This window comes from Condylostylus longicornis, unplaced genomic scaffold (assembly GCF_029603195.1).
Source record: "Condylostylus longicornis isolate FDR11 unplaced genomic scaffold, ASM2960319v2 ptg000037l, whole genome shotgun sequence".
NCBI lineage: Eukaryota > Metazoa > Arthropoda > Insecta > Diptera > Dolichopodidae > Condylostylus > Condylostylus longicornis.
In genome coordinates, this window is record NW_026578006.1 from 1693192 (window position 1) to 1837370 (window position 144179).

Sequence of the window (144179 nt, forward strand, 5' to 3'; positions counted from 1 at the left end):
GCCTTTTTTTAATCAAATGTACATTTAATAAGTATATTGGGCCTGGACATTATTCAATATTTATTATTAGTAAACAAGTAATAAAAAATGAATAAAAAATATTTTAATTTGAAATCTGCATAAATTTATGGTTAGACAAAGGTCTCAAATTTACAACAATGCTAAATAAATTAGTTTTAGTACCGATTGACATTTTACACTTGTGTGCATAAATCATTTATTGAATCTATTTTTTTTCGTTTTTTTTTGTAATAATAAATTATGTAGAAAATTCTTATAATCGAAGAACCTTCCTTTATATAATATTATGATTGACCCTAATTTACATTTTTTATGAGAATTTTATATTTTTTAGCTGAAGCAAAAAATAAACAGCCAATACAATGTTTTCTGATTATGAACAAAAAACAAATATGAAAAACCATTTTTTCTCTTTAACTGAATACAAAAATTTTGATTTGTCCAGTATTTGCCCAATATGTTCAAATTTATTATCAATTATATAAGGAATTCAAAATGATATAATTTCATTTATTAATCTTATATTTTTAGAAAATGTTTGACCATTTGCCCTAGGTTGGACTTTTAAATTGAAAATATCCATATTGAATATTTTAGTACCAATAGAATATAAGATTTTTTTTGAAATTGCAATAAATGGAGCGCAAATGATTATTTAAAACACTCTTACACCAGTAATTAATTTCATTAAGCTTTAATATCTAATATCAATTACGGCTGTCTACCATAATTATTGACCAAAAATATTTGGCATTAATCAGAATTGAGAGATGGAACTTTAACTCCACTAGATTTTCTTAGATTTGCTAAATTCTCTTTTATTTAAATTAAAGGAACGCCAATTTAATTCATAATAACAAAATATAAAGCGAAAAAATATAACGTTGATTTAAAATTTAATATTCATTGTTTTCAACTAAATTTTCATATGAAGGATGGATGATTTTGTCCCTAATATTTTATAAGTAGTCAATTCAAATGATACTTCAAGAATATTACCATATAATTTTGAAGATTTTGATAATCGATCAATCACGTTTAAAAAAAATAATTTAATATTTCAAAACTCAGTGTACATGACTTATTTCATAAATTTTCCACATTATAATAATCCTTTCATTTGAAATCCGTAACAATAAATCTTAATACCATCCAAAAAATATTTTTTAAAAATTTTGTTTTTCGGTACATGAAGAAAACTTGTGTCAGTATCTTCTCAACTGCAATGGCAATTAAAATGATAAAGTAAGGTCTTGTTGCATTGGAGATTTCATTGAGTCTGCTCTTTAATTTCGTGTACGATCTTATTTTCACTAACATAACAATCTACATAAACGCTGTAAAGGGAACCTGGCGATGAAAGTTGGAATTCGATACCTCTCGGTAAAAGGCCAGTTTCATAAACCGTTACACCACTGAGTGAACGCAAAGGTAGATTTTTACTAAACAAAAATATCTGGTTAAAATTCTCATAAGTCAATCGATGTTTGTAGTGTTTCTGAATTAATTAAATATTGTAGCTCTTCGTGACTGTCCTGTTAGCCCTTGTTATGTTAGCCTAAAAATGGAAAAGATATTAAATAAATACAAAAACAAAAAACATTACTATAATAGTATGCTCTTTATTGCGGTTCCTATTGCAACCACAAAAAAAATTTTACTTAAATAATTGAGATAATAATTTTTTCATTCATTAATTAAAATTAAACTGATTATGTACAAAATGTTGAACAGAATAAGTTAAAATATGATAATTTCCTGCGAAAATTTTGTAATTTTTTTTTTTATAAAATATTCTTATAAGAGCACAAATGTGGATTAAATTTCATAATGGATTGAATGAACACAACTTATGATATAAAAATATCAATTTCAAGTGCATATATATCAAACACATTATATGCATATAGGCGTATATACTTTAATTTTAATGTAAAAACACGAAAAACATAAGGGTTAAACACGCACAACAAATATTTAAAAATAGCCACCATGAGCACAGTACAATGTGTTTCTTATTTAAAAATATTCAAAATAAAGATTATTTTAAAACAAAAAGAAAAAGATGTGAGATAAAGTGTGTTACCGTCGATGTAAGATTAAAAAAAAAGTAAAATTAAAGAGTGTTACGTGTAATAGTTAGTTAGGTAGGAAAATTTATTAAAAATTCCATTTTACTGAACTTTGAATCTTTCTTTTTGAAACAGTTCGTTTTTGCAGAAGCAGTAACACTTGAATAAATGCAAAAAAACAAAACAGAAAATTACTATCGCATTAGCAACAAAAGCTGAAATTCATGACTCTAAGCTCAAAAACATTGCAAATTGTGTTCAAATAACGTTTTGAGAAAATGCCAATCAACTCTTCAGTTACTGAACTCAATATTACGACCTGTTTTACATTAAACTAAAAAAACTACGATATTTGAATAATAAAAGTAAACACCCTTGCACTTTTTCAAATACAAAAAAAAAACAATTCTTAACAATCAGTACTTGCCTGGATTTTATTTAAAACAAGTTAAAGTAAATTATTATAAAATTTTTAGAACAATTTTCCTGTACGATATATTTTTTTTTTACAATATTGATGATTCCTTAAGCTATATCTGTACATGATGTACATTGATACTTATTAAGAACACTCATTCATATTATCACATAGAGAGGGGCACGACAAAGATACAAAAAAACAATAGTAAGACAATTATTGCTACTTGAACATAAAAATTTTATACATTGACTGCACTTGAATTCACCCTTAATTTTTTTTATAGCCCTCTCTATACATGCACGACATTAATTCTTATAATAAATTATCCTAGCGCAATCTATGTTACCATTTTAAGTTGATTTTTGGTTTTTTTTTATTTTTTTGTTTGTTTTTTCTCTTTAAATTTTTTATTAAGTGTTTTCCAATTTAAAGGGAAATAATTTAAGGGTTCTGATTGTTTAATCCTCTAAAGTTTTGATTATTTGTGAAGACTTCAACATCAGCACTATAGATACATAGAAAACGTTATATAAAGTAACAAAAACGTATCGTTCCAATAAATATAAAACAGAAGGGGAGGAAGAAAATGTAGAAAATATGGGATAAAATTGTTTCTTTGTTTTTTTTTTAAACTGTAAAATGAAATTGGCGGTTTAACACTATAATGCAATAAATTTGTTTAGAAAAATAAATAATTATTTTTATAAATATAATTTTATTTATATGAAAATATAATTTATGGAGGCCTCTTAAAAAGTTTTTAAATAAGATATTTTTTTTTTCAATTATTAACCACAATGTGTGATATGAGTCTTAATAACAGCTGTGTGGCTCATCAAAGCTTACTAAACTATGGTACCAGCCTTTTATCTCGTATAACAAGAATGTTATATGAGATGGCTCTCTTTATATCTCACAAATTCGAAAGTACAAAAACATTCCCAACACGTTCCGCACCCTGGAACTGAATGTATTTTGCCGTCATCTACATCCTTGCAATAAAATCCGACCAATCCGAATTTTCACATATAGCAATTGAGTTAGCAGAAACATAGATACTGCCCGAGACCATTCCGTTAAAGCCTAATATTTCCCTCTTGCTCCTGTTAGAGCACACGAAAAAAGAAAATAATTTTCAGGATTATTAACCATTAACCATTATGTTATAGATTCAGGGGTAATCATTCCACCGAATTAGAAAGCAACAGAAGTTTTATTAGTAGTCTACCTTATTTCTAGTTAGAGATACTTGTAGTGCACATATAATAAGTATTATTATGTTGCGGTTAAAATTAACAGTTTATGCATGTAATATTTATGCAAACTTGACAACCGCTATAATAAGACGATCCAATATTGAACATTTTTTTTATGGTTTAGAAAATTTTTGATATCCTTAGCTATCTCCATTTAAATTTTTTTTTTTTATATAAATTTAAAAAAAATCGAATACATGTTGTGTGCACCACAAAATTTAAAGTCATTAATAAACTCAAAATGTGTTTTTAGTTTTTTCCTTCCTTTATATTAAAATTTCGGAAATACACCAGAGGGGTGAGTAAAACTTATACAAATATCATTAAATTACATGGATTTTTATATCCTTAGTTTAGTGTTTCCCTATTGTTTTTTATTAAACGCCTTTGTAATTTTTTTTAAAGTATTTTTAAAAATTTAGAAAAAAAATTATACGGATTTTTGTTCATTTTAACAGGTTGCATTGTGTTGACCTTTTCGGTTATTTTTTCTTTTTGCCATTTTTTTTTTATTTGATTAATTTCTTATTGCGATTCTCAATTACAGAAATATTTCTGCTCAGTGCATATCAACAATATTAGATTGATTGAAAATTCCGCACAAAAGTAAGAAGAAGAAGGATAAAGGATAATGGGAAGTAACAAATAGCAACTATTTTGAAATATTTTGTGTTTTTTTTTTATTGAATTTACAATTAATCATTTGTAGTAGATTTTTTATTGTTCCATAAAATTTTTTAAAATAAGATTTAGTGGCTTTCAGATTAATTAACAATTTAGATAGAACACTTGAAAAAAACAAAATCAATGAATCGAATTTTATTTAAGGATATTAAATCACAATTTTTATTTTGGCAAGGTTTTCTATATGTATATGCATATATATAAAAATGAGTCTGTATAAATTCATACACAAAACTTCATATATAAATTATTTTTAAAGCAATAATTTTAAATTTGTTGAAATTTTTTACTGCCCGATGTGACATATTGATGTGACCTTAAAAAATAAAAATTCCATGAGGATAAGGTTATCGTATATGGTTTTGTAGTGTTAAAATGTTGTTACGCTTAATAATATTTATGGCTAAACAATAAAAGATTTTAAAATAACTTTATTTTTAATTTTGTTGTAAATTTTATTGAAATCTGTAAATAATTTGAAAAATTGAGAGTGAGGAATAAAAAAAATTGAAATTATTAGCCAAAAGTTATTAGATTTAGATTTGTAATTATTTGTTCCGAAATATTTATTTGGCGTTACTTTAGATGCGTCGTATCCTTGTAAGAAGCAAACGTCCTCTTAAGATCTTGCTTTGGGGAAATGTATATACTCAAACAAAGTATGCAAAGTTCTGAAACATGTAGGTATACTTTTAATACTTCAATCACTTACAATTTAAGAGTTAAATATTCTTGGAAATTATTTAATTTTACGGCATTTAAAATTTCATTTCATGCAAATTTCTTTTGCTTTAAAAATTTTTTTTCCTGAAAGCAAATTTTTTCCCTTATATTTAATTTTCTTTATAAAAACTAAATATGAAAATGATTTGAAAGTTGAAAACTTAAAAAAAAACATTCACATTAAAAACTAAAACTTTTTTTATATTTTATTTTTCTCAGTTGGTTCAAAAGAAAAAACTTGACCAACAGTTTTACAAAACAACACTAACAAAAAAAAAACAGTTTATTAACTTTATAAACTTGGCCCAAAAGTCTTTTTTATGAATAAGTCTTTCATATTTAAAAGAAATTACTTGAAATTTCAATTTGAAAATAAAAAATAATCAAATAGCTATGTATTTCATTTTTTTGAAATTAGAAAAAAATTCGGGAATTCTGTAGCTTTTATAAATTAATATTTATAAAGTTAAAATTTTTTTGTCTTCTATTAAATATTATACTAAAGTTAGTTACAAGTATACCCATATTTTCATGTTTCTATCACAAAAAAATTCAGCACAAATTCTCTCCGCAGGAGGACTGAAGTCCCTTTATCTCTAATCACTTCGATTCTTATAACCTTTTGTGCTTCTGATCCTTGTGCCTTATCTCGGCCGCTAACAAATCATCATTTTACAGCCACATCAATTTCCAAATTCACCCAAGGAACACAAAGATTCCAACGAAATATCTCACATACAAAGATTCCAACGAAATATCTCAATCTTATGCGAAAAACCTCCTCCCACTCGCGCAGTAAATACTCTACTGTTTCGTCCATCTCTGTTTAAGTGAACCATATAAAACTTATATATTACTTCAAAATAATATTCTTACATAATTTCTATTTAAATTTTTGGGATTTAAATAAGTTATTAAATTTTTTTCTGTTGTACTATTTTAGTTTCCCCATAAGACCAATGAATATTTCCAAGGTTATTAAATTGTATTGATCAACGCAAATTTTAAATATGCAAATTTTTTGAATAAATTTAAAAAAATTTTAAAAATTAGGGTTTTCACTCCTCCCTTTGAATTAGAAAATTGTATGCAAATTTTAAATTGATTACAAGAAATAATTTTCAATGCATTTTCAAATTTGAATTTTATAAATTTTGCTCCTTTTTTTTTTTGTTTTCTGATTAATAGCATCCGGAACAATTGATAGTAGCTAGTATTCTAGTAAGTAATAAACATGAAATTTCAACAAATATAATTGATTTACCAGATAAATACCGCGAAAATGTTAAATAATTTATGCAAGGAACGAAACGATGATGGAAAATGAGTTTTTGCACATTTTAAAATTTATGGAAAATTAAAATGCTAATTTTCATATTAATCTCAACAATATTTTATGAATTTTATTATTTCTTTTGTTAATAGCAACAATAAATTAACACAGTATTGTAAAACATCCAGGAATTCGCAATTTGCAAAATACAGATGTTTTTTGGAAAAAAGAGGAAAGAAAAAAATTAAATTTTATTTAATAATGTAAAGGTTTGTGTTGAAAATTAAAAATTTATATTTCTTATCTTTTTTTATATGTATGTGTATCGTATTGTTATATTTTATATCTGTTAAAAGGTATACGCTGTAATTCAGGCTGCAATATTTCAACAGTATATTTTAAATAACATTAAATTTTAATTTTTAAATTTTGGTGAATTAGGGAAATGAATTTTTCGGTGAAAAAATATTTCGTTTCTTTGTATTTTCGTAAAGTTTAATTAGCCAATTATTTTTGCACCATTAAAAGAAAGCAGCTTTCGAATTATACTCTTGAAAAATTATTTTCAAGACTATTTAAGTAACTTTTATATATGATGTACTAGAACTAATCTTACAATTAATTTAAATAATAATGCGCCAATGTGTTATTCTCAACTAATGCAACCGCGATTTTGTCATAAAACATACATACAAGTGACTATAATAACTTCCAATGTCCTAACAAAAGTTGACTGATTTAAAAACCGAAGTGCTTTAATATTGAATTATCACTTATAAACTTCGAATTGCACTAGAACTTAGATATATTTTTAATAAATTCAAAATTTTTTAATCACACACCACTGTTGGTAAGATTTCATCAAAAGCTAATCTTAATATCGAATAAACTTGATGTTGCCAAATAAGAACCTAGATTTATTCACATTCATAAAAATCTCGGAAATTAATCTCCATATTAATAATATCTTATTCCACAAAAATTTTATTTCAACTTAAAATTACCACCTGCTACAGAATCCATGCCAAACCGGAATAGTACAATAAAAAAACAAAATAAAATTTAAAAAAAAAGTTTGAAAACTCAACTTCAAATTACCGTTTCCGAAATATTTTTTTTTTTCTTAACCAAACGAAACACAAATGATGCATCAAAGAAATTGAAAACGCAAGGTAAATTGCGGCAGGTGCGCTTGATTTAGAATTCAAAATGAAAAAAGAAAAAACATGCAAAAAAATTATCGCGAAATTCCAGATTTATCATTTCAGGAATTTTGTATATCCACAAGACAAGGTCTTATTATTTTTTTTATTGTTTTGGAACTTCACAATAAACTTGTATTTAACTTTATATTACCTATAAAATATTCATAACAGGTATTCTTTAAAAAAAAAACATCATTTTAATTTTTAAGGTAAATCAATCACGTAGCATGCGTTTTGTATTACAAAATACATTTTCTGTTGGTAATTTTCGACTCGACAAGATTTTAATGCATTTCCATTATGATTTTTAATTGCGTATTGCATCCGACAGCATACATGGGGGGGTAATAATTATTTTTTCCACGCACAAACATAAATAAATTGTATGCACAATTGGAGCAATTGCTGTATTATATTTGGAAATACTTGTAAAGTGACGGCAATTTTCTAATAATTGATAAATCAGCCTCATAAACATTATAAACTACAAAAATTAACACCATCGACTTTATAGAACAAAGAATTCAATATTATAAAAAATTTATTGTTGTGAACTAATAAACTTTTTTTTCTATAAAACATTATAAAATTAAAGGCGAATCATTAAAAACTTTAAAAAATTTTAATTTTTGTAGCAAATTCTTGAACAAATTTAAATTCTTGTTCATTTATAATTGGTATAACAAAATTAAACGATAATTGCTTATTTAAAAAAAAACCAAATGAACTTGTCATCAAAGTATCCCCGCGTTAAAATTAAAATTTAACATTTCCTTCTCTAAACAATCAATATAAAAATTTGAAAATATTTTTTTTTCCTTTGCTTTTAACTTGAAAAATTTGACAATAAAAACCATTATACAGTAAAGAGTGTTAGTATTCGATGACTTTACCTTAAATTAATCAAATAGAATATATAGATTTGAGATGCTTTTTTGATGCCCCAAACTAATCTTTCAGATGATGCGCCAGAGAAAACTGAAATTTAAATTTTGTAACAGTCAAGCGGTTTTTTTGAGAATTACTTGCATAAATAAATGCAAATGAAATTAAATCCTTTCGAACAATTATTTTTCCTATATAAATTGACGCCTCACAGTCACTAGGAAGTGTTAAGTTAATCCACCTCTCGCAAAACCAAAAGGTTCTCGTGGATCTAACTTTATCAAATTTCGCAAAATGCCATCCGTACATCAACATTTTCTTTTTCATTACCCTCCTCGTCTAGGTAGCCTGAAATACAGTAAAAAATTGTACAGAAATTTGTTTGTATTCTCGGCAGAAGGAATCAATTATTTATAGTTTAAAAAACCAATTATTTATATTTTAGAAAGCTACTAACTATAATACACGCAAATTTTCTATTGTAATATCTGTTTAAACAAATTTTCATTGTAAGCACTGTATCCGCACATATGTATATATATAGAGATAAGATGTTTTATCGTATTTATTTTAATAAGATAAAATGTAAAATATTAATGTATATATGTAGGTATATACAAAATTTTTGCAAAACGGCATTAATTTTGTTTTTTTAATAATGTTGTTTAATATTCTTTAATATCCTTGCAATAATTAAGTCAAATGTTTAAAATTTCACACGACATAAAAACTTTATTACTTTTAAGACATCAAAAACATCAAAGAGTAATTATGCAATGTACATACTTACGTCGAATTAAATAAGAATTTAATTTTATTTATGTATGTTCGTATGTATCTACTATGTTTAAATAATTTAAAAATTATTGTAAACTTTCTCTGAATTTTAAAAATTACATAATTACTTTATTAAATCATGTAACTACAATCATGTATAAAAAAAATATTTTAAAATAAAATTTAATTTAAAAAAAATATGTTTTTTATAGGGTCAATAGCCTCACAAATCTAAAATCAAAAGTCATTAAAATTCTCATGTAGCTATCTAAAAAAAAAATAAAATTAACCCTTTAATATATATTTTTGAAATTATGAGGGAGGAATTTGGATTCTGGGAAACTTACAATCTTTTTTCGAATTATCTAAAAATGTTTAAAATTAATATTAATCCTTCTTTTGAATTCCAAGAAATATTTGATATTTTATTCTTCTAATAACTTCTAAATATTCAAATTGAACCATAAAATTTTATATAAAATTAATTTAAAATTAAAACTGTAAAAAAAATTATTTCCTTTGAATTGTCATTATTCTAAGAATGTATGTCACGTTAAATAAATAATACCCTCAAATAATCGAAGAGGAACAAAGAAAATACATATATATTATGTACATTTTACATGCACTTGAACATCCTAAAGGAATAGAAGGAGATTCTAAAGCATAAAATTCTTGTTTTCAGTGCAAATGCAACGCAATATGAAAAATTTTAACCCTTTCATAAAAACTATAAATTGGAAATATGTCATGTTAAAATATAAAATATCATATTTTTATGATATAAATTTATATCTTTACCATATTAATATATCTTTACGTATGTACGTGTGTGCAATTAAGAAAAAAACAGATTTTTTCATATGTTTCCTTAATTATGGTTTGTTTATTCGTTGACCTTATAGGCAACCCCAATTGATATTTCACATTTGTACCACATTTTTATATATATTGGTATATATAAGATAAAAGAGTTATTCGACAGGATGACAATCTATTTGTTATAATTCACACCATTTTGTAACTGGGTTTAACAATATTTCCGATTTCCTCCTCTTACTATGCATTTGGTATATATTACATATATGGTCCACAATGAAAGGGTTAAAATGCTGATTCATTTTAAATTTAGGTATAAGAATAATGAGGTCTAAAAAAATAATGAATATAAAATTATTATTAATAATTTTTTTAAGGTTTAAAATTTTTTAATGAAACTTATTTATAAATAACAACGAAAATGATAATCATGATTGCAATGATAGTTTTTTTTGCAAAAAAATAGATTTCTATATTTAAATTTATATACACAACACACTCACATTAGCTCCAATTATGTTTTATGAGTGTAAATACATTGAAAAATTGGAAGTGGACTGAAATTTTACTTCCCAACACAACAATAGAAAGTTCTTGTTTTCTAGATATTGTTTATACTGAAGCATAGCACAGTCACGCGAGAAGACACTTATTATACCGATAACCATAGGAGTATCTATCTTTCTAATTCAACGTGTTGATACAAAATGTTCGAAATACATTCTATGCATATTAATTTTTAAACGCATACGAGCATGTACGTATTTAAGCGTTCACTGCAAGTAATTTGAACTGAAATCTCTAATGATATAATATACAAAATAGACGCTTTAAAATCAATAAAAGTCGAAAAAATTCAAGTCGTTAAAAAAGTCAATTGCATAAATAAATATTTTGGTATGTCCACATTTACTTATGCAAAAGTCTTCAACTTGGATTCCATGAAACGATTCTTTGTATATAATCAATCTTAGATGATAAATAAATTAGAAACTATTTTACAAGATGACTGACTGTTCATTATCAAAATGTAAAAGACTAAGGACACCTGTAAATATATATATATATGTACATCAATAAATGTATGCGAACAAAATTTTCATAAATTTTAGAAAATTTCTGTCTACTAAATCTGAATTATTTCTTCTGTCTAAAAAAATAAACAAATGCCTATAAGTTTTTAATACTCACAGAATTTCAATAAGGATTCAATTCAAACTGTAATTAAAACTGTTTTATTGAAGACAGTCCAGTCAATCACTTTATTCATTATGACTTTAGATTCTTAAAATTTATTTGATTGCTAATTCATATAACAATTTTCAAACTAATATTAATATTGTAATAAAACTTCTCCTTTACATCTCTTAGTCATAAAATAAAAGAGTACTAAATTTCAAAACGATACATCTTAATCTTTTATTTCAAATAATCGCGGATCCTATTATCTTTTTTATCGGCTTTAAAAAAAAAAGACTGTTTCTTCCTCCCTTAATTTTTTAAATATTTTTAAAAATTTTCAATTTAAAACGCCTTTAAAAACACTTTAAAGAATACCCAAGTCAATGGACAAAATTTTTGTTTTACCGTACAACAAAACAAATATTGGCATGACGAAATATTATGAACCCTAAAATTCTAGAGTTCAATATTCTATTTTACAGATTTTCCTGCTGCAATTTTTAATTTATGAAAAAATTTCACAATACAATAAAGGCTTTATAACAGGAAAAATAACAGAAATAACTTTAAAACAATAATATAACAGCAAAAACATAATACATGTTAATTATTCAATACAACTAAACAACAGACAAATTAACTACTGTCTCGACAGTATTTCTTTACTTATATAATAACGTAACACACTTGTTGTGTGTGCACCGGCTTTTAGGGTTGAATTCATACAATGAATTAAATCTGTATAAAAATGAATATAAATTTTCTTACATACTATTTTTAGCATGCTAAACAGAATATTAACAGATAGCAATAATTGCATGGTAGTGCCGTACGAGTACTAGTGAAAAACGCAAATATTAATGGCAATGTTAAACACCATTGTATAAAAGAGAATGCTATTCTGCTTGACAATTGGTTTTGTTTCTTTCATTTTTATTGTTATTTTTCGTGCAGTTGATAAGAAAAATTCAATAACAAAGTATATTTAGACACAAAAAAATAATTTGATTCAGCTACTGAACTACAAATGCATGTGAAAATGATAATAAAAAATTTGTATTTTTATTCTCTACCGTTTATTTTATTCTTATAACATGAAGTGAGTGATGGGATAAATAGGAACAAGCTATGTTGTGTTATGGCAGTAAACGAATAATAATAATGTTTTTTATAAATTATAAGAAATTTAAAGTTCGTACAGTATTTCTATTATTGGTATAGGATTGAAAATTTTATATTTTTCATCTCATTCGTTGATGTCTGTTCGTCGTGGTCAGACGTTGTTCGCTATTTAGTTTTGGCGCGAAATTAAATGGAATTTGTGGAAATAAATTATTGTTGTTTACATAATTAAACTGTTTTCATTTACAAATTATAAATAAAAATATTAATGTACTATTATAATTTTTACACTCCTTTTTTTACTTTATTTTTATATTTTATTAATTAAAAAATCTGAAAACCTTGATCACCAAAACAATTTTTCGTTTTTTAAAATATATAAAAAAATTTCTTTTGTGACTTAGATATAAAAAAAAAGTGTATGATCTTAAGATCAATTTGAATTTAATTGAAATCAATTTATGTTAATTGAAAATGAATATTTTAATTAAGTGAATTAATGAATAAAAATTTATGCAATGAAATTTTAATATTATATACAGTGAATATTAAATGTGAAAAATATTAGTTTATATAATATTAAAGTGAAAAAATTGAGAATTTTCTTCAAAAAAAAATATTTTTGAACGTTTTGTAAAAAATTTTATAAATTTAATTGAAATAGAAACCATTTCAACTTATAAACAAAATTTTAGATACTAAAAGTACAATTTTTAGTAAAATTTAAAGTAAGAAAAAAAATAATGGCTGATGAAAGCTTACACATACCATCGGATCAGAATTTGGATTATCATATTGTCACATTATTTGAGAGATTAGAAGCAATACGTAAAGATAATACAAGCTTTGGACGTAATCGGAATAATTTATCATCGACAATAATGCAACCAAAAAGGAGTATGCATGCTGAAATTCGAACATTAGAATTTTGGAGGTAAGTTTTTTTGGTACACGATAGTATTTTTCTTATTATATTAAAATAAAAATTTGTTGGCTCTTCTTTATTTGATGAATCAAACCCTTAATAATATAATGTAAGGTTAACCTTCAATTTGAAAATTTGCTTTTTCCTTGATTAATTCACATTAGTACCTACTATGATTTAATATTTTCTAAAATTATGGTGATAGTTTTAACATTCAAAAAATGATAACACTAATATGTTACCATATTTTTTTTTTAAATTATTATTTCTCAGTATCAAATTAAAAATTTGTTTCATTTAAAAAAATGATAAAAATTATGACTCAAATTTAATTTTATGAAATAATTTCTCCAATATTGAACTGTGCAGCATTCATAGGCAAATCTTACATTAATTCTAAAGTTAAGAAATGCTAAATTCAAAAATAAAATTTTTTAATACTCACACATTTTATGTAGGATGATTTTTAAAGTGTTTTAAATATAAAGAAAAGCACACAATATTTTAACCTTTTAGTGATCCATAAGTTAAACACGCCTTAAATTGCCCATTCAAAGGATCCTTTTTTAAGTTAATTTTTCATATATTTCCACAGAAATATCAGCGGTTCATGTTTAATATCAAGAGCTGAAATCAAAGCCATTTCCTCAATTTAAACAAAATTATTAAATATTTCCTGAGAAAAAAATCGCCAGCCGCTTCAAGTCTCGAATGATCTCGCAGTCGATTTGCAGGTCCAAATGTGAAGTTAGTTGTTTAACAAATATTCGTTTAACAGTTTAACGAATACTTTCGTCATATTTTGTTATTTGCTAATATTTGTTTGAGCGCCAGTTTCTTTTAATTAAATTATGTTGATTTGATGTTGGCAACTGTAACGAACAATAAAATTTTTAATAGAAATGAGAACATGAAAAATCAAATACTAAAAAAATCACTCAAAGTGCATTATTGAAAAAATTCATTATACTATCATTTTATTATCATAAAATCCATTTTACCATACCAATCAATGTGAAATCATATTTTTGAATTTTTAACAATTTCAACGTAGCACACACACAAACACGCTCCTTTTTATCAGTGCGTATACCATGCTTTTTCAATGCTTATTCGGTTAGAATATAAGTTCCATAATAACTATGATTATTTGAGAGTCAATATTGTAGGATAAGAAACATCATAATATATCATTTATGGAATTTTAATATAGATTTTAAAAAGTTTATATTTTACTTTACATATTATCATAAACTATATATACATATATATATATTTAACATGCTTAATGTGTACAGATTCGTAGTTATTTTCCTACAACATTAAATTTTCCAAACTATTTAGTTGTCAATAATTTAAATTATATTGTACAATATACACATAAATTTTTCTGTATAAATAGTCGATCAAATTTATAAATCCCATATCCTTTTTTTTCCTGTGTATGTACGTATGTGCATTGTACATTACATATTTTTTTTAATTTCAAATCCATAATTAGGAAAATAATTTAAATACATACATTTACAGCTACTGCAAATAACATGAAAATACTTTTATTCAACTATAATCATTTGATTCAAATTAAAAAGTAGTTTTGCAATCTGAATACATATTATATAATATAGACTAGTTACGGCAGATATAATAAAAATTTCAAGTGTAATTGAACACTTGAATTTTAACTACAAGTTTTTAACTTGTAGTTAAAAACTAATAATTAAAATTTAAGGTTAAAATTAAATATACATTTAAAACTATAATTATATTCTGGCAACATGCGTAAAAAAACTAATAAACCCTATTTGTAAAATATAAAATAAATTTTGGAAATACTTAATGTAAATTCAAAATTTTAAAATTTAATGTTAAAAAACGGATGTTCTTAAGGTATATATAAATTTATGAAATTATTTAAAATTTTCGAAAAATTTTAGTTTCTCAAGTATGTAAATATGAAATATATTTATAAATTTGGTTCAAAAATTTAAAAAATTAAATATACGCGTATTTCAAATTTTTCGATTTATTCCAAAAAATTTGAATTTTCATAAATACTTAATTTGTTAAAATTTCATGATAGCAATCGAAATAGGGAAAAACTACAAAATTTTCCATTTAAAGGTACCCACTTATTTTTATTAAAAATTATCAAAAATATAATATGAATTTTGAAATACATATAGCTAATGCAAATATACATACTTCCATCTACATAAATTATTTTAAAAACACAATCTCCTACACTAACATAATCGGGTAGATTTTTCTAAAGCATTATGCATGCATAGCTAAAAATCATTTCGAAAATTTTGTTTTGATAATTCGATCACTTATCAATTTTTAACTATGTATTTATATAGATTAAAATAGCAAGCAAATATACTTGCATATATTTTACTTTAAATGCATACGTAAATATACAAACCTACATAGCACATTGAATTCTGCGATGATTCTAAAAATTTTAATATCATTGTATACAGCTCCTCCTTATTTTTTGTTTAAATTTGCAAATAAAGCAAATTTTGTCTTTTTGAATCGTAATTTTTCATTATAGTAATTTTTTTGGAATTCTTCATTTTTATATTTTACAAAATACTCATATTTCAAGATAAATAAATTTTCTATTCAAAAATGTTCAATGCTTCTCATATTTTCTATTCTTACTTACAAGTATAATTATATTGAATAACCCATAAAGTCATAAAAAAGAATAAATATTTTAATAAATTCTTAGAAATATACAAATATATACTGATATGAAAACTCACATACATTTACGTATACAAAACATAAATTTATACAATTTATTTAAATTTAAAGTAAGTATTAGTGAATTAAACCAAAATTTTCTTTTATTTAGCTGAGTATTACTTATAAAATGTATAGAACGAACAATATAGTTCTCAAATCAATATTTAAAGAAAAAAATAAATTATTATTTATTCTATATAAATTGCACATACATATATATTATCATGCATGATTGTGTGTACATAAGTATGAATGAATATAAAGCACATATTTTTTTATTTATTTGTAAGAATGACTTTTTAATCGAACCAGAACAATAAATTTTTATACATTCATATATACAAATACATGGACCGGAATACCTATTTGATATTACAATAAAAATTTTTAAAATGTTCATAAAATGCATATAATGAACCGTATAAAAATTAAATAAAAGAAGTCACTTTAATAAAAAAAAATTAATTTTATGGAATAAAAATATCAAAAAAAAAGTTTTTATTTGAAATACCTTTGATATTTCGTATTTTTCCGTGGTCGGCACAAACCAAATCTTTGACAGATCTCATTTGGCTTTTTTGTTTCCAACGATTCACAAGAATCCAGTTTAAAAGTCATGTACTAATAATTTATTTGTCAATTTTATTTGAATATTTGTTAAAAAATCCGTTGTTTCGAATAGATGATAGAAATAAGATCAGTGAGTAAAAATCCAAAAGTTCCATAGATATTTATAACTAGGCCACTATTGCTTGATTAAAGTATATTGTTGTGTGTCCGGATAGGCACCAAACAAATAATATGTTCAATTACAAACTTCGGTTGACTTATTGAAAGTTAACAATTTCAGTGCCAATAGATCTATAGAAATTATGAGCAAAACAATTCCTGCGGTTCCTGTGGACTTCTGATTAATTTTTGATACAGCTGGTTTAATTTGATGTAGTCCTAATAAATATAACAGCGAATTTGACTTTTGATATACTTGAATACAGAGAACATTCTATTTTCTGCAATACATTCTTCACTTAGAAAATCTATAAAAGATAATGAGATGTAAATAGCGCAAATAATGTTGAACGTATACATATACAAATCTTAAATAGCACATCAAATATTATAGTTTAAATGAAATATATTAAAGAATAAATAAAAATTATCACTTAAATTATCACCACTTTCGTTGCTGCGTGTTACTATTGTTACATGTGTATTTTAATACACATCTACATAAGTAAATAATTTTTCCAAAAATATAAAAATTTTTAGGAAGTTTTATAGAAAGTTCCAATCCAGTAAAATTGAGTTCCTAAGAACATTCCTAATTGAGATTTTATGAATTACTCATCTTGAACTTAACATCTGAAATATGTATGCTAAACTTGTCACTTCAATAAACGTATTAAAGTGTATATCCACTTAATACTCCATTTATTCAACATCAGACAATTGTTTGCATTAATTAGAGTCGAGCCGATTTATTTGCTTCTGTTTTTCTGGATTCTTAAGAGGTATTATTCTCTCCATTTTACAAAACATTGTTTCTAAATATTTCACTATCGCATTCAGCTTATCCTCACTCTCTAGTATTACTTCCACAACATTGTGTAATATTATAGTTTATACAAAGCCGAAAGATTTATCATTTCACCTTCTTTCATTTGGCATCCAGCCAAATATGAAAAAAGGTTCCCTCCACTTTATGATAAAAACTGCATTCTGTACTCTTTTTTCATGTATTAATTTCGCAGTCCATTTGCCTGTATGAATAAAATTTTGTTAAATTTTAAAAGAGTAGCAAATTATAATAACATACTACCTAAAGTCAGAACGGTCACCCACTTATAACGTGCTGCCTTTCTTTTCCAAGCCCATTCTGAAAAATTTCATACTCTTTAAATTTGCCGAGTTTTGAAATAACTAAGTAGTTAAAGTAATAACCAAATAAGCAATTTTATATTAATTTAATATTATTTAATAATTTTATAGGACATGCTTTTAAATTACTGAAGGAATTTTTATTAAAAGATTTTTCTTAAATTTAAAAAATCAAATTTTAAAACAACTTGCGTTTAATGTAAAAGTATTCCGACATTGATAAAATATTAAAATCACATAATTTATACTACATATTGCACTTATACATACTTACTTAAGTATGTACACTTTTTCTATATATATGAATACAACGTTTGTATGGGCATTATATCGAATAAAGAAATCAAATAAAGATATTCTCGTATCTCCAAACATACCCAAGTACATACATTCATATAAACATATTTAAATGTATAGAACTTGTACATAAATATTAAGAAAAATGGGACAGCTGCAATTTTTGACCTTATCTTTTGATTACCTTCTTCTTTTCACGACTTTAAAGAAAGAAAAAAAAATCTGTTACCTGTGTATAGGTGAAAAAAAAACAACATATTTTTTTTACCTAAGGTGAATTGAATCTGGAATTTTAACTTGGTTTCTTTAAAGAAATGGTTTTTTTTTTGCTGTCTTTTTCTTGATTTTGTTTCTTGGCCCGTTATTATACATATGTAGAGGAGGAATAATACATATGAGGGTGATTTTTAAAACGAATAAAACTTGTATATGTATAGAAATAGCAAAATTATTATGAATATTCAGTTTACGTGATAAAATAATCAAATTGAAACATTTTCAAAAAAAAAAGAATTTTTTTCTGGAAATAAAGTGGGAAAAAACAATTTTTAGATTACTTATTTAACAATATGGCATTTTAATGTTAAAATTATACAGTGATGTCAATTAAAATGAAACTTGTCAAGAACTGTGAAGAGTATTTTCAAAAAATTTGTGCAACATTTGAACAAGGTCAACTGTTTATAAAATGCAGGTCAGGAAAAATGAACAATACTTACTAGATGATGTAAACGTACAAAGAATTTAAAAGCCTGATTACTGACAAGTAATTCGGAGAACTAGCTCCTAAAATGTTCTGGTTTTCCGCTCGTCTGAATGCATACAATCCCATTGTCTAGAATACTACCCATTATGCAAAGTTCACCAAGTATATTTAACGTTCCTCTCAGGAATAGTATACATAACAACATCTTGAATCTCGGCAATCTTTCATTATATGTTCCTGTGGATGATACAAATGAATTAATTTCTAAACAAATCAAAAAAAAAACTAATTCCTTAATTGTAAAATAAAAAATTTTTATCAAAATTTTACGTCCAGTATAAGCGGAAATTTTTGTGCAACCCATGGATTATGTTGGTTAGTAAATTTTTTTCTTGTCACGTTTTGGCTCTTACATTTTTGCAAACATAATAAATTTGTAATTATTTCAGATTAATAAATGTTTTAGAATATTTTAGAAAGTTGGTTGCAATAGACTTATTATTAGTTGCAATAGACGTATTATCTTATCACATAGATTAGAGAATAAGTTGTAAAAAATGTCAAATATTTTAAAAACAAACAATTTTCCTTGAACTCAATGTTATTCTAGACTTGAAAGTAAAAAGTTTTCCAAAAATAACAGAGTGTATAATGTTTTATATAAAATTAGTACCGAATTTGAATTTTAATATTTCATACCCAATTTATTTTTATGCAAAACACTAAACTTATTTAATTTAAGTACTGTTTATAAATAAACAATATTTATGCCACAAAATCATCTATTATGTCAACCAAAAATCTAATTTAATCTAAAGGTAACTAAATATCTTTTTCTAAAATATTTTTTAAATTAAGTTGAACTCTATAAAAGTTGTCTATATCTTTTATATATGTACATATAGACGTTTTCTAAGAACTTCTTTATCCGACAAGTCAAAAGAAATTTTTTGAATGCCATAAAATTGAAATATTAAATTATTCAGTTATGAAAAATTTTTGATTAATGATTTCGGGTTGCTTTTTGTTAAAAAATTCGTACAGAAAGAAAAATTTTATTTTCTTTAAAAAAAATTCAATAATTTTAAAAAGAAATTAAAAAGTAAAATTATTTTGACATGGAACAGACCGTATAGATAAAATTGTATCAATTGAATTCATGATAAATGTGCTGTGGAATTTTTTTCACATTTCAAATTTATTTGATAGATGCTTTACAATATTTTACTTAAAGAGAATTCGAAATATATTCACATATCTTTATTGTGATTTACATAGTATATAAATTTTTTTTTGAAAATTTACATATGAATTATGAACTAACTTATCACGACCTCATAGCTGAACATATATATGTATGTGTTCAAATTTAAACCGAAATTCTAAAATACTGTTTAATTATGGAAATATGCACTTTATACATGTTTAATTATGGAAATAAGCATTTTATGCAGTCACTGAATTTAACTAAAAATCTAAATAAACACTTGTATATGTACTCAATAATTAAATCTCGCGTTTTAAAGAATTGGAATAATTCGTTCGATAAATTACTTTTAAAATATAATAAAAACGTTTGGAATAATCGTATTCCGGATTTTTACATTCCAAAAGATTCAAACCGGAGTTTTGAGAGAAAAAACATAAACTGACTGAATTTGGCCATCTACAGTTGTACTTACTAAACATTACTTCTTCGGAGTAAACTTTAAGGGGGCTGAACAAAGTGAATAGTAAAATCTAAGATAGTATACGGAGTCAACATTTTGAAAGTAGATTTGCATTTCACCCAGAGGTGTCTTACATGAACTGGTATTATGCAATACCAGGGTAATTGGAATACCGGAATAAACTAGGAGTTAGACTCACACACAATTTATACAAACAAATTCATGAAATTTTATCTACATTTAACAATTTTCTATAAATGACAATTTCCTTTCAATTTCAGATCAATAATAGCTGAATGTTTGGCATCATTTTTCTACGTTTTTATAGTATGTGGAGCTGCGGCTGGTGCTGGAGTTGGTGCTAGTGTATCATCAGTATTATTATCAACAGCTTTAGCATCTGGATTTGCTATAGCAACTTTAACACAATGTTTTATGCATATATCTGGTAAGCATAATCTGGTAATCTTACATTATTTTCATATTAAAAATACTAAATTCATATGACGGAAAAAGGCAGCCAAGCTTGTATAGGCTTGTATTATAGTTTTCTGTATAAAAAGCTGTATACATCACCCTTTACATACTAATAAATAAATTGGTATATTATGAAATCTTTTTTCGTAAAACTTTATGAACTCTTACTAATAATTTTCTGATTTCCTTGTTCAAATCTATTACAACTTTGTTCTCTAAATTATCCCAAAAATTCTTTTTTCAAAATTTCTTCAAATAAGTGATTAGTTTTAGAATTCTTCAATTAGTATTTTATGTGTAGTTATCAATTTTCACTGTAAAATTTGAAATTCTCTGTTGTTATATTAAATTTGTTATTTTCAAATTAGTTTTTTTTTTTTGTTTTTGCAAAATAAATTCGTCTCCAACATCATTAAAATGAATTTTTTATTCCCACGATTCAAATTTTATTGTTGTAATCTCCATGTCAATGTTGTTGTTGATGTTATCTTGTGCTTTTTCTTTTCTTTTGTGTTTTTGGTTTAATTTTCCAATGTTTCGATTGTTGTTAATATTATTGTTATCATTGTTGTTATTGTTCAATTATTGGTTGTTCTTGTCATTATTGTTGTTATTAAATTACAAAATTCAAACCATTTTATAAGTATACTGCGGAATTTATAGTTTTAAAGGCTTAACTTACAAGCTTACATTTTAGCATTGTTGTACGTACAGAAGTACAATGTAATAAATGTATACAGTGAATGATATAAATGATGGCAAGTAATTCAACATGCATACCCTTTTTTAAACAAAGATAAATAAATAAATCACATATTCTTACCTAGTTATATATACAAAATTACGTATAAACATGTATGTATGTTTACTTGTAAATACCTTAATTAAAATAAAAAAAACGCAAAATAAAAACAAATTATCCGAAAAGCCTCTCATCCTCAACTCATCCTCCCAATTTATATTCACTTTTTGTTTTTTTTTTGAACAAGAGATGAATTTTATGCAAAGAAAAGACAGAAAAACGTTAAACAATAAATGTTTTTAAATTTTTTTTCCATGTTTTTTTTTCCAAACCAAATTTGACTGAGTTTTTCCCACGAGATTTGTTAAAAAGTGAATCACAACAAAATATCATTACTGCACTTTGCAAGAGAAAGCTTTTTTCTTGTATAAATAAATTGTATTAAAAAATATATTTCAAGCAAGTGATTTCAATAGTTATTTATGTAGGTATACGTTCCTTAAAATTTTTTATTGACTTGTTTTGATAAACATATAACTTTAAGGATTATTAATATGGGAATAAATTGTCAATTCAACTTCAAAAGCAAAGCGATCGTCTTCAATTTTCAATCCTTATAATAAAAGTATGTAAGTGCTTTAAACGATGACGTATATATTTTTTTTTGTTTTTTTTTTTTGGAATGAATTCAAAAATATTTAATTTCAATAAATTTATTATTACATCGTAGGTTTAATAATATAGTGATGGGAATCTAACCCGTTTCTGTTAAATGCCGCACAAGTGATCCGTTGGAAAGTGAAATGAGTAATTATTATTAAATTTAAGAAGTTGATAAAATAATACCATAGTTTAACGTTTTAGCACCAACTACAAGATTCTTCCGTTTTTTAGCTTTTTTTTTTACTTTAAAATGAAAATTTATTTTATATTTGATATTTACAAAATCATAGAAAAACTTTAGAATTTGACAGGAATTTGACATAAGTGACGTATATGTCAGTGTCAGTTATCATTAACAGACAATTATTCCCCAAAATTTATAAACCATTTCTTCTTATAAGTAAAACTATATTACGTATATATAATATGGAATGTACAAGAATCCGAAATTATTTATTGCTCTGTTATCATCAGTAAGGTCCCCATTTTATACCATAATACAATAAATGAATAATTTCTGTACGAATTCAATGATATTGATGAGTTGTTTTTTTTTTTGTTTTCTCAAAATACTTTAAAATGCCGGCAATGATGTTTATAATATAGAATTTTACGGCATTATGTGCATCGGAGACTTTTTTTAGTGTCCTTCTATCTCATTTTTTAGTTTTCATATAGGTACTATTAATTTCTTTTATTAACTTCCTCTTTTTAAGAAGAAAACATTGAAGTACAACGAAACCAGTAGCACGGCGTTTAAAGCGGCGATTGACAACATTTTTTTTTTAATTAAGATTATCATAAGTTATTCTCTATTCCTTTTGCTCTTATTTTAGTTTTTTTTAATTCTACTTTGTTGAATTTTTAGAATTCAATTCAATACAATGGCCCCATAAATAGAATATTTATGAAAGTGTTTTATTTTTTTCTTTAGTTTTCTTGTTTATGTTTTTGAAACCAATGCGTTCAAAAGAGAAACATTAATGATATATGAATGGACTTGTACAAGTAAATTGTGGGAAAAAAATTATAAATTATTTAAGAGAATAAGAATAATATATAAGAAAATACCATTTCCTTTACAAATGAAATTTATGGTTATTACATTTCTCTACTGAATATTTGAAAACCAATTTACCTGAGTTATAAAATGTCCTTTAAAATATTCCTCCTAAACAATTCTAAAAGTCATTTATTATAGATTAGAGTCAGTCAGAATTCAAGTTTTACTTTCATAATGTGAACAAAAACAAGATTCGGTTAATCAACTTTCAAAATTTGATAATTTCAAAATTACGTTTAGAAGTAACATTTGCCAACTCTATTCGCATTATTCATTCATAAGAAATCAAATATGATATTTTCTATTAAAACCCCACTCTAGTACAAATTTCAAATCCATTACTCTATTGGAACTTACAAATTTTGTCGAGTTTCTTTATTTTTTATTTAATTTCTTAGTCAATGAAATACAAACACCTTTTGACATATATTTCGATATCAATTTGTATAGAGATTTTAAAGACTTTTGTTTCAGTACATTGTGAACCTCTTAAGCATAATATGAAATAAATTGTGAAAAGAAATTTTATTTTCACAGTTTTAAACTTAAATGTTTTATACAAATGAGAAAATGAAGTACAGTAGTTACACTTTTAATGGCACTCTATATCAGTCAGAGAATTTAAACTATTATGAAAATACATAAGTTGGCGGTTCTTTTATATTCAATTTATTATATTCTGAAGTTTTAGTTTTATTTAAAGTGTGCCGTTTGAAAAAACCGCGAGGCTTTCTTACAAAAAATTTTGTTCTTAAAATATAACACTAAAGAGTGTGTGAGAAAAGAATATTGAAATCGGTAAATACAAAAGAGAATTTTCTTAATTTAAAATTACCATTAATTTATTACAAAAAAAAATGTTGTTTTATATTGTTATCTTATACTTAGTAATAATGAAGAAAAGGGAACTGAAATGCATGAAATAAAACTTTTGAATGATGATGAAGGCATTCAATTAATTCTAAGTAATAATTATTGTTATAACATTTATTGCTTTCTGTATATGAATTAAACTTATCGAAGTTTTAGTAAAGAAATAGAAAATTTTTAGATTTCAATCAGCTTCTTTGAAAGAAAATTGCAAATCTAAAAGTGTTTAATTTTAATACAATCATGAAACAGGGTGAAATATTGAAAACCTGAATGGTTCTTATGTAAGAATTCGAAAAAAAAGTTTACTAAATTACTTTTTATGATAGCGAACAACATCTTGTAATATGTGGACTAAAATTTTAAAATAAAATATTGAAATAACAGCCTATATTGATACAAAAAGTGTGAATATAAGCCTATTTCGGTAAATCTGCAAGTAAACTATTGATAAACCGAACTATATAACATAAAAATTACCCGCCAGGAGGACATTGCATCACTCTTCCATCGTATATATTTTCATTCGTTCATAACTTCACTGAATTTTGAGTCGGTTAAGGTTTGTTTGTCCATTCGTCTTTCATCTACCCTTCACTGCGATAAAACAAAAACAATTTGAGCTATGTTCACGAAACTTTCATAAGTGGTTTATGATAGTATTTTTGGTTAATGACAGTAACCTTTAGAACTGCATTTAATTCCGGTTTAGTCGAGATAACAGTTTGAGTAACAGCGATATAAATCCAAAAGTAATTTGGCGTTATCTGAAAAACTATTCAAATTATAAAAAAAAAATTATTTCTTTTTAAAAAAGCTTTAGCAAAACTGCAAAAAATTCAAATGGCAAGTATGACAGATTTTGGAAAATCTACTGTATCTGTTTACATGCTTTTTTCTTTGATTTCATTATTTACATATTTGCAACGGATTCTAGTTACTTTATGTAATAAAACTATTTAGGATTAAACTAAAATCGTTAAATAAAATTTCTTTAAAATCAAATTAAGAAAGAACAAAAACAAATTCAATTTCTACTGAATTGAACTTCCTACCTAAACTCTACTGACTTATTATTCATTTTTAATTTCAAAGAAAATTAATTAGAAATTTTGCTATAATAATTGAAATGAGTATTCAAAAATACACATACATTTCTCCACATACATACATCAACACAATACATAACAATCTATACATAACAATCAACACAAAAATGTGTTTATAAAATGTTCAATTTAAATCTATTTTTAAAATATTCTAATTGCTTTTACTTTAAAAATTTTATACAATTAATAATTTTAATCTTTTTTTAAATACATACATGTAAGGTATGCGTAATATTATAAGGATAATTACTCCCTTTATATAGAAACAGGCATTTTGTAATAATATAAGTTAAGTAAATGTGTTTATCTTCTAGGATAATAAAAGAACATCCCAAATGAATTATGTTTTGTTTCGAGAAATTCTTTAAATTTGTTTTTGTTATTTGCTTTTTGAAATCGTGGGAATATATTTAAATTTCTATTAGTCTTTTATATGATTATAAATTCAATTACTTGCTTATATAGCATATATATGATCTGTAAAATAACGTGTAGCACAATATTTGCGAATATAAATAATAGTGCGTACTATTGTTTACTATCAACGTCAACAATATCAAACTTTTTAAAAGGTCAGATTCGGTTTTTATTCAGACGCGGAAGGATAACTTAGAAATTTGAACAACAATAAACTTTCTTTACATCTTATGATGTCATATGAAAGCTCCTTTTCGAAAAAATTGGTTTTAACATTTTTTACTGTCTTTCAGTTACATGTTCTCAGAGATTTATTGAATAATTTTAAAAAACCAGAATTTATCTACCACATTCTCTTCTATTACAGTTTTTTCTTCTATAGTTATCATTTTTAGACATTTTTAAAAAGTGTTCTTTCTAAAATAATAACATAACCTACACAAACATATTTGCATACTTTTATTATTTAATGTTATGAGTTTTCCATTTTTGCATAAACATACATATGTACATATGTACAATTTTATATAAAAAACAAAAACGTTGATAACTTTAATAATAAAGTTAACAAAAATATTAAAATTCTCATATGATTTATAAAAAACACATTATATGAAAACATAAGCTTAGTTATAGTGATAAAAATGAGAATATAAGGAAAAAGTATATGAAAGCATAAAGAAAGAAATAGTGTACGTACATGTCTATGTATGTATTTTTATATAAGAAACACATGTTCAAAAATAAAAATCCTAAAAAAATGTTATCAATTTATATCTGTATAAATTATTCCATCTGGCCGCCTAAGTATTCATCTACAAAAGCTGAAGATAAAAATTTTAGGATTCACAAGTACATTTCCAATATTTCCTTTCCATCATATTCTACATCTTCGAAATAAATTACACATGCACAATAACAAAGATAATTTATAGTATTAAAGAATCTTTATATTCGGAAAAAAAAATTTGTTTTTTAAATCAAACTTTTAAAAAAAAATGTGCTTCTTCTCAAGCCACACTATTTTTATCGACTTAATTTTTAAAATTTTATATTATGGTGTTTATTAATTATGTTTTGTTTAATTTTCTGTAAATTTAAAAATCATAAATATATATGCACAACATGTGATTTTAGCTTGTATAGTAATAATTTTTTATTACATAATGTAATTTAGGAATAAAAATACGAAAAAATTGCAGTAAAGTAATAATTTAAAAGATTACGAGAAAGTGGTGTGTATAAATTCTAAACATTTTTATGTTTCCATCAATAAGATCTTTTTCTTAGAATCTCTTCGTAAACCTTTCAAAACAACTTTAAGATATTCAATTACACAATCTATACATTCACGCAATTTTACTTTCCAAATTTGTATTGAAATTAATGCGGTGATCCTAATTATTGTTTTCTAAATTACTATTACTAATAAAATCCCTTTCCAATCTTGTAATTTTCTTTTCTAATCCAATAACATAAATTTTAGCAATTTAATCATACTAAAGCAAATATAGGTATAGGCAATATATAATTGTATATAAATTTAGAAAAAATAAAAATAAATTCAAATACTTAAATACTTTTAACACTAACGATCTCAAAAATGAAAACGAAACAAAAAAAAGGATTCATCACGATTTTTCAAAATCCTCATTTAATATTCAAAGCGGAAGAGAAAGTAAAATTAAATAAAATAAAAAAAAAAGAATCTATACGGAAAATAAGTTGTACACATCCTTATTTTAATATCCTTAAAATGTGATTTACTTTAAACAGGATAATATTTATAACTGAATCGAAGACAGTTAAGGAAAATCTCTGGATTTTCTTCTCATTTCACCAGTTTCCTTTTGTTTTTACTTTAATACCGAAAAAACACAAAATATATAGAGTTTTTCAATTTTGTTATTTTATTTGTATTTTTTTTATATCGTGCCATTATCATTGTAAAAAGTTTTTTTTTTCTCTGTCACCCTTCTTTTTAAGTTCTTGAGATATTGTCAGGTTTGGAGTAGGGATTATGAAACTATGTCTTGCGTTGCTAAGAATTTGAATTTCTTTCAAAATAATTTTTCTTCTTGGTTACCAAAGTAAGTTTGAACGATATAAAATTTAAAATTAAATGTAATAATTAAGATAAGAAGTCGAATAATTTCATTTGATAAAAGCATAATAGTAGCCTATAAAATTAATTAGTCCACAATTCTAGAATTAACAAGCACAGGTCTTAATTTCTGAATCAGTAAAAGGCAAAATTCTCCAAATACCGTCAGTATAATCAAACCAATCGAATTATTATAATAAGTCAACAATTTTATTAATTAATACAAGAAATATTCATTCAATTCTGAATACCTAAATTATAAAAGTGTTCTAACACTATATTTGAAAAATGTGATAAAATTAAAGGTCATTTTAACATTCAAATTAATTTAAATTTTCTTTTTTAATATATTATGAGAGAAAAAATATTTTAAGAAAAATTTTGTATTTGAAAGAAAAAAAAAGCTTCTTATTATTTCATAATGTAAAAATCCGGAAATTATTTTATTTTTCTATCAAAATAAATTTGTTATTCTTTCACATCCTTGAAAATTAAATAAAAGCACAAAATAAAAACTTTAAATGTTCTCTACACACATATACATATTTTTTGTATTAGCGTATTATTTTCCATACAAAACATTTTATGTACATATGTACTCGTATATATGTATGTTGTACATAATGTATGAATCCCTGCATTTACATATTATCCTTAAGATAATTATAAAAACACAAAATATATGTTATACAAAAAATTTTTGTTTATACCTACATACATAATATCTAATACATTATCACACCTATCTGTACTTATATCATATATGCATACACAAACGACATACATTATACAGGCATACTACACTATTCGTTCACCCGACACACAATAACACTAATGAACTTTTACCCCCGTTTTAAAGTCATATACACCTATTACGTAAACACTCCAAAAGTATAATACCCAGAACTAAACCAACTTGTATACAAAGTATTTCAGGAAACTAGTTACGTATATTCCGATGAATAGCTTTAATTTCTTTCATATTCAGAATCAATTTAATTTATGCTTGCTACAATTTTACATTTATACAATAAAGTAGGTCTTTTCAAGACGGGTTTTTTTTTAAACCTTATAACCAGAAATAACTTCGTACACATCATTTGGGGTTTACTGTACAAGAATGTTTATACTTATAACTTAAAGAATTTATGCTTACAAATTTCTCTTAGAATACTTTTTACGCCAAATATTTATGTTAAATTTTTTAATTATAAAACATAATAATTTTCTATAAAAAAAATAACAAAAAAAATTTCTAACTTCTTTAAGAATTCTGTAAATTTATTTATTTTCTTGTTTTAATTTTTAAAATAATAAATTTTAACTTAAACATTCTATATACTTAATAAATGAATAATAAGAAGTAATTTTGTATGATAAAGAGAAATTTAAAAGAAAAAGAAACGTGCATAAAATGTATCTAATTATGTTATTTTATTAAAAATTTAATAAAAATTTTATTTATTAAAGTGTGAATATCAACAAAAATTTTAAATTATACTATTGAAGCTGCAAAATAGCTACGTCTACACCCGTATTTGGTATGGTAAAATGATTTAATTAAACAGATTCCACAATTTTTGGCATCGAAGCATTTTCTGACGGTTCGAAAATTCTTCGATGCCAAATTAATGAAGGATGCGTGTATGTAGTACACTTAATGAAACAATTTAATGTTATTGGTCGGAGAAAGCCCGTTGAAGGGTTTAAATCATTATTAATGCAAGCCTTCATTTAATTGACACTTATTTAAATAACAACTAATATCTGTATTTTTCGGGATTTTCGTTTGACACTTAAATTAAGCGATTAAACGCCCCAAATTATTGGATTTCATTCTCATTTAATTATGTTATTTCACAGTAAATAATGGAAATTAAAAAATTCCTAACATAATTTGTATTTGAAATTCTTTTTTGCTCGTAATACTCTTTCTTTTTGCTTGTAATACTCGTATAACAATTAAAATTTATTTTATACTTATAAAAAAGTGTATTCAATTTCTCAATTATCCCATTTTTTATATAATTTCAAAAAAAAAGAATCAGGAATTTTAATAGAATTGAAATGTATTTTTGTAGTAAAACTTTTAATTAATTAGTTTTAATTTTTTTTCGAAATATTTCCCCTCAAGGTTAATCTTCATTTTGTTTTTTTTATGACACTTTGTGGACACAATTCAAGCCTTTTTTTTCTAAAAAAAAAATACGAAATATCCAGCTCTCGTATTAATACTATATGATAGCTATATGAATATTACAAGTGTCTGAGTCTATAACTATTATACGAGCATATAAATGTGTTATATGTCGGTTCATTATATACTTATGTATATAAGTATAAAATATTATAATTTATAAAAATTAAAGAATTAAGTGTATATTTTTTTTGTTTTTACTTTGGTAGCTTTTTGGCTCAAAATAACCCCATTACCTCAAAATATACTTTTTTTTTTTTCATTTGAATAAAGTTTTCTAATTTTATGCTCTGATTCTTTTATAATATTTTAATACATATGCATGTACATACCTACACATGTATGAATATATGTACAAACGTAGAAAATGTTAATGTTACGTACATACTTTATACTTTATAATTTAAGTAGGTGTTGAATTTAAAACAAACTTTGTATTTTTATTAAAAATACTTTGTATATATAAAAACAGTATCTTTTTTTTTTTTGAAATTCAGAATTTTTTAAATTATAGATGCGTAAGGTAGAATAAAATACTTAGTGAATCGTTCAATTAAATTATTTTAAAAGAATCTGAAATATTCATATGTCACCATGTTACTCTCATTTCTCTTCCTACACAAACATAGTTATTTTAAATGTACGCGGTTAATTCTTATTCCATTTCATATAATAATTATTATAATAATAAATGCAAAGTATGTCACTCAAAGGAAAAATTAAAAAGTAAAATAAAAATTAAATTTTTGTTTTGCACAACTTTTTGTTTGACTACATTCGCTTATCCTTTTTTGAATTCATAAGTTACAAAAAAATATTCTATATAAACTTCTAAAAGTGTAATTTTTAATTGGATTTTGTAGAAATCTTAAATTAATTTTCACTTAAGCATTAAGTTTATATAAATGTTAACACATGAGCGTTGTCAAGGTGACCAGTTTTACGTTTTAAAATTTTAAGAATCAATTAAAACGTGATATTAAGAGTTGATGGGGTAAATTTATTTAATATGACTTGTTAAACCAGATTTGGCCAACTAAAGTTGACAAACTGTTTTCAACCATTTTTAGCTTACATCTCAAAATTTTATTAACTAAAATCAATTGATCAAACTTAAAAAACTTGTACTATAAATGAAACTTGATAAACCAGGTTTGATCAATCTTACTTGATGAATCAAATTTGATCAATTTGATTCAAGAAAATTTGCGTTATTCAAACGGTACTATTTATACGCAAATACGAAGCAGTAGTTAAGTAATTAGTTCAAAGCAAATTTCAATAAACATAATAACAAGTTTTATATGAAACACAATAAGTAATCCAGGGAAAACAAATCTGATGTAATGTCAGCACATACCCGACAACAATAACTGTATAACCGTATATTGTTTAGTTTAGTGAAAGTGTTACAAAAGTTTATGAAAAAGCGTTTTAAACAATTTTGTATAATTTTAAAAACACTGAGCTGAAAAGTTCGCCTGTTGCTTTGGGCAAGTGGGTTCCAATCGAAAACTCGCACCGAAAATTGATGCCATCAAATAACTTCCCTTACTGTATGCAATGCGCCCAGTAACAACTTTTACTTGATTTTAGCAATAATACATGCAAAAATATATGAATATGAGAAAAATGGACATAAATATAAATTTCATCTGTTATCTATCAATTGTCAACAGTCTCTTATCAAGTTTCACCTGTCATCTGTAAATCTCAACTGCCAACTGTCACCTGTCAAATGTCAAATATCAACTGCCACCTGCCAAATGTCAACCATCGCCTGTCGAATGTCAACCGGCATAGTCAACTGGAAAATGTCAAATGGGTCTTAGTAAAGTCTCGTTTTGCACCATCCGAATTAATTGAAAAATTTGCTATTAAATTTCGTTACCAACCAGAACTCAAATACTAAATTTAAAATCGACTCACAAAAAGGTCCAGTACCCGAGATCTGACACATCCCAGAAGTAGATCAATCCGTGACATAACCCGAATAATCTCACATATAAAATTTTATCAAAATCAGTTTAGCTGAACTTGAATCGAAAAGACTTTCAAATGAAACGATATAGGCACTTCTTTTCACAACAAGATAAATTTCATATCACAGTTGAACTTAATTTTTGAATTTGTACAAGTGCTCAGGTGCAAAATTCTTATTCTGCGTCACTTATTTGAAGCAAAATTTGCGCCATACCTTTGGTTAAATGTCAATAATTCAAAATTACTCATTTAAAAAGAAAAAAACAAATCGTAAGTTTTTTGTTAATCAACCTAATAAATCAGTTGTTGTAACGTATGTTTTTATGAATAAACGTACTTATGTATAAGGACTCGTAAATGTAAACTAACTTTTTTTCTATTTTACAGCTTTCCACTCTACTTTAAAGCATATATATTACATGTTATAACTTTAATTTTCCAGTTTTAATTCTGTACATGATGTAAATTCGCAAAATTAAATCTACATGATATTTCTGTTTGTGTCATGTGTGCACACTCACATAATAACATTATATTTAAAATCTATCCTAAGTCTCCGTTCTCATTTTATCTTTTTCTATACTACAAATACGTAATCAAACAATATAAGTAAACCAAACCCTAGCTATACATTATATACTATTTTTTATGAATTTTAATTATATATATATATACATGTACTTGTAGGTGCACATATTAATCCGGCTGTGACACTAGCAACTTGTACAGTACGAGCAATAACACCATTACGTGCTGCAATGTATATAACTGCACAATGTGGGGGTGGAATAGCTGGTGCAGCATTACTCTACGGGTAAGTTAAATTTAATTTCTAGTTTGTGTGTATATATATGTGTATACATACACAAATGAATTATTCAAAAACAAAAAATACCTCAGTTTTTCCACAATTATCCTGTTTTGTCCTTTTGTTCGTCTGTGGGTAATTTTCATTTCTTTCATTGAAATAAAATTTTATCATTCAAAGTTAAAGTACTCTACAGTGTGGATTTTTAAATAAAATGTTATAAATAGGAAAATTATAAACAAAATAAAAATTATGAATTAAATAAAGAGGAAAATTATAAACAAAATCAAACAAAAGAGAACTAGAAAACCCAGAAAATAAACCTTTCCTACGTTATAAAATAAATTATTTAATAATTGCAACAATTTTAAAAAAAGAATATTTTAGCTTAAATTTCGTAGTTTTCTAACAAATATCACAACTGAAGTGATATTAAATGAATAATTAAATATTTACAATGTTAACACCAAGGTTTAATTATTGAACAAATATTTTAAATTATTGCAATAATTACCTAATAATTGGAAGACGAATTCATTATTGAATCTAAAAAAATTTATAATAATTTAAAGTTAAAATAACAATAATTTTAACCTTCTTTAAATAATATTGGCCAGTGTCCAAATATTTTCTAGTGCACCATAAATTTGTTGAAGTATATACAAATTTAAACAAAAAGGCATCAAACGTATCAATATAATTTCTCAAATTAGAATAAATTTTTAAAATTAAAGCAATTATTTTCTAAATCACTCACCCATTTGTCCTTATATGTTCATATGAGTACAAAGCACAAGAATTCAAAAAAAAAATGTTGTGTTCAGTTCACTACGTTGTGTTTAACTACCATTGCAAACAAATTATATTCTATTATCTAGGAATTTGCATTTTTCCACGTTGTTTTATATTCCGCATAAGGTTCCATAACCAGAGTTTTTCTAATTGTCCGATTTGTATTCCTCATTTCTTATTGGCTGCTAATACCTAATCTACGTTGGTTGCTTTACGTTTACTTTTACTAATAGGTTTACAGTGTGAGTTTCTCGCCAATGAAATCTTAAATCTTGAGACTTTGCAGATACCAATTAGTGGCTTTCTTTTAATTTCTTTATTACAATTCTGCAGCACTTATTTGGTTTAGGTATCACAATTTGATTTAAATATATTCTCTGAAAATTTAATTGGATAATATATTAGATTAAAAAGGACAGTAAAATAAAAATTTTGTATTCAAATTTTTATTAAGAAGCAGGAATGATGATTGAGAATACCTGCATCATAATAAAAAAAATTACTAATTGCTCCTGTATATTCAATGATTAATTAAAATTTTTACGAAAATATTCACAATAAATGTAATTGACATTCGAGTGTCGTTCGCGTGCATAAAACAAAGTCAACACAACAACAACCAAAAACCAAGCAATAAAGAAAATAAGAACAAACTCACTTATGGCATAAACTTTTAAACTTATGCGTTCTATATGAAATCCCCATTATTAAAAAAAAAAAAAAACGAAAACCGAAACTATCTTACAATGGCGACTTTAAAAAAACAAACATCTGCTTAGATTTGGTCCTCTTTTTAACAAATAAATACGAGTATAAAAGAATAAAATAATATAAAAAACAATTTTTATAAAATTTTCTATAGTCTTTTAACACAAAAATATTATTAATGTTTACAAATTAAATCCTAGCTAAGATCCTAGGCAAATATTTCTTTTGATATTTCATTTTTGTGTACAATCATAAATTACACTGGAAAAAATAAGGATTCGTTTTGTTTTTTTTTGTGTTTTTAATTTCTAAAAGTAAAGAAAACAGATGGCTTTTTTCTTTTTATTTTACACTTTTAAATGCAAAATGAAAATAAAAAATACAAAAACAAAAAAAAAACAACCATAAGAAAAATCCATTTCTATTGCCAAGAAATTGTTTATTTAAAAAAAAAAAATATTTTAAATTTTACTAATTTTATATTTCAGTTTTTGTTATTCAACCATTTCACATAGTGTATTTTGTTCCTTATTTCAAACATACATAAGTTTCCTTTGAGTAAAACTCCAATTTCAGTACGTACAAAAATCTTTCATAATGGTAAAACGTATTTGAATTTTCAGGTACCTCTACCCATACATTTGTAAAACTAGGTATCTAAAAAAAAAAAAACAATTTGGGAACGCTTCTTTTTTCTTTGTCTTTTCAGAAAGAAGACAAATGAATGCGTTTAAAATTTGCTAAGTACAAAAAATGTATATATGTATAGTTGCTTTATGTTGGTACCTCCTGACGATGACTATACGGCGACGACAACGACAAAGAAATTTAAAAAAAAAAAAAAGGATATTAAAAAAAATAAATGCCTTTAGACATTTCTATAAAAAAAAATTTCGTTTTTTGTAAAGATTTTTGTTTTTTTACTTTTTTTGTTTTATTTTTGTTACTCCAACGCAATGCAACTTAAAAAAACTGTACTTTTCGAAAATTCTTTGAAAACATAATATTCAACAAGCTAGAAATTTTTATCTATGTATAATTTTTTTTTCCTAATATCAAAGTAAAAGAAAAATATTATTTTTCAAGAGTTTTCATACTAAAAGAACAAAAACAGGATATCTTTATCTCTAATTTCGTTTTTCTTTAATAATTTTTGAGAGCTGGTATTCATTTGCTGGCACGCATACAAATATGAATTAAATAAAAATTTTTGTTATCCTTAAATAGATGAAGAAAAAAATATGATCTTGTAAAAATTTTTATTGCATTTTTTTATTATGTATTGTTTTTTAAAGCGAAAATCAAAACTGTTTTTTGATCGGGCAATCTTTGAATTTAATCAATGCAACACTTGTGTTCTATTTATTCATTTCTTTTTTTTTTCTTTTAAAATTTTTCAAATGAGATCATCTTTGATGTTCCCTAAGTCGTTTATCATTTTTTACACACGGGTGAAGTTACTGATGATACAAACTTTAACCTTAATATAACAAGATCACAGCGCAATGTTACTTTTTCACAACGTCAGAATTTTTGACATAATTTAAATCATAACAATAAACGATAGCATAAAATTTACATTCAAACTGACTGGATTAATATGTATAATCAACATTATACATACATACATATATGGATTAATATAATTAAAAAGCTACACAAAATAAAGATAAAATTTACACTTCTCCTTTGAATAATTCATCTACCATTCAAAATGTAAATTGGATTGCCCTTCAATTATATTTTTAATTTAATTTTAAAAGGATGAAATTTTTATTCTAATCATAACACATTTTTGAAGTCTATACAACAAAAAATCTTTAAAAATTGAATATTTTGTTGATTAGAAATGAAAAATAAGGACTAGCTATTCGAAAAAGATTTCATAGATGCTATCAATTTCTACTCATTTTATTGTGTATACAAATACCTACACAAATAAATTCAATATTTTAGATTCCTTTAATTTTTTTTTACTTAATAATCTAATGTAGCCTTGTATTGGTGCAGGTGAATTAAAATTCTTTTCATTTTTCTATTTTTTTTTTACTTTTTAAAAAAAACTGTATATGGTTGATATTGAATATTATTCTGAATATTAAATTGCATTTGAAAGCAAAAATAAAACTCGATATGTAAAAAAAAAAGTTATAATTAAAAAAAATAAACAGCCATGCTGCATATTAATTTAAACAAAATTAAAACACACTTAAAAAAATGGCAGGGAACACGTTTAATATTAAATTACGGAATACTCTTGTCCTTAATGTATTCATCATGCATACTTAAAATTCATTCCTACAAAAAAAAATATTTAGCGACATAAACTGAATATTTTTATGAAATTTTTTTTTCAGTTTGCGACATACTATAAATTGTAAATGTAACAGATGAGATAGAAGTGAGGATTAAGTGTTACAAAATATTTTTTTTTAATTTGTATTATACATTTTGCAATATATTGGGTTATATTCAGTTTACAAGATTAAATCAAGTAGCAAACGTCAGATTTCTTAAACTTATATTCAAATGTTGATTTAGTTTGTTGGCTTCAAACTAAACGATGAAAGGTGCGGAGTTTGTCGCACCGCTTTGTCTCATACTTAAAGTCCTTGGCTCTAATACTGGTTAAATCCTTATAAAAGACATGAAATATAGCTTGATACTTATTACTAAAAATTGTAAATTATAAACTTAATATATATGTAGCAGTATAAAAATCAATATAAAAATAATTACCCAAATCATCTGCAAAATTTAACATTGTTATGTAGACTTGGGGTCTATAAATTAAGATTGAAGTGCAGAATAAATATCAATAGTTTTAAATTTATGTATACAATGTATTAGTTGATTAAACACGCCATCAAAAATTATTTATTTTTGGAAGGGCTCATAGCTATGCAGATCCGTATCGACATCTTACGGAACAAAATGCTTTCTACTAAATCAATATTAGGAGTAGATAGCTACGCCGCTAATCACAAATCCTAGTATAAATAAATCCAATGACACGTGTTATTCAAACATAGACTTTATTAGGCCATACAAAAACATCGTCCTGCCTGTAGTAAATGAAAAAAAAAAAGAGAAAAAATTAAAAATTTAATTAAAGTTAATAAATTTTTTGTACAATAAACATTAGAAATTAGATTTTTGTAGAAAGACCATACTCAAGTACAGTCTAAAAAAAGATGAAAATGGAATTGGTTGGAAATGTGGAAAATATCAATAGTACAATACTCGTAAAACTGACATAATAATAATTTTGAATTATTATTATGTCACTGTCTAAAAATGAATCACTGTCTCCTCACTGTCTAAAAATGAATTTCGACATTACCAATAAAATATGACAAATATTTTTCCTCACTTCTGATAAAATCAAATCTAAAGAAAACTTCTCAAAAATCAAATATTAAAACTATTTTTTTTCTTTATTTTAATTTCAAAATATTTTTGGGTGGTCTGAACTCTAAATTTACTTACATATTTTTGGACGTCATAACAAATTTTTTAATATTTCCCAGAAAAGAAAGAAAAATGTTAAAATAATTTATTCAAATTAATTTTAAAATCAAACTTTAAATCAGATTTTTATGACGAAAATATAATTAAAAAAAAGTGTAATTAATTTAAATGAAAAATTCTTTTGATAATTTTTGGAATCAACAAAAAATGAAAATGTGTGAAAGTTTTTTATGGTCCAAAAAAATTTTAATAATTAATTTTAGTCTAAGCTTTTCATTTTTTTTTTATTGTACAAAAAAGGTGTGTTTTTCAATTCTTCTCATTGTATTTAAAGTTTTTTCTTTTTTACTTTTACAAAAATTTTTGATATTTTATAATAAATTAGACACTTCATATTAGTTCCAAAAAAATAAAAGAGGTAAAAAAAAATCGACATAAGGAAGAAGAAAAGGGAAGTTTTTTTTTTGTTTTGGCTGATGGCAGGCCTCATGTTTTGAAAACCGTTCACTTTTTATTCTCAATCTAATTCTATGCAACAAAGAAACAAAATAAACGAGATTATCACCTGCTTAGTAAAATTAAAAAAAAGAAAATTTTTACGAAAAAAGGCTTAAATTTTTATTTTGATAAAAAAACTCACACACAAACACACAAAAGTCTCCAGATTGCGTCGAATTACTTTTCTTTAACTGAAATGTTGTGTTCGGTAGCACCGTTTTCAATATATGTAACTTTGATTATTTCGTTTTGTGTTAGTTTTTTTTTTGATGCGATCAAACCGTTGCTGTAGATAAAATGCGTCCTCCTTACATCTTCCTTTTTTCGTTCTTTTCCAGTTCTTACATTTTTTGCTTTCTTATATCTTATTTTCTTTTGATGCATGTGCAGGAGAGATTTTAGTTGATTTTTTTTTATTTTTGACCACCCCTCAGAATATATATTTTTTTTTTTGAGTAAAAAAATTGAACATTTTATTTTTTTAACATAATTTAAAAAAGATTAACAAACTGATCGATTTTAAGCCGGAACACAATGCACATGGTGAACAACTATGTATGTACATATTTCAATACAATGTATAATTAAGTATTTATGTTAAAAAATTAAGTGTGTATGTTTGTATTAATGTAAGTTATATGATTAATCGAATTCGTTAGGATTTGAATTTTCAATCGAATTCGTTAAGATTTCTTTTTGGAGTTATCATTTCTATAACAAAATTTCTTTAGATATTATAGAAAGTTGCTTAACTTCTGTAATGTTCTCTATATTAATGGTGAGTTGGTCCTTTAGTTATTAAAGCGGTATTATATTCTATAATGAATGACGACTCCCGATTATAAATAAATATGGAGGAATGGCGGACGTAATTTTGTCGACAACGGGAATGATCTACTAGGGTAAAGTTCCCATAAATGGCTCCAAGACATCTAGTTGAAGTGGTGACGAAGTATTTTCTAGGAGCCTTAAATTATGTATTAGGTTGCTTGATTATATTCGTAGGAGCACGTTCCTAAGGATGATGGCCAAAACTATGAGCTTAGCGGTGAAACATCTGACAACGAAATTATAATAGCAAATGTGAAAACTAAGTTATAATTTTTATAAAAAGCAATACTACGGATTAAATGTAAGCTTACTTCTATAATATTCCAAGGTTTCGCTATACCGAGGGACTATATAAATTAACATAGAGAAGCGGCTGCTCGATGCTGCAGCCATTTTGAGTTTTCAAGAAATTTTCCATAAGAAAGCAAAATGATTTGCAATAGCACATAAAAGTGCAAATTGATCAAGGAAAAATTAACCGAGGAAATATGTAGCGAAAAGCCACTGTACCGAGTAATAGGGATCTTGTGGTCACCTTTTAGTTGTTATGTTCTGCACATTATAACACAGAAATTTCAATTTTTGAAATTTACTTTATCGAAAACAAAAGGATTCTTCAATTTTTTAACTAATTTTTAACATGTCAAGATGACAATGAAATAAAAAGGAAGGATTGTGTATGGTTTGTCTTGTAATTTTTAATTTCAGTTAATGAGCAAAGAAGCAGATGTAACATTTAAAATTGAAGACAAACAAGAAAATGAAACAAATTCAAAAAATAAAATTTAAGAAACAAAAAATAAGAAAAAAAGAACGTAAAACTATAATCCTTTGGGTTCATGACAAACTAAAAACATAAATTTTTATTTATAAATTTATTTTTTATCCAGTCTTTTTCAGAATATAGAAAAACCTATGTACATATACATACGTTAAAAGTCATTTATGTATGTGTCAAAATTAAATTCACAAAATTAAAAGTAGAATGCTTTTATTATTTTATTTTAACTTTTCTTAATGTTTTAGTGGTACGCCGACCTTTTATTTTATTTATTGTTGCATTAAACGTATGAATTATTAAATTTGTGCTCATGAAATGGAAAAAAATGAATTCATGTACATAATTTTCTGAAGAAAAATTGAATTAGCATTTACATAAAATTTTTTAAATAAAATTTAAATTGCATAGCATATAATTTAAGCGATTTGTTTAAAGACTAATCTAACTTGCAAAATGTTATACTAAAATTGATAATTTCTTTTTAACTTATAAATATTGAATCGGAGAAATTTCCAAAATATATAAACGAATGGGGGGTGGAACGAGCACAGGAACCGGTTGCTTATTTTACAACTAACCAGAAAACTTTAAGAACAATTTTAATGGAACAACAAATTGAATAGTTGCACGTATGAAAAATACCTTGTTCAACTTCACTGCACGAAATATGTGCCAGGTGAATTTACATGGGTGGCAATTCTCACTTCCACAATCTTAGACTTTGAATTGCTCCGTTTAAAGTATGCTTTATATCTCCACGCTTCTTTGCTTTCTTTTCAATTGTCAATTTTTGACAAATTTTACTTCTTGGAAAGTGGTTTTTCAGTTTTCAACTTTTAAGTTTAAATGTATAAGTCTTTCTATTTCAAAATGCAAGAACAAGTGTAACTATTTATACTGCCATTAAATGTGTTCAGCTTTTTTATCACCTCAAACCAAATACATTATGTACATATGTGTATGCTTATAAGAATATAAAATATAAAATCAAATTTATAATTTTTATCTAAACGCTATTAAGAACCTATCAAATAATAATTGTTGGTGAAGAATGCTTGAAAAACGTGTGATTTGAAAACGATATCTAAATAATTCCACCATAAATGATAATAATTTTTACCAATTTTTTCATTCTCTCTAACATTTTGTATGTTTGTGCATGGATTTTAACTTAAATTCTCATTTTACACTTACTACCATTTATATTCGGCACGTGATTTCGTGTTTTTAATAATTTTCTTTTCTGTTTATTTAAACCTTGCTGTCAATTTTTATTATTTTTTTTGGGGATTCCTTTGTCTCCTGCAAAGAATTTTTTCTTTTGTTTAACATGGCTTTCATTTTTTTTTTGCTTGTTGTTTTTTTACTTTCTGAGTTCTTTTACATTGTTATTATTATGAGCTCATTAAATTTTGAAAAGCAATTTATATTCTTTCCATAGTTACTGTTACATGCAATCTTGTATCATGAGCTGCGACGATGATAAGTGTATATGTTTTCTCTCTTTTATTTTAAACGTTTTTTTCAAGTGTCTAACATATTAGAATTTATAGATTGCTTTTTTTCCTTTAAATATTCGCCAAAGGGCAGTTTATTTTGTGTACTTTTTTATGAATGCCTTTTCCTTTAATTTTTTTTCTTTTTTTTATGCATTGAGGGGATAAAGCAATCAAATCTATGTGTGGCGACAGTGATTTTACAAAATAACGAAAATTTAACTTTGTTTTCTTTTTTGTTAAAATCAAAATTCTTTGCAGTATCTCAAAGTACTCAAAAATTTCCATCAAACGTAGACAATATGAAGTTGATAGACTTTTAATAAAATAAATAGAAATGATTCTAAATGAGAAATTCATGAGGAATTTTATTTTGAGATAATGTTATTGTTTGAAAACATTGTGCATGCACCTGGATCATGAAAAATTAATATGGCATGTTCTAAAAAAATTAAAAAAAAACTAAATATAATTTAATTATATGTACATCGTAAGAAATCGTCTACGCTTTCTTGAAGTTCAATGAAAATAGGTTTGCTTATATTCGAGCAGACTACTAATTTCATACCAAGAAAAAATTGTGTGAAATTTCAAAACTTTCAACAAAACTTTCAAATAAAACTCTGCGAAGACTGTGTTTTTAAATTCTTTCATGCTAAGAATATCTTATGTAATATTTCACAGATTTTCTGTTAATAATCTTATTTAAATAAATTTCAGAAAAAGATGAAATAATTTCTGACGTTTTAAACAAATCATAAATTATTATTAAGGAATTACACACACAAAACAAAAAGACATTTTCACAATTTTAAGATTTTTGGGGGAAGTGAAAAAGGAGAGAAAACATTAAAATCACGAAAAAATTCCTATTCCGTACTCTAAAAAATTTCAAATTTTTAATTTTTCATATATAAAAAAAAATGTTACAACACATATGCAATTACAGTAGAACTCCTTTAAACTGGTTTTAATTAAATTAAATGAAAACTATTTTTTCCGGCATCATAGCAAGAGAATCACAGCTTCCTCTTTCAAACCTATTCATTTTTGAGATATGAAGAGAAAAAGCGGAAGTATACAACGAGTAGCTTTGTGTTGTTATACCGGAATATTTGTGATTTTTACTTATCTAATTCCGATTTTTACTCAAATTAAATTTGGAACTAGATATTATAATAATTATAATAAAGCTTCACTTTTTTTACATGACTACCAAAAGTATGTACAAACATATTTTTTTATTATATGTATGCTTAAGTGATATTTTTAATTCATTTCTATAAAAAGGAATTCAGAAATTGTAAGAGGATATTATAAAAATTTTTAGAAATAAAAAGGGAGGATATTTATTTATAAATTCTACAATATATGCACGTACATACGTGCAAACATATGCGACATTTGAATAAAATTAGTTCTCTATTTATTTCTTATGCTACGTTTTTATTAGAAAAAGCGGATGAGTATTATAGGGAATATTTTTATTCACCTGGCTATAAATTATAAATAATACATTTTTAATATAAGTAAAAATGATGTGACACATTCACCTGAACTGTACCTGAATTAGTGAAAAAAACAGTCACATACTCACATTTACAATTGGAAAAAATTTCGAAAAAAGGTGTTTCCTGTTTTATTTCTTTTTTTTTTCTCTTTCCTTTTTTCACTCACTTAAGAAATTTTTTATTATTCTTTTTCCAAAATTTAAAAATAGGAAAAAAAAAGTGTACAGTTGTATAATTTTATTATTCACTATGATTTATCTTATGATGGTTTACATAATAGGCATATAATATATGGGTGATAGATAGATGTATGTATGTTGATATTCTATTATGCGTAAATGATTGTCAATTTGTGAATCTTACATATTTTAAGGTAGGTATGGGGAGGAAATGAAGTGTCTAACATATAAAATACATTTTAGAAAAGCGCAATCTTTTATTTTCAATTTATTACTGAAAAAGTGCTTAAGAATACAAATATTAGATGAATTTAAATAAAAAAAAAAATAAATGTTTACATGTAAACCCTTTTAAAAACTTTTTTATATTAAATACAAATAATTTTAAAATTTTTGGTGATTTTAGAAGAGAATGAATTATCTAAATGAATAATTTATTGAATTTAATAATACTAAGATCTTACATTATTTATACATTATGGTTCTTATAAGGCATAAATAAATTATTTTTGATGAACATTAGTTTGACCTTAATTTTTGCCCATATTTTGATAAAATTTGTACACCATTTTTAAATAAATCGTTATGTCAACATTATTGATAATAAATATCTTATATTACGAACGACAGAGCATCAATTTTAAATTTGACTTTCAAATCTTCAATAATTTAAAAAGTACGCAGATTTTTAAAAAATATATGATCAGAATGATCAAATGGTTTTTAAAATAATTTTTATGCCAAAAAAAATATATAAAGAAATAACTAATATGGAAAATTGAAATAAATATTCAAGTCTAGAAACCATATATGGGCGCTTAAAATAATAAAAAATAATTTATATTGTGTATTAGTCAGACACTATCATCTTTAGAGGATCATCATCGAAATTACTGCAATAAAATACTGGAAATTAAGATCCACTTATAAGAAATAATGTTGCAATTTCGAAAACATGCCTTTTAAACTTGTTATTGCTTAACAATGCAGTAAAGTGCCAAATCAAATCATCTAATTTAATAAGATTTCATCTAAGGAAACTAAAAGAACAATAATTAATTTTAAAATTTGGATGATATCTGGAATTAAAATTGAAATTTGAATAAATTCAAAACAAATTTTAAACAATCTTTCTTATTACATTAATTAAAGTAGTGTAAATAGTACATTAAACTTAATTACAAATGTAAAGAATTTTAGTGGGAATAATTAAAATTTGTATATAATAAGTATCCTCTTTTAATGAAAGTGCAATGTGCACCATATATATAATATACGGTTTATATGGCTATTAGGTTCATTAGAGTTTAAAAAAAAATTTTGAAATTCCCTAAATGAAATTTTTTCGGGGGGAATTCACTTTTAATGAGAATTTTTCCTTTTTTTTTGTTCATCATCAAAATCAACTTAAAAACGTTTACAAAATATTTTCAAGTCCTTTTCTTTTCTGATGAAGATTAATTGAGAACCAAAAGGAACATAAGAAAATGTACATAAAAATGGGAACCTTAAAAATAAGAGGGAGACAATTTTAAAGTCATAATTATATTATAAATATATGAGATATTAAAAGTTTAAGAGTTTAAAAAACTAATAAAAAAAAATGAAGGAGAATGAAAAAAAAAATATTCCCAAATATCACATGTGGACCACATATGGTCTTAAGGAACAATAATAATTTTTTATAACGGATTAATTATGGTTTAAAACAAAAAAATGGATTTTTGAAAGATAAGAAAAATAAAAAAAAATTTCCAAAAATAAAAACTATGGTTATTATTAGAACAAAACTTTTTTTTGTTCAAATCACGGAGGGTGAAATTTCATACGATTCCAAGAATTTATCAGTGATTACATGAATTTGAATTAAAGGAGAAAAAATGTGAAATTAAATTAACAAAATACCACACTATTAAACGTTTACCACACTAATAAAAATTATCTGATTCTTAAACTTTGTGAACTCTAAACTTAATGAGAAAACACTTTAATAAATACTTTGATTTACAAAATTTTAAAAAACTTTCAAAATTTCAGAATTTAAAAGAAAATTTTTGGAACATGCAATTGTTCTTTTAAAATTTTGAAAACATAATTGAACATTTTTTAAAATTTGAATTTCTTACATTAGCATAGGAAATAAAAAATTTTAACCTTAATTTTCTTCAAAAAATTTCAAAAATTGAAAAAAGTTAATGAAATAAAGTAATTGCCCAAGGTTACAAAATACTACGAAAATATTTATCGAACATTTGTAAACTTTATCAAACTAGTTTTTTTTCTCTATGAGTCTCTTTTGTACTCTCTTCTGTAACATGCGATTTTCAGTTTGCATTTCCGTGCATAAGAAACGCATAGGATATGGTGCGATTACATATATTTTCATACATAAAATAGCTAAATATTTATAAATAAAGAAAATATTTTCATTATATAAAATAATAAACTATTTATATAAAACAAGGAAAATTTTTTATTAACGACTAAAAATCTTACACTTTAAACAAAAGAACATACTGAATACACTTTCCTTAAATTAACTAGTTATATAAAAAATTTTTAAAATAATATGCATATTATAAAGGCGTACCGTACAAATAATTTCTCTTACACTTATATCATGCAATAAGAATTTAAACTAAAATTCTTTATTATTTACATGTTTTCTCCCTTCAACTTAAAAACGAAAACAATATAATAATTTACTATTATCACTAGGTTACTGGGTAAAAATATACAAAAAAGAATGTCAGTAATGTCATCGTCATCATCATTGTGTTATCAAGTAAAATATGTACTATAAAAAATAATATGAACAGTGACGAAAATAATTTTATATATTTGTATATATAGGTATATAACATGGTTATATCACATGAGCAAAACTTATATACATGTTATGCAAAACAAGCAATTTAGAACACACATACACCAGAAAAAAAGGACAAAACACAAAGAAAAATATGAACGAAAGGGTCTTATATTTTTAATACTACCTGTGATCACTTCTTGATTCTTTTTGCAAAAAAAATGTTTTGTTTTTTTATCTCACATTCCATATTTCATTCTCTATATCCTTGCGGTTCCTCCTTTTCTGTCTTACACTAAAAAATAAAAGCAAAAAAAAAGGAAAAATTATTATAAAAATTTTGTATGTGAAATTATAGAAAATACCATTTTCGAGCAATGATGATGTGATGAGAATGAAAAAAAAGGATCTGTTAAAAATAACAATAAAATGAAAATGTTAATGTACAAGGATGTATAAAAGACAAGTAATATAGAGCTTTTGTAACTCAACAAAGTATAGTTATAAATTTTTTTTGTTTAGTTATACCATTTTTTATCCGCCACTCCCCTCCTTTCACTTCAATAGAATAATTTAAAAGAAAAATTGCATAAAATGTTTGAAAAATAAAATAAAAAATTCAAAATCTTTATTTTATTTTGAAAATTATTTCAAGTGAATTGTTTATTGTCCTTTTTCTGATGCAAAGCAAGAAATGAAATTAAATAAAAGAATTGATTAAAATTTTAAATATTCTTATTAAACAAAAACATTTCAATGATTTCTTTTTCGCTAAAAACTTTGATATAAATTGTTAAGCATTTTCTAACAATTAATTAAAATAATTTCAATAATAAAGTACCATACACATTTTTAAAAGAAAAAAAATCGGAATTTTCTTATATAACTCAAAATTTTCGAAAACTATAAAGGCAAAAAATAATAATTAATTGAAAGATTTTTGGGAGAATCGTTCGACTGTTCTACTACTAAATTAATTAATTTTCTTTTAATTATTCTGGAAGAGTAGCTTAGAGAAATTGAATTTTTATTAAAAGAATACAAAAATAGATTTTATTACTTTTTTGTTTAGTTTTTAAATTTCTGAAAAAATAATTTTTTAAATTTCAAAAATTTTCTAAAATGCTGTCACAAAATATTTTGTATTAAAGCTCTTGTAAATGATTTTGTTTTTCTTTTTTTTTTCGTGGAGTGAAAAAATATTCTGGCCAAGGAATGAATGGTATTTTATGGAACAATTTTGTTGATTGTCTCAGTTTCTCTGCTTTTTTGCTGTTTCTATACGTATGTATATATTTAAATGTATATTCACAAATACATATGTACATAGTATATTTTATATGTATATATGGATGTATGTAAATGTTTTTAATTAAAATCAAGAATTTAGGAGTAAAAATTGATGATATGCTAAAAAATTAATGTCCTTGAGTAAATAAATTTTTCTATTAAATTTTTAAAGTTTTGAATTTAGTTAGATTTTAAAAATTCGAAAACTTATGAGAAACATTATTTCTATAAATTAGATTTGGAAATATTATTTCTATAATCGATTCCGTATAGTAAAATCACCAAGAAAAATTGACGGGTTGACAACATTAGTCGTTGACTTAAAGGACGATAAGACCATGGAGAATTTGTATTGCAAATGCCCTGACCTCATGGAAGGAGGAGATAGGGCCATCCATAAAAAACTTATCGGCTGAATTAACACAATACTGTCACTTGGTGAACGATAGAAAATACGAGATATGAATAGAAAGATAACCTATTAATCAAGATGACAAAAAGAGCAAAGAGATCACATGTCGCAGAAGTTTTTTTTAAATTGAAATTTTTTAACATACATACGTACGTATTTAGTACAAAAATACTTTTAACAAATTAATGTCAAGTTAAGTAGATATTTCAATAGAGACTATAATGGGAACATAAAAATTATATTTAAATTTCTTTGAGATTTATGTACTTCAATGGATAACATAAACAAAAAAATAATGAGAAGAAACCCGTTGGGGAGACAGGAATCAATTACTATAAAAAATATTGGAAAACGGTAAAAAAAAACAAAAAATCTCTTGTTTTTATTTTTATTTACTTTAACTTATGGATTTTCGGTGAATGTTCTCACATATGCACATAAAATATGTATGTCAACATGAATATCTGCGGTAGCATTTTACAAGCTATTACCCAAAACAAAAAAAAAATTACCCAAAAGCAAAATTTATTCCCTTAAAAAATGTATTTATGGTAAATTGTCTAAATATTGTGTTTTTTAAACATATTTCACGTATTATGTAGATAAATACACGGTATACACATATGTATATATATATGCATGCCTTTTCCCTGCACAATAAAATATAAAACAAACAACTAAAGGCTGTATAATATGTTAGAGCCTTAAGCATAATTCTGATATTAAAATATTATACTTAAATTTTATTCTTTTTTTAATGTGTTTGTGGAAAATTATTAAATTTATTCTAAAGTATTTCCTTAAATCTTCTTCTCAGAGACAACATAACAATACGCTTAAAGATAACTTTTAAAATTAAAGAAATATTTTCAAAAGTGTCGAAACAGCAATTATGTATAAATTTATGTTTTATTTATGATTATAGAAATTCGCATCGTAAGTTATTATTGACATAATATAGTAAGACGGAAAGATAATTTTTTTTTTTGCATTTAATTCTTATTGTGTATCAAATTACCTTGTTTATTACCAAATTTCGTATAATATTCTTATACACGAATACGCTTTTTAAAAACATTCCAAACAATATTGAAAAAATGTACTCGTTAATTTCGCTTCATTCGTGCCTGCATTTAATGTTTACAAAACATTCACACAATCTTTAAGATAGAACGCTGCAATTTCTATACACAAATACAATTTTTGATTAAACCTATTTTTTTGGAGAAAATTCGTGCACGCCTCCTTAATCAAAGTGTATAGCCTCTCAAAATTTTAAAAATGCCACATTTTTAGTTAAGCTGACAAAAACTTTGTAAATTCCGCAAACGTTGAAAAAAAGCAACAAGCTTCTTCGATCCCAAAACAGCGTACATGAATGTCACTATAGCAAGTGATCATTTTGTCAAAACAGAATTATTTCCTTAAAGTTCCTTCTGACGAGTTGTATTTCAAAACAAACAAAATATCAGTATTGGACAATTTATTCCTTGGAAAGTTCAAGTTTTTTCATAAATTCCTAAAAAAAAAGAAAGATACAACGTTTAATTAATTTTTATTGTTATCAAATATAATTTTATACTTTACCTGACTTTATTAGTTTTATAAATCCACCATTATATGTCAGTGTTTCTTTTAATGTTTCCTCCAAGTATTTAGTTTAAATTTCCTCTAAATAAAAGTTTGTAATTCGAATATCTCCATCCCTAAAGTATGCAACATGAAAACATTAATATGATGATATTAAAAGTTAATAAGAAAGCATAAATATGAGAAAGATCAATAAAACTATTGGTTTAATCGAAACTTCATAATATGGTAAGCTTCGAGCAAGCAAACAATATAATTGTAGCAGTGTAGCAACGAATCACTCGAATTTAATATACAAAATTATCTTTCTTTATTAAAAAACCTTTTAACAGCTAATATAAAAAATGTTTTACTTTAATTTATTCAATAATTATGATTATAAATTTTTGTAATAAATTATTTTAAATCAAGTTCTTAGGTACCATAATAAATCTATGTTATTGATAAACTTTTTAACACAAAATTGTTCATCCCACATTTCTTCTTTTTTCTTGAGACCCATTTATGTATTTTTTTGTGCATATTTTGTTTGCAATTACCTTATAACAGTTTGATACGTTTTCTTTTCTTCTTTAAGCTACACCCTTTGAGCACCTTATCCACTAACGTATATATACCAAATATTATATAATGTGTATATATATTTGTCTACTATGTTGGAATGACTAGACTCATTATGGATAATAATTTCTTTAACTATATCTTTGACATAAATCTTATTTTATATTTAAGAAAAAAAAATGGAATTTTATCTAAAAGTTGTTTTTCACTCACTTTGTTGTGTGCTTTAATAATCAAAGTAGCAAAGAGGTGGTTCTTAAACACTTTCAAGTTATTAATTTTTATAACTTTCCTTTTTATGTTTTTTACTTCTTTTCACATAACTATTTTTATTTTTTTAAATTTATATACTCTGTTATATAAACCCACATATGCACGATATAACAGATAAAAAAAAATCCCCAAAGAACTATATATAACATAAAAAAAAGTAAATGCAAAAGAAGAACGGAAACTTTTTTTAAAGAAAATGAAGCAAATTTTAAATTATGAAAATTCGTGATAATAAAAACTAAAACTTTTTATTTTAATGATGTGTTGAATTAAAAAAAAATAATAATAATGAATTAAACACAAGAAAATGAAAATCAAGTGGGGCGTTAGTACACTTATACGTTTACGATCACGACAATATTTATGACAGTGTTTTAAGTAAGACAACAATTATATTATAGATTTTTTTTTCCATTAAAATCTTTAGAATAAAATTTTAAAAACATAAAATACAAAGTTGATTTTTCGTAAGTGTAAGCTAAAAAATATATTTAGAGATATGATTAAAGATACATAAGTGTTATACAAAATCTAAGTGACTATTGTATACATCATTATCCAGTAACTAGATTTAAGAATTTTAATAAATTTAGAATTGTATTATGAACGATTGCCAAAATTTTTTTTAGCTAATCCTTTTAATTGAAATATAACAGTTTTGACACAAAACTTCTTTATTCATAGATCTACTTACATAAGTATTGAACCAATTTTCAAGCAAATCACAAAATGTTACTGCTGAATATAATTCAGTGGAAATAGTTTATATAATGTTAAAAAGCATATCCTAAATTCTCATCCATTAACACTTTTGATATTTTTTTATAAATTAATACTATAATATGCACTTTTATATGTGAAAGTATCCCTGCTTACCTACAGCACTCTTAAAACAAACTAAGCTTTTAATGTAACTGGGAAACCTGTAAGATGCTACAAATTTATAATCCCCAACTCCAAGTAAATATTTAATATTTTCATTCTTTCTCTAAAACAAGCATCAACCAGATGAATCTTACAAATTACCTTCTTAAAAAACGAATGGACTCATTAAAATGGAATGTACTGTAATAATATACAATAAAAATAAAAAAATGTAATGAAAGTGTACACATAAGAAAATTAAAAATTTTAAGAATTAAAAATGAGATAAGAATTTCTCTCACAACTCTTTTATTTCTTCATCATTACGAATATAAATAATTGTTATGATGACGCATTATCATAATTAAACATTATTTTTATATTTTTTCAGAGAATTTTAAAATATTTTTAAATTTATTATCTTAAAGAATATAAATGTATGTCAAATATTTAAATATATTTAAAATATTACAAATTGTGTATATAAATAAATTAACAATTAATCTCTGCTTACGACATTGTATATTCAAATCAAAATATTATTTAAAGCTCTATATTTAACCCTTAATTGTATAATGGGGGCTGTTCTATGCCGATTGCCCGAATCGCTAAAAGTGATAACGATATTATTATTGTAATTTCATTACATAGTGAGAATACATTTGTATGACGTTATTTTTACGGACTTCCTGATAATCATAAATGTGAGATAAAAATCTATTTAATTCCAAAATGTGATACAGATAGATACAAAATAAATGCAAAAATGTGATGTGAAATTTTTTATAAGTACATATAAGGGTTAAAAATTTTATATGCATATTTAATTATTTTTCATAGCATTCAGAAATTCAATCATTCAATTTTAAAAGTTGTATTAGAGCCCCGTGGAATTCAAAGAAACTTGTATTGCTACACAATTTAGTAATAACATAAGCTGAATTGAATTTATACTGTATTGTTACAATTTTAAAATAACAATTTCTAGTGGTCCATTGCATGAATAATGTTAAATAGAAATATTTAGTATCAAATAATTTATGAATTGTGACATTTTTTTTCAAAAAATTTAAGTTGTTTATTATTCAAAAAATTACTATAAAATTAATAAAACATAAATTGTATTGAGAAGTTTGCAATTGCAAATCCTTCCATGACACCTTAAAACACCAAAACTAATAAAGTCAAAAAAGCGCTATATTTTTTTGTTATTTGTTTTATATATAAGTACATATAAAAAACTTTACTTTAATATTTTGTTATTGACTATGTCATTTGCAAAAAAAATAAACGATAAAAACAAAAAAAATAAAGAAAAATATTCTTTTTGATAACAAAAAAAAAATATGTACGTGAATATAAGTTCTCATAAGAGTGAGTACATTTATAACACACTTTTATAATAAATCGATAATCCTTTTCGATTAAAAAACAATCCAAACATCATAATCGTAATACAAGTACTTTTTCTTCTCTATTTTCTTCAGCACTTCTTTATATCCTTTTTTATATATTGAATCTTTAAGTACAAGTATAATGCATTGTATACATACACATACTTAGTTATTTTATATATAAAAGTTTTTATATAAGAAGTACATTTTATGTATAAATAATAAATTTTTCTTTTAAGTGTAGAAATCAAGTGACATTCATGAACAAAATAGTTTATATAATAAAAAATAAAAATAAAAGATGATAAGAATTTTCTTTTTTGAACATAAAAATAAAATTCAAGAGAAGTCAAAGTGTAATATTTTTTTTTTTTATCAAAATAGTGCAAAAATTTATTGCAAACACTAAATAAAAAGATTTATAGTTAAGCTCACAAACTTTATAGGGTAATAAGAAGTTTAAAAAATAGTCTTTGTCTTATAGTAAAATATTTTCTACTTGCTATATGTTTATTATTACATAAATAAGCAACTTGCATGTGAGTACGCTGCATATATGCAGGGATCAATTACATATTATTCGAAGCTATTCATTCATGACAAAAATTTTTGTGTTTAAATTAAACCAAAAGCTTCAGTTGAATAAGTTTAGTATAATGAAGGATGAAATATAAACGAATTATTTATACCTTCCTTATAAATAGAAAATCAGTGATGACATACCTATGTCTTTTTTGAATAATTTTATACAACAATATTAGTCCGAGTAAAATAAATGGTTTATAGTGCAATGCGACACTATTCCATTATGCAAAAAAAAAAAAAAGGAAAGTATAAAATTAAAATCATAAATTTTTTTTAATGAATAGGAAAAAAAAATAAAATTAAAATTGCACATTTTTGTTATTTCGATATAATTATACTTAATTCATCATCCTTTTAGTGGTACCACACCGAAAGTTTCTATTCACCTTAAAATTGTGCATCATTCCAATATCATAAATTTTACTTGTCAATTGTTATCAACATTTCAAATGAGACAGGGAATATGAATTCCTAATACGAGTAAATCGGAATAGGAATCTGTAGGGTAAATCAGATACTCGGGAAATGTGACACTTAAGTGGGAAAATATGAAAGCTTGAAAAATTTAGGTTTCATACAAGATAATAAGGCAAATTTTAATATCAAATGGAATGTAGATTCGGAGCAGACCAAACGAAATCAAAAATTTCTGTGGGTACTTAACATCTTGATTTATAACAGGTTAAGTGAACTTATATGTTATTGATTCGCCTTGTATTCCATTTTGAATATTAGTATGTGTGACAGTGTAAACTGATTAAAATCCAAATCATAATCGATCCTTTGTTTCAAATTCTTATGAATAGGAATTCAAATCAAATTTGAAGCGCTTTACTTTCGACATGGCAACATTTTCTATGTTTTGAACAGGAAACGCCTGTATCTCGTATTTCGGATTAATTGTCGAACAAACAGTAATTTTTTTTTAATTTTCGAACAAATTGCCATCAAGATTTTTATAACGGTATCAATGATGTGTATAGCACATACGCATAAGTACATGCACTAATTTCTTAAAAATTTACGCAATTACTAATCTTATTCTTGTTTTTCTTTACAATACATTAGACTTAATTTTATATCAGCAAATTTATTTAACTATCGATGTTAAGTTTGAAACTCAAAAGAATTCTACAAGTTAGAAACATCTTTAAAAATATTCGATATATTTTTATATTTTAAAGCAAATGAAAGTTTTGAACAGAATCCAATGTAGAATTCTTAATAATAAATAAGTTTAATTCTCCATACTCTATTTCCATGGTCTCTTGATTTCAAAAATGATTTTGCAGCTGGTTTTTATTATCTTATTTTTATTGTTTCATAAGTAGCCATACATAGTATATTATTATACAAAATCCTGTGACAATAAATTTATTTTATCCAGTTCAAAGTATTATCGTTCAAGTAGAAATAAAATAAATTACGAAATTTATATATGAAAACAATAAGTAAAATATGGGTAAATTGTCAAAATAATTTTTCAATATATAATAATATCCTGGGACTCGAACTTTCCTTTTCATTCCTAATACGATTAATATAACTATAAAAATTAAAGGTTTTATACAATATTGAAACTTTGAAGAAAGGTGTGATTTTTTTCTTTTTTATTGGATAATTTTTTTTTTTTTTTTTATAAAGAATATGATAGAAAAACAGATGTGATCAAAATTTATTTATTGATTCTGGATTTGTAAACGTTTTCAGTTAAAATGAAAATAAGGGAATAAAATTAACAATTTTATTTAATTGTTACTTTTGGAGTTTTGATTACATTCATTCCTGTTTTATTGAAATTCAATTATAATTTTAGAACTCTATGGCAATATTTGTGCCGATTAACAGATATTTTTAATTTAATCAATAGAGGTTCATATATACTTCAGAACACAAAAATATATTACAATATTTCTAAATTGTTAGACAGTGCCTAATTGCCCCCGCTCCGGAGCCACAAACTGTTATTCTTGGGAAAAAAGGCAAGAAAAAAATTAATTTTAATTGAATGCATTCACTCTTTATTTAAATTTTAATATATAAGCTCATTTATTACGACAAACTAGAGAATCTTCTATTATTACTCATGTTTTTCATTTTTTTGTCTCATGTTCTTCATCTCATTAAATTTTATTTTTATATAATTTTCAAGTTGCCCCAGTAAAATACTATTTTTTCCCCAAAAATTTGCCAAAATTTAATTATTTTTTTTTTTCTGTAGAGGTTTATAATTAGCCTGTTATGTATAGTTATAGTATATATTATAACTATATGGTATTTAAGTAACTGTTATACACTACTAAATAGTACATTACTTACAGCATATTTAGTTAAGAAACTATAAACGATTTCCTAATATATACAAATCTAAATTCAAGACATTAAAGATATTGCATTATACATTTTAACATTTCGCTATATGCTCTTAATTAATTGAGATACTAAATATTTTAATTTAATTAAAATATTTAAAAAATTTACATACAATTTTGTTAACTTAATTATTAAATTGATTTTATACCATAGAAAATGCGAAGAAATTAAATTAAAAATTTAAAACATTTTTATCTACTTATAGTATTAAAAAACATTTTAATTATATTATAATGCACACACACACAAAAATAAAATCCTTAGATTTTCTTATATTTGAAAATTTTCATCCTCGATCTTTGTATACCCTTCACTAATATTGTATTCAGATTAAGTGACATAATAATTAAGCACCCTTAATATTATTAAAAGAAAAAATACATATCCTTGTAAAAATAATTTAGATAAAAAAAAAAAACGGAGAAAAGATTAAGAATTTGGAAAAAATTGGAAATTCTACTTCCTACATAAGAATTTTATAAGAAGAATTTTTCATTGTTATTGTATAATTTTTTTTTTTGGTTTCCTTTTTATTAATTACCACGTTTTGAATTTTTAACGAAGGCAACAAAATGAAAATCCTTAATTTCTATAAGTATTATTGAAATATTTATAAAAGTTAATATTTTTAATAATGTTTCTATAATATCCCATTATCCTTGAAAATCTTCTTTATAAATATTGCAAAAAAAAAAAATTCACTTCAAGCCCACAAACGAATGTTTTCATCAAAAAGAAAATTATTCATAAGAAAATGAAAACAAAATATATAATTACTTAATCTCTTACCGAAATCCCAATCAAGGTACATTATCCTTAAAAAAATTATTTTCTTTAAAACTTCAAACCAAAAACTTCCGAACAATTAATAATAACGTAAATGTTGTTGTTATTGTATGCTGAATTTTGATCGGAACAAAATGATAATTTTATTTTTTGTATATACGAATATATATAAGTACATAATATTTGGTTTTTCTTCTTCGTTATTATTATTATTTACGTTGTTAGAAGGATATATAATGTAAACATTTAAATAAATATTTAATTTAATGAAATTAAAAAATTCTCTGCAACTTAATTCTCCTCTCACGAAAAAACAAAAAAAGAAAAGGAAAGAAATAATATTGGATGAAGTTATTCATATACAAATTTTATGGCTGATTTCATTGTTATGCTATATAAAATGTTGGTCACAAATTAAAGATCAGAAATTGATAATGATTCTTATGGTTTATTCATTACCAGATTGTGTCTTTTTATGGTAACAGAACCCAAAGATTTAATATTCTGTAAAACAAAATATTGCCTCAAGGCACACGGTCAAGAGCCAATCTAGTATACCACTAGAAAATATTTCGTATACTGACTCCATTTCATTATTATTTTATATAAAACCACAAAAGTTATAAATTAATGATCACACGAACGGTAAGGCTTTTGAATAATTTCAATTCTAAGCGCAATACACGGTGCGAGAAAGACGCAAAGATTTATATATGACTTTTCGACATTGTAAGATGTTATTCCTTGATCGTTGTTGACCACCACTTGTTGACATAATAGAAATCATTTAAAAATTTACATTTTTTTAAATATTTCGTGTCTTATTTTTCGAACTAAAATTTAACATGAAATAAGAAATGTTTTACATTGGTATAAAACTTTGCAAAAAAAAAAAATCCATATCATATCATACAAATATAATTTGAATTATATATGAATTTCAAATTAAGAAATATGTATGCTACCAGTGCATAATCATAAAGTACTTCAAACTGAAAGGATCTTCTAAAAAAGATATTTATATACTATACTTAAAAAAAAAATAAATAAAATTCGTTTACACTATAAGCGAATTTTTTTTTCTTTACATTTTGAATAACATTATATGAGGTGGCAAATTTTTCAACAAGGATATCAACAATTTATTCAAAAAATATGTATTACAAAATTTCAATGTTATAGCAATTCGTAATTTGAAAAATTATACTATTAAAGTCTTCTATTCACAATATAAGTATACTCTAGTATACACTTATAATATTACAAGGGTAATGGAGACGTGAATATTGAATACATTCATAATATGAGTTCTCCATCTCTGAATTATAATATTTGTTCCATTTAGTATATTTGTATTATACACAAATTTATATATTCTAATATGTTTTAACTCACGTACTCGCACAGAAATCTCTACATGTTTCTATTTATTTTGTCTTCTTTTTTGAAATATTATTAAATCAAAATGCTAACGATATATTTGGATAAATATTTTTACTAGACTGGAAACAATTTATTTAATTTTTTTCTATTTCTAATTTTTTATAAAAAAAAAATCTAAAAATAAAATTTTTAATAGATCACACTTACTATGTATGTATGTTACAAGGATTTAAGAATATAAATTTCTAGAAAATTATTTTTTTTTTTGTATTAAATTAGATATTTTGCAAAGCAAATTACATTTTATTGAAAAAGATTTATTATTCTTAGTATACTGTAGCAAGTGTTTGCTTACAAATGGCAATTCGTTGGATTTTTGTGGTTCACATTATGTGTAAATATTTTCCGAATTACTTGATAGCAAACGAATTACCAATACTGGTACATGTAAGTGATAAGCTTGGGGAAAGGTTTTAGTGAAAATTTAGAAATTCCATTGAAAATTCTGAAATTCTGTTGAAAATTCCGAAATTCTGTTAAAATATTGTGAAAATTATACAATTTATAATAAAAATTTATGGAGAAAATTCATGAACTACGCACCCAAGGATTTAAGATTTGAACACGAGTTCAAGGACTCAAATCAGTCATACAATAGTTAAATTTAATAGAGAAAATTTATTTTTAAATTAAATTCTTTTTTATAGTTATATTTAAATTAAAGTACCTAATTTTATGAAAATGTACAATTCGTATGATTTTACTGTTCCGCACTGTTTGAGAACAATTAAATATAACTTGACTAAATCATATGATTGTCTCATCCCGATCCCGATTTCTAGTCTCGACGCATACAAGATTTTACAAAATTAACTGGTAGGTTTTAAACATTTCCAATATAAATCCACGAACAAAAATAAAAAAATACTACAAACGACGCCACATCAAATTCAAGCGAATGTTTTCATGAGAATTTTATGATTTATAAATTCTATATAAAGATTAATTAAAAAAAGGAATCTCATAGGAGCAATAAAATCGTATATAACGACAAAACGATATAAAAAAAAAGAATATTTTACCTGTGAATTGTTTAAATGTACATAAAGGAATGTTGCAAATTAAAGGATATTAAAAGCAGACAGACTGGTTATATAACTTTAAAGTTATTACTGTGAATGTATTCAACTAAATCGTTAGTAATGTATCGTTAAAAGAATATTAGACTAAAATTAAAGTAATTTTTTTTTTCAAAAATTTAGGTTGAGTTCAATTAATGCTTATGCCGCATTTAATTTGATGTGGAATTTCTATTAAGAAATATTCAACTATTGAAGAAAATCTTTGCTCTAATATCTCTAATTGTATATTTAATACACATATTTTTATGTAGATTTTTAAATTAAGGGAACAATAATGAAATCGAACATTGTAATAAAAAACAAATAAGGACCTCTGATAAATGACATCAAATCGTTTTCAAAGTTTTCAATTTATTTTTCATTGAAATTTTTTTAACGAAAAATCCATCTACTGAAAAGTAAAAAAAGACTTTTTTAATTGAAATCGTCTTAATTTAAAAACTTTTTCCCTAAAGTAATTGTTTCTAAGAAATTTTACTTTTTAAATTCTTTTTTATTAAAGTAAATGGCAATTAGTATATTTTAATGCTAGCTATTCTAACTAATATTTAATTATTCAGCATCCTATTCTGCAAACTAAATAGTAAATATAGGTTGCTATACCGAAAATTAAAACACTTACCCGCAATTCGTTGTAAGTCTTTTAAAAAAACAGTTCTTAGCGAATAAGTCATTTCTGTCTTTTTAGGATTATTATAATCTCCTCCCTCGTAGGATTGAAATAGAGCTCCAAAATACATTCAAAATCATCAAAAGGATATGCTTCTTGAAAGTACTGTAGACGTGATAATTAGTTGCAAGAAACCTAATAAATACTTGTTGTTAGCGGTTGTGCATGCTTTTTCCATGCTTAAATTTATAATCTGTATTTGTAACCGTACAACTCAAAGAAAAATTTTTTCCTCAGTATATTTGATTGCGGCAGGTCTTTTAAACATTTGGTAGCTAAAAATTAAATTTTCTTATTACAAATTTACGTTAAAATTAATAATTTTTATAAATTCATTTAATTATTTAAAAAATAATAAAATTGCTAGATGTTTTTCTTTTCAAAAATTAATTTGATATCTTTTAAAGTTAAGAAAAAACAAGAAAAAATAAAAAAGAAAAAATCGATTCTTAGAAGCGTTTAAACAAATAAAAAGTAAAAACTTGCGTTTTATTTCCTTTTCCAATAAGAAAAAAATCCAAAAATAAAAATTTTTTTAAAGTTCATTAAAAATTCAAAAGAAAATAAAAACGAAATTCTATAGAAAAAAACACCGCAGAAGTTTTCTATATGTAATTTTGATTATTCTTGGAGGATTCTCTCAAGTATATACTTATGTACATACATATATGAATATAATTATACACCAACACAATTTACAGTTGATTCTAAATCAAAAGAATTTCAAAGTAGACCGGGAGGTTTACTAAATTTCCAGCAGTTTTTCTTTTATTCCGATACGTTTTATCAAGGTTCAACTGCATACAAATAAATAAAATATCGATTTCAATGTCATAACTTTATACATTGCACATATATAAAATACATAAGAATATTAAGTATATACTTTGTGCAAATAATTTGAAAATACATATTTGTTTACGATATCAAATTTTTTTTGGTTTCAAAATTAAAATTTTCCAAATTTATACATTAAACCTGAAAAATGTGGTTTTTCCTCACGTTTCAAAAACATTTTTTAATATTTTTTTTTTGCTTTTTATTGGTTTTTGATTTTTTAAATTTTTTGTCCTTGAATAAACATTTTGGTGAATATATTCTAGATATTATTGCCCTAGGTTGTTAATAATACAATTGGATTTATATTTAAAACTAATTTATAAATGTTTAATAAAATTATTTTTTCTATTTAATTAGGTAAGTTGAAAAGTAATGTCGTCCCTTCCCAGGATTTTACGATAAGATCTAATGATCACCGCAAGTTTTGTTGTGATAAATTTATTCTAGGGAGCTTCTATCTATACGGTATTTCTATACGGTACTTACAAGCCATGTTGTCTTGTAACATTTGTTGAGTTTTCATAAATGTATTCAACCGATACATCTACGCACAACCCTGCCTCGCTAAAGTGCATTAACTTAAATACACATAAAATTAAACTTAAATAATTTCGAATGCTATTAAAATTTCAAAAAATTTTCAAACAACCTTCGTCATTATAATGTAAACCAATTTACCTCATATTGTAATTAAAGATTATACTTAATTAAAATATTAAATGATACTCAAATAATTAATAAAAGATGATCTAATTAGATCTCTCTTTTTTATATACTTCTACTTTTATGTAAATTTCATATAATTTTAATTAACATAGTCAAGTATTGTGAGAGTTTTTTTAATCGAATTTACATAAATAGCGTGTATAGAACAAAAAAAGAATTTGGATGATTACTGTAACATTTTGCGGAGTGAACATTAAAAGGTGTTTCAATTAAATCAATATTTTCATTCAAAGATAAATGAGAATATAATAATAAAAAAAAATTAAAGGACCTCTCATTAAACACATATGCCGAAAAAAAAATGTGACATTTTCTTCTTTTTTTTTATTATTATTAAATTATCATCATTTTCAATTAACCTTTCTCTCACATGGTGTAAGCACACATCCGGATGAGAAAAGAAGAGTAATAATATTTTATCACTCCTGTATGTTTATTTCCTTGGAAATAAAAATAACATGATGTCAAACCAATTAACAATTGTTGGCTTTTCAATTTTGTGTTTTTTTTTTTGTTGTTTTATATGTTCTACATTTATTTTTTTCCAGTATATGTAGCATCGTTTTTAAAATTATATAAAAAATATTCATAGTAGAATCACAGCCTCCTTTTGAATATGACATAGTCTGTACATTGACGTTATGTAACAAATGCAATGACCATATACTCAATTCATAAATTTATATATACATAAGCATAAATTGATATTGTAATTATGTATACACACATATGTATGTATGTATGTATGAAATTCATAAATTGTAGTTGAATTTAAATAATATGCAGAATTTAAAATAATAAAGAAGGGTTAATCATATAATAGTTACATGCTTTATATAATACACAAATCAAATTGATTGTACATGTCTAGATGCAGGAAGCAACTGATGCAATAAATATACATATTACACGTGTTATGTAATATTATTCACAACTTTATAATTTTATAATTATTTAAAAATATAAAAAAAACATTTGCAATATAAACGCTTGATAAAATTTTATATATGAACTTCAAAAATTTTAACAACACATACGTTTGGGTTAAAAGGAGATAATTTTAGATAAGGTTAGTATAGGAGTTAACGTTAAACACACAATTAGTTCCAATAAAATTATGCAATGTTCTTTAATGCAAATTTGTTTTTTTTCAGTTAAATTTTTTGTTTCACGTCGCAGATAAAAGTTATTTTAAATATTAAAATTTCTGCTAAACACATAAAAACTTTAAATAAATAAAACCCACTAACATTTCTTGAAAATGCAAAAAATTTTTCTAAAAATTTTAACTCTTCTAAATTAATCTTGTTATTTTGCATATTTAAAGAAAAATTTCCTGGTACAATGGCCTCTATCAAATTCTAATGTTAAGCTAGTAAAAAATTGTTGTCGGTTCGCATGAAAAATCTGACAAAAATTGAATACATTTCAAAATTTTCTATCGTATGTATATGAATGGACACATTTCCTGCTAAAGATAAAATATAATTCCTTTAAGTATTTCCACGTACCTAATATGCTAATACAAGAATATGAGAATCACATAAATTGTTCCAATTAATAACGTCACAAAGTTGTTCGGATCGTCTATAATATGAATGAAGATTTTTTTCTATTTTAAACAAAAATTATTAAAGGATTGGAAAAATTGTACCAAATCTATAAAATTTTTTTTGTTCGTTCCTTTTGAACAACTTCAAAAACCACAACAATGAAAAAAAAATTGTTTTCAAAATTATTTTGAAAATATAACAAAAATGGGTTAAAATTACCAAGAAAATTGTTAAAAGTTTTTTTTCCCCTGCTCTCTTTTGCCTTTGGTAAGGTACACTGATTTTATCAAAGAATTTTCAACCCCTCGATTACAACAATTTTTACAATTTCACTATACATTTACGGATGATTTTGCCTTTTTAATTTTTTTCTTTTGCGGTTTTTCGATTTTTTTCCGGGACCAGACCCCTCTTATAATTTCTCAACATTAAATTTATTTTTTTAGTTTTAATCAAAAAGATCAATATACTACTCAGAAGGGAGAAAACAAAAATATTTGTAATAGAAAACCAAAAAGAAAATTTGGAAATTGAAATAGAAAAACAGGAAGAAAAATAAAGGACCTGTTGTTTTGAAATATATTAGAATAGCAATTATTATCCTTTTGTTGTGTTTTATATTTGATTTATACGTATAAAAAATAGAAGAAAGAAACAAGTATCAATATGTATATAAAATAATTTCATTTTTTTTCTTTGGTTCTTTACCATAGACAACATTCAAATTAATTATAATTTATGTGTAACATTTACATATATAGTACATGTACATATGTAGATATATTGAATAGTATAATTTATATCTTACATAGATAAATGTCCTTATTTAATGGAAAACAACAATAAATTCATATTTATTTTGTAAAAAAAAAAATAAAGAACTCTATAAAGCAATCATTTTCATAAATTTTTGGCATTCAGTAATAATTTTGCCAAAAATAAATCCAAGAACTTGCTATAAATTTCATTAATATAAATTTTCATTTATGAATTTCTGTGTGACAAAAATAAAAATAACAGCAAGTATGTACATATATACTAATATCGGTATATATTTTGTCTTCGAAAAATAAAATTATATTTACTGTACTTTCTGGTAAATATTTTCATAATTATTTTAATATGAATAATTCATTTTAAAAATAACACAGTAAAATTTCTTTTTATAAAATACCTATTTTTATATAAGGTATTTTTGTAAAATATGTGTACGAGTATAAAACAGACAAAACTTATAATTTTCATTAGTATATAAAATATAACAAACTATCTATGTACGTTCTTTTCGATTTTTTTTTGTATAGGTAGGTACCACATATAGAATATAATATAATGTACATAGCACTCCCATCAAGGAAATGTAATACCATAAGTGTATGTATAGCTATTTCTAAACTCTAGAGATGATAATAATCGCACTTACATCAAGTTATATTTATATTAAGAAAAAATTAAGAGGAATAGTTACGCACGTTTATTCTCGTAGATGGTTTTTATGTAAAATACACTTCAAACTTGAAATATTCAAATTTATAGATTAGTTTTAACTACTATACAACAAAATTTTCATACAAAAAAATTATTTTGTTTAAAAAGTACAGCCAATTTCAGAATATTTGGAATGTTATATTTTTGTAAAAGAGACGCAATCGATATTGAGCATATTATCATAATAAAATCCACTCTAATACTAAAATAATTCTGAATTCTCCTGAACTTAAAATTTTATGTGGGAATTAAAATTATAAAAGTCTACTTTTTTTCATATTTTACAAATTTATAAAACTTTTCTTTAGTTTAATATTAACTTAAGTGTTTCGCACTCTTACAATAAATTATGGTTATCATTAAATTAAATTATAACACGTGTTTTGGTTAAAATGCATAACGGCTAACTACACTTAGCATAAAACACGTTAAAATAATATGCATATATATTATTAGAATTTTCAAAAAGAAAAGCTAATTTAAATGGGAAATGGTATTTAAAAAAAAAATGAAATATCTACCAACCTACCTATTTACCTAGATATTTCCTTATTCCATCAAATATTAACTTATATTTTACTTTATTTTTTTAAATATTCCAATTTAAACTTTTAATTTTAAATAAGAAAATACTTTAATCCTTAATTGAACATCAAAAAAATAACAAAATTGCTTTGAAGTTAAAAATAAAAAATTGAATAACCTCATTTTTTTCTAATAATATACATAACTATAGCTTACGCGCAATTAAACTAACAAAGGAGGTAGTGACGCAAATTCTAATTAATTAACTTTATCATTTATGTTGATTTTTTTTTAGTTTTTTTTATAAATGGCCTTGCCGATATCCTAATACTTACATTTTTTTATTTAAAAAAATATTGAAATTGATACAGGCTTCAGGAAATAAAATTTTTTTCAAAGATAAATTTTATATCTTTTTTCATGTACATACATACATACATACATATGTATTTTATAAAAAGCCTAATGAAAAAAGTTATACATACTTATTTTAAAGGCATTAGAGCAACTTATAGCAGTTTACATGGTTTTTTACAAACATATAGACAGCCCTGTAACACCTACCATTTTTTACTTCTTTTAATAAATTCATCTAAAAATTTACAAGTTTCCTATTCCACAAAGAGTCAAACCGCTAATGAACAACCAACCGCTAATAAAAATAATGCTATTTTTAAAAATCTAAAAAGAAAAAGTGGTTGGTGCAGTAGGGCCCAGATATTATTAAAATAATACTTACTTGATTCCTTCCTTTGAACAAAGCAAATAATCATGTTTTAGTTATTAAATTTTTCCCATTAAAAGCTTGTACTAATCCGGTAAAACAAAATCTCATGCAAACATTGAACTCGTAAAACAAATTTTGCCTAAAATTAAAAAAAAAAATAACTTTTATGTAAAAAAAAATTGATACCCAGGTCACTAGATTCTTTATTCAAAAAAATTTACGTTCTTACTTTATCTACAATTTGTATTTTAATTTGTAAAAAAAAAATTACCAATTGCTACATATATAGCGTCACCACGCAAAGGTAATTTTCATTTTAAAGATTCTTAAAACAAGCGCGCATGTAATTAAAAATGGCCGAAAATTTTTAAATCAAAAAATTCCATATTCCACTTTTGAGTAAAAACAATTTTCTTCTGCAAATCAAAATTAATGTCAGAAATTAAATAGTAATTAAATTTTCCATTATTTTACTCGCAAATTAAAATGCGTAATTTTTGTACTTAGGTATAGATTTTTTTTTGTACATTTTTTTTATACAAACATACAAGATGTATGTATTTTAAGAAATAAAATTCAAGGACTCTACTCTAGTTAATGTAAATAGACATATGTATGTACATACTATACATGTATACATACCTAAACGCTCGAAATCTTTCAAAAATGGTGGAATGCTTTAATTTAGCTGTTTCTTATAGATCACATTTTCCATATTTACAAGCCGCTTTAAACAAACAAACATACATACATACATACATATAAGTGTTGCGTTTTTGTAAAATTTTTTGTTTTATATTTTTTTTTGTAAAAAGTTTCGAAAAATAAATTTTCTTTTGTTGAATTTAATTTTTGTTTTTCCACATTTCTCCAAATTTAACAACAATTTAACTACACTTTATTTTTTATTATCATTTTGCGCAAAAGAAAATATTTTTTTTACAAAAACGCTTAAAGTGCGCCATGTCATTGTTGAACTTGTCATTGTTTTTTATAACAACAATTTGTCATATTTTCTGAATATTTTTTAACCCTTTAAAGCAACACAATATGAAATATTTTAAGAAAATAAAATTCAAAAGTTTTTTCTTTTATTTTAGTTAAAAACTGCAGTTAGTGTTATAATTATTTTCCATAACTAAGAGATTTGCCTAACTGCGAAAAAATCTTCAAATGACCGGAAATATTTCAAATTTTTGGAGGTATTTATTCATCTATAAATTGAACAGATCGTTAACATAAGATATTGCTAGTAAATTTTCCAAAACGTTCAGACATTAAAGCGTTGCAAATCGATGTCGAAAAATGCGGTAGAAAATCGTATACATAAAATAAACTTGTTTTATTTAAAATATAATAGAGCCATTAAAATTACAAATAATGTCTCATTTGCATTAAAATTGATACATTTTCTTTTAGTTTTTCCACAGATTTAATATTTTGTTGAAGTCCCGGCTCAAAGTATAAAATAAATAGTAATATAAAATTACTCTTATTTTTTATATTAACAAATATAATCGTGTATCTCGGTTTTTCATCTCACTTTTTATTCACTTTCAAATCAGAATTCTTCGTTTTTCTAATGAATATTTCTTTTTCCTATAAGAAGAATTTGAGAGTCTAAACGTCTTACCTTCATTTGCAAGGTGAATAATTTTGTGTACATTGTAGAAAAGAACCTTTATGTACATTTTATCAAATATATTTAAGTTTCCCAATTTCTTTTCACTTGGCAAGTAAAAAGCGGAATACACGATCGGAAGATTAATTATGAAACAAATTGTCTAATATAAAGAAATTCTACAATTTTAATCTTATAAATAGAATCGTTGTAATTATATTTAAACTGTTGCCACACTCAATATGATATCATGTGTTATTAATTATTAAACGTTTCCAATACATTCTCATTAAAAAAATTTTTAATCTTAATACAATTATTAAATGTATAAAGGTTTTTATGAGAAACATCCTTATCAAGATCATTTAACAAATCCTTATCGTATTCATTAACCCTTTTTTCTGAAAAAAGATTAAAAAACAATGCCGTTCTCATTAAAATGTTCGCAATATGCAATTTTATTCCATTTGGGTGTAGATAATTTTACAATACTAATATGCAAATTGACTAAAAGAAAATGTTGAACACAAATTTCCACTATTGTCAAAAACGAAAAAAAAAAATTTAATGTCTGCACAATGTTGCTTTAATGCGTTTTAATACAGAATTAGTCAACTTCCTCTTTTTTGTGAATTTCAATTAAACGTTGAAACAGGTTTGAAGGCATCATATTATGTAAACACTTGTTAAATTTCCTCTTATCAAAAAAAAACCGTTTTATTCTCAGATAATCAAATTTTGTGTTAATTTTTAATTTAAAGCACGTGTTATCATATTAAAAATAGTTGATCCCTGGAGAAAAAACTCGTGTCGTACATGATATTCAACATGAACATGTGAAAATAACAATTTTTGCGTGAGAGAATACAAAGTCTACATAGATAACCATAACTTAAACAATTACTATAGAGAAATTTCCATTTTCTATTCACTAAAATTCTTTTGTTTGCACCCTATTGAAAATTATTCATTTAATATAGTGTGAGTTCGAAACCGAAATATTTTTTTGGATTTTGGTTAGGAATTGAATACCGAAAAAATAATAGAAAAACCGTTTTTTAATGATTGCAATAGTTAAATGTGAATTGCGCACAGTGACTCTTTCAGATGGTTTTGCATTTTTATATAGAAAAATATAAATATCAAGTTCTAAATATCGAAATTTTTAGGTTATTATTCTGTCGAGAATAAAAAGTATTCGAACCAAAATAATAATTTCTGTATAAATAAAAAAAAATTTTTTCGAGATATTCGAAATATTTTGAACATTCGGGTAGCACAAACGACAACACTTGACAATAAACTAGCAATAGCAATAATTCTTTTTAACATAGCAACCACAAGGAAATAAAATACTTGTATTTTAAGAAAGAATATTTCATAAAATTATTAATATTTTCATTTTAATTCAATTAAATATAAAATTTGTCTTTGAAAAAAATTCAATATAAGAGATGAAACAAGAATCTTATCAAATATGCATAAGTTAGCAAAATGTTTTCTTAGAATACATATGTACATATATGCTTTAACTTCCTTCCTGAACTTTGATCTTTTACAAAAAATTATATTTAATAAAATTCAATTTTCAATATACAGTTCTCCCCGGTTAAATGCACCACGCTTAATTGATTTTCCCCTTTTATTGAACGAAAAACTAAGGCAACTTTAAATCCCTAATAAAATATACATGAATAACATCGTTTAATTGAGTCCCGTTTAATTGAACAACTCGCTTAAATGAATCTCTTTTTTTGGTATTACCTTATAAAAACTGTGAAAAATTCCCCTGTTTATTGACCTGATAACGGCATAAACATTGTACGGAAATTTTTTATCCCACAAAATAAATTTATTGAAAACTTAGATGAAATGGAAACCTTTATTATTAAGAATCATTACAAACATAACCAAACGAAAATTACAAATTTTTTTAAATAGGTTTAATTTTTTATTATTCTATTTGTTGTTGTTAAACTAGCAATAGTAAATTTATTGAAAAATTAGATATAACGTATGAAATATTTTGTTTTCTTTGTAATATGAAATATTTATTTTTAATTTTTGTTATGTTATGTGATATAAAAATATTATGATTTAAATATTTTGAATTTGAATTCATAGTTACATTACTTAGATGGATTTAAAATAAAGAAAAATTTAAGTTTTTAAATTTTGAAATAAAAAAAAATTTGAGTTTTAGTATTTCATTAGTGTATCCCCTATTTTAAATATAGCTTTTTACCTAGGATATTTTGATAAGTATATGTAATAGGATATGCTTCCTATTGTTTTTATTAATTTTATGCAGTAGCAGGATCAAATTCGTTTTTGCGCCTGATCTTCAATAGCGAGTATTCGTTTTCATGCGTAAACGATTCAGTTAAAAAAAATCGTTTTATTGCACCAATTGTTCAATTAAACGGGATTTTTTTAATTGATTTACCCGCTTAATTGATACAAAAAGTGTGCAACTTTTCTCGGTTCAATTAACCGGGGAGAACTGTATGACCACAAACACAAGTATGTATGTATAAATTTATGTAAATATGGATGCATACATAAGAAGACGTACGAAAAACCCTTTTGAAGTTCAAAATGATTTTATCCTTTTTTGTTTTTTTTTTTACCGAATGAATTATTGGATTAATCAAGTTGAAAAATTTTTGTTTTACACATATATGTATGTACATACATAATGTAAGAATAAATAATATTTAAGTTACAATTTGGTTTTGTTTTGAATAAATTTACAAAATAGCTTGGTATATACATATGTACATATGTAGGCCATTTCACAAATTCGTGCATACATACATATATGCATGTTTTTAAAATATAATATAAAGCAACTCATGCATATCATAGAGTATTTACACATGTACATATGTATTCTAATTTAAATTAAATCAATTTTCCCTCTTAAATTTTTTTAAACAGATTTCAAGTGCATATGATTTAAAAAAACTTAAAAATTCAATAAAAATACCAAAAACAGTAGGTACGTGCAAATCTACATATGTTTGTGTGCATAATAAAAGTGAATTATATACAAGCGCATAAAAAAACGTACTGCGTAATGAACATCACATAGGACTATGGAATCGTTTTACGAATATCCTTATCTCATTATTCGAGTGTCATAGCGATATAAAATTACATATTAAATTAAAAAATAGATAAAGTTTAAAGTTAAATAAATATAATTTAACATTTGGCCAATGCGTGTATGTATGTACGAGTATTTTCAATAATTATATTATCAATTTACTCCCCAAACAATCGTATGATTCAGTTCTGCCCACATGTGGCAGTGTTTGCATGAAGATATGCAAACATACATAATATGTATACACACATACATAATATGTAATATGCAAAAATATAATTGGCGTTATTTTTATGGAAATTGTATTATTTAAAAGTACCGAATAAAAAATATACGTTGACATAATTGAGTGTAGTTATTGTTGTGTAGTCATTTTTCAGGAATTCAGCATATTCCGAACAGAGTAATTGGAATAATTTTAATATAGAACGCCGTTTTGCATGACATTTGTTTTCTATGTTATGTCCGTCTACCGGAATAAATTTGCGTAAGGCTTAACATGTGTATAAAGTTTTAACCACCTGTATAACCAACAACTTATGTGGTTGCGGGTGTTATGCGCGTAACCAGTGCTGCCACTTGTAACGACACAGTGTTGTAATTTTTTTTAAACAGTAACACTATATCTATAGCTACTATATCAGTTTTGTTGAATTTTTGTATTGATCATTGTTCAAATGAATTTTTGATAAACTATAATGTTTATCTCTTTCACCTACCGTTTATAAATTGTTATGTGTACAAGACAGATTAGCTCTTATACTTCAAGTTGTGTAGTTGTTAACCTTCATGTATTAAAAATTTTGACATTTTGATCGTCAATTAACCCTTATAATTAAACACACATATTAAATACAAATGGCTTTATTTACATTATTACAAATGCTACTACAAATGCTTTACCGAATTATACCGAATACATTACATACAGTACAATACATATTTACCGAAAGGCATTTGTAGTAATCAAGTAATTGTGACATACCATTTTATTTTATTAATTGTATGTAATTTTTTATTGATTGTCCATAATGAGTCACAATATATAATATGTATAGGGAAAAAATTATTTACTGAGATTTTCTCACGCTAAAATATCAATAAAAAGAAATGTCTTCGCGTTCATACATACATACATATGGTATTCCATTTAACATTATTTAGACATTTCACTTTTATCTTAAATATTTTTTTAACGAACAGCTCGTACTACTCTTAAATCGTCATTAAATGTTTGTGCAAACTAAAAACAAAACATTTTTTTTTATAAATTTCTTAAGCATTGAAATACCTTGTTCTTTTTCGTTGTAATTTATAGATTTTCGTATTTATTTTATATACATATGTATGTATATATGTAGATGGTCGGCAGAAATGACATTTATAAATACAACAACATTCAATATTCAATAATGTTGAAAAAATTCGAAATAATATGAAACCTATAAAAAAAGGAAAAAAGAAAATGAATGACAATTTTTTTCCACTATGAAAGTAAAAGAAAAAATTCAGTCATTGTAAAAGGTGAATTTTATGACTTGAGATCCTATCAAATCTTAATCAGTAATTTACTAACAAATAATAAACTTTGTCCCTCCAGCATGAGTTTTCACTAAAAAACGTTTTATTTCCAGCAATTGTTTGAGTCATTTTTGACGTGAGAGAAACTAAATTTTGCGTAAGAGAACCTAAACTAAACTTTATATTATACATATATATAAAAAATACATATTATGTCAGAAAAAAATAAAAACTTGTTTTACATTAAAAAAATTGAGTAAAATATTTTTTTTGCAAGAGAGGAATGGTGTGCTATTTTAAGGAAATGATTAATTAAATAGAGCTCATTAAATAACAGTATGTTATCAAAATAAGCTCGTGTCTGTAACATTCTGCACCAGCGCTGCCAAATAGATTAGCCCAAATATTTTCATTTTTTGAAAATAAATTCTTCATTTCGAAGATTTGATAAAAAAAAATCTTCACGAACCCTTCGAGAACTTCAATTTAAATTTAAATAAAAAAAGTGGGGAATTAGAACGAAACACCTAGAAGACACCTAGAAGAAATGACATATTATGTCATAAAGCCATAAGCGCACTTAGTTAGTGCTCCAAGTTGATTAATATACTTCCTTTATATGACGAATCGAGTACAGGACTTGAAATTTCAATTTACGTATGTACAGATTGAAATAATAAGTCTGTCTATTATAAAACTTCTCGCAAAGAAAAAAAAATCTGATTTAAAAAAAAATAAACCAGACGGAAAAGTTGAAAGAACTTTTAAAAGCTTATATAATAAACATCAAATTTTGATATATTTAACAAACATAAACAGTAGATACATAAAAGAGAACACACGTTTTGACAGTTTTACGATTTCAAAATTTTTTAACACATTAAAAAAAAATTAAGCATTGAGAAAACAATGACATCATCATTTTCTCTAATTTTTCTCAAAAAGTATACCAGATGTTTTCCATACTAAAACTTTATAAAGTTTTTTTAAGTTTTATCAAGTTTTTAAAAATTTTCTTATACCAGTTAGACCTAATACTACTTGAAATCGACTTGAGTTTGACATTAGCTGGCAAGTATTATATATTGTTTTGTTATTTCAATCTTTCAAACAGCGTAATGCAAATGATTTTTAAGTCGAGCTAGTTTTTGGTACTGCTGTTCTGCATTAGCTTTTAACATCATTATTCTTTTTCTTTCTATTTTATTGTCTTTTCATTTTATTTGAAAGCTACAGGCTACAGCTAGTAAGTAGTAGTAAGTAATATATCATGAAACTTAATTCTAATATTACAGTTTACAATATTGTTATTTTTGGACTACGTGAGTTATATTTTTATATTGTTATAATGTGATGTAAATACATACAGTGTAGTGATAGAAAATATTCATGATAATGACAACTGATATGAAATGAATTTTAATATTTTCATTTCAATAGGCATTTTGATATTTGTGTTTTGCTGGTATTTCCAATTTTCTCTATTTTGATGTTGTTTTTCTAAAGTGAAATTTATATTATATAAAAGTGCTTATGTGCGTATATTAGACACTGTAAGGATATTGAAAAATACAGAAAATTTTTCGAGTAAAATCAAATTGAAAATATTCACGCTGAGAAATTTAAATATGAAAAATAAAAAATGATGAAGAAAATAGAAATTTTTTTAATTACGCAGTAATATACATACATATTTCTTATTTTTTCTGATCGTGTCGCATTACAACAAGGGAGGTCTAACTTCCACACGAAATTTCACATTTAAGTTTTGAAATAGAAATGAACTTTTCCGTGATGAAACAGCACAAAAAGTCAGTTTGCGTACTCTTGTGTCACATTTTCAACTGAAGACAAAATTTACTGAAAATGCCTATCTTTACACCAGTTCCGTCTAAAAACTGAGCCTTTACTACAGATTGATTTTTCGAGAGACTGAATTCTAGGGATTGTGAGTATCATGTATTTATTCAACTGAAATTTTTTTAAGTCATTATTTCTTTTATGTAAAAAACTATTTTAAGTATAAAATATTAAAAATCAACAATTTTTTCGTATTAGCCATAATATACACATGTACATAAAGTATAAACGAAATAGGGCAAAGGAGAAGGATATTAGACTAACGTTAACATTTTTTTTAGAGATTATAAAAGATAAGAAGAATATTAAAAAGTAGGTGAATTTATTTTGTATATTTGAAAAAGAATTTTCTTTCATAAACCGTAACTTAATATTCAATAAATCTTTTATTGTAATCTTAAAATTAAAAAATAAATTTTTTTGGACATTCGATTATCCAAATGTACCCAATTCAATAGTCATTACTTACATAGATAAAAGCACCTGGGTAGGTATTTACACAAAACTATGCTAAACTTTTTAAATTGAAATTTTTTTTTTTTATATCTTTATCATAATACAAAATAATCATATTCTCTAATATATGCAGGTTTTTTTTTACAATTTGCTTAATTTACTTGCTATATTTTAATAGATATTCTTTCAAAATAATATGTGTCAGGACTGATAGAAAAAAATTCATACTACTTATTGAGAAATGATTTCTCAACTTAAAAAATTAAAAAGATATATTTATTTAATTGTACGTATATTATTTAAGTTTATCTTAGATAATTATCCTATTTCTTAAAATATTTTAATATTTTTTAACAAAGTTTCCCCTACTAGCAAAGTTATTAGTTTTATTTTCCAATTCGAATCGTATAGCAAACAATTTTCAAAAAACTCAAAGTAGAGATTGAAAATATTCCATGGAATACTTTTGGAAATCATATTATGTGATTCGATAAATTGGGAGTTTTAAAATGATTACTTAACATATAATTAACAAAATTGAATGAAAGTATACAAAATAAATACAATTTATTGAAATCAAAACCTATTTAAATTACTCTTATGTTTTTTTTGCAAATTGTAAATTTTTTTACTTTTCTGTCAATAACATAATATAGTGGGTATATATCACTATGCTGACATGTCTATTGGTTCACTCTTGAACATTATTCAGTAATTTAAGAGAATTGATCAACTTAAAGATTTGATTTCAGATGCTGAATATTTATTAGAATTAATGTTTTTCATTTTAAATTTTTCTTTTAAGTGAATTTTCTTGAAATTTTATTTTGTAGAGGATTTTCATCTCGATGTTTATTAATATAATCGAAAAATCCTTTTTTCATCTAAAATTTTATCGTTTTACTATTTTAACAAGAATAAATTTTTTCTATTTTCAATTATTTAGAAAGCATGTACATGTAGGTATATACGTTACATACGGTGTAAATGAATATATGCTTAGTGTTGCTTGCATCAGCTTTTTTCTTGGATAATTTTTTACATTTTTCAAATTGTGACAACTAACTTGATGGAATCAAAACAAATTTATAAAGAAATTTTCAAAATTTTATTTTCTGTCACAAAATTCTCTATATACTTCCATGTATACAAATATATTTTAATAAATGTGCAAATATTATTATTATATAAGAAATGTTTACATATGTAGGTACTTTTAAATAAAATTTAAAAAGAAAACAAAAATTTCTCTATAAATTTTCTTAAAATAAATTGGGATTGAAATATTCTCTTTTTTTTTTGAATTTTTTATTTTTAGTGTTACTGTACCAGGATATCAAGGAAATTTACAAGCAGCGATAGCACATAGTGCAACATTAGCAGCATGGGAACGTTTTGGTGTTGAATTCATTTTAACATTTATTGTTGTTTTAGCATATTTCGTATCAATGGATTCATATAAAAAATATTTAGGGAATGCATCATTAGCTATTGGAGCTGCATACAGTGCATGTAGTTTTGTATCGGTAAGTGTTTTATATATACAAAATGTGTGTTACTTACATATATGCAAATTTTTCTTTTTATTATCAAAATAAGTCAAATACAATTTACGCTTTTATTTCAATAATCTTAAATGTAAACGAAAATTTTTCTCAAATAGATTTGCTATGTATTTGATTTTATTCAAATTAAATAATGTAAACATTTTTAGTTTTTTACAAATTTAATCGTAAAAAAGCTATAGAGGAATTAGATTTGTTCTTTTTTATTATGTAAATTTTTCTTATCCATAAACTAAAGCAATTAAATTACAAAAAAAAATTAATTAAGTTTTTGAATCTAAATATAAATAATACTTTAAATGTTATGCTGGAATTTTATGTGAAACTGTTATACTCAAAATTTTAAATTGTTAAAACGAAAATTTAAATTGTTATACTAAAAATTTTAAAATTTATTAATTTTACATTTTATTGAATTTATAATTGAGTCCAATTAATTTAAAAACGGTGTCAAAGAAACACTTTTCCTAAATTTTTGAAAATAATCATTGTCTCCGGCGCAATATAAGTTTTTGTTTTCTCGATGCATTTTTAAAACGCCATCATAAACCTACATATACATCTGTTTTTTCTATTTTTAAGTAACTTTATGTAGGTATAGTAATAATAAATTACAGATTTTTCAATGTGCCGCATAAGAACTTGCAATCTGCGCTTTTGAAGACAAATAAATATAACAATTTGATCGTACTTTAATAAAACACCTGTCAGTTGTTTTTATTTTCTCTTCCTTCTTTTCATTATAATTCTTATGGTTTTCTGTATTACACAGTTTTGGTCCTTTTTTTAATTTATTCATATTCATTCGTAACCATCCAACTTATGGCATCTTTTTTTCTTTTTTCTTTGTTATTAAATTGCAAACAAGATACATATTTTAACCTTATTTCAAAAAATTACATATGCTCTCTTTTAAAACTTAATTTTTTTTTGATTTAAAGTCAGGTAAAAACTTGTGCAGGTTAGTATGCTAGTTTACTTCAGTTACTCGAATTTACCTTTTGTCTCTTGTTTCCTTTTAGATTTTTTTTGTGCAAGATTAATAAATCGCTAGTTTGTACTCCAATATTTAAAGGTATATAATCCATCAAAAGGGTTTTCTTTAACATTCAAATAATATAAAAGTATCAGAAATTTGTTGCAGATTATATCAGAATTAAAATTTTAAAGAATAATACCATTACGCATTCGTACAACATGATAAACCTAAATTACGCTTTTGATTGTACAGTAAGTAATATAATTATATCTGTATGTATAATGAACCGGTTTTTAGAATTTTATTCTAAAATTTAAAATATAAAGAGCTTGTTCCTTCGTTTCCAATGGTAAAAAATTATGCTTACATATGTTATACACAAGAATGAGAGGAGGAAGCGAAATAATCTCTTTAAAAGAAGCGCAATTATTTGTTAATTCAATAATTAGACACGAATAAAACAAATCGCAATACATAATTAAAACTTGGCCAATAAACCCCTCTTTTCCCAATTTTAATTTGTATTGTCTAAAATATGCAAGTTATCAAATTTTTATATAGCCAAAACTCGATGAGGCCAGCCATTTAAAACTTCCCATTAATAAAACAATATAAGTGTTATACTTATATAAAAACAGTTATTATACGAGTTTGGCGATAGGGTTTTGAAAAAATTTCACAGAATTATTATACGATAAATTTAAAAATACTATTTGTATGATTATTACTTTTAAAAATAGTTGACTCATACATTAAATAAAATCCTTATTTTTTTAAATTTATGTACCCGCAATTATCTTGATTGAAATTTTGTAAAATATGTTTAACCAGCTGAATAAAAAAAGTACACGTAATACATATGTGCGTCTGTATGAGACGCTTTTTTTTTATATTATAAAGGTATGAAGTTGGAATAAAATTAATGATTAAACCCTAACATTATTTACTGTTGCTCATAATTATGTATATGTACATACATATGTATATATAACGTCTTACAGTTGCAAAATCAAGGAAAATAATTGCACATTTACACAATCCAATGATTTACTTGATTCCCTGTTTTTTATTTCTTTTTTATTTCTGAATCATAACGAAATAAAATAATTTTAATTTTAATCAGTAGGTTAAAAAGTTCAAATCTTGGTAACGGTTTTAATAAGTATGTGGAGTCAAAATAATGTTAAATGCCCTAAAAATAAAAGTAAGAGTTGCACACATAACATCATAACAACGTTTCTTCTCATAAACTATAAAATACGGAAAAGTTTCTTCTCATAAGATTTTAGATACGGAAAAGTTTCTATAAAAAATTTTCGAACCAAAAAAATTTGAATGAATACTCGTTTACATAAACCAAAAACGTATGCAATATTCTAAATTGCGTTACTGCGTACAAAGGAGTTCTAAATAAGTAATCAGGCAATTTTATTTCTATTGATCCCATTACATTTTTGCAACTTCTATTCTTATATAACAGGATTTCCATGCAAAGCAGCCCTCGATTTTGAAACTATGTATTTGCAGCTAGTAGCAGTTTGAGTTATTTTCCCGGTATTTTTGATTTACTTACCAACCCCTGCGATAACTTAAACGCTTATCTTAAGTTAATTTTTTTTTTATTCCAAAATAAAATAATATTTTCTTAATATTATTAAATATTCCCTAAATTCATAAAATCGAATAATGAATGAAAAATTTTGAAAGGTTTCTGAATCTTTTGAAAGGTCTCCTCTCATGTCAGTTAGCAAAAAAAAATTTTTTTTTCTTATGTGAATAAAACACACTTTGAACTTTACAACACCATTTCGTATTGAAAAAAACTTATAACATTAAAAGTTGCGGTTTCACAAAAAACAAAAAAAAAGAAAAAAAGGCATCTGAAACCCACACCCTTCATTAAAATTTGTAAATATTGATAAAATTTGATTAAAAAAAATTAAAAGAGAAGAAACAAATATTCAGAAAAAAGAAATTTTTCTTGTTAATTTTTTAGTATTTAATTTTTAACCACTACGTGTATGAATGACTAACATTGAACTATACTCTACTTGTAAATAAAATACAGAAATTTCTTGCAAACTAGTAAACTTGCAAAAAAAATTTTATAGCAACTTTTTAAAAAAAATGGGGTTTAAGTTATAGAAAATTTAATTTTCAATGTTTGATATGATGAAGTTTTCAAGTTACAAGCAACCAAACAAATAATGTTTACGGTGTACGTTACACTATCAAACATTATTTTTGTGATTTGTTTGATTTAATTAAAATAAGACTATCCTTCTTATTTTTGTTTGACGGTATTCTTCATACCGTCAAACAAAATCCAATCAAAATATGTTTATTGTTTATTTTGCCCCAAAAGATACTCGCTCATCTCTTTTAAATTCTGTTTTGAATTTACTTAAGAAGCATTAAAGCATTTGTCAAAACATTAATTTTAAACATAACTAAAGATTATTTTCACATTGTTAAAAATTATTTGTAAATTAAAAAAGAAATATTATAAATTTCAATGAAAAATGCACAAACAAATTTTCACAATCGTTGAATGTGCTCGCAAATATACATACATATACGTATACACATACATTCATTTTGTGTAATATTAAAATAAATGCAATATTTTTGCTCTTTCAACACAAATTCATTTTTATTTATTTGTTTGATTTTCTTTTTGTTTGCTTATTGCCCAGTTTAAAACAAAATTCTCATAAAAATTTGGCATTAATTTTTTGGCAACAAAATTATAATTTTTTATTGTACACACTACTTATGGTTGTACTTGCATTTGGAAAGTAATGTATACGAGTACAATAGACAACAATCAGAAAACTTTTCATTATTTATTATAAAAATTAAAATTTTATGAATTTAAAAAATCCCAACTATTTTAAAATTTATCATCAATTCTAAAGAAATGCTTTTAAAATTTATTTGGAATTTTTGTTTTATTCTATTTGATTCCAAAAATTTTTTGGTATTCTACTTCTGCTTAAAGTCGAAGTCGTGTCTTTATTTAATTGTAAGCGCGAATCCTTAAGTTAGTGTACATGGTTCTATGCATATTCCAGGAGTAACTCAGAAGTTCTTCACATTGTCCGTCTTCATAGTCTACGTTAATGAAAAACTTTTAAAAATTCCCCTATTTGAGTGAAATATATTAAAACTAGTTTGGGTTAGGAATTCTTTTTTTCGAATAATTCAATTTTCTTTTATTTATATGTAGCTAGTCTTCATTATTTTATAAAACAAATTTTATTGAATCTTTCTGAAGAAGGAAAATTTCAAACTATTTCCAAAATTTTTTAAGTTCTTTTTTTTTTTGTTTCCTTTTTAGTGAAATTCGTATAAGTTTTTACTTATTCTTTTACTCCTTTTTGATGTTTATTGACGTTGAAATAATTTAGAAAAGATTCATGTTTAATTATAAAAGACTGTCTATTGAATATAAGTAGAATAAAATGAAAATTGATTTGTTAATATTCACATATGCACTTACATAATCTTACGTTTTTGTTTTATAAATGCATATTATACAATACGGTTTATGTATGGTAAATTTTACCATGAAATTTCAGATGTATGTAGGTAACATTCTTTAAAAAAAATAAAGGTGTTTCCAAAGAGAAACTTAATAAAATCAAAAATTCACGTACAGGCATTTCAAATATACGATAAGAGATCTATCCTTCTTCCTTAATGAAAAAAAGCACAAAAATTCCTTTAGTGTGGTATTTTTTTTTTGAAAACGAATTGCATATGTGGATTGAATTTTAAAAGAATTTTTATCCATAACACAATATCTTCCTGGAAATTTTAAATACTTTTGGTCGATTTTTATTCAGATAAATGGCTCTTGGCAGGAAATACAACAACGAAAAAAAAGAAAGAACATTTTAAATGAAATTTATTTACAAGAACATTTACTTTTTCACTATTTGCCTAGGTATGTTCAAGATCCTATATTTTATAAATGCATTGAAATATTAAAAGGATATGAAAATCTTCTTTATACTTTATGATCATACTATTTTATTTAACATGACACAAAACTTGGTTAGGGATTTGTACAAGTTATAGTAAAAGTTTTTCAGCTTTAAATATTTAAAAATAACTTTTATTCAAAAGGATATATAAAAAAATTATTTTAATAAATTATAAAAGTTAACAACATTAATTTGACTAACTTCTTCTTTTCTTTTATTTTCTATTATAGATGCCATATCTTAATCCAGCAAGATCATTAGGACCATCTTTCGTATTGAATAAATGGGATCATCATTGGGTATATTGGTTTGGTCCAATGGTTGGTGGTGCATTTTCTGGTATTATATACGAATATATATTTAATTCCCGACGAAATTTAAAGAAAACCAAAGATAATTTAGAAAATGATTCATCAAGTATACATTCGGAAGATGATCTTAATTATGATTTAGATTTAGAAAAACCATCATCAATGCAAAATCCAAAATTCCAAGGTTCTACTTACCGTCAACCAACAGGTACATTAACACAACAAGGCGGTTATTGTCAAAATTTTTATACAACAACACCAATGTCAAAAATTGAACCAACAGAACCATTATATGGTGGTACACGTTCACTTTATTGTCGTTCACCACCAATGCCACGTGCTAATTTAAATCGTTCACAATCTGTTTATGCTAAAAGTAATACTGCTATAAATCGTGATATTATTCCAAGACCTGGTCCATTAGTACCTGCCCAAAGTTTATATCCAATGCGTTTGGCTCAAACACAAAATTCTCATTTACAAAATCAAAATTTACAAAATCAAATGCAACAACGCTCTGAAAGTATATATGGTATTAGAGGATCAACTCGTCAGGGTACTGCATCAGGAGGTAGTAATATGACACAACATCAACAACAACAGCAGCAACAACAGCAACAACATCAAACTCATCATCAACCGCAACAACAACAGCAACAAAATCAACAACAACATTCAGATAATATTGGTTTCCAACCAGTCTATGGTACTAGACACAATCCAGCCCCGCTTGATGGGAATGTTAAATTCGAAACACGTTGTAATACATTAATAAATAGTGGAACAACTAGTACAGATGATTCTGTTATAAAATATTCAACACGATCAGGCAGACCTGAATCAATGTATGGTACGAACGGTCAACGACCTCGAGGTCAATCAGCACAATCTGACGATAGCTCATATGGTTCTTATCATGGTTCAGCTATAACCCCACCAGCTAGAAATCCAAATCAAACAGGTAATGGTGGTAATACTGGTGAAATTATTATGTATGCTCCTCCACCACAACAAACTGGGGGAGTTGGACATCAACAACAACAACAGCAGCAACAGCAGCAACAACAAATAAGAACATGTGAAAGAAAAATATCAAGTGGAAATGGTAATTGCCAAACAGGAGTTGGTGTTGGAGAGAGACAACAACAGACTGTAACATATTCAACAAAACCACAAATTGGTGGACAAAGTACTGGACAATTACCACCCCCACCACAACATCAACAACAACATATGCAACAACAAAATCAAGCAGCACAATATGGGATAATACCGATGAGGCAAAACTAGCCCATGGAGATTAGTTTTTAAATTATTTAGAATTTTTATTTTTAATTTTTATATAAAAACATGAATGGATGATTTTCATAAAAGAATTTTGTTTTTGCTTTTTGTTTTAGGGAAATGGAAAACAAAAATAAATCGAAAAACTTTTGTTGTAAAAAATTTAAAAATAAAAGCTTTTTGTTTTTTTAATAAATTTTTAAGATAAACTCGTGCTATAGTTAGAAAATTTGTATTCATATATTATATAAAAAAAAAAACATTATAAATTAAGTAGAAATTTAAAATTTTATTATTATAGTCTATTATAGAATAAATATATTGTGTACGTGTTAATATTTAAAGACAAATCTAAATGTTATATAAAACAAAATAAATTTAATAAAATTCAAAAGGAGAACTGATTTGTATAAATTTAAAATAAATTTCATTAAAATAATAAATTATAAAATTTGTTACTCATATTCACAGAACGATACAAAATTTTGTATAATAATTTAATTTAAGAAAAACGATAATTTTGTGCATGCTAAATTTTATACAATATAATTAATTTATTTTAAAAATCTTCATATTGTAATAATAAAACCATAAATAAAAATTAATTCGAAAATAAGAACTTCCACCTTAACTCAAATCTCTTATAAGCTTCAGCAATAGCATTTTATTTGCTAAATAAAAATAAAGTAATTATTATTATTAATTTGGAAATGCAATACACTTGCTGAATAAGTAAAATTACTATCAAATCTATATTTTAAAGTTCTCCTGACCTCAAAATTTCAAAAATACTTCATTAATATAGAATTCATATGATGAATTGTAATTGACGAATTGTGTATTTATACCGTATTATTGAATTTTTGAAGTCAGACTTGCAAAATTTTATAATATTGAAAATTTTCTATACATCAAAATTAATATTACTAGTAATCTAAATTAAGTACATATTACTTTGCGATTTTTAGATATTTTGTAGATATTTTTTTATTAAATGACTTAATATTTTGAATTAATATGCACTAAATTATCGCCTTTCAAATTTATATTTGTAAAGTAAGCAAATAAAACCACCAAATCTTATCTTGAATCACTAAATAATTTTATATCATTAAAATTATTATTTTTATTTTTTTTTCTTGTATTTTTAGTTATACTTTTGTATATGTTAATTTTTTTTTATTATTTTTATTATTTAAATTCAAAAGTGATTTCAATTCAAAATGATTTCTTCCAAAAGCAAAATTTTAGCAAATTTATTTTATTTTCTAATTACAAATTTATTTACAAAGCTATTAATAAGCAACTATTTTGTTAATATCGAGTGACACTTAATCACAATTTATCTTCACTTATTAATCCACCCTTTACAAATTTTATTTTAATTTACATTAGAAAAAAGAACAAATTACTGTTTTTTATTGTCTTTTAATATATTTTTTTTTATTATTTTTCAAATAATTTTAAGTATTTTTAATTTAACAGTTTTATTAAACTTATTTATAATCAAAACTATAACCTTCTTAAAATTTATTTATTATAATAAATTCATAAAATAATCTTTTTCAATTTTATAAATTAAAAATTAAAATCAGTTATATTATATTCCTGGAACCTAGAACCTTGCATAACCGCCATAATACTGTTATAATTCACGAAAATTATATTTCACGAAAATTATTCAAAATAATAATAAAATTTCTGAGAAAAAGTATATGAATTTAAATTTCGCATGTAAACTCATATGAAAATATGTTAATTTTCATAGAAATTTTCGTTTTTAACTATTTTTTTATAATTCTATTAACTTTATAAGTGTAATTTTTAGTAATTATGCACAAAACTACAAAATAATTCTGTTTCATTCCACTAATAAATGCTTCAATTCTTGCACATATATATCTGTAGGTGTAAACTTTTAAATACAATTTTTTTAATATATTTTGATTTCGACCTAAAACAAATTCAATTCGGTTCTAACATTAATGTTTATCTCTTATTTTTTCATATTTATATATACATATATAACTTAATAACTCACTAAAAAAATGAATAAAAAATTCATTAAACTCATACGCGTGTTTTGTAATTTAATTTTAAAATTTAATAAATTTTTGCAAAAAATTTTTACAAAAAATTGAGTAATATTTACTTGAAACCATAATTAATATAATTTTATGTATTAAAATCTAATTAGTTTTAATTTATAATGTTAAGAAAATTTAACAAATTTTTCAAATTTTTAATTTTTGTAAATAAATGATAAAAAAAAAAACAATTAAGATTCATTTAATTTAAATCACTTCATAAGAATAATGCTTTCATAATTAATATAGGCACTAAGAAAAATTTGTAAAATAAAATATTGTCAATTTTTTGAAATTATTTTTGTCATATAATGTTCGAATATTTATGTTGTATCTCATGATTTAAAGGAATTTTATATTTATTATATTCCAGAACAAAAAAAATTGAAGATACAATAAGTCACTATTGAATTTTTTTTTTTCAACAAAATATTTAACACTGCCAAAAATGCTATTTAAACTTTTGAAATTTAATAGAAAATAATATGAGAAATGAATCCATTGGAAGAATGTCACCTTTTATCGTCGAAAATCTCAAAATATTGACAATATTATATATAAGTATAAATAAATTTTTAAAAAATTAAATCACATAACTATTAATATATTAAAAAATTCATATAAAATTAAGGGCATAATGTAAATTTCACAGTTTATAGAAATTATATATATATAGTTACAATTTATAATTATAAATATCTTAGCATGATAAAATATATACATAGTTATATTGTTCCCATTATTTATAAGTACATTATAATAATTCTATTTAAATTTATTGATATAAAAAAGAAAAATGAAATCAAAGTATAATAATTAAAAAATTTAATCTTTCTACAGAAAAAAAAATACATATTTAGTATTTAGAAAAAACAAATTATAAAATGAGAAAATAAAAACAAAATGAATTTGAAAGTTTGAGTACATAAGATGTTTTTATATTTTTACGTCTAGTCTAGAAATTATAGACTTAGCTACCGAATCTTGTTCAGAAACTAGAAACTACAAAAACGGAAAAGAGACCGTTTTCAAAACTGTTTAAAATATTATAGTCAAACCTTATTCAATTGTCTAAGAGATGACACTAGCGGTCATAAATTTTTTTACGTGTTTTTATTTTTCCTTTTATAAAATTCACAATAAGTCATATATACAATAGGGTAATTTTATTTGTAATATATTTTAATATGAAACTAATTTTATTAATGTTAAGGTAACTAAAACAATCTTTATTACTTATAGATTTAGAACTTTAGGAATTAAAATATAATATTTTTATAAATATTTCAAAACGACACATCCAAAATTTGACAATCTTCTTAATAAAATTAAAATTTCCTTGAAATTACCTCATTCTCATATTCACAATGGAATTGTCATTGCTTTTAAAATGTCAAATCATTTGAAAATGTCGAAATGTAAGGCTTCACTGCGCGAAATTACTAACAGAAATGTCAAATAAAGTGGGGTAGTTTGTATCGTTGTTGGTTAAATCAAAGATTTTCCTCCCGCAAAGTTTTTCTTATCCCTTGGAATTCCACAAGTATTTACTCTATAAGGTATTAAGGTATCTTTTTCTACATCAAAGTTTTCTGAAAATTGTTTGTAACATCAATTAAGTGTATTGAATTGGAAAAGAAGTTGCTAGAATCTATATTTACAAGGAACATTTTTTTTTCTATAGTTTCCTTTGAACTTGGATAATTTTTTCTGCATCGAAGCAGAAACGAAAAAAGAAAAAATTCGATTTATTATCAAGGCCATTTTAAGGCAACAATTTCAAACTGGCAAACGAAAGGATGCGCTCATATTCAGTGGAATCAGCGTTTCATCCTTGCGATGAAGCGGGTATGTGCAGTATTTGAAAAATTTATATTAAAGTTATTTTTAATAGTATGTTAATTTTAGTGATAGCCACGAATGATGATGCAAGTGATTGCAAAAGATGTGCTGTCAGATTAGGGTACTGGAAAGATGAATATATTGGTTATTTTGTTAGAAGTAGTGAAAGAAAAGCTCCAGAAATTAATCGAGGTTACTTTGCTAGAGTCAAGGGCGTGGAGATGTGCGTCGAAAAATTTTTAAAGGTCAGTGTTAAAAATAGTTACTTTCTAGATAAAGTAATAAAAAATATATCCAAGGTTTTTAATTAATTGTTTTTTTTATGTAAATAAATTCATATAATCACATATGTTTTTTTTTAATCAAGATAATTATTTGTGCATTTTTAAATAAAAATATTTAATGAATTAAACTTGGTTATCCACAATATTAAATATTCATTCTTTTGCAATTTTTTCTTCGTTAATTAGAAAACCAATGATAAGTGTCAAATAATTAATTTGGGTTGTGGTTTCGATACTCTTTACTGGCGCCTAAAGGATTCTGGCCATAACATTATCAATTACACAGAATTAGATTTTCCTACAGTAACAGCACGTAAATGCTACACTATTAAAAGGAACAAAGCTTTGCTTGGTAAAATCCATGCTGAAGATGGCGAAGTTAAACTAAGTCCAACAGATATGCATGGTCCTAATTATCATATAATGGGTGTTGATCTTAGAAATATAGATGAGCTGGATAATAAATTACAACAGGCTGAAATTGATTATAAATTACCTACCATATTTATTGCAGAATGTGTTCTAGTCTATATTGAAGCGCAGAATTGTAGAAACTTATTAAAGTGGCTAGCTGGGCGCTTTGAATCAGCTGTGTTTGTTAATTTTGAACAGGTAAATTCTTATTTCAATAACCAAAAAATATTTTAATAAATACATGTCTACCTAAAATTAGGTCAATATGAATGATAGATTTGGGGATGTTATGTTGAACAATTTAAGAGCCAGAGGTTGTAGTTTAGCTGGAATCGATTCATGTTTGTCACTGGAAACACAGACATCAAGATTTCTTGAATGCGGTTGGAGCGGTTCTAGAGCCTGGGATATGGTACAAGTATATCAAAGTATTAGCCCTTCTGAAAGACAAAGAATTGAACACATTGAAATGTTGGATGAGACTGAATTGTTAACCCAACTTTCGCAGCATTACTGTTTGGCTGTGGCTTGGGTTGGTGAATTATTTCAGGATATTGAAATAACGTAAAAAAATTTTTACGATTTAAAAAAATTCGAAATAATAACACTGTTATTTTTAGGGTCGAAAAAAGAATGTCTTCTTTAAATATCGACTAAAATTTTGTTGAAATTTTCGGAACCTGTCATAGTGATATTTTACTTTATTTTATAAAAAACAAAAGATTGCTTAATAATGGTTTTCCAATACACTAGTGATTAGCACAAAAGCAGAACAAAATATTTTATAAGCAAACTTACGTTAACAAAAGAGTAAACAATTTGAAGCCAATAGAGCATGCTCTCCAGCTGCCAAACCCTAGTCTTCTTTTCTTTTATATATTTTACTCACCCAAAAACTTTACAAAAATTCAACAGAAATTTATGAATCCTTGTATAAAATTAAAAGCAATTTTTATTACAAAATAAATTAATCTAATACACAATAATTTAAATTAATTATTTTGTTGTATTTCAAGAATTCTATTTTGAAAAAAAAATCTTAGCAAAAATTATGTTTGGTAAAAATAAAAATTAAATTTGGTGTGACTAATAACTTATTAGTAGGAAATTCAAGATTAAACAAAAACTAGAAACTAAAGCAAAAAATGTTGTGTAATATATTTAAACCCACCAACATTACAATCAAATTTAATGTATTTTCCTTGAATACCAATGGTAATATTAACTATAAAATGCACCTATAAATTTGTATTTTATCGCAATATTTAAGAACTGAAAATTTTGAATCCTTTAAATATTTGTTTGTTTTTTTCCGTTTATTTAAAAAAAATTTAATTACTATGTTATTTAGAATTGATCGGATGTGTTGTAAAAGTTTAATTTAAAAAAAAAAGGAATTTCTTATACAAATTCAAATACCTAAAAGTTCTTTGTTTAAAACATTTTTTTAAATGATCTTTTAAATTTGTGTAAAATTAAATATTAATGTAGTTCTATTAATGTGCGTTGTATTAAATATTGTAATAAATTACACTTTTAAAATAAGAAAACCATAATTTTTGGTCCATCATTCTTAATATGATAAATTGAAATAGTCGTCATATAGCATGTCGGAAAGATTCACAAATTCAAAAATAAGTGATTCAGTATATGAAAAATATGTAGCACTGATGCACTAATTGAGTTATTTAATAATTCTTAACAAAGAAAATTTGTAAAATTAATAATAAAACTAATCCGAAAAACACTTATTTTAAGAATATATTATTATGTATGTGTAAGTCAATGAAATTCTATTCCAAAAAAGAAAGAAAAATTAAATTTTACATGTATGTAGATTAATATAAATTTATAAATAAATTTGTAAAATTGCATTTAATGCAAAAAATATAATAACAGGAGAAATTAGTGAATTAATTAATTATTTAAAGTTTTTGATTAAAATCGTTAAAAGTGAAATTCGAACTTTAGGTGATATTATTTTATAAATATTTCACAAATTTTGTTGTGCTTTTTTTGTAAATGTTGTAAACACATTTTTTTTTAAATTATAATCCGATCAAATATATTTTTAGCTTTCTACTTTTGATTTCTTAAGTGAAATAATCTTAAAATACAGATTACAAATTATATTAATAAATTTCTTGCAAATTAAATATTCTATACGTAATTTATCTCTTATACTTATATATAGCCTTCTCTTTACAAAAATATTCCAAATATTCCAAAAAGTGAAATAATGAAGTGAAATTATTATAATAAATTGTATAAATAAATAAAATATATTTTGTAAAAATATATTTTGTTAAATAAAATAACACTACACTAAAAAAAAAAGAAAGAAAAAAATTTGTTTTTCAATATAGAAATTGTATTTTTGCAGTAAAAATTGATACAAAAAAAAATTAAAAAGTAAATTATGAATTAAAACAATTGATAATAAAAACAAAAATAACTTAATTTTCAAAACCAGAAAAAATAATTATAATTAAAAAGAAGACTTCTTTCCATTTTCTAAATGTAAAATTTCTGAATTTACTTCAAAAATGATAAATACAAAAAACTTAAAAAATTTAAAAAAAACTTAAGAATTTAAAAAATATTTAAAAATATTTATGTATTGAATAAAAGAAAAAAACCTGAAAAAGAATGAAATATGAAGAACATATATTTTCAAATTTTATTTGTTTTTCTTTAAACTTAATTTTTTATTTTGATTTCCATAACCTAGGTTGGGGAAAGATATTAAAACAATTGATATTTATGAACTCTTTAAAAGTATAAGTGATTTTTGTTAACAGATCCCAAAATAAAAGTGACCTAATGATAAAAAAATGAAATTTCAAAATCTTATAATATTTATTACATTTAGAATATTAAGAAGTAGCTTCATCTAGTATTAAACTTCTAGTTCGAACTTTGAGAGTCGCATTTTCGAGAGCCAACATTAAAGTATCTCTTATTATAAGATTTTTAATCTCTTATTATAATTTTAATTTCTTTTTAATTCAATGAATTTTAAAAATAAAGTGAATTTGATCTAAAAATGATGGTCATCATAATACGCAATTATGTTTTTTGTCAATGATTTCAACGTATTAAAATTTACATATTACTTATAAATATTTATAGAAATATAAACAAAAGGTATGCTTCAAGAGAAATAACATTACATTATATTGTATAATGTGTGAATATTATAAAAATATTTAAGCACATGTCTTCTTAATTAGCATCACGTAAACTAGTTTCATTAAAAAACGGCTTCTTCGTTTTCTTTTTTTTTTTATTTATTTTTATTGTATCTTTAGCGTAAAACGTAAAGATTAAATGCAAGCAATCTGGTTTTTTTGTTGATGATTCATTTTTTTATTAAACTTTTTCTGTGAGTAGATTTTTTTTTGAGTAGACAGAAATTCGTAAAATTGCCATGTCTCTTGAAATGATATTAATTTCAAATAAATACTTATACGTCATTGGATGTGAAATAAATGTGCGTCAAAAGTTCACGTTTTTTTTCTTTTTCTACTTATTAAGTCTTATGTATATAGTATTCATTGGAATTTAAAGCAATAATATAATAATTCTGCTTTATAATGAACAGTTTTTCTGCAAGTGTGCTTTGATTGTTTTTAATAATATCTAGTAGAGCATTGACAAATATATCGGAAAATTCCCCTTATTCTAGCTTGCTATTTTTTATTTAAATTATGTACCATAGGTTTATATAATTTACAGAATGCAGTAATTACATATAATGTGCAATTAGTGTGAATACATATAATACAATTTTTGTTAAAATTTAAATAAATTCCGGTATAAAAGTGAAAAATTATATACCTACCTAAATATTTCCAATTTAAAGTAATTATAAGAAATTCTCATTTAATATGATTAAAATATTAAAATAATTTTTAATTTAATAAATACCTACTTATCTTAAAATGACAGAAGCTTTATTTCTATAGTAATTATTTTATATAACATAATTATATATTCTGTATGTATGAACAAAATATCATATATGTACGTATATATTGAGATATCTGCCCTTGAAATTCAAAAGCATAATAATATTGTCCATGACAAATTCAAGAATAAAAATAAAATAATTTCTTCCTACATACATACATACAAACATAAATTTTAATTTCTATTAATTGTTTTATATCACTCTTAAAAAAAAAAAGAAAAGTTAAAATGTTTAATCAATATCAAAAGTATTATCAACACATTTTATAATAAATGTGTTGATAATATGTGTATGTGCATACTTTCTATTAATAACAAAATAATCAGCATCATTAATCATATTTCAAAATGTATATATGTATAAGTGTTATTACATTATCTTTTATATATTCATCATCAACAGCCATTATATATAAAATTGTATTATATAATATCATAAATCATTTCCTGATTTGAAAAAGAGGAATAAAAAAAATTCTTTTCCAAAGAGTAGGTACTATAAAAAGCTTTCTATAAGTATATCATTGTATTAAGGACATTAAGGACCTTTTCATGGATTTGATTTGTATCTTATTTTAAACGTCTTCCCTAAGGATAGGCAATCAGATTTTTTTTTTCTTTTATTATCATTATACATAATATTATTTACTTAATATAGTTTTATAGTTTGATATTGTTCACTAGTATTGCATATGTATTGATTGAAATGATATATATATATATATATATATATGCATATATACATAATATGTACAATTTACCATGCATATATTTTTATAAATCAAAGTTTTCAAGTACACTTAAAAAGTATTTAAAGTTCGAAAATAAAAGTAAAGGATACAAAAGTCATAAAAAAAAAAAATGTTGTTAAATGCTACTATGAAAAGGATACGGAAATTGTGTGGGAACCTACAAAAGATGAAAAACTTAATACAATTAAATTTCTTTTCTTTATTTTTTTTTAGGTAGCTATACTTTTTTTATTTTTTTGTAATATTCTCTTAATAATGTTAAAAGCATTCTCTAGTTTTTATGTATTTTTTATTTTAAATCATATACAAGAAGTTCGAATCATTTTTATTGTTATATAAATTATTTCTATAAATATATAAAATATAACCAGTAATATATGTACATAAATTATATAATAAAAAAAATTATCAAGATCAAGTTATAGTGATATGGTGTTTTTCCAGAGCTGCATTAAGTGAATGTTCCATAAGAAAGTATATTTGATTATAAAATTATTGAATATTAAATTTTTTAAAAAAAAATTTACATTTATTTATTACAGATTATTATACATGTCTTGTTACTTTTCTTTTAAATGTACATATATCTGCTGTGCAACATTCCAACCAGGCTTCATTTAGGAAATATTTGGGAAATCATTAAATAATAACCGTATTAGGTGTATGAATTTATGTAAGTATTGAAAATAGTGTTAATTAAATTTGGTATTACAATTTGGAAAAATAATAATTGAAATAAAGTATAGACATAAACTAAAAAAAAAAAATTTGGAAAAAATTAATGTGGCTAGAAGAATAATGTGGTACAAGTATAAGTATAGCAACGTATGAGTTAGATATTGTAATAATGGTTACCGTCGAAATTTAAATTTTGTTAAAGTAATAAAATATTCGATCAAACCAGGAAGTCTTGGAAGAAACACTAAACCAAAATCATGTAACTGACATAGTACTGTAGTTGGTTAACCTTTTTTTCTTATACCCAATTAGTAAAAAATTATGAAATACAAAATGATCACAGATAATCAACCGTTTTATCATAAAAACTCCAAAATTTTTTAATAATCAAAATATCAACGAAATAACTACATATATATCATACAATTTTAATCCAACCCTGTTCAGGCAAAAAAACAAGAGAAATTTTTTTTTATGCTCATTTTATACTTATATAATGCGAATATATAAAATTAAATAAATTATCCTGAAAATTTTACACTGATTCCTATAATACTTACACTATTATAAAATAATAAAATGACAATAATAATAATATGTACAATAAGGAGTTCTATTACATACACATATGCATATGTACATTTGTATGCACACACATCTCAACTCTTATGATACAATACATTAGGTACTCACTTTTTTATGTATAAATTGGCAACATTTACACTATATAAATATATAATAATAAATTATATAAATTAAAAAAAATTCTCACGTTTACATTTCTCAAATATGTAGAAATTTAAGAATCGCATATACATACTATAAGTACATACATACATACTTACATTTTGATACTTTATTTAATTTATGTACATATATATCCACATTAATATGTACATATACTAGTTGCTAAATATCTCACAAAATGAAAAATAAAATTCTCAATAAAAAAAAATATGTATGTACGTATTTATAATATTTAGAGAAAACAAAAAAAAAAAGAAGAATAGAAAAAACAAAAGAGGGAAAAACCTTTTAACAAAAAAAAAAACAAAAATTGCAAAATCATATCTAATAGTAATAACAACAACAACAAAAAAGAAAAAATAAATGCAACATTCAAAGCAAAAAGAAAATCTGAAAGAATAGAGAAATCAAAAAAATATACAAAATACATAGTGTACATACATATATGTATGTAAGTATGTATGTACTCAAATAATATAACTACAAACTGTAAAAAATTTATGTAGATACTATAGAAAAATTTAACATTCTACAGGTTATAAATATTTTTTTTTTGTATCTTTAACTATTGTAGATAATTTTATACACGCATGTCAATGCCAATTCGATATAATAACAATTTCGTATACGATTATAATTGTACACTTATGTATAACTACGATTATATATTATTATTAATGTTACTACTCTAATATAAGGTACCTACATACATATTATGCACGTATATACATATTGGGGAGCCTAAAATACAGAACAAGAGGGGACAAGTGTAAAAAAATACGAAAAAGAAAGAAACAAAACAAACAAAAATCTGTGATTTTTTTTCTGAATTTTTGATTTTTTTTTTTTCAAAATCAAAGAAATACAAAAATTTTCTTTAAAAGCTTTTACAAAATTATAAAATTTTTCAGTTAGTATTTGAACGTTTAACTTTATTGTCGTGATTATCAATTTTGAAAAAAAAAAACTAAATTAAGAAAAATCGGTATTCAAAATTAAATTTAGTTTATTAAATAAATATATGTATATAAAATTTTAAATGATTAATAACGGTTTATTAAAAAATTAAATTAATTATTTTTAAATAAAATTATTGGTGTGCGATCACATGAATTTTGAACTTTTAAAACTTTAAAATTATAAAAAGCAAAAGTAAATCAAATAATTATTTTAATTGTGCTTTAAAATAAATTTAATAAAATAATTGTTATACGAAATTATTTTAATAATTCCAATAATTAGCTTACAATTTTATAAGTACATCTAAATTATTTTAATAAATAAATAAGGTAATAAATTGTTTTTTTTCTTGTTTTAAATATTATAAGAATTGTAATTTAGAATAAAATCTGGACCCTATATTGAATCAACGAATTTTAAAATTAAAGTACTTTTTTTTTATTAGTATAATTTCATTAAGGTTTTGACTCTTACAGCCTGATCATGTATTTCGCCATTTTACTCACTTTTTATTCACTTTCAAATCAAAATTCTTAGTATTTTTTATAATGATATTTCACTTTTCCAATATAAGATTAATTATTTTTTCAATTGGATTTTTGCATTTTTTTCTCAAATTATCGATTAAACATTTCATTTTCAAAAATAAAGTGAATAAATTTTGTATGTATTTTAGAAAAAAAAAGGTGATACGTTAAACGGAATAATTGTTCTCACTCGAAAATTAAACCTTATGCAAATATATGATAGTTACTCACTTTCTCACTAACAATAGCGAATTATTCACTTTCTTCTCACTTTCCGAGTAAAATAGCCAGGCCATTAATCTCTAACAGAAATTTTCAAAATTTTTGTGATTAATTGATTAAAATAAAAAGTGATAAAACTGCATCAGTAGGGTCCATATGGCTGATGGTAATGGTGGTTTTAAAATAAAATTTTTTAAAACATTTTTTATTTAAAATTAAATACAAAACTTTTTAATTATAATAAGGCACTCTGAAATATTTTTCCACTATTAGTTCAAGACATTCACTAAAATTTTTTTTTAATTCAAGGACAATTTGTTTTTTTTTTCTCTTTTTTGTTTTGAAGAACAAAATTTCAAAATGAAAAAAAAAATAACAAAATAAAAATTAAAAAACTAGTTAAACAACTTCATTTTAATTTTCATAGTACACAAAAAAAAAAAAAACTAACCATAACGTAAAGATTTTTTAAACCATAAAAAAAAAATTATAATTTTTTTGCCAAGATTTTTTTTTTAATTTTCTTTTAAATTATTACAATTTTAAGTAAATATGTATGTATATTAAGTAGGTATGTAAGTTAATGCATATTACTCACATTAATATTGCAAAATTAACCGTGATTAAAACTATAATTCTTGTAATTTTTTTTAATTTTAAATAATTTTCTTTAAAATTGTAACCACAGGAAATGTACATACATATTTCTACATACATATATACTTTATATATATACATTTATATATATATATATATACACTACCCAAATACTGTGTGTTACAAATGAATTTACACTCAGATCCGTTTAGATCTTAAAAACAAAATTCTTAAAAAATTAATGTATACCCAGTATCTATATGTATATGTATACATACATACAATATGTAAAGCGCAATTGAATTAAAAATTGTGCTAATTAAATTTTCATTTGTATAAAGAGTTTTTTTTTTTTTTTAATTTACTTTTTAGAAAATTATATAAGTAATTGAATTCTTTTTTTACTTATTAAAAATTATTAACGCATTTGTAATACAAAAATTAAATTAATTAATGGAAATTAGAAGGGAAATTAATGTTATATTAAATAAGAAAATTTTTATTAATATTATTGAATATTAAAAAATAATTAAAAAATATTAATTACAATGTGTAATTGAATTATATTTTATGAATCAAATAACTAAATTATGAAAGAAATACTAAAATTATAATTAGATAATTAGATTAGTTAAAGTTTTGTAGTAGCCTATTCCATTCCATTATAATTAAAAGTGAAATATTGTTCCGTTTAGGTTTAAAGTAATAAAAAATTCCATTAACTGATTATTAGCTTTATATAAAATAATTATTATTTTTATCCGGCAGCATAAGTTTCGATTCCGGCTTATTGACATTATCATTGCTTTCGGAATAAAAGAGTTTTAAAATTGTAAATGGTCTAAGATCACTTTCAAAACTAAACTATTCAATTAATTTCATAATTACACAACTAATGTTTCTAAATGATAATTAACTTTTTTCATATAATAATTTATATAAAAGTAAAAATTATTAAGAACATATCATTTAAATCAAATGATTCAGTATAAATTTTTTAATTTCTTAATATTAAATGCGTCATATTTAAAATTACATAAAATCTTTACTGAACTAATTTTTTCCTATTAAATTTGATAAAATAAAATTTTGTGTATTTTTTGCAATTTATGGAGATTTATTCAGTCCTTACGTGTCAAATATTAAAGTTAAAGTTTTCTATACGTTTAATTGTGAAAATTATAGTAACTTATTAATACTAAAAACCCTCTTAATCCAACATAAGAAAAATTTTAAAATATATTTTGCAATTAATAGAAAAATTCGTATATATAAAAAATTTATAATACTATAGTAATTTTACTGCTTCAGTATTTTAATAAATAAAGTAATTTTCTTTCAAGTTATAATTCATATATTTATGTGATATACAGTAGTGAAATAACATTTTCGGATTTTTTATAAATTAGTATTTAAAAAATTTTAAAATATGGTATAGAGGACAATGCATTAACCTTTAATTATAATTAATAACATTAATTGATATTATTAATTATAATATGTATGTAAATTTATACTTATACTATATATCAGAGTTCATAACATCATAAAATTTTTGATTAAATAACTTGTAAAGATTGTACATAATTAACTATAACTTACTTTTTAAATTAAAAATCTAATTGACTTGATAAATTTAAAAAATTTTTAATTTAAAAAAATATAGGTATGTAAATATATCTATACTATTTTAAAAAAAGTATGATTATAGTCACGCATAAAATTCTAGCCATTTTAGTAATTAACTTATAGGAAAATGCTAATAAAATAATTCAACAAAATATATTTAATGGATTTTAATTAATTTCTGAATTGCAAGTCGCATGTATGCAAAACTCCTTTATTGCATAATACGAAACTCCTTTATTGCAAAAATAGTAATTATAGTATGGCGCGAAACATACGAATTTTATAATTAATTTAAGTTCAATATTTATTCATTTATTTTTTAATATACGAACACATCATAATATTATATTCTCATAATTGTCGATTTCTATTACAAAGTTGACCTAAAAATTTAATGTTGCAAATAGAAAATGAATAACTGTACAATACGGATATATACAAAAAAGGGTTTACTTATAAGTGTGTTCGACTGTATATATAAATACGTACAAATTTCTGTGTATCAAAGAATGATTGAAACTCTTATAACAATCTAAATATTATTAAGTAGTTTATTTTATAATTTGGGTCATATACAAATTCTAATTATAATATTCCATATATATGTTATACATATGTATATATAAGAACATATGGATATAGGAACACCTATTATATTTTAATCAATTTAAAACTTAGCAATCAGATAAGCTTCTATTAAATTTCAAGTGCAATTTTATTAAAAACAATATACATATTTCGTTCATATTTACATACCTATATAAAATAATAGTATTTTAATCGTAATACATATCACATTCTCATAATACGAACTCAATCTTAAAATATGTGCGAAAATTACAAATAATATAAGTATGTATGTATGTAGGTAAATACAATGTACATAACTGTATAGGTAATAATTTTTGAAAGAATTTCTAATTCAATTTAAAATTTTATAAATTTGAGATAAAAATACATACATGCATACATATTGTGTATAATAACAACCAAATAGATTTAACACTTGAATAAATTTAACCTCATACTGCTCATTTATTATGTATCTGTATATTAACAGCATGGACAAATCTAAAGCATATAATTTTAAATCAACATCGATGTCAGATAATATATCTGAAGATATTAATATTAAGTTTAAAAATTGTGACATTAACACATCTGTCAATATTAAAAATGACGAAAATAAATCAGTAAGCATTCAAGATTTTTTATATATATAGCTGTACTGAAATTATAATTAAATGTTAATAATTATTGTAGATTGCATTGATGTTGTTGTTATATTTTTTTAAATTATTAATTTTTTATTTTAATTTTTTTATGCATATTTTTCTTTTTCTGCATATAATATGTGTTAATAAATTAATATTATAATTTTTGAATTTTTAATGAAATTATTGAAAAAGTTGTTTTACATTGTGTCAAAATGCATAATATATATATATATATATATATATGTGTTAATTACCAGAATATTATTTGTATGAATTTTGCAAAAGATGATTTAATTTTAAGCTAAAATTACAAATATTATATTATTATAATTATTATAAATTAGATTTCTAAGTACATATTGGGACCATAACTACACAAACATTATGTGAAATATAACATTATTATTATTAATTCAATTTCAAATATTTTTTAAATGTTTCAAGTTCTCAACAAAGTTAACTTTTAAATTTCAACTTCCTTAAGAAATCGTCTTACTAGTTATGCAATAAACGCAAAAAAGAAAATATAATAAAAGAAATAATTTGCATACTTTTAGGAATCTTTTATATCAGTTCTAACAATTGGCATAATAATAAAATTTCTCACAATTCAGCTAAAATTATTTGATATTATTAAAACATTTTTTCGTGAAGAGTATACAAAAAAAAAAAAAATAAATGCATTAGGGGAATTTTGTATAACAAGCCTCTAAAATTAGATAAGCTATGTTTTGTAAGTTACTGCCAAAAAATATACATATAGATTATTGTTAAACGAGGAGTTCATTATATAGAGATTGAGCTGTAGTTTAATTTTTTTTATACATAACTCATTTTTAGCAATCATATACATATATCACGTGTTAATAGCAATTTTACACAATTTATGGACAATGCTTTAATAATTTCCCTTGAAAAAATAATAAAATAAAAGGCGGGATATAATATTCATTACTTTCAATAATTTTTTATATTATTTTGTATTTCAACACATTGTAAATAAAAAATTTGAATATAAAATATGGTTTGTTCTTCATTTAAATACAAAGTGATTTGGTCCATTTAAATTTTGTTTTTAAAAAATTTGTAATTTTAAGTACCTAAGCAAAAATTTTGTGGGAGAGAATCCGAAATCGTTCAGTTATTCTTTAAGTTTTAGTTGAATATAGAAGCACGCTTGATTCTTAATTAAATTTTTTTTTTCGTTTTATTTATTTATTTTTAATATATAATTTAATTTTTTTATTAATTTAAATTTAATTAAAATTTAAGCTAATACAAATTGTAATAATCAAATAAAAAAAAATTTAAAAATATTAAATAATTTCTATATATACATACATAGATCGATATGGAGGCACCAGAATTCAAGGATTTTGCTAAAGAAATGGTTGATTACATTGCAAATTATTTGGAGAACATAAGAGACAGGTAATAAATTATATTAAATATTTTATATTTTATTAATTATTGAAATAAAAAAATTATTTTTCCTTTTACATATTTAATTTTTATTAAAATAAAATTTCCTGTACATATACGTACATACATGCATATATTGTTTGATAATTTTAAATACAGTTTTGGTGTTTAAATTTAAAACTGGAATATAGTAAGTGTTATAATTACAATAATTTAATAATTCATTAGTAAAATATAGGTCATCAAATAGCTAATTATTTACGAGTCAACACTTATGATTATTTTATTACAACATTGCTAAAAATTTAATTAATTAAATATCAATTACCTTGTTCAATTACTGCTATGTTTTTGATTTAAAGTAAAAGAAAAACATAATTACCTTGATAATTTAAAATTTAAATTAAAAAAAAAATGCAATTCTATTTAATTTTTAATTGCTTTAAAAATCACTGGACGAGAAAACGTTCTAGGTTTCAAGATATTGCAATTTTATATAAAAAAAAAATAAATTTAACTAAGCGATTTTTACTTAATACTTCAAAATGATCGAATTATTAATTTTCTGACAATATAACAGTCACAATGGTAAAGTCAAGGTTAAAAGCAACTTGTTTTCAAATATCAAGATCATGAAAAAAATAATTTTTTTTACTTGCAAGCATAATGGAAACATAAATCTGTACAAAAAAAATTTTATTTAATACTTTTTTCTTTAAAAACAAAAATAATTAATTTTTACCAAAACAAAAACTTTATTTAAAACATAATAAAAACCAATTACATGTAAAAATTTATTAAGTATTAAATGTAATTTACATATTGAGGACCGAGCACTTAAAATTCAAAAGATTGTAAGAATATGAAAATCTTTAAAATTTCTTGCTAACAAAATAAGTACACAAGAAAAACAAACTTACATATTATTACTGCTTTATTGGTTTTCCTGTGTATAAACTGTAAAATTTTTTACAATTAATTTGTACTTTCAAATATTAAAATAATTATTTGTTATAACCTTGTCTATAAAATAATCATAATTGCGTGTAACCTTAAAAAATGAATAATAAAAAATATTAAAAATTTAACATTAACAAATAAGAGATAAAATTTAAAAATTCAAATTTTCAACCATTGAATTTTATATCGGAACTTATTATTGATCAAGAACATTTGAATCAGGTGAACAAGTGTTGCACGATTTCGAAAAAAAACACTAACAAAATGAAAAACAAAATTATATTCTCAATCTGTTGTGTTTGTATGTACATATGTATGTATATAGGAAATTAATTTTTAATAAAAAGTTCTTGAATTAATAAAAACATGGAAGCAAACATATTTTAAAAATAGAAATAAATTATGTATATATTATATACTTCTAAATTAATATTAAATGTATTTTAGGAGAGTACTTGCTGATGTTAAACCAGGTTACCTTCGTCCACTTATACCAGATGCTGCACCAGAAAAAGCTGAAAATTGGCAAGATGTTATGAGTGATATTGAACGTGTCATAATGCCAGGAGTAACACACTGGCATAGTCCAAAATTTCATGCATATTTTCCGACTGCAAATTCATATCCTGCAATAGTAGCAGATATGTTATCTGGAGCAATAGCCTGTATTGGATTTTCTTGGGTAAAATATTCAATAAATAAAAAGGAAATTCAAACAAGAAAAAATATTACTAATAATTTTGTTTCCTCTTTCTTTTTTTGTTTTCTTTTTTTCTTAAAAATGGATAGATTGCCAGTCCAGCTTGTACAGAATTAGAAGTTGTAATGCTTGATTGGTTAGGAAAAATGCTTGATTTACCAAATGAATTTTTGGCTTGTTCTGGTGGAAAAGGTGGTGGTGTTATACAGGGAACAGCTAGTGAAGCAACTCTTGTAGCATTATTAGGAGCTAAAGCAAAAAAAATGAAAGAAGTTAAAGATGAACATCCAGATTGGGATGATAATACTATAGTTTCAAAATTAGTAGGATATTGTTCGACACAGGCACACTCTTCTGTAGAAAGAGCTGGTCTTTTGGGTGGTGTTAAATTAAAATTAGTTCCAGCTGATGTTAATAATCAATTGCGTGGTGAAGCACTTGAATCAGCTATTAAAAAGGATATTGATGAAGGCTTAATACCATTTTATGTAAATATAATAATTAAATTATTTTTAATAGGTTTTATACATCTCTAAATTTTATTTAATATTTTTTTTAGGCTGTAGTAACTCTTGGGACAACAAATTCATGTGCATTTGACAAATTAGATGAATGTGGTCCAGTAGGAAATAAATACAATGTTTGGATACATGTTGATGCTGCATATGCTGGATCGGCATTTATCTGTCCGGAATATAGATATTTAATGAAAGGGATTGAAACAGCCGATTCATTTAATTTTAATCCACATAAATGGATGCTAGTTAATTTTGATTGTAGTGCAATGTGGTTAAAGGATCCAAATTGGATTGTTGATGCATTCAATGTTGATCCATTGTACTTAAAACACGATCAACAAGGATCAGCACCAGATTATAGACATTGGCAAATACCGTTGGGACGTCGTTTTAGGGCTTTGAAATTATGGTTTGTTTTAAGATTATATGGCATTGAAAATTTACAAGCTCACATTAGACGTCATTGTGGTTTCGCCAAACACTTTGAAAAATTATGCTCAGCCGATCAGCGTTTTGAAATTGTTGGTGAAGTTCAAATGGGTTTAGCATGTTTCCGGTTAAAAGGAACTAATGAATTAAATGAATTATTATTAAAACGTATCAATGGACGCGGGAATATTCATTTAGTACCATCAAAAATCAATGGAATATACTTTTTAAGATTTGCAGTTTGTTCCCGGTTCACCAAATCGGAAGATATTGAATATTCTTGGAAAGAAATTTCAGAATCAGCTTCAGAAGTATTAAATGAAAAAAATTGAGCAATATAATGTAAATAAAAAACCTAAAAATAAATTAAGAAAAAACTGTTAAGTGTAACTAGTTAAGATGAATTTTATCTTGCTTTAAGTGTAAATTACGTTTAGGGACCAATTACTGTTCATTAATTTTTTATTTAAGATTAATCACAATTCATTTCCAAAAAAATTTTAAATCATTCATGCTTATATTCGCAATTCATTAATCATTTTTTGTACAATATATTTAACCATTTATTAATTATAAAATGAGATATTTGAAAGTTATTGTTTTAAATGTCTAATGTTATAATAAATGTATTGAAAAAATTTAAATAATTTTCTAAGGAATTGATTGCAGATAAGAATATTTATTCTGTCATAACGGCTCTGCCAGCAGTCTTTGGCATTTTTTTATTGGTTGAGTCTTCTAGTTCTTTCGGCTTATAATAATGTGGTGCTACTTCCAATAACCATTTACTCTCAATATCAATAACTTGTCTCATGTATTCTTTTGTTGTAAACACCAATTCATGGTACAGTACCCATCTAGGCAATTCTTCAAATAACGCTGAATTCGGGTGTATCATAACAGTTTGATTATGTTTAATAGTTTTATAATTTCCTCCCTTGGATAACCGGGCAATATGATAAAAATAACCGGATGTAATTGCTTTACGAACTGGAATAGTTTCTGGAAGACAAGAAACCATATCAATTTCAACTCGTTGCATTAAACCTACAAGTTGTTCTCGTACATCACGAGCTCTTTTCATTGATCTATACTGAATAAAATTTTCATAACACCATTGCGTACTAAAATCAGTTTCAGCCCACTGATTATAAACTTGAAGCAAACTAAGATGATCCCCATTCAAATGATTAAAGTTTTTTCTAGCTGTATCAGCATGGATTATTTTATCCTTGGGTCGATAAAAAATTGCACTATTCACAGAAAGCATTGCAGCTATGGTTACAATTTCTTCAGAGCATTTGTATCTAAGGAAATATTGTTAAAAATAATTTGAATTATGGAATTTGTGGAATTTTCGGAACTTACTTTTCACTAGCCAGCAACATTTTGGCCATCATGGGGTCAACTGGAAATTCAGCCATTCTTCTTCCTAATTTCGTCAATTCTCCATGATGGTTCAACGCTCCTAATGCATAAAGCTGCTCTAAGGCCAACACTAAAGTTTCATGTGGTGGAGGATCCAAGAAATCAAAGTGAATCAAATCATTAATCCCCAAAGCTTTCAACATTAATACGGCATTGCCTAAATTAATTCTCTGAATTTCCGGAATTGTATTATCTTCTAATTCATGTTTATATGCCCAGCCTGTATATAATCTAAAACATTTTCCAGGTGCAACACGACCAGCCCGTCCTGCTCTTTGATTTGCTGATGCTTTTGAAATTGGTACCACCATCAATGATTCCATACCAGTTCTTGAATTGAAATTATTTTGTTTAGCAAAGCCTGGGTCAATTACATATATTATATTGTCAATCGTCAAAGAAGTTTCAGCGATATTCGTTGCTAAAATAACTTTCCTTGCATTTGGAGGTGTAGGCTCAAATATTTTTGCTTGCATATCGCTTGGTAAATTCGCATATACTGGTAAAATTATTAATTCTTTAAGTTTTGACCCCAAGCGTTTAACTCGGTCTTGTAAAACTTCAAGACATGTTTCTATTTCTTCCTGACCTGTTAAAAATACTAATATATCACCTAGTGGCTGAGTAGCATGAATTTGAAGTACTGAAACAACACAAGCATCGATATAATCAGCCTCGGGAGCCTCGGTGTAGTAGATATCAACAGGAAAACGTCTGCCTGGTATCCTAAATATAGGAGCATCATCGAAAAACTTAGAAAATTTTTCAGCGTCCAAAGTAGCACTTGATATAAGCAGTTTTAACTCAGGTCTAAATCTTGCTATATCCTTCACAAGGCCAAAAAGTATGTCTGTATGTAAAGTTCTTTCATGAGCTTCGTCAATTATCATTACGCTATAAGATGCTAAATCGGGTTCTGATAAAAATTCACGATGTAGAGTACCGTCAGTCATATACTTTATAACAGTTCGTTCTAAAATATGTTAAAATTTAATCTAGATTTCACTATGACATTATTGTAATTTACCTGAAGTGCAATCTTCAAATCTGATGCTGTAACCAACTTCATTTCCTAGCTTTACTCCTAATTCCTGAGCAACACGTGCAGCCACAGACATTGCGGCAACCCTTCGCGGCTGCGTACAGCCAATTTTTTGTTTGTTTTTTGTAAATCCAGCCTCATGTAAATATTGTGGTATTTGAGTTGTTTTTCCGGATCCAGTTTCACCTTCGATAATTAAAATCTTTCACAAAAGAAAAAACCAAATTGAATATCTCTGAAATAAATAAAAATTAATATTTTTACTTGGTGTTCCCTTATTGATGCAATTATATCTTCTTTGAACGGATAAATAGGCAGAGATAATTTCGTTTCTTCAATGTCCATTTTCTTTCTTTCGTGCTCACTAACTTCAACTTTTTTGTCCTTAGTTCCTTCCATTGTTAAAGCTTGAATAAATTCAATTTGATCCTCCAACAATAATTCATATTCCTGTTTAATTTTAGAATCTTTATCCTTAGCTCCAAATTGAAACATTGCTGAAGCTAATTGTTCTGCTTCCCATTTCTTTTGCTCTGAATTAGGTTGCCTTTCACGTTCATCAATTTCAACATAATCTTCTAAAATATATAAGTAAAATTCATTCCACATGAATTTTTCTTATCATTATTGTAAATTTCGATCTAACTGAATACCTTTTTCTCCCTTTTTCATGTCCCTAGGCATATGATACCTTTGAACTCTCTCCAATTCCCTAGCCTTTTCATGTTCCTTGGCGATAGTTAAAAGGTTTTTCTTATACTCCCGTTCTTGTTTTTCCTTTTCTGTCAATCTAAAAAAGTTGTGAGAATTTATCATAGGTTTTCTTTGAATTAAAACTCACATTTCTGAGTCGAATAAATATTCATCATCGATAATATCGGCTTCCAGCTCTGCAACTTTATCATCTTTGCGCTTTTCTAAATATTTCCGTCTAGAATCAATACGCAATTGAGGCAAAAATTTATCACGATCCTCGATTTCAAGTTTTAAACGTTTTGCGGCTTCTTCAAACGCCTTTCGGCTAGAAGTTGCCTCAACAACTTTCCTAATACGACCTTCATCCCGTTTCTTCAAACGTTCCGCAAATTCATCTCTCTCCTTCAAATCTTTTCGACGCTCTTCTTCAGCACTATCTACACTTTCGGAGCTAGAACTTGAATAGCGCCTACGATTTTTATCTCTTCCCATTATAATAGTTAAGACTGTTATTTTTTTGTAATCAAACCTTAATCCAACTACAAATTACCTGCAGCAAAAAATAGCAAAATAACATATATTATTTACAAACAATTGATTTGAATATGAACAAGTTGTCAAAATAAATCAAAATTGTCAAGTACGCGGATAGGGTAAAAGTTTTGCAAACTAAAAAAATATCACAAATTTATTGTTCAAGGCAACATAAAAATTAAACAACTAAATCGCGCAACTAAGCAAATTATTGTTCAGAAATCAAATTTGATTTGGGCAAATTTGCGGTCACTTTAGTTAATTTTTTATTATTGGAATTAAAAAAAAATAAAAATTAGCCAATCACACGAATCGAAAATTTTATCACTTTAAATTTGGATTTGACGTTTGCAAAAAGTGCTCAACATTATACCTGAAGCACTGATTTTTGTAAGTAAAAGGGTGGCAAAATATTTTGTGGAAGATTTCAACAGCATTCAGCTGATTTTTGTTATGGTTATAATTTTGATATGAATGCAAAAAAAACATTTTTAAATTTCGAAATAAGGTCTGAGCTCTATCAGATAGTTTCAGTCTGGTGAGTAAATAGTCATCCAAGTTTCCAGCAGATTTTATATTAGATTAACTATGTAAACAGGACCAATAAAATTATTTACAAGATTTTTTTTGTTTGACATATGACAAATTGAATTTAGTGTTTTTCACGCAATGGAAACATTGTAGATACAGCAATAGTACAGTGACTTTGAAGTGTGGATATTAAAATAGTTGCCGAAAGTTTTTATTAAAATTTTTTTTAATAACCCGAATCTATTTAAAATAAATTATTTCACATTGATCCGATTTATTAAAGAAGGCAGATAAAAACTGAATATTTAAAAAGAAAGATAATCAGGTAATTGGCTAACTCGAATCTAAAAATAACCTCAAAACATGATGAAATTTTTAAATAGTGATGGAAATAAAAATTAATATTTTAAATCCGTAGTTTAACATGGCACAGCAATTTTTTAATCGAATTGGGCAATTAGGCTTGGGAGTAGCTGTTTTGGGGGGAGTTGTTAATTCTGCATTATATAACGTTGATGGTGGACATCGTGCTGTAATTTTTGATAGGTTTACTGGTGTTAAACAAGATGTTGTAGGAGAAGGTACACATTTTTTTATTCCATGGGTTCAAAGACCAATTATCTATGATATAAGATCTCAGCCTAGAAATGTGCCAGTAATAACTGGAAGCAAGGATTTACAAAATGTGAATATCACACTACGTATTTTATATAGACCAATACCAGATCAGTTACCGAAAATTTACACAATATTGGGTCAAGACTACGATGAACGTGTCTTACCATCTATTACAACTGAAGTTTTAAAAGCAGTTGTTGCACAATTTGACGCTGGAGAGCTTATTACACAGAGAGAGGTAAATTTTAAAATAAACAAAATGTGCTAATGATCCTAGTATAAATTTCTAGATGGTGTCACAAAAAGTTTCTGAAGAATTAACGGAAAGAGCAAATCAATTCGGTTTTATCTTGGATGACATTTCAATTACACATCTGACATTTGGTCGCGAATTCACAATGGCTGTAGAAATGAAACAAGTTGCCCAACAAGAAGCTGAAAAAGCGCGATTTGTTGTTGAAAAAGCTGAACAACAAAAGAAAGCTGCTATTATTTCCGCAGAAGGTGATGCACAAGCTGCCGAATTATTAGCTAAATCATTTGCTGAAGCAGGTGATGGTTTGGTTGAATTAAGAAGAATTGAAGCTGCAGAAGATATTGCTTATCAATTAGCAAGGTCAAGAGGTGTTGCTTATCTTCCCGGGGGCCAAAATTTACTATTAAATATTCCAACAAACTTGCAACAGCAATAATCTAATTTTTAATTTTTGTTATTTTTGGCGCATTTAATTTTCTTTTATTGTTTGCAGTACAATATGTACGTATTCAGTTGAAAAAATCATTTATACTTAAAGTAGATTATAGTAACTAGTGAGCTGTTGCAAAACATTTCTGAATGAATAATAAGTCCTTTACTAATTTTTTACTATTTTGGAGGAAGGACAATATTTGCGAATAGAATTTCTTTATGCGCATTAAACTATATGCATGTAGGAATTAAGTGAAATGTATAAATAAAAGAAATAATTTTTTATAATAGACTTTACTATTTTTCATATCAAATTTAAGTTTCCAACAACAAATTTAACTCGTCAGTGACATCCATTTGATCCTCCGCAGTTCTTGCTTCATTCTCAAATTCTTCTTGTATACCTTCTTCCTCATAATCTTCATTTTCCTGCAAAAACAATATGAAAAATTAGACTCAATAGCTTAAAATATTAATGAAAACTCACAGATACGTCACGACTTTCATTTAAATCTTCAATAATAATTTGGGCTTTTTGTTTCATACTTTTGATGTGTTCCATAATTTGGTCAGAAATAATTTGTCTACAGTCGTCATTGAAATTAGACGGTAACCAACCAGTTTTTTCGTTACATATGGCGCCACTTGCTGGGGATGGAACCCTTTTCAACATTTCTTGAACTTTTGCTATACGCAAATCGCAATACTACAAATATAAGTTATAACAAATTTTTTCGCAATTCTAGAAAACAAATAAATTTACCCTAAAAATGCATTGTCTTGATCTAGGCAACTGGCCTTCCTCAAAATACGGATAAAAAACATTTTGCTTTGGTTGTGATAATGAATCATTTGAATTTGAACAGTCTTCTTTCATTACTTCACTAATAGCTTCACTACGGGATTTAACTAAACTGCCAATGCCAGTTTTAAACCGGTAGCGGAAATCGAAAGTTTGATAAAGACGACTTTGAAAATCTTTTCTCGGATCATATCCATATCGCACATACATAGTCCGCCAAGGCCCTGTTGTAAAATAATATGCCATTGATGGAAGTATAACTTTTAATTTGTCATTTGAAACTTCTGACTCATATATTAACGCAATTCTATTCCAAATGGGACATTCCGCAAACAATTGTCTAACTTTTTCAAATTGAGCGTCAGAAATATATTTAATTTGCAATTTTTTAACAATGAACGGATTAGGCTTTTCAGGAAAAGGATCTATCAAATTGAATGACACATATTCAGATCCCTCGGTTCTAGTTCTAGCTATACCAATAACATCCTCGTTTCCTAAATTATGTTTTTGATCTTTGTCAGACCTATGAATCTTTGTGTTAACAGTATCATTTTTAGTGAAAACGAAAGGTGTACAAAATAAAGGAGCCTCCGGTTTACTAAAAATAAGTATTGAATAAAAGTTTAAAAATGTTGAAAGTAATTCAGTTTAAATATTTACCAGAAAATGTCGCAGTCGTTTTTGGGAGCAATATCGTCATATATATAGGATACTTTATTTGTCTGTGGATCCTTTTGTAAAGGCAAATATTGGAAATCACACAAAGCTGTAATGGGGGAAGTAAAGTAACATGCTATTGGTACTCGTAATTCTAGTTTATATTTAAAGTTACATTAACTTACAATTGAAATGATATTTTTTCGCACATTTTCCCAAAATTTCAACAGTATGAGTCATTGGTCCTTGGTTAGGATCTTTTGGTCGTTTTATTTTAACTTTGATAAATAAACCAGATGCTGTTGTAGAATCTCCCATTGCCGGTTTATTATAAATATTATCAGGGTGGTATCGTAACTCCAAACGACGCTTTTCGTTACTAAAAACCTAAAATTTAATTGATTTTGTTAAATGAGGTAATATGGGTTATATTTTTGTTGAAGTTTACACGAGATATTTTATTAAGTCCTCCTAAAGTTTTTATCATTTTATCATCGTTTTTAACCAGTCCCGGGTATTCTACCAGTATCAACTTTTTCCCAATGCCTGTTTTAATTATGTTAACTTTATTATCCCCCATTTTTATTTGAAAATTTTTAAAACTTAAAATATGTACATATATTAGTTTATGCAATTTACAATTTCAAAATAAAACTATTCTACTATTTTGTGCATAAACAAAACAATCAAAAACAGTGCTTCCGTTTTCCGTAAAAAAAGAATCTACCTAATATCATTACCATGCTCTATTAATTAAATGAATGTTTCTTTTAATTTAGTAAGTTAATAACAAAATAAAATCTGTTTCGTATTGAATACCAACAAGCTTTGATGGGCAACGTAACGAAACATTTGTCAATTATTGAACCAAAAGCTGTCGCGCAAATACAGCTTATGATAATAAATTATCCCATTCAGGTAGTATAACATTTATATTAATCTTTGATCGTTTAGTAATTTGTTAAGTTAACGTTTTGACATGTCAAAATAAAAATTTAATGTCAAATACAACAGCTATAATCGGATTATTAATATTTCTCCGTTATTTTGAGATAATGTTCTCGAAATATGTATTTTAAATATCCGTGTGGCGAGTAGTAATAAGTACAAAGTACATAGTAACTAGTAATTATCTTTAAATCTATAAATTTGTTTCTTTTAATTTTTTTTATACTATTAAAAGGTACCAACTTAAAAGTATTTGCAAACATAACTTAAATGTAAATTTAAATGTAAACTTTTTCTGTAAAACTTAGTTTTGGAAGTGATATGAAAATTTTTTTTTATTTTACATTCTGATCGTCTATTTCGCTATAATAAATTTGTGTAATGTAATTTTCAAATGAGAAGCATTATTCCATATTGCGTATTTCGTTTTTTTTTCTAAAATGTATACAAAATTAATTTGTTGTTTTTGAAGTTTAGACGTTCAGTAAACATTTTAATAAAACAATGCAAAAATCCAATTAAAAAAACAAGTAATTTTATTGGAAAAAGAAATATCCATTAGAAAAACGGAGAAACTTGGAAGTAAATAGAAAGTGAAATAAAAAAGCGAAATAAACGATTAAACTGTAAATGTTAATTATCGTATAACAAAGCAAGGAGTATTGTATAGAACTTGAATTGTGTAAAAATAAATTATTCTTTACATAACGGTAGATTCAAAAGGTATTCCAAATGTCAGTTCTATTCAATATAGTAAAGTTTTCAAAGTGTGTTTTTGTTCACTTCAATTTTACGTTGCACATATGTATGTAAGTATAATTACAAAATAATATGTGTATTTGCTAAGAAATTAAGTTTGGAAATCTTTTTGTTTCTCTTTCTCAATTTCAAATATGTTATCGCTTATTAACGGAATAATTATCAAAAAACTGATAATTATTCCTACTTAAATCTACTCTTCATTCTTAACACTATTTATACATATTATGTATTTAATACGGCTATTATTTTGATATTCACTCTTTAGTATGTTTTCGACAGAGCGCAAGAATAAAGCTTATAAATTGTTCTTCTTTAATTTTTAACCTTAGTATAGAATTAAAAAAAAAAATGAGTGCAAATGAAGATTTCAAGATAATTGATCTTATAGCTCAAGATATTCGTTGGCCCACATCTTTGGAACAACATGGATCTGATGCAATGCATACAGATCCTGATTATTCCTGTGTTTATGTAACCATTAAGTTATTGAATGGACTATATGGCAATGGTCTTACTTTTACTTTGGGAAGGTATAACATTATGATAATAATAATTATTTGAAGTTCAATGTTTTCAAGTTTAGTGTGTTATGTTATTTGGTTAATGTGTGAAATAATTTTAGAGGTACTGAAGTCGTCCAAAAAGCATGTGAAGCCTTAAAACATTTAGTAGTGAATAAGAATGTTCATGAGATTTATAATAATTTTGATAAATATTGGAGAAATCTCACAAGCGAATCTCAGATTAGATGGATTGGACCAGAAAAAGGTGTTACCCATTTAGCTGTTGCTGCAATTATCAATGCTTTATGGGATTTATGGTCGAGAATAGAAAATAAACCACTTTGGAAACTCTTAGTAGATATGGAACCAGAAAAATTAATTTCAACAATTGATTTTCGTTATATTTCTGATGTCATAAAGCCTGAAGAATGTATTAAAATGCTAAAAGATCAAATGGAATTTAAAGATGATCGTTTGAAAGAATTAAAAAAGAATGGCTATCCAGCATATACTACACAAGTAGGTTGGCTTGGATATTCCGATGAAAAAATTTCAAAATTATGCAAAGAATATATTCAAAAAGGATTTAATGCTTTTAAAATTAAAGTTGGACAAAATTTAGAGAATGATATTAAACGTTGCGATATCGTACGCCAAGCAATTGGTTGGGATAAAGTTTTAATGATTGATGCAAATCAAATATGGGATGTTGAAGAAGCTATTAGTTGGGTTAAGGAATTAGCAAAATTCAAGCCATTATGGATTGAAGAACCGACATCGCCCGATGATATTTTGGGACATAAACGTATTTCTGACGCACTGAAAGAATTTGGTATTGGTGTTGCAACTGGTGAAATGTGCGCAAATAGGATTATGTTTAAACAATTTTTACAAATTGAAGCTTTGCAATTTTGTCAAATTGATTCAGCTCGAATAGGTGGTGTTAATGAAATTCTTTCAGTATATTTTATGGCAAAAAAATTTAATATCAAAGTATGTCCACATGCTGGTGGTGTAGGATTATGTGAAATGGTACAACATTTACAAATGTGGGACTATATTAGTTTATCAGGAACTAAAGATGGACGATATATTGAATATGTTGACCAACAGCATGATCAATTTATTAAACCAGCTATTGTAAATGAAGCTGCAAATTATATTGCACCCGATTGGCCCGGTTATAGCACAGAATTAAAAAGAGAAGCTATTCAAATGTTTAAATATCCAGAAGGTTCCGAATGGACAAAGTTATTCAAAAGTGGAAAATTTAAAAACGAAAAGACAAACCAGATTGATATAACGAAACGAAAAATATTTTCAGGAGAAATGTATGATTAAAAATATGAGGGATATATGTATGTATGTATGAATGTGAATTATTCATATTATTGTTTTTGTATACATTATATAAAATATTATTTTATTTTTTTTTTCTATAATTGGAGTTTTGTTATCTGTTTTGTGATAAGAAATAATTTGTTTAAATGTACCTCGTGTATTATAAACTTTGAATAACATACATACGTTTTAAATTTAAAGCTATTTACTCAACAAATTGTTAATCATTATAAGTATAAAAAAAATAATATACAATATATATAAATAATATTTTATAGGTTTACATACCTACATATGTTCAAATAAAAAATTCAAAAGTGTTCTTCAACAAGTTGCTTGGATATTTTTTATAAATTTTGCTGTCTTGTTCTTTAAAATTGAAGTGTTATTAAAAGATGCAGAAATGCTAAAGCTTTAATTAACTAAATAAATTTGATAATCACATATTCTTGAATTGTATATCAGAAAGAGGTTTGATAATTTATTCTTATTGAAAATCTTTTTAAGGCATATGTTCGATATATTATACATAGGTAATTCAACTACTCACTCATATGCTACTCAATTCGTTTTCTATATAGATTTAAAGATTTTATAAATACTAAACATCTTAAATATGCATGTTTGTACATATCCTACAAAAAAAAAGCAAGTATGCATATCTTATTTTTGGAAATGTTAATCAAAATTGAATTTTAAATTATTAAAAAATAATTTTCGAAGCTAAAAATAATAGAAAACATACATTTAAAATGTATTCATCTAAACAAATATTTTATTTCAAAGAAATATCGTTCTAGGAAAGGGAAATGCAACGAATTATTTATTATTTAGATGAACCAATTATATCATTGGTAGATAAAATTTTATATTATTTTTACCCAAATTATGAAATAAATCCAACTGACAGCTCGGAAAACTCCCAAATAGATCTGTCTAAACGAATTGAAAAAAATGTGATAGATGAAGCTTTATTAAATGATCAACCGTATCAAAAATTTTCAAATCAAATAATAGATGATAAAAAAGATCAAACAACAATAACAGATATAAATGGCATCAATTCTAATATTTTAAGTCCAAAATCGATAGATTCTATGGAAACATCTTTAATCGAAAGTAAATTAATTAAAAAATCTTCGTCACATAGTTCTAATTTTGAGTATTTAGTTCAAGTCGATGGAAGAAAACTTATAAAAACTGAATGGGCAATTACAAAAATAAATACTTACAATGATAATTCCAAGACATGTGAAATAATGGATGCTCCGATTGATAAAAAAATTAAGGAAACTGCTAAAGATACAAGCACTATATTTGTTATACTTCCTGAAGGTCATACAATATGTTATGATTGTAAAAGAATTGATATTAACTAGGATGAATTAATTTCAAACCATTTAATTTTTAATTCAAGATTTCAAGGTTTTTTTTTTGTAATCTTTATTAATACTTTTTGTGTTTTTACTCAAAAATACTATTTTTAATTTTTGTTATAAAATAGTGATTCTTTTAATGGTTTCGGTGTTTTGATTAAAGGATTGGAACGTTCATTTTTTTAAGAATTTGGTATAATTAAAACTACTCCAGTTGAATATTTTTAAAAATTTAATAATTTATGATTAATTATAGAATAAAATACAAATTAATTTTAAAAGAATGTATATGTGTAGCAATTAATAATATTAATTATAACATATATTACATGATATTATTTTAATTTCAAATAAATTAAGACATATTATGATTTTACAGTATTTAAAAACGATTGTCACATTTCTATTTTGATTTCTTTATAATTTAGTTATTTTATTATTAAATTAACGTAAATATACAAATTATAATTAAAAAGATTTAACCAATATTAATATACATATTATAATTTTTGATATTTGAATACATTTATATAAATTTCTATTAAAAGAAAATTAATGTAGTTATACAAAATATTTTAAAAAAGATTGAAAGCAGTTATGTAAAATTTCTGACTTCAACATTTTATCAATACGGTACCGATACACTAATTCAGATTATAAGTTATAATATCTGTAATTGTGTACCAATGAGCAGTATAACCGTAAATTTTTGTCACGGTATTTTTTAAAATTAATATTTTAATTGAATTTTAAAAAATTTAATAATATTAAAGTTTAAAGAAATTATATGACAATTATACAGTGAATAAAATGTAGCAAAAACTGTTGAAGAATTTATTGTTTTACATTAATTTATAATAATTTTTAATTTAAAAATTTTTTAGAAATACATAAATGCATTTAAACAGATTATCTTCATATATATTTTAAAACGAAAATATTAAAATAAAATTTGAAGATTTAATAATTAAAATTTCTAAGCTTTAGAGCTGTTAGTCAAAATTTTGAATATCAAAGTTTGTACATGGATGTAATTAGGTTTGTTTAAAATATTATAATGTGTAAAAATCACTAGTGTGTAGTGATAGTGTATATAGAACACTATCCAATTCTAATAAAACAAAATTCATATCATTTCCCTGTCGTTAGAAAGTAATTATAAATATATTTCGGTAAATTTACATATTATATTTGTTTTTGTTTTAGTTATTACTATGTTATTTACGTTTATATTATGAGCAAATCTCAACAGTTTTCCAAAGAGGAGGAAAGTAACATTTCTTTACGAAATAATGACTTTTAGCTTTTAAGAATCGTACAATTATAGAAAAATTAAATTCTATTATTAGCATTTTAAAATGAAATTTTCAAAAATTTTAATGTAAATTAAAAATTATGCCTTCTTGTAAATTTTTTATGTAATTTATGATTTCATTACTTGCATTACTACACAGTTCACCTAAAAAACTCATAAGCTGAATAGTGTGTAAACTACTATTTTTTTGCATTTTTGAAGACCGAGAATACCTGTGTACATATATTAATTAAGTTATTAATTTTTTTTTTGCGTTCTTTAATAAATTACGCATTCCTTTGTATAAATAAAAGGAATGGAATTTATATAAATTAAATTTATTAATTACAATATTATTCGAAAATATATCAAAAACTTTAAATGTAATAATTATTATTAGAATTAATATACAATTAATTTTATGATTATTATTTGATTTTCTATATTTTATATTAACAAACTACAAAATAAATTTGTTTTTTTATGATTTTCTTTTTATAAATATTTATCTATACAGTGAATATCATAAATATATTTTTTTTTATTAAATACTTTTTTTTTATTTAATTTATTTTTGTTTTTATTCATTTTTAAACTACTAAATAACTCAGATCACAGATTAGAAAATTTTATTATACAATTTTCAAATAAAAAAATAATAATAATAATGATAATATAATAATAAATGTATTTTAATTTAAATGTAATTGAGTTGTTTCTTTTACACTAAACACTATTATTAATAAAAAATATAATAATTGTAATTTTAATTAAAATTATTTATATATATTATATATATATATATATATATAATATAAGCAAATCTAATATAATTTAATTGATATTTATTAACTTTTATTGAAACCTCTATAATTAAAGCTTTTTTTGTATTTAATATATCATCCCCTGAATTACAAATTGTTCTAATTCAAAATAAAGTTGAAATTGAATGGAAATGAATTTAATGTAAAATATCATAAAATATTTTTCTTCTTTTTTAAGTTTCTTTTTAATTTTTACAAAAAAAAATTTGTGCCAAAAAGCACAAGCTGTTGACATAATGTATACTTGCGGTAATTTTTTTGTAAAATGATAAACAACTAATTATTTTTACGAAATTTTTGCAAAAGAACGTTCCGGTACTTTTTTTTCCAAATGACCGAGCCCGAAAAAATTCAAATTTAATTTTTTTTCTCCTTTGTTGAATTTAAGTTTAGTCTCGTTTAAAAATTTTTCTAAAAAATTGCAATTTATTGTAATTGTAATTTAAGTGGCTATTTTGAGTTCTTGTTAAAATTTGATTCCGACTAGTAATAGAATATCTGTACAACTTCAAGTATAAAATCCAAATATTTGTCAGCGCTTTTACAGACTTTTTTAATTTTGTTTTTAAAATGGTATTTTATAAAAATAAATTATTCGGAATTCAGGTTAAGATATTAAAATTTTTGTGAACCTTTCTCTACTTATATACATATATATATTATATATTTTACTCTATACATATTATATTATTAATTTTTCTCATTTATCATTTGAAAATTGTTAACAATTTAAAAACAAACATAATGTTAAATTGCGGCATTTTTAATTTTCCACTATCATAGAGTATAGTACATATTATACATACATATACATTTCCTACTTTTGCTTGCTATTTTAATTTATTTTTATACAAAAATATTTATACATTTTTTATTTTTAATCCTCTTCTTACGTAAAATCTGTTTTTTTTTTCAATTTAATATTTCTCCATTGGCATTGCCATACAACTGCATCTTTTGATTTTTTGAATCCTTTTTTTACGAATATGTGGTACCATTGATGGACAACGAAGTGTAATTGTTACCCAAATAAATTTCTTTGGTTTACAAAATCCACATGATTCAAATTGTGGTATTGTTAAATCTTCATCTTCCAAATAACCAGCTTGCGCTAAAGAGCTTACAATTGAACCATTACTATTAGTGCTATTATTATTATTTGTAATAACACCATTATTATTATTATTACCATTATTGTTATTACCGTTATTATTGTGATGAACATTATTTCGATTACCATGTTTTCGGCGATTATGCTTTCTTCTTTTCGTTTCTTTTGGTTCTTTTGGTATGAAAAATGAATTACATTGACCATAACAGAAATGATTTACAAATGGACGTGATATACAACCAGATTCACGTATTCTTTGTATTAAAGGTTCAGTTTTACACCAATCTTTTTGTAAAAATTCTTTTTTAGTTAAATAAACACCATCGTTGGTAGTTTTTAATATTTGATCAACCGAAAATTGTTTTGAATCTATTGTATCCAATGAAACTGTAGAATCAGTTGGTAATAATGTATCGTTATATGGTAATAATTGATCCATTTGTAAATTATCCGAATTATGATGCTTTTTCCTTTGACTATTTGCAACTGTTGTATCATATGCGGTCGTATCGTAATCAAAATCATCATGATGACGTTCAATTAAATGTTGTCGACGTCTATTATGAATTTTATATCTATAATAAGTAAATATTTTTCAAAAAAAAAAATAATAATATAATTATAAATGTAATGTATGTATTTTTATAAAATAGAATTTACCTATCATTTCTAACACCATTATTTCCGGTATTTCCATGTTGACGTTGTTTATGTTGATGTTGATTATGATGAAATAAAGATGATGAAGGTGAGGAATTTTCTATAAATTCTTCATTTAAATCATTTTCAATTATAATCGGATTATTTTCATTTAATGTAGGTGATGATCTTGATGCAGCTAAACTCATATTGAAACGTTTCTCTTCAAAAAATTTTTCTATTTTTTTTGAGTCCATCATTTCTAAAATTGAATCACTACCGCCAGATTTTTTTCTTCGTCCAGTATTAAATGTACTGGAACCAGAACTTCCTCCACTATTGCCATTTGTTGTTGATACTGCAACTGGCTTAATAATAACCCATAAAGTAAATAACATTATGGTTGTCGGTAAATAAAGCATATGATTGTGACGAATTTTCATCTAATAAATAAATATAAGAAACAAAAAGAAACAGAAAGAAGAATTGAAATTAATTTTTTTTTTGGTATACCATTATTTTGTAATTTTATTATTGTTATAAGTTGTTATAAAAAACGTTTAATAAATTTAATATAGTGTGTATCATTATAAGTTATATTGATGACATAACGGAATAGATGTGAACTGGTGAATTTAGCAAAAATACAAATTTCTGAAGTAGCTTGAATTCTGAATAGTACAGGATTAAATAAACTATTATAAATTAATTTACAGTAGTAAATTAGTCAAATAGAGGTAATTGCTGTATTTATGTGGCTATGAGTATATTTAAGAATTTAAAATTATATTACTTTGCGCTAACTATTTATATGATGTTTTAGCCCTTTATTGTTGTAGAAGCTCAATAAATGGACATATGTCGAGAAAATATATTGTTATACGTTGTGGTTTCCTGACTTTAAACTTACAATAATTAATACGGTATTGAAGCAGAATTCGCCTTATGAATTATTGTACTTGTTGAATTGTGCTATGCAATTAAGGTGCTCGTATTTATAAATAAATTATTGTAAAAAATACGACTTTATACCGTTTTATTATCATAACCATAGCTTTCACTTATTTTTAAAAAAAATTTAAATATTTTTTTATTTTTTTTAAAAATAATCGACCTTTAATGAACAACCCTGTATTCATATTTATATATAGGACATTCCATTATAAAAATACAAATACGTCGTACATAAATGTAGAAATATATTAAAATCCTTGACCGAAAGAGTAAAGTTACTTGATTTATTTTAAATTAATATAAAGCACAGGAAAATGAAAACTATAAAAAAAAACCAAAAAAAAAAAAAAAATAAGTAAACGAAGCGGCTTACAAAGAAAATCAGAAATCACAAGAGTTGCGAGAATTAAATTAAGTACAATGTCCCATGTATTCTAAAATGCATTATCAGAATGAAAACAAAATGTACGAGAATATATGAGTTCCTTTATATATGTATATGTGTATGTATTAAAATAAATGTGGGTTTAATTTGATGATAGGCATATGAAACAATAAGATTTATAGTTGACTTTTATCCTAATTTAAATGCTTAATTTACAGAGAATACAAAAAATATTTTTTTTCGTTGGAAAGCGCGATTTTTTTTTCTTCATTCTTACATATATCATTCATATATGGTATATTATTTGAGCATAATAATATTAACACGAAAATATTTTCCTTGTAAGAAAAACCTAATCATTATTATAAGTTTCTTTTTATTTTTTTTGTAGTATTTCTTGATTTTGATCTTCTCTATCTAGAATTATGTAAGTATGAAAAAGCAAATTACTATTATCATGTGTCATTTTGAATTTTAAATTGTTGACATACGATATAACGTTTTTCTCTCGTATACGTCATACGTACATATAAATGTCACAAATATGTATTATATAATACCTATTCATGTACACAATATATGCAATTTAAAATAAATATAACCAGATTATTTCGAAAATGTTTACAAGTTTTGTCAATTTGATTAAAGAATATTACAGTGTTCTTTTTGTAAATATAATTTAATATTATTAATATTATCAAATTGTATGCAAACTAAAAGAGGACGTGTTTTTCGGTCACATACTTAATAAAATTATAATGGAACAGACGCCGCGCAACACAAATCACGTATTTTCCTGAAATCTTAATTATATTTGTATAATTTTTAAACATATTAAAAGTATAAAGTATTGCAAAATATTGTAACTTTATTTTCAAAAAAGAAAGAGCAAAAATTATAAAAATAAATTCTATATAATTTTAAATTTTTATTGTACATTCTTTGTTTTTTTTTTTTACAAAATTACCATATTAAGAGAAAACATTATTTATAGTATTATTATTGTAGATTAAAAATTAATCTTAAAGAAAATTTCTATATCTATAATTATATGAAAGAAATATTGAGTTAGCGATAAGATTTTCAAAATTTTCCGGATAAATACTGTTATATATATAACTAAATTATTAATTATATTTAAACTTTTAATATTTAATAATGAATGTAGTTATAGAACAGCATTGTTTAAGCAGCAGCATTTACAACTTAGAATAAGTCATAGAATAGAAATTTTGAAGCAAGGGAATAAAACACGCAGCTCTATCATGAATTTAGCTACGGTGTAGACTTTTAAATGATCAAAAATTTCTTTCATAGACATTATGAATCAGCAATGGCAGCACAATTTCTCGGAGTGCCAAAATCAGTACTTTATTTCAACTGTCAAAGGTTTATTTGTTTTTTGTTGCTATTTGAATACAAAACTTTCATAAAAATGGATCTTTTTTAAAAACGGAGTTTGCAGTTTTTTTTCGTTTTTGAGTTATTTTGAAAAGTGGAGAAAAATTTTTTTAGCAAATACGAATTCATTTCGTTTTGTGGTAGCTGTTTTGAAAGAACTCAAATTCAAGCAAAAACATTGAAAACTTGAAAATTTATAACAACCACTCTCTTTAAATTGAGTGCTACGTGTGAGTATTAGACTATTGAAGGTTATTTTTACTGCGAACGTAATTTATGATTATTCTATTACGAATATTCTTAATAGAATTTTAGTAACTCGGAATTGAGAATATTAAATTCGCAATTTTTCGAATTTCGGAGTTATGAACGAAATTCATGACAGGGCTGATAATTTATAAAAAAAATTTAATAATATAAATGAATATCAAGTAAAAATAGACCTATATGCAATTATTTAACTTTTTGTGGATTGCAGGATACTATATATGAATCCCGATGCTGCGCGTATCATTCCTATAGTAAGATATCTGCATATAAATAAATTCAGACTTCACCTTCGAAATTTCAAATTTTCATATAACTCAGAATAATTGTATGAACGTTATTATATGCAATATGCGAGAAATTTTAAAAATCTAAATTCAGACAAAAAGTAACAATTAAAAATGTGCACTACTTACAAAAATATAATTTTATTATTCATTCTAAGTGATTTAAAAGCCCAAGTGCTTACTGCTAAAATACTCTGCTGACATTACATATTGTATTTTTTGCTTATAAAATATAAAGTCAGAATTATTTTGGCTATACCAAAAAGTTTTTTAATGATAAATTTTTAATTGGAAACAAAAAAAATATGGATTTTTCACTTTAATTTATAATGAAACTATTGTTTACTGGAAATATTTATGCAAAAATCACACCTGTTTTTGTTTATGCAAATATTATGCCTAAATGTAACCTTATAATTTGTGAATAAATATGTAATAAATATATTATAATTTCCACATTTTCTGTTATCAGTATTGCCAGTATCAGAGAACAAAAAAAAAAAAACATTTAGATTTTGATCATTTTAATTTAACTTGTTTGTTTTTTCAATGAAGAATAAAATCAACCATCGCTGAATTGATTGCTAAGTGTACCTTATAATCAAGAAACAAAAAAAAAATGCGATCTTTAAATTTTCAAGAACGTAACTTATAAGTAAAAGCTATTTACTAATTAAAAACGGGGGCGTTAGCAATAAGGCTATATCCAGCAACAGACAGTAGTAGTAATAAAATAAAAGTACAAAAAATAATTTGAAAAAAATTACATTAAAGGCTAAATTAAAAACAAATCCCAATCATGAACAGAAAATTATATACAGAACAGATACAACAGCGGCGGTGCCGTTGGCTAACACATCATTGCAAACCTAATGTCAAAATATATTGTGTATATGTGTTTGAGAATTAAATGTATATTGTGCGATATAATGAATTTTTTCCTAAAGCAAAAAAGTAATCTAACATACATTTATTTTTACATAATACAATATATATTTATAATTTATGCAAACACAATATATGTACATACAGTGATGAAAAAGTTTTAATGCAAATATTATGAACTCAACCTAATATTTAATTAGGGAACCAGAGCGGAATAATCACCTAAAATGGGCATGGCGGTCTTTTCATATAGGGCACATATACTTCGGCAGAATCTACACAAAAGAAGATTTAATATGTTTGTGGAAGTGATAGTTCTGTGATCAATGTTCAATGAAGAAGTTAGTAATACCACGAACCCGATTTTGATCCATCCTCAACAACGCTTCTTCCTTGAGTAAGATGAAAGAAATAATTTCGCTTCATAGGATCCTTTCAAAGTCCTCCAGTAAAATTTCGATTCAACCTTTAACAAAAAGTCAAATCCTTAATGGCAGGCAACACTTATAAGAGACCACGCTGTACGAATGGTAAATTCGATGATCATATGACAACTGACAAGTGATGTCGGTTTAATTAGGGTATAACTCCCCACCATAGTTTGGATCTAATAGATTGGATATGTCGTTTGGAGCGCCAAACACGGCGGCGATCTCTCTCTAAATTTACTCTCAGACAAAACTCTGTCGCATAATTTCAGCTTGAAACACTGTGCGATACGAGTAAAAGCTCAGTTATATAAAAGTATCGGGCCGCACTCCGCCATTGTAAATAGGAATTATTGAATAAAAAGGGCTGCAACAAATGGATCGCACTGTACATATTTAGTGCAAATAAATCTTTATATCGATTGGCTTAATCAATTCTTAACTGAGAAGACTATTGTTGTTAAAAGATAATATGTGGGTACATACTTGCTTTCATACGATATGTACATATGTATTGCCAGTGTACATACCGTACACAAAGGCTTAATATTCGATATTTCAATTGAGTTTTGTTCTTATATTAATTTTTCTTTGATTACATTTTTATTGTATTTTGTTGTTTGTACTAAAATCCCAACAATCTCTCAATATTATTACTTACAATTTTATTATATACATATGTACGTTGTATGTACATGTATATATGCATTTAAATATATTATTTGATTCCCGTTTTAATTTTTGTGTTTTTTCTTTTGTTTTTTTTTTCATTTTTTGCTTTTATATCTTGTAGATATACTCTCGAAGAGTAATTCTTATATTAACTCTTATAAATATTTTAATGTATGTACATACTAACAACATGTTTAATGACGAGACGCAACTTTAAAGATGATTTGAAGACGGACGTCGGGCGACATAACGAAAATTGACGCGGCGCTATGGCGACGACTATTGGGATACACAACACACGCCGATTCTTAAATTTATACTTGGATACAAACATGAAAACGTACATACAGATATACTTAGTTTTGTGTGTTTATGTACAATGTACATATTTATTAAATATTTTACCCGTGTATTTTAATAGTTACTTAATGCAGTTCCGTTCGTCCTCTCCATAAAAAAAATATTTTTTTTATTTTTAATGTTTGGTTAATTTTTTCTTATTTTTTTCTTAAGTTGCTCTTTGCCAAGTTATAGTTTACTTGCGCAGTTCTGTATTTATTTTTATTTATGTAGGTATGTATGTATGCACACTTCTGTATGCACATTATTATATGTATAAAGGTTAGTTTGATCTTATTAATTTTTTATTTTTTGTTTCTATTTTTTTTATTTTTTGGTGGATGAGCTAATACATTCACACATTTATGTATATACAATATGTTTGTGTGTATGTATATAGGTATGTAGGTTCAATTTTTTTAAATAAAAATGTTTTGGAATATAGTTTTGGCGACGACTGGAGATTCAGATTGGGTTGTAACAGCAGAGCGGCAGCAAAATTGGCGTCAAGTCGAATTCAACAGGTATAAAAAGATATAAAAATTTATTTATGCACGAGGTATGTATGATTGGTACTTCTGAAACCATATATACATACATATGTATACATCAATGTGTTTAAAGACCCAAAATAATAACAAGAACTACATTTATACTCTGAAAATAATAAAAAACAGATTATACTCGTATGTTAACCAACGAAATATAAAAGAATACAAAAAATAAAAGTATAAGAATTAATTTTTTTAAAAAAGATTTTAACCTCTTCTCGTCTCTTGTATTAATTTTTTTTCTGTTTGCCTTAATACATTGTTATCCAATTTTATGAAACCGCACCAGCCAAAACCAAAAAAAAAAAAAGAAATCAAAAACAAAAAACACAGCAATATTTTCTAAAATAAAAAGAAAATCAGACCTGCGACCAAATCAACAGAAATAACAAAAAAAAAACAACCAAACCAAAAACAATAATAAATAAATAAGAAAAGGAAAAAACAAAATAAATAAAAATTGGTAGTCTTTAGTGATGCCTTAAGTACCCAATGTCGTTTTGTACCTTATCTCAGTTTAATCTTTGCGCTGTCGCGCGCGCTTGTTTTACGTTTTTCATCCGTTTATCTTAAGTTTTTGTTCAGATTTGTTTTCTTTATTTTCATTTTGATTTCTTATAATTATATGTACATGTTATATACATAATTATATGTATTGTCCTACATACATACATATGTACATAATTATCTTAAACTGTTTTTTGAAGGCTCTTAATAAAGTAGTGAGACATGATAGAAAGACAATAATTTTGTTCACATTGTTCACATAAGATATTTATATATGTAAAGTGAATAATAATAATTGAAAATGTACGCAGATTTCATTTCCGCGTTCAACATGGCATTGTTATTGATAATTTCTTTATTCCTATAAATATGCATATATTTATAATAATATCATTCTTTATCTTCTTAGTCAATAATTGATTTCCCAAAATATAATTCAGAAATTACCAGAACGAGCATACCAGAACGTTAGATTGTAGATTACCGAAGGGAGTTATGAGAAAAGTAACTGTTGCATTCCGACCATGACAGCCAACCATGGTTTATTGTAGTCCTCTCATATCCCATTTATACTATTCCCGTTCCCAAGTAAATACCCAAAGATATCTCTCAAAGAGTTGGAGGTAAGTTTCGCAGTACTGAAAAATGCTAATTCAATCCATCTCTGCCTCCTGACTGTCAGGAAGGCAAATAAAATAATATGCATGGCAATATGATTTGCTCAGTTTGTCAAGTGATATTTTATTGAACAATGCTTAGGGAAGAAGCCAGTAATAGTACGAATCCAATTACGATCCACCCTCAGCAGCTCTAAAGAGAACTTCTGAAAAATGTTAAAAATTTAGATCAACAATTAAAGAAAAATACCGGGCATATCAATTACACGACCATATCAATTACCCGATATAATTTAATATTACAGCGCCAAAACTTGATTATATTTAGTTTGATTAGAAAGCACCCTACTTTTAAGTGGAGTTTTATTAATCTCATTTGACCCTATTTATTTACATAAAAGGTAAATCATTATACTTGATTTGTGGATTTAACATTCAGATCAACTCTGGCTTGAACTCAAACTCAATTTTAACTTAATCTGAACATAGTTTTACACAGATACTGTTCATATATTTATGTAGGCATGTAAAAGGAAAATTGTGGCCATAAATAAAAAATCAAATAAATCAGGAGAAATTGTGGTAGATATATTTAGTTTGATATATAAATACATATATACATATAATATATTGTAATGACATCCACACACATACTATTATCTTCATATACATAAGTGAAGTTAAAATCAAGAAGGATCAATCATTGCAATTTAAAATGTAGATCAAAGGAGTTTTTCTTATTTTGTTTTTTTTTATCCTCTTACTCGGTTTTTTTTAGTTCGCTTTTTTCATTATTTGTGTACAAATTGTGTCTATGTAGACAGATTTCTAGATATAAGCTGAAAGAATCTTTTTATAGATTAAGGACAAGGATGTGTTTTTTTGTTGTGCTTTATTCAATATTTATTTTTAAGTTAATAAATTATATTTATGCTAATTTTCTGACATATTATTAAAAATTAATTATTTTAGGAAATATTTTAGAATCATTTTCGAATATTATTATAATAAATGATAAATGATCGCTAAAATTTTATTCAATTTTCTTTTTTAATTTGGGATCTTCGTATTTTATTTATAACCGAAAGTATTATTTAAATCAGTTCGTATAACAAAATAAATATAAAGACAAATTATCCTTCCCATTATAAATTTAAAATCATTAATTTAAAATTATAAATTAGGAGTGATTTGAACAAAAACAAAATTCAAGGTAAAATTTTATTATGAATATTTTTATGTTTTGTATTAAAATAATAAAAAATTTCAATTTTAAGATTTAAGAGAAAAATTTACATTTAAAAGTATGATTTCTGCTTTGAATATTAATTATTGTAATTCAGTATTATTTTAATTTTACAAATATTTAATGAAAAATAGTGTAGACTCTTGTAAAATATAAATAAATGAAAGTTATAAATAACAAATTCGGTTGAAATTAATCATTATTTCTTATAGCGATTTTAAAAATTTTAAAATGATTGTAAAATGGGTTGAAGATAATATCATTCTTAATTTGGATTACAATTATATAATTTAAGAATTTCTCACTCCATTCTTTATATATATGTAAATACACGAAATCGGACCAGATACGATTCGAAAAGAATTAAGGAAGGAAATGGAGAGGCGGCGTTTGGGGTGTCTTCCAGGACTTCGGCAGGCTAAGGAGCTTCTGGGAAATTATGACCAGGGCGCTTTAAGAAAATAATAGACTCGGCAGGAATCAGGTGAGGATTCTCATCGGGGTCTTGACGGGGCATTGTCGCCTTAGGGCTCACCTTAGAAGGCTTGGCCTGGGCAGTGCAGGTGTTTGCAGGTTTTTCGGGCAGGATGAGGAGCTCTTGGGGCACCTTCTGAGAGAATGAGAGGCATTCGCCCGCATGAGAAGGGAGGTAGGTTGATATAGATCCATTGTGCTCCGCACCTAGTTGGGGGCACAATGGATCTATATTTTCTGGTCGCGGTGCACTGTTACTCCTTCTTTCCAATCTACAATGTAAATATAATTTGCATACATCAGCAAATTAACATAACATAATATACAACATAAAGTATTATTCTTTATAAAATTGCATGTGTGCAGGCGTAATTTTTGTATAATATATACTCGGGCGCCAATAATGATCAGTTCAAGAAAATCTGAACGTGAGCAAAACTTAAAACCCTTCAGATTTTTACTAAAATTATGTTGTTTTAGTAACTATAAACATTTCATCATCAGTTGTCTTACAGTATTTAATGTTTTTTTAAAAGGTTAAGTTAGAATAGCATTAATTGAAAAAAGAAGAAAAATTCTCTCGATGTCGGAAGTGTTGCCGCCGTAATAATTACAGGTATCATCATTTAATTATATATTATTTAAAGTCAAAATTTATTATTGCCGCCACCTTTGGCGACATGATTTTGTTTATATGCGTATATATGTATATGCAAAGGCGAATCAAAATCTTAATTTTTGTTGGAACAAATATTTTGTTCATATAGTCATTGATCTACATATTTAGTAGTAAGAGTATTATTATTTCTTTATATTCAACTTTAATTCTATAAATGATTTCTGAATTTACAAACAATAACATAATATTTTAAGAATATTTTGATATTAATTAATTTTTTTAACTCTTTATTTATGTAATTATAAAACAGATAAAAAAAAACTATTAATTTGTCATTCAAAAACAAAAAAAAATTTGAATTACATTTAGAAAAAAGCGCGAAACCGAGAGCATAAGAATAAAAAATATATTAGATGAGAGAAAAAGAATTTCTTTTAAATTTTATTGGCGCCACTTTGAAAAAAGAAAAACAAGAACAACTACAAAATTTATAACAATAATATTTTTAACTAACCACACATTTTTAGTACGGAAGTTAAAACAAAAACTAAATAAATAAGCAAACACAATATAAACTAAAAAAGTATGATCTCAACTATTATTTAAATAATAATAACAAAGTATATATGTATAACAAGTAAGAATAATAGTAAGAAAACATACAAGTATAAGAAACAACAAAAAAAACTAAATAAATAAAAATGTTTACAAAAACAGTGAGATTTTTTTAGAAAGATAACAATTTTCCATTAAAAATTTTTTTTATATATATGATTATTTGTACACGAGAACATATTTTCGATATAACTACATACTTACTGTCACATAATATTCTAATAAGAACAAAACTAAATTATAATTTTCCATATTTGAAATTTTTAAATTAAAAAAAAAAGAATATTAAAATAAGTAAATAAATTTAAGGAAACAATGTGGGAACACAACATTGTAATAATAATAATAAGAAATATTTTAATAATAAAACAACTTAATAATGATAATTAAATGGGATCTGGAGATTTTCTCTATATATACCTATATATAATAATTTTTCATTTGTTTTTGTTTTTTGATTCTTTTCTAGCTCAAAATTCAAGTGTTCATCTCCATATTTTAATAGCATTATTATAATTTTAATTACAAATACAAAGTATTTATTTTAGATTTATACACATTGTTCTTCTTATTATAAACAAGAAATTATTCTATTTTCCTTCTTAATTTCTTAGTTTAATAAAATATTTCATATGTCTCTATACTTATTTATACTATACATATATGTTTAATCTAAAAACAAAAAATGATTTATATTATTCATTAATTATTATTATTAAAATATATACATAGGTTTTTCCGAAAACACAGTTCTTACTTTGTACTAGCCTACAGTGTGTATGTTTAATAAGAGCTGCTTAAATTGTAAAGCAGTATATTTTTAGAGATGTAGAATTGAAATAGCAGAATTCTGAAAACTACAGCTGCAAGTAAGACGGCAAAATTTATTCTTTTATTATTTTTCTCTCTTAGAAGCTGTTATTTTATCAGCCATCAAGATGTTAACATGATATAATTAATTATTTGTCAAAGAGATTTACAATAAATTTTTAAAATTATAAAATTTGAAGATTATTTACCCGTATTATAATCAGCGAAGCGAACGGCTATTCGAATCGAATGAACTAGGCGAATCGAATGATATTTTAAATTATGATCGGCGAATGCTTTCATTGCTTTCATGTATTAATTTGATTTTTGGTTTTATTCGCCAGGCTTGTCACACAGAATTTTTATTCCACAGGCTCATTCGCCTAACATTTAAGCGAATTCCCTAATTATAATACCGAAAAATTCATATTCGCCAAAAATTTCATTCGCTTCGCCGATTATAATACGAGTAAGGGCCTTTAACTGCATGAGTAGAGTTTTTCAAGTGATTTAGGGATAAATCATTTTTTCGCATTATGAATGTTTAGTTTTAGTCCGTAATGTTTCTCAATTTTCTTAACTTTTTTAACTCTCTTTGAACGCAGTATAAAATATTTATTTGCATAATCACAATTATCAAAAGGAAGAGGAATATTGTTGAAGAAAACAAATGTTTTCTTCAATATGAATATTATGGCTCAGAAATAATTGAAAGTGGACGAACCTTTTCCGATAGATCAATATTTAAATTTACCTAATTCTATTTCACTACACATTCATAACTAGGGCTTCAGATAAATATTCCATCTTTTATCTCAGATTTTCAAAAAAAAAAATATGTAAATGGCAACACTATAATTAACGTATATACAGTAAAAGAAGAAGAGAAAAATTGCAATTTACAATCTGATGTCATCTCTTTTTATATTTAATATTTAAAATTAAAGTTAAAGACACATTCGTAATAAAACAACAAAAAAAAAAGAAAAAAATAAGAGAATTCTTACTTAAATGGTATTTAATCCCCATATAATCCTATTACATGATCTTTTTAAATACAAATTAAAAACAAAAGTTAATATTAACATGACAAATATACAAAAATTAGAAGATCACACAGAATGTCAATAACAATATAAATTCTTAATAAATCCGTGTATTGTGTTTTTTTTTTCCGCGAAATTTTAAAATGCTTGTGTATTTATGTACAATTTTGTTGTTTCAAAATTACGTGTACAAATCATAAATCCTTTTTCTTTAGAGCCGAAAAATATTGAAGATTAAAATTTTATTGCTAAATTTTTTTTTTTTTTAATTTTTATATTTTTAATCACACTGAAAATTAAATGTGATCTTTAAAGTTAAAAAAATTGTTGTCAATTTGACAGAAGAGAAAAATTGTGCTAATTCAGAAAAATATTAAAGTATTGAATATATTTTATTTTCATTTTAATTTTGGCTCCAATTTTATTAAAATACTCGTAAAGTAGGTATTTGTTACGATATACCAAGCATTATTGTTCGTTCATACCGAATACAATTTATAGTTAATCTCAGAATTATTCTTATGATTGTATGTTTGAAAGACTATCGCATTGATCGCATTTAAACTATACATTGAGAAAGCATCCACTCAAATTCTGTAGTTCAGTTGAGAGAACATTTGCCTAGAAAGTGGTAGATCATTGTTTTGAGTCCGATTCCGGGAGAAAATTTTTCAATTTTTTGCTTTGACTCGTTCCTTTAGCTTACGTTTTCTTCACTTGTATGATATAATAATTTATTTCGGAAAAATTTATATTTTCTACATGTATTTTCGACATAGTTCAGTTCATATATATATTGTTTATATATCAAAAACCCAAAATACACTGTGATTATAATTAAATATTTAAATATATTGTAGCTTTTTCTATATATTCAATATATATAAATTTTTTATTGCTAAATAACAGAAATAGTAATTAAGAACTCTAATCTTTAATAATTCTTTTTTTTTTTCTTCTTTAATTTCAATAAACATAAAGTTTTTATCTTGAAAAATTTAATTGATTTTGCACATTTTTATTATTTAAATTGTTAATAGAAGAATAGACAAATTCATTACGAAAACCGCAAAATAAATATGAAAGCTACTATATTATATAGGCATACATATATTATTTTATATATATATATACACGATATAGTAGATGCATATGTATGTACAATTATATTTCAAGTACCGCATAATCTATTTTATACTCATATTATTAAATACAAAGTTGATCAATTGAGGAGAAAACATTTATTTTTCAATTTTGTTTTTTTTTTTATTGCAATTCTCTTAAATCTTTTAAATTAAAAAAGAGCCCACAAATCCCACATATTGCAAGAAAAACACTTTTACAATAATATACAATAACTATAAAACTCAATCTATTTTGATTTCATATAAATTGAATTTTGTACATATTTGTTTTTTTTTTTCGCTGTTTTCCTCTTCTCTATATATAATAGCTATTTTGCTTATTTTATTTTGCTATTTTGAAAATTTCATACAAAATCTAGCTATACAAAAATTATTTAAAAAAAAATCTAGTCACCGCTATACCACAAATAGCATAATTCATTTAATTTGTTCAATCATATCACTTTATGTATTTGTATAGTTTAATAATAACCTGGAAATAAGTATATCCTATATATAATATAATATAATATTGTTATAAAAATGGAATATTATAAAGGCGATGATCATTTCATTAAATCATAATATACATGTACTACTATAAAATACTCGTTACAATTCATTCATTGTTGTTGATCTATATATCATTATATTTGAATTAGCCTTAATAATATGAAATACAATAAAGAAAGAAACAAATATAAAATGTAAAATATATAATAATAATGTTTATTATATCATGTAATACATTGGAATAACATAAAAGATATAAAAAAAAATATTAAAACATTTCATCATTTATAATACCAATAAAAATTTAAAATTTTTATTATAGTACAAATAGTATTCACAGTTAAAAATTAATGAATATTTTCATGACAATATTCTTATACTTATGTATGTGCATAAATTTTTAACAAAACCGTAAAAAAATACAGTAAATCTTCTATATAACATTTTTAAAGAGCTGAGCCTAAAGTTGTTTAACAGTTTGCTAATAAAATACTCACGTATATATTTAAATATAAAGAAAAAAAAATATGTTGTTTCGGAGATTTTGTACTCCGGCGACAGTTTGAGTTATTAGCCATTTTGAGTTACTTAATTTTATATTATAAATAAATGAATAAAAATATAATTCGCTTTAAAGCACGATAAAAAATAAAACTTTCAGAATATTTAACATATCCCAAAATCAGGCGGCATTTATAGTAAAAATTTTTCTGAGTTATTTATTTTCGAAATTTCTGACATAAATAATAAAAAATAAAACTGTTAAACATTTAATAGTCGACCAAGATCGGGCGCCATAGCTACGTTTGCCACTTCTATATCTTATAAAAATTTTAAAAATTATACAATTACTCGTATAACAGTATAAAACATTAACAAAAATAATATTCAACACACCCCAATATCGGGCAGCATTTAAAGTAAAACCCTTTTATGAGTTCTTTATTTTTCAATGTTGAGGAAGTTTCACTGTACCAATCACCAAACAAAATATAAAATTAGTTGTTTGAATTCAAAAATTTTATTATTTTAATATGTACATTGGTTTATAGGAAATAGGAAAATTTACAAAAAATATATTGTAGTTAATAGCTAATTCACAAGAATATTTCATTTTCATATCGATATAAAAGTATATAATATAATAAAAATCATCCTGCCGTATATCGCGGATAGTAAATCATTTAATTGACTTAACAAGTATTACAAGACCATGAATACGCAACTGAACACAAAACTGCAAAAAAAAAAGGAAGAACAATATAAGTGGAAAATCAGTTTAATACTTTTTCGAGTTTGTTCTTTTTTTTTTTTTGCTTAATGTGCTACTGCATTAACATTAACTTACTTTTATGTGTGATGATGATTAGGGTAATCGTTATTATGATTTTAAAACCACATTTTGCTTATATATAAATAAAAGAACATAATTTGAACGTATCTATAAACTATGAAAAAAATATAAAAATTATTTTTAATATAACATGGTGGATCTTCTGAATTCATCTGATTTAATGAATGGGTATAGGAACGAAGTTATTTATTAGACTAAACAATATGAAAAAATTATTAAAATTACATAGAAATCTTGATTCTGGAAAAGTTGCAGTGGTTAGTCGTATCTTATACTATATTCTAGATGAGGATTTTGTTCAAAAATTTGCATTCAATTCCAAACCTAGTCCTTTTGAAATATTATGAATCTATAAGAGCACTTAAAATATAAAAATGAAATTAGAAATTTCTCACATTCTCATATTATAGTAAATCCTTACTTAAAATAAATTACTTAAAGTTCCTAGTTAGCATTTTGATGTTCATAATTCTGTCGAATTTGCGTATTTTACAAATATTTTATGAAATATTATTACGTATGAGTTGCTCATCATTAACATAAAAAACAAGCAAAATTCATAAGTACTTGTTAATAAAAAAAAAAAAAAAAATAGGAAATTCTTCATTCGTCTTCTAATTTTGAAATTATCTATTTGTTTTTTATGACAACTTATTATGCACACATATATTATTTAAATTTATATTGTAACGCACGATACTTATACGTGCACATAGGCACAAGTTCAAGGAAACAAACAATTTCCCTTTAATTTTGTCATATTCCCATTAGTAATATGTCAAATTTTATATTTCTTTTTCTTTTATCTTTAAATAACAATTTAAAATTATAAAATATTGCAAAAATTATTCAAAAATGTGAATTTATTTGTTTTAATTTTTCTTTTAAATATTTGTAACTCTAAAATTTTTCAAGAAACAAAATAATAAAGCAATCATTCACTCTTTAAGAAAACAAATCAGAAATAAAAAAAAACCGCCTTGGAACGTGCTATTAGTAAATTAATATTCTGTCTAAGATAACTTTACTCTTTAAGCATATAAAAAGAAGGAAAAGAAAAAATGTTAACACGTCTACACTGTTTCATGTGTTTTTTTTTAATTTTTGCATTTTAAATTTAGCATTTTCCTCATAAACTCACGTGGGCACTTACCTCTCTTCAAGTCTTTAAAGAAGAATTTATAATGGGTTGAGTATACAGACATAATGAGAGTATCTTGAATGAATTTTTTTTTTTTTGATTTTTTTGTGTTATTGTATATTTTAGTTTTTGTTTTTGTAATTCTTCTTTTTACTAAAAGAAAATACACACCACGGAAGACAATACTCCCACTCATGGATACCATTATTGTATACATAGATGCACCAATCTAAAAAAAATGCTATTTTTTCATTCATTACATTTTTATATAAATGAAGAACGAAAATTGTATCGCAACTAAAATTGACCATTTTGAAATAATTATTTTAATTAATTTCCAATACCAACAATTTAAGGAATTGATAGTTTCACCTTCATGCACAATACAATAAAGCACATGCAACTTCGGGAGGGATTCGGCCAGTTCAGCAATTGCAAACTTACAATAACTTGTGGTCAGTATGCGAACAGGAGCCAATAGAGAAACAAATTAAGAAAAGATAATACAGATGGCTCGGACACATTCTAAGAAAACCTGAACACATTTCTAGCCAGACAGGCAAATAGAATGAAACCCCTAGGGATCAAGAAGTATAGGAAGACCAAAAAATACTTGGAAGCGAAGTGTGTTGAATAAATTGCAGAAGTTAGAAAACATGGGCCCAGGTTAAAGCGCTTACCAAAAAAAGAGAAAGATAGAGAGTTTTTGTGGAAGCCCTATGCTTCTAATAGGAGTAATAAAGGAAAACAAAAAATAAAGAAATTTGACTGCAGTCTTTATAGTGAAGTTGTTTCAAACGACAGCTAGACGGTAACTATTCCATATTTTAAATTTATTTCTACTTATTATTTGTAAAATTTTCTTCCTTCGTATATTTTATCATTTAATCGTGGATTAATATCTATTTTATTGCTGTATTTTTTTCTTATATTTCCATTTTTTTTTTAATTATTTTTGAACGGAAATTCATATAAGAAAAACATAAAAAATCAAAATTTTACAATATAAATAAATAAAATCGCGTACACATTATTTGTTCGTTTTGAGATGGCGGTACATTAGCGACACATATTAAAAATGTCAGTAAGATATTTTTATTTTTTTTTTTTTTTGATAAGTACTAACATATTACATGCAACGTTTTTTATGAATCGGATAATTCTAATATTGTAGAATACTCTTACATACATACATACATATTTATACATATAACATGTAGATTGAAATTTATTTTTTAATTTTTTTTTATTAATTTTTTGACTGTTTTATGATTTAAATGTCGCCTTAGATGGTAATTCTAAACCGGAAAATTTAATGTGACACAGTTTCTCTCGTTTAATTTTTTAAAAATAAACTCATATAATATGTACTCATATTATATTATACGTGTATGCCTGAAAACAAGGAGAATTGAAAATAAAATAACACAATAATTTTTTTTATATCAATTTCATAAATGCATGCGTATACATATATAGGTAGTAAATTAAATAATCGTAACAGTTATTATTAATAAAATTACTTACATAAATAATATGTATAATCTACGTTATGTTAATTTACATGAATGATTTAAGATTTTAGTATAATAATAAGTGCAGAATACCGTAATTCATAAATCTTAATTTTTACAATGTTTACAATAACGCTGTTTTTGTTTTTTTTTTTATTTTGTGACGCCCCTGATCATTCATCCCACAATATTAACACAATTTTGCTATTGAAATTTTTATTATTTACGTTAAATATATATATAGCAATTAGTTTAATATAATAGTAGAATGTAGTGAATCTTAAAGTAGATAAATAAATTATAAGGCATGTTTTATATAAAACACTTTTATATAATCTATATTTAATTAAATTAAACTACAATTAACAAAATTTATTTATCAGAAGACGAGCAATTAAAAGAATGCCATTTTATATTTTATATTCAATGTAAATTGATAAACACATTATTTAATTTGACAGATGCTATTAGTATTTGACATCATCATCTTGTGGCACTACAGCTCGGGGTGAGCCTTGTCCTTCTTCACTATATTCTTCCACATTTCTCTATCCTGGGCAGTCGATTTCCAGCTCATAATATTAAGTTTTCTACAATCACTTTCGATGTTGTCGGCCCACCTAGTTCTAGGTCTACCTCGTGCTCTGCTGATATAGGGCACAGTGTTGAAGATTTTATATTGTGCCCTGTTTTCACTCATCCTTACCACGTGGCCAGCCCATCGAAGCCTCTGAGCCTTTGAAAAACGTACAATATCCTCACCTCTTAAATAATCGTTTATCTCAGCATTAGATCTAATAGCATATTCACCATTTTCAAGCCTTTTAGCACCAAGAATTTTGCGAATAACTTTTCTTTCAAAGACTCTTAAAGAATTTTCTTCCGCTGCCGTTAAGGTCCAAGCTTCACAGCCATATGTAACTACTGGTCTCACAATTGTTTTGTATATAACTAGTTTCGTTTGTCTTGAAAGTAGTCTGGACTGAAATAGTTTATTGTTTGCGAAAAGGCAACGGTTACCAGCTTGAATTCGCTCTTGAATGCAGTGTTGCATGCTGTTATCATTTTTAATTATTGCACCGAGGTAAGAAAAACTGTCGACACCTTCAAAATTATAATTTCCTATAGTGATGTTCTGCGGGGCTCTCCTTCCTTCATCTCGAGATAGTTTCAGATATTTCGTTTTTTGCTCGTTTACACATAGGCTTACTTTCTTTGCTTCCTTTTCTAAATGAACGAACGCTTGCACCAACTCTCCAAAATTCCTTGCAACTATTGCGATATCGTCTGCATACGCAATTATTTGATATCTTTTGGTGAAAATATTTCCTCCTAGGTCTAGGTTTCCAATCGCTTTTTCCAAAAACAAATTAAATAACAGCGAAGATAGAGCGTCACCTTGCCTAACACCTGTTTTGATATCGAATATTTTTGAAGTTTGATTTTGGATTTGCACTTTTGCTTTTGCATTGTTCAACGTCATCATAGCTAAACGAGCCAATTTAGTTGGTATTCCTAGTTGTATCAATGAATAATGCAGTATTTGACAAATGCAGAAATTAATTTAACATTTTTCTGGTAATGAAAATTTATACCTCTAACAACTCTCGTTGCATAACAAAGAGAGTAATTTGATAATACATAGAGGTAAGAGAGTAACACTCTCTCATGTAGCTATGTAGTACATCTCATTTGCTTTACCAGGTATACTATATGGTAATCAAAATTACCGCGTTTTGTCATTTGCAGCAAAATTTAATGTGTAGAAAAACGGACAAATATTTAAGAAAAATTTAAAACAAATTTTTTTAAAGGAAATTCTATTAATTTATAAAAATCAAAAAATTCTTTTATAAAATTTCACAGTGAAGTATACAAATGACATTTATTCGTAATGATTCTAAATTATTAACGCAAATAGAATTTTAACACAAAATCCATAAATTTAATTGTTATTCATAGTATGTATACAAAAAACGATAATAACTTATTTTTAAAATTGAAATGTCAGATTATATGCTAAAGTTATTATATACATACGTATGTATGTATGTATACAAATTGAAAATATTTGCTTTTATTTTTAAGAATTTTATTTTATATTTATATTTACATACATATGTACGTACTTATGTATATGTGTTCATGAACTGCAAATTAGAAGTTAAGACAATTAATTAAATGCTATTAGATTCACACCTCGATTTCGTTTAAAATCATTAATTAATTATCATATGTTTTTGTGCGAGTGCAGAATTAAAACTGATTAAATTAAATTCAATATTAAACTTGTTTTCATATTATGACTTTGAAGCTTTCACATAAATGGTAGTTCTGTATTTATAGTAGATATATGCAGAAATATTGTCTGTGATTAGAAAAAGTATCTTATTATACGAGTATTTGTCTCATAACGATTGCACTAATGTGATCTTTCTCGTTGTAAATTTGTATTTAAAGCGGCAGCTTACTACATCAGTAGTTGTCATACATGCGACACAGGATCAGCAAATAATATTATAGGAAACTAAATTACATTAACTAAAAGAAGATTTAATTTGAATTAATTAAACAATGAATAATTATTTGAATTTATACTCTTGCACCTTTTCCAAATTACTTATACATATAAAAATTAAGATAGAATTAAAAAGTGTTTACATGAATGAAGACAAGCAGAATGTAAATTTATGTGGAAAATTTAAGTGCAAGCTAACGTACACATACATATATGTATATTTATACGGCTTTGTTACGACACTCAAAAGACTCGATTGAGTAAAATTGAGTTCATACTCAACAACGAATTACATTTTAATTTCAATGAAATTAATTGCAATTTTTAAAATATTTAATTTTTTTTTATTATCCAACTTAATTGAATGTATCGGATTCAATTATGTATAAATTAAAAAAAAAGGAATTTAAAAATTCAAAGTACCCAAATTTAATTTGTTTTATATCCGCAAATTTCAATTTTTACAATATATAAACGAACAAATACCCTATTAAAAAAATTAAATTTTATTTTACCGAAAAAAAATTTTTTACTCATTTCCATTAATTTAATTTCAGTTAAAATCATAAAAAAAATTTTTTTTTTTTTATTTTGTTTTTATTTTAAAAAACACATCAGCTTTGTATTGCACACATGTTGTACAAGAGTATATCTATATACACTAAACAGTAAAATCATTTTTTACAGATTATTCATAAAAAGATATTGGTGAATTTTGGTAATTTTGTGTACTATAATACCCAATAAAAATAAATTTCAAAATTTAAATCCACTATTACATATATATTATTAAAATTTGCAAGAAAATTTACTTCAAAGTTATTTATTATTTAGCAGAGATTTTGAATTTTGTCTACAACCGGAGTACTTATAAAATTTTATGGATCTAGCGCGTGTACGCACGTGTGCTAAAAACAAAAAATGGACTCTTCTTTTATAATATAATTAAAAATCTAAAAATAAAAAAGGCAATCAATATTTATTTGAAAATTTGATTTATCATAAAAATAAAATGTTCGCGTTTCCTTTTTTAAACTTCCGAAAATTAAAATTATGGTCTTAATTGCTTTTGATATTTTTTCCTTTTTTTTTGTAAAATCAAAAAAAGAAAAACAAGCGATTCTATATATATGTTACTTACACTAACAGACAAATAAATATAAAAATTTATTATCAAAACTTAAATGATATTAATAATATTATTCTGAAAGTTATTAAAATGTCTTCTAAAGGAAAGAAAGAACAGTGAAATTCAGAAATTTTTAACTTGAAAAATTACCAAGTAGTTCGTTTAATTGAAAAGTTAAGTAAAGCAAGTAATTTTTTGTAAAACTATAACATTGTACTTCATACAATTGTACACAAAATTCAGATTTTCACATAAATGAAGTCTTTTTTGGAAATTTTTAATACGTTTGTGGCTAAACTAAAAGAGAGAAGAAGAAAATTTTATGTGAGCATAAGAATGAAACGCAATTAATTAACTTTAATTGTAATACACAAAAACTTGTGAAGTGAAGCACAATTTAAAAATTTAAAAATTTATATTAAATTCGTTTAAATATCCGTGATTTCCAAAACGCAGTATAAAAAGTTTTAATACGGTATAAAAACCGTTTTAATATTAATGTGACAATAAAAAAAACATTACACAACATATATCCGTATATATTATAACGTTGTTGGTTTTTTAAATTTGCTTGTAATAAATCTTTTTTCCAGAAAATATTTTGTATTTACAATATTTAAAATAAGAGCCATTGTAATGTAATTTAATGTAATTGTAATGTAATTGTAATGTAAATAAATAATTTAATTTTAATAATTTGTTGTTCTTGCCTTTGTGTTTCCTCGCATTTCTATGACGTTTTAAGAAATATTTTAAAATATTTTACTAATATCAAAATTATTCTTACCGATAATATACTTTTCTAAAAAACGTAGTAATTTATAAAAGGAAATCAAAAAATTAGCGAGAAATTAGAAATAAAAGAAAAAAAGACGATAAAAGTGCGAATTGCAAAAATTAATTATGCAAATTGCAAAATTTTAACCAGGATCTGAACCAGCTGAAGTTCAAAAAAATCGATTTATTTTATTTATTTTGATTTCATTCTGTTTCGAATTCTGTTATTCTGCTGTTCCTTTCGTTTTTGCTTTTATATACTTTTTTTCTTTTCTTATTTTTTTTTATTTACATTATTATGATTTTTATTGTTATGTTTATTGTATACATATTTTAAATTTTCACATATATGTACATATTATTGTATGTAGTTTGGCGCCACCTTTATTGCCCGGTGGCCAGTATGTGTGCGCGAATCAATTCAAGTGATGCTTACCAATTTAATTCCATTCAATTATATTTTCTTTTTTTTTTTGGTGTAGTTTTGGTTTTGCCTTTTTTTATTCCTTTTTTGTTATTATTTTTATTCTTTTTTATTTTTATTATTTTTGCTCCTCAAAAATTTTGGAATCATCCATCTACTTAATATTTCTGGTATTTTGATTCTTTTCATTTATATTACACAATATAAAATGCAAGCATACGTAGGAACATAATATATACATACATATTTATGTGCATGCATGTAAGTGTGTAGCTATATGCAAGAATATAATTATAATATTTTCAAGGCATCATAAAAATATTCGATTTTTTTTTAATATTGGGGCTACCAGACCAGCAGCAACATGAATGCCTATAAGATATTCACAATCGTCTGTATATGTACAAGTAGTATTCTTTAGTGTTATGTTATTGTGTGTGATATAGTTATATTCATATTCATTAGAAGACAGATACTGGAAGACGTCCGACGATTGTAAGTTTAAAATCAATATTAAATTTTAAGATTTGCAAATTTTTACAAGTGTGTATTCATAAGTATATTTTATAGGTATAGATAGATATAAAACTAAAAATCAGTGCTATATATGCATAAGTATGTATATACATATGTAGTAGCTACAACAGAAACACAATGAAAAAAGAAAATTTAAAATAAAAAATAAAAACAAAGTAGAAAATTTTATGAAAACTTGGAAGCTAGCCGCCAGTCAATATACAAAAGAAAAAAGATTATTAGGTTCAATTGAATGTGGCATCATCAGTGAGGCCATGTGTTCGATTGATGCTTTTTGACTTTAAATGATAATTATTAAATTGTTGAACTGAATTGAAATTAAAATTTATTTACTTATATACATAAGTGTATACATATACGCATATATTGTACATACATAGGTACATTTGTATTAACATGTGCATGTATACGCATTTTATAAAAACCGAAACGAATGAATGATCGATCAAACGACCGCACACCAATTTTGCAAAAAATTAAAAAAAAAATTAATATTTTTCCCTTTTTTTAATTTATTTCTTTTTTTTTTATATTTTATTTTTCTAAAATTGAATATTATTAAATAACAGTTCTATTTTCATAAAATCTATCTGGATATACACACAAACCTAAATATGGCATATATACATACATACATACGTGCGTGCATAATTTGTACACAAACATAAATATTTGCATATTTTTTTGTGTTTTTTATTTTTAGAAATTTAATTAAAGGCGCCTAAGCATTTAAGCAATTGAAATTATTTTTATAAAAAAAATAAAATAAAAGTAAATCCGTTATAAGAAAATATATAGAAACAATAGAATTTAATAATGTGAGCCATTTTTTTAAGAGGATGGAAAATAAGAGTTAAGGAGTTTTTTGATTTCGGAGTTTTTAATATTCAATGGTTTTTGTTTTTTTCATTAGAAGACAAAAGTTTAGGACTTAGGCACATCTAAGTGCGCATTCAAGTCCTGGCCTATTGTGTAAATTCGAATCGATTGCGTTAACTAAAAATTGGAATTAGTTTGTAAGAAATTACAAACTGTTTGAACGTTTGATTGCATGCGATCATACAGTTGCATGTGTGCTCGCTTTAATATAAACCAATAGAATACAAATAAGCAATCAAACAGTTATTAAGCTGCAAAATTCCACGTCTGCGTGAGTCCTTAAATTTGACAAAAATGAAAAATAATATTATTGCCTCCTTATGTTCCCGAAAAAAAATTTTTTTGACAACTTGTCATAATTTTCATGCTTCCTTTCAGTAAACAGAATGGTTATTTTACGTCAAATAATTTTAAGAAAAACAACATTGTATCGTTTAAGTTCAATAATTAATATTAATTATCTCTCATTTTTATATCTCTTTTTCTATTATTAAAATTTTATTAGCAATTCCATGCTATTTTAAATTTATACAATAATGTATTAATGACTACTAATTTACTAAAAGTGATTGAAATAATTAGCATAAAAATCGAAATATTAATGACTTATGAAAATTAGATGCATCCAAATCAAAATTATTTACATGTGATAGTTATTTAACTAATATTAAGACTTGATTAAAGAAGATATAGAATATAATAAGATCAGTGGAGATCTTCTTGGCTTAAAAATCATTTCACATAATTTAAATATTAAAACACGTCACTACTGGCACAAAATTTTGCCAGATTCTGTAAGCTACCACTGACCAAAGGCAACCATTATTTTTTTTATAAAAATATAAATTAAATTTTATGCAACATAAAAATCATCTTTTAAAATATCCCTCATAATTGAATATTTTCAACACTCTATAATGAATGGTTTAAAGAATAATCAAAAGCTATAATATTTAAATATGTATATGGAAACATAATTTATTTCTAAAGAAATTAAATTCTCTGCCATTCAACACCTTAACAATATGAAAATAAAAATCATAATGATAACAAAAATAAAAATACCTGATCGCGCACAAGGTAGTATTCTTAATAAATTTTGATTTAAAGTACGAATATTCATGATTTTGTGGAATTTTCATATTGCACATATTGTATATATTTTATACATAAGGTGTTTACGAATTAATCGATGCAACCGCTCGCGGTGCTGCACGCTCCATTAAAGTTATTGAAACAAAAGTTTGAGGAAAAAAAATCTTGCTTAATAGTAAAAAAAACCTCGAATATATCAAATCGAGCCGATTTACAGGCACTCGTTTCTGGTTCAGCCAGAAAACGCATTTGCGATAGTTTTTTAAAAGAGTTTTTTAAATATCTCCCAAAATATTGCTCTTACAGATTTCTGTCACATATTGCCAGATTCTGTAAGTTACCACTGATCAAAGAACAACATAAAATATTCTACTAAATTTGAGCTAAAATTTTTCATAAAATTAAATTTATTTTAAGAAAAAAACATTTAGTACAAAAGGTATTATCACAAAAATTTGTCATTCAAAGTTTTTTTTTTCTAAAACCAAAACCAATGCATCGTCTTATATTTTCAAAACACTCTGTAAGTTCAAACGTAATGAATACATTATGCTCTTTTAATACCATAACATAGCCTATGCAATAATATTCTCTTCTTCTTTTTATTAAATATGTGAAATTATTGTAACAAATCGTTTATATGTGATGTTTTGGCATTCATCGATAATCCAAAACGGAAATGCGAATTTTCTCATCTGATCACTTCAAAAAATGCAATTTTAATTATTCACCACCCGCTGATTTAAAAAAAAATAAAAAAAAAAATAAAAAAATTTTTATCTGATTTTTTGGTGTTCAACCACGTTTTGGTTTGATTTTAACTTGCATTACAAAAGACAAAAAAACAAAAATAAAAATCACTTTTTTATTGAAAAGATTTTTAAGCCGAACGTTCGTTATTGCGTTGCTAATTCTGCAGTTTTTCAAATTTTTTTGTATTTATTACAATTTTTTTTTTTGTATCTTGACAATCCCTGATGAATTAGTCATATATGGGTATTTGTAGCCTAAAGCTGCTGAGTAAAAACATACTTTTTACATAAATTGAATTGTGACTGCATTTTCATTCAAAAAAAAAAAAAAATAAAGAAAAATTAAAAAATGACGGCATTTTTTTTTTTTTTTTTTTTTTGAAATTTTAAACCTACCATCAATGCTGTTTAGAGTATCAGCACATTTTATCACGCATTCATCTTTTTGCTTTAATAGCACTTCATAAAATATTTTAGATTATCGCGTTTATTTTTTTATTAAAATT

The 144179-nt window shown here is 24.5% G+C and overlaps 8 protein-coding genes and 1 long non-coding RNA gene across 13 annotated transcripts in view; 5 read left to right on the forward strand and 4 right to left on the reverse strand.

Annotated features, from left to right (window-relative positions):
• The first annotated feature begins 13116 nt into the window (after window positions 1-13116).
• On the forward strand, window positions 13117-82252 carry LOC129608852 (neurogenic protein big brain). The gene is made up of 5 exons (XM_055520607.1): window positions 13117-13374; window positions 20955-21121; window positions 32986-33112; window positions 75250-75457; window positions 80695-82252. Exons 1-5 carry the CDS (start codon window positions 13184-13186, stop codon window positions 82063-82065), a joined length of 2064 nt encoding a protein of 687 aa, XP_055376582.1. The 5' UTR covers window positions 13117-13183; the 3' UTR covers window positions 82066-82252.
• Window positions 17414-25106, reverse strand: LOC129608853 (uncharacterized). Its single transcript, XR_008696917.1, has 4 exons — window positions 24969-25106; window positions 19017-19240; window positions 17942-17998; window positions 17414-17882 (listed from the first exon to the last, which is right to left on the reverse strand). It is a non-coding gene; the product is annotated as an uncharacterized LOC129608853 (long non-coding RNA).
• Window positions 82253-85599: 3347 nt separating the features above from the next.
• Window positions 85600-88885, forward strand: LOC129608862 (leucine carboxyl methyltransferase 1). 3 transcript variants are annotated; one of them, XM_055520619.1, is made up of 6 exons: window positions 85600-85705; window positions 85831-85994; window positions 86055-86233; window positions 86459-86884; window positions 86946-87250; window positions 87307-88885. In XM_055520619.1, exons 2-6 carry the CDS (start codon window positions 85946-85948, stop codon window positions 87341-87343), a joined length of 996 nt encoding a protein of 331 aa, XP_055376594.1. In that variant the 5' UTR covers window positions 85600-85705; window positions 85831-85945; the 3' UTR covers window positions 87344-88885. The 3 variants fall into 3 exon arrangements, with proteins under 3 accessions (XP_055376594.1, XP_055376595.1, XP_055376593.1); XM_055520620.1 differs by having other exon boundaries at window positions 85622-85713; XM_055520618.1 differs by having other exon boundaries at window positions 85631-85994.
• An 8927-nt stretch (window positions 88886-97812) lies between these two features.
• Window positions 97813-102383, forward strand: LOC129608867 (aromatic-L-amino-acid decarboxylase). Of its 2 annotated transcripts, none has more exons than XM_055520628.1 (5): window positions 97813-97963; window positions 99333-99418; window positions 100817-101051; window positions 101159-101557; window positions 101629-102383. In XM_055520628.1, exons 1-5 carry the CDS (start codon window positions 97832-97834, stop codon window positions 102346-102348), a joined length of 1572 nt encoding a protein of 523 aa, XP_055376603.1. In that variant the 5' UTR covers window positions 97813-97831; the 3' UTR covers window positions 102349-102383. The 2 variants fall into 2 exon arrangements, with proteins under 2 accessions (XP_055376603.1, XP_055376604.1); XM_055520629.1 differs by lacking the exon at window positions 97813-97963 and adding an exon at window positions 99206-99271.
• A 147-nt stretch (window positions 102384-102530) lies between these two features.
• On the reverse strand, window positions 102531-105768 carry LOC129608866 (pre-mRNA-splicing factor ATP-dependent RNA helicase DHX16). 2 transcript variants are annotated; one of them, XM_055520626.1, is made up of 7 exons: window positions 105328-105768; window positions 105140-105276; window positions 104751-105064; window positions 104472-104688; window positions 103385-104417; window positions 103083-103323; window positions 102759-103018 (listed from the first exon to the last, which is right to left on the reverse strand). In XM_055520626.1, the coding sequence occupies exons 1-7, from the start codon at window positions 105672-105674 to the stop codon at window positions 102911-102913; spliced, it is 2397 nt and encodes a 798-aa protein (XP_055376601.1). In that variant the 5' UTR covers window positions 105675-105768; the 3' UTR covers window positions 102759-102910. The 2 variants fall into 2 exon arrangements, with proteins under 2 accessions (XP_055376600.1, XP_055376601.1); XM_055520625.1 differs by having other exon boundaries at window positions 102531-103323.
• Window positions 105769-106395: 627 nt separating this feature from the next.
• On the forward strand, window positions 106396-107845 carry LOC129608845 (protein l(2)37Cc). Its single transcript, XM_055520595.1, has 3 exons — window positions 106396-106572; window positions 106666-107103; window positions 107156-107845. Exons 2-3 carry the CDS (start codon window positions 106672-106674, stop codon window positions 107555-107557), a joined length of 834 nt encoding a protein of 277 aa, XP_055376570.1. The 5' UTR covers window positions 106396-106572; window positions 106666-106671; the 3' UTR covers window positions 107558-107845.
• On the reverse strand, window positions 107846-109671 carry LOC129608844 (general transcription factor 3C polypeptide 5). The gene is made up of 6 exons (XM_055520594.1): window positions 109464-109671; window positions 109201-109402; window positions 109019-109124; window positions 108317-108956; window positions 108041-108259; window positions 107846-107982 (listed from the first exon to the last, which is right to left on the reverse strand). The coding sequence occupies exons 1-6, from the start codon at window positions 109593-109595 to the stop codon at window positions 107869-107871; spliced, it is 1413 nt and encodes a 470-aa protein (XP_055376569.1). The 5' UTR covers window positions 109596-109671; the 3' UTR covers window positions 107846-107868.
• Window positions 109672-111012: 1341 nt separating this feature from the next.
• On the forward strand, window positions 111013-112809 carry LOC129608884 (mitochondrial enolase superfamily member 1-like). The gene is made up of 2 exons (XM_055520653.1): window positions 111013-111255; window positions 111348-112809. The coding sequence occupies exons 1-2, from the start codon at window positions 111074-111076 to the stop codon at window positions 112567-112569; spliced, it is 1404 nt and encodes a 467-aa protein (XP_055376628.1). The 5' UTR covers window positions 111013-111073; the 3' UTR covers window positions 112570-112809.
• Window positions 112810-116150: 3341 nt separating this feature from the next.
• The window catches only part of LOC129608871 (homeobox protein 5-like), a 33209-nt gene continuing 5180 nt past the window's right edge, over window positions 116151-144179 (reverse strand). Inside the window, exons 2-3 of the mRNA XM_055520636.1 lie at window positions 117835-118256; window positions 116151-117749 (exon numbers count right to left, since the gene is read on the reverse strand). Of these exons, the coding sequence (XP_055376611.1) occupies window positions 116981-117749; window positions 117835-118256 (1191 nt within the window). The 3' untranslated portion in view covers window positions 116151-116980. The remainder of the gene's footprint in view (window positions 117750-117834; window positions 118257-144179) is intronic.

What these genes read in the sequence shown, in the direction of transcription:
- LOC129608852 (XM_055520607.1), top strand. Translation starts at nt 13,184, where the DNA reads ATGGCTGATGAAAGCTTACACATACCATCGGATCAGAATTTGGATTAT. An exon ending in CGAACATTAGAATTTTGGAG is followed by an intron (nt 13,375 to 20,954) that starts GTAAGTTTTTTT and finishes TTTCAATTTCAG; the next exon opens with ATCAATAATAGCTGAATGTT. An exon ending in GTGCATGTAGTTTTGTATCG is followed by an intron (nt 75,458 to 80,694) that starts GTAAGTGTTTTA and finishes TTTCTATTATAG; the next exon opens with ATGCCATATCTTAATCCAGC.
- LOC129608862 (XM_055520619.1), top strand. Translation starts at nt 85,946, where the DNA reads ATGCGCTCATATTCAGTGGAATCAGCGTTTCATCCTTGCGATGAAGCG. An exon ending in GCGTCGAAAAATTTTTAAAG is followed by an intron (nt 86,234 to 86,458) that starts GTCAGTGTTAAA and finishes TTCGTTAATTAG; the next exon opens with AAAACCAATGATAAGTGTCA. An exon ending in TGTTTGTTAATTTTGAACAG is followed by an intron (nt 86,885 to 86,945) that starts GTAAATTCTTAT and finishes ACCTAAAATTAG; the next exon opens with GTCAATATGAATGATAGATT.
- LOC129608867 (XM_055520628.1), top strand. Translation starts at nt 97,832, where the DNA reads ATGGACAAATCTAAAGCATATAATTTTAAATCAACATCGATGTCAGAT. An exon ending in AAAATGACGAAAATAAATCA is followed by an intron (nt 97,964 to 99,332) that starts GTAAGCATTCAA and finishes ATACATACATAG; the next exon opens with ATCGATATGGAGGCACCAGA. An exon ending in TTGGAGAACATAAGAGACAG is followed by an intron (nt 99,419 to 100,816) that starts GTAATAAATTAT and finishes AATGTATTTTAG; the next exon opens with GAGAGTACTTGCTGATGTTA.
- LOC129608866 (XM_055520625.1), bottom strand. Translation starts at nt 105,674, where the DNA reads ATGGGAAGAGATAAAAATCGTAGGCGCTATTCAAGTTCTAGCTCCGAA. An exon ending in CATCAATAAGGGAACACCAA is followed by an intron (nt 104,689 to 104,750) that starts GTAAAAATATTA and finishes CTTTTGTGAAAG; the next exon opens with ATTTTAATTATCGAAGGTGA. An exon ending in ATTTGAAGATTGCACTTCAG is followed by an intron (nt 104,418 to 104,471) that starts GTAAATTACAAT and finishes AACATATTTTAG; the next exon opens with AACGAACTGTTATAAAGTAT.
- LOC129608845 (XM_055520595.1), top strand. Translation starts at nt 106,672, where the DNA reads ATGGCACAGCAATTTTTTAATCGAATTGGGCAATTAGGCTTGGGAGTA. An exon ending in AGCTTATTACACAGAGAGAG is followed by an intron (nt 107,104 to 107,155) that starts GTAAATTTTAAA and finishes ATAAATTTCTAG; the next exon opens with ATGGTGTCACAAAAAGTTTC.
- LOC129608844 (XM_055520594.1), bottom strand. Translation starts at nt 109,595, where the DNA reads ATGGGGGATAATAAAGTTAACATAATTAAAACAGGCATTGGGAAAAAG. An exon ending in AACGACTGCGACATTTTCTG is followed by an intron (nt 108,957 to 109,018) that starts GTAAATATTTAA and finishes ACTTATTTTTAG; the next exon opens with TAAACCGGAGGCTCCTTTAT. An exon ending in ATGAAAGTCGTGACGTATCT is followed by an intron (nt 107,983 to 108,040) that starts GTGAGTTTTCAT and finishes TTGTTTTTGCAG; the next exon opens with GAAAATGAAGATTATGAGGA.
- LOC129608884 (XM_055520653.1), top strand. Translation starts at nt 111,074, where the DNA reads ATGAGTGCAAATGAAGATTTCAAGATAATTGATCTTATAGCTCAAGAT. An exon ending in CTTACTTTTACTTTGGGAAG is followed by an intron (nt 111,256 to 111,347) that starts GTATAACATTAT and finishes AAATAATTTTAG; the next exon opens with AGGTACTGAAGTCGTCCAAA.